The sequence below is a fragment of the Pristis pectinata genome, chromosome 5, assembly GCF_009764475.1.
Source record: "Pristis pectinata isolate sPriPec2 chromosome 5, sPriPec2.1.pri, whole genome shotgun sequence".
Taxonomy (NCBI): Eukaryota; Metazoa; Chordata; class Chondrichthyes; order Rhinopristiformes; family Pristidae; genus Pristis; species Pristis pectinata.
The window spans coordinates 50,817,670-50,961,848 of NC_067409.1; the positions used below are offsets into that span (position 1 = coordinate 50,817,670).

At 38.9% G+C, this 144,179-nt stretch overlaps 1 protein-coding gene and 1 long non-coding RNA gene across 10 annotated transcripts; one reads left to right on the forward strand and one right to left on the reverse strand.

Annotated features, from left to right (window-relative positions):
• Positions 1-12,444: 12,444 nt before the first annotated feature.
• Positions 12,445-90,187, reverse strand: ikzf1 (IKAROS family zinc finger 1 (Ikaros)). 9 transcript variants are annotated; one of them, XM_052015865.1, is made up of 9 exons: positions 89,869-90,187; positions 89,118-89,152; positions 87,631-87,684; positions 76,308-76,427; positions 32,877-33,137; positions 32,109-32,276; positions 24,214-24,339; positions 20,049-20,180; positions 12,445-14,198 (listed from the first exon to the last, which is right to left on the reverse strand). In XM_052015865.1, exons 2-9 carry the CDS (start codon positions 89,140-89,142, stop codon positions 13,474-13,476), a joined length of 1,611 nt encoding a protein of 536 aa, XP_051871825.1. In that variant the 5' UTR covers positions 89,143-89,152; positions 89,869-90,187; the 3' UTR covers positions 12,445-13,473. The 9 variants fall into 9 exon arrangements, with proteins under 9 accessions (XP_051871825.1, XP_051871830.1, XP_051871831.1 ...); XM_052015870.1 differs by having other exon boundaries at positions 32,955-33,137; positions 87,622-87,684; XM_052015871.1 differs by having other exon boundaries at positions 12,445-14,069; positions 87,622-87,684.
• LOC127570369 (uncharacterized) lies at positions 89,970-107,559 on the forward strand. Its single transcript, XR_007956354.1, has 4 exons — positions 89,970-90,106; positions 102,180-102,285; positions 102,969-103,004; positions 105,875-107,559. It is a non-coding gene; the product is annotated as an uncharacterized LOC127570369 (long non-coding RNA).
• Positions 107,560-144,179: the final 36,620 nt, after the last annotated feature.

Genomic DNA, 144,179 nt, shown 5'->3' on the forward strand with positions numbered 1-144,179 from the left:
GGGACCAGTGACTATAATTCTATTAGTTTTAAAATAGTTTTGGAGAAAGATAGGACCGGTCCACAAATTAAAATCCTAAATTGGGGCAAGACAAAATTTGAAGGCATGCGATGGTAACTTACAAAGGTTGATTGTGAGAGGCTATTTGCAAGCAAAGGAATGTCTGGCAAGTGAGAGGCTTTTGAAAATGAGGTAGGGAGAGTTCAGCACAATTCATCAAAATGCTTAAAATATTTAACCTCCATCTCCCTCATCTATTTCATCTACATTTGACATTAAAAACTTCATTTGTAGGCTTGGGGCTAGCTTCCTCCTCTATCCTGATGAGACTCAGTTTGATCCTTCTCTTCCATTTGTGTTGCTAACATCCAGTCTTGAAATGGTCAAGGTTTCATAGAGTTATACAGCACAGAAACAGGCCCTTCGATCCAATTCATCCATGCCAATCAAAATGTCAATCCGAGCTTGTCCCAATTGTCTGTATTTGACCCATATACCTCTAAATCTTTTCTATCCATGTATCTGACTACTTTTCAAATATTGTAATTGCACCCACCTCTACAGCTTCCTCTGGCAGTGCGTTCCACATACCCACCACCCTGGGTGTGAAAAAGATTTCCCTTAGGTCCGTTTTAAATCTTTCCCCTCTCACCATAAAACTATGTCTTCTGGTTTTAGACTCCCCTGCCTTGAGAAAAAGTCTGTGATCATCCACCTTATCTACGCTCCTCATGATCTTATCTATCTCTATAAGGTCACCCCTCAGTCTCCCACGTTCCAGTGAAAAAAGTCCCAGCCTATCCAGCCTCTTCTTATAACTCAAGCCTTTCAGTCCCAGTAACATCCTCGTGAATTTTTTCTGCACCTTTCTAGCTTAATGACATCCATCCTATAACAGGGCGACCAGAACTATGCATAATACTCCAAGTGTGGTCTCACCAGTGTTTTGTACAGTTATAACATGACATCTCAACTTGAGATAAAGATGAATGTGCCAAATGCCTTCTTCATCACCCTGTCACCCGGGGTTCCTACTTGTAGGGACCCATACACCTGTATCCCTAAGTCTCTCTGTTCTACAACACTCCCAGGGCCCTACCATTTACTATGCTTGTCCTGTCCTAGTTTAACTGACCAAAATGCAACACCTCGCACCTGTCCAGGTTAAATTCCACCTGCTATTCCTTAGCACACTTCCCCAGTTCATCTAGATCCTGTTGTAATCTTAGATAACTTAGATACCTTCACTGTCCACTACACCACCTATATTGGTGTCATGTGCAAACTTACTAACCATGATAAAAACATTGTCAACCAAATCATTAATATAGATGACAAACAACAGTGGACTCAGCATCAATCCCTGTAGCATACTGCTGGTCACAGGCCTCCAATCTGAATAAAACCCTTCACTACCACCCTCCGTCTCCTTCCACCAAGCCAATTTTATATCCAATTAGCTAACTTACCCTGGATCCCATGTGATCTGACTTCCTAATCTACTGTGCAGGACCTTGTCAAAGGCCTTGCTAATGTCCATGCATACAGTATCCACTGCCCTGCCATCATCAATCTTCTTCATTACCTCTTCAAAAAACTCAATCAATCTAGTGAGACATGATTTCCCCCACACAAGGCCATACTGACTTTCCCTTGCCTTTCCAAATGCTGGTAGATCCTGTCCTTCAGAATCCCCTCCAGTAATCTTCCCACCACTGATGTAAGGCCCACTGGCCTGTAATTCCCTGGCTTGTCCTTGCAATCCTTTCTAAATAAAGGCACAGCATTGACCACCCTCCAGTCTTCCTGTGACTAAAGATGATGCAAATGTCCTTCCAAGGCTCCTGCAATTTCTTCCCTAGCTGCCCACAATGTCCTAGGATACACTTGATCAGGCCCTGGGGATTCATCCACCTTCATATGCCTTAGGACCACCAGCACCTCTTTATCTGTAATGTGGAACCTCTTCAAGACCTCACTATTAACTTCCCCAAGTTCCCTGGCATCCATGTCTTTCTCCACGATAAATACTGATGAGAAATATTCATTTAACTCCTCTCCCATCTCCTTTGGCTACACACATAGATGACCACATTGATCCTTAAAGGGACCTATTCCTTCCTTAGTTACCCTCTTGTTCTTAATATACTTGTAGAATCTCCTTTACCTCATCTGCCAAAGCTACCTCATGTCCTCTTTTGGTCCTCCTGATTTCCCTCTTAAGTGTACTCCTACATTTCTTTTACTCCTCAAGGGAGTCACTTGATCCCAGCTGCCTGTACCTGACATACGCCTCCTTCTTTTTCCTGACCAGTGCCTCAATATCCCTCGTCAACCAGGGTTCTCTAACCCTGCCAGCCTTACCCTTCACTCTAACAGATACATGCTGGACCTGAAGCCTTTGCTTGAAAATTGATTTGTCAAGTTGAAATAAAGTGAGGGTTGTATTGCTGAGTTAGAAGTTGAATGTTTGAAGGATAGCTTCGAGACTAACTTCTCTTGTACAGGCAGACAATTCTTGAAAGCAGAATAAATGATAGCTTAAGCTGATGTGCAATCTTGCAGAAGTGTTAGTATACAATACAAGCAGGGTCTAATATCTTCCCTATGCGTTATGTTTAGTGGGAGGAATCTTTTAAACCAAATGCTTGTAAGGTAGGGGCAGAAGAGCACTTCAAGAAAGAGAAAGTGTGAAGTGAAGGTCATCCATCACCTAGGACTTTTATAATTTGAAGATACTTTTACAATGAATGAAGTGAGGTAATCATTGACATTCTAACTCAAATTTCTTCGCAAGCTATTGACAGACATAAAGTGTTGCAGCAAAACATAATTCCCACCTCCCAGTCAATCACTGGCACCCTGAGCAAAATACCTATCATTTGTGAATCATCTTACTTTCAGTCCTGTTTATATCTGATCAGTAAATCTATTTTGGTTGGTCTTTAATGAAGTACATGATGTTTCTTCTTTAATCAAAGCATCTATGTTTCAATATATAATTTCTGAATTACATAAATAATAAGAGAATTGATGTGTTTGAAGAGTGAATATTCAAACAGCTAAACCTAACACTGGAAGTATGTTTGATACATACACTGTATATCTGACTGAATGAAACTGAACCATGAGGACCTTGCTGGGCTGACTGGTTTGTCAGATGTTTCTGTTAAAGTACAATTGCTCAGTTGTGACTTCCTAATGGAAAGGATTTTGAGCCAGAGAGCCAAACTACATTCTTGCTGTTTGGTGATAGTATTGTGTGTTTATGATGGGGCTTTTCTTCATTGCAATTTTCTTCATGACAATATTTTGTACCTTTCCTAATATGTTCCAATGTTATAGCTTAACCTTAGCCCCTCAGCCCCTCATGATTTTATAAACCTCTACAAGGTCACCCCTCAACCTCCTTCACTCTAGGAAAAAATATCCTAGCCTATCCAGCCTCTCCTTATAACCCAAGCCCTTCAGTTCCAGTAAGATCCTCCTAAATTCCTTTTGCACCCTCTCCAGTTTAATGATATCCTTTCCAAAGCAGGGCAACCTGAACTGTACGCAGTACTCCAAATGTGGCCTTATCAATGGCTTGGACAGCTGTAACATGACGTCCCAACTCCTGTACTTAGTATTCTGACTGATGAAGGCAAGCGTGCCAAATGCCTTTTTCACCACCTGTCTACCTATGTTGCCACTTCCAAGGAACTATGTACCTGCACCCTTAGGCCTCTCTGTACTACAACACTCCCCAGGGCCCTATCATTTACGGTTCAGGTCCTGCCCTGGTTTGTTTCTTTTCCCCCAGTTCCTTCTCCCAAGCTGCTTGAATCCTACTTCATGGAAATCCATCCCTAGATCTTTATTTTTATACCCTCCATAAAACCCATTTCATCATTTCTCTCCTAGGGCACCACTATGTTTTCCACATGTTGATTGTCATGCACTTTCTTTGTTTTCTGCTTAGCTTAGTCACTGATACAATGAATACCCTGGGATCTACTGAAGAAACCAAATGGGTAGAAAGAATTTGTCATTAATTATCCTGTTCAGGATTCAGAATTGCCATTTTCCATTGTTATTTGGAGTCATTGAAATATTAAAATTATATTTTAGGTACAGTTACATTTAAGATGCCATGCTGCTCACTGCTAAGCAAGACTAGACATTTTATGAAATTTAAAATGGAAACAAAGGAGCTAGATTTTGAATTTCTTTTATGAACTGGTAAAATGTAAACAGAGGAAATGAGGCAAGCAATTTTGGGAACGAAAAGAAGAAGCAAAGGAAAACATTCTTCTCCTTTCTTCCTTTTTTCCCCAGAGAAAAAAAATACATGATCCAGCAGAAAGACAAGAATAGGGCGTTACATCTCCTTCCCCATTTCTGGAAATGACACCCTGCCTTGTTGGTTTATTTTTTCAGTCTTACTTCAGTAGGCTTGCAGTTTCAGCGGCCTGCTTAACACTTGACAATAATTCAAACTGAAACGAGTATCAGAAACTCTGATGAATTGATTAAAAAGTGTACTCCCGTGGTCAGGTATTCCTGCTTCATGTACAAAGATACATAAAAACACTGAGTCTAAAAACTGAACAATGGGCAGAAATGTTTAATGTAAGAAGAGAAAGCAGCTAATCTTGCTTAAATCCATGGTGAATATGAAAGGGACAATTTGTGTACTAGATTATCCCCTTATGCAAATGTTCTCACTGACTGGGTTGTTTCCAGTTATGCACTGAAAGAAGCCGTGATGCATCTGCTTCCCGTTTTCTCAAGTGAAAAACCTGACCATCTGCTTGGCCTTATCCCGACTGGCCCATTTGGTTCAGCTCAACTTCCTCACACTGCCACCTTAGGTTCTATTGCCTGCTGTAACTAAATTTTTTTAAACTTTTTTTTGCTCACAAAGCAGAACTTTCTATTCAGCCCCAAGGGACAGGAAGGTGCTGCTATGTGTGACTACCAGTCAATGACAGCAGTACTGTAGATCTTAATCATACTTGTCATGTATGGTGTCAGTAGATAAAGCTGGAAAATGTTTCATTCCTCTTTGCACTACTGCAGAATACGCAGAATATATTTCTAAACAACATTCTTCTGTCTTTGGATTCAATTATGTAAGGTGCGTTAAAACAATAGAAAATCAAACAATTGTTAGATCTTTACAACACATGAGCTAACTTTATATCTATTCCTTTCTTTATTGGGATTGCAGAAACTGTGTCTGTAAGTCCTTTACACTTGATTTTGCTGTGAAATCAGACCAATATATACTTTGGAAACCTTGTCCCATAATTTTTATTGGGAATATTACTCGATATTTTAAATTGTTACTGCACTCAGATTCTGTGCTGACTCAGAATCTATTATCTTCTATTTATCTAATTCAAATTGGGCTACATAAGGCAGTGAAAAAAACTTTGTGTTGAGAATTACCATATTTCGTAGTTTGCCCATATATTTACTATTTTAATGAAAGACCATCAAATGGAAGCAGTAATTCTGTTCCTTGATCCACAGATACTCACTGATTTGCTAAGTATTGCCAGCAATTTTGTCCACTGAGCAGTAGAAGCACAGACGCTTAGGGGTATAATCTTTGATGCGTATATTTTTTGGGAAAGAAACTAAAAGTTCCTAGTCTCTTTGGTCTAATCATACAAGTATACTGTTGGAATGAGTGAATTTGCTTGTCCCAACAAGCACTACACTGGGTGTAGGCCCACACCCCAAAATTAACCACCACTGAATAAAAACTGCTACTCAAACTTGCATTTTGTGTGGTTTGAGACACAGATAAATTCATATCAAGTGGACACTTGTTTATGGTTAAAGTAAAGGCAAAGGCACATTGTTGGGAGTAAGAGATAAGAAAACTGAAAAGCATGTAGCATATCTGTGCTCATTTAAGAGAAATTGTAAGTAAACTCAGTTTGGATCACTCTAAGTGGGTTTTCCATGATGTCTTAGAACTGATATAATTAAACCAAGTAGAAAATGTAAGTGAAATGTATCAAAATTCAATCAATGTATTTGGTGTGTAATATATTTTTAAAAAATGTTCTACAGTTCAGGTCATCTTCAACAAAACACTGTGAGCTTATTCACAATTTCCTTCTGGAGAATGAGTGACTCAGTGGTGCAGCAGGTAGAGCTGCTCCTCTACAGCTCCAGTGACCTGCGTTCAATCTTGACTTCTGGTGTTCAGTCTTTGTGGAGCTTGCATACTCTCGCTCTGACCATGTGGATCGCCCTTGGGTGCTCCAGTTTCTTCCCCCATGCCAATGACATGCTGGTAGGTAGGTTAACAGGCCACTGTAATTACTCCTGGTGTAGGTCAGAGGCAGGAGAATTGGGGGGAGTTCATGGGCATGTGAGAGAGATTAGAAAAAAGTTCAGGAAGGTGATTAATGGGATCGCTCTGAGACCTGACATAGATTTAATGGATTGAATGGCCTCTTTGCCATTAGGATATATAAAGCTTGAAATCTTTGGAATTCTTTGGAACAGAAGCTGAAATTCCTCAGGATTCCACCAGCCTTTCGAGTTACGACCAGGGGACCTTCCCACAATCTCTTCTGGTTTTAGACGACTGTCTTCTATATGTTAAAAAGAACTTGCATTTGTATTGCACATTTCATGGCCTTAGGACAACCCAAAGTCCCTTAAAGCCAATAAAATACTTGTTGAGGTAGTGTCCAAAGACGAGTGGCTTCCGCCATAAGCTTGCAGTCACACACCAAACATGAACTGGTATTTACTTAAAATTCATGCTGGATTTATGTTCTGATGTTTGTGAAAATTCAGGTTTCAAAGGCTAACATTGACAAAGTGGATGCAAACCAAGAACGTGATAAAATCTCATTGTACCTAAAGATCAAGCTGGATGTAGCTTGTCTATTACTAAAGATCACCCATGCATTTAAACATATACCACCACTACTGAAATGACTGTTTTTAACTAATAAAATATATCAAATTTAAAAAAAGAGCCCTTATGAGTTCAGGTGAAAAAGGCTAAAGTCAGATAGGGAATGGGCTAAAAGCCGAGTGACAGAACAAATGAGGACAAAGACCAGTACAAGGCTACTCTTTTGTTGCTAAAGATTCTATAATTCTTGTGAAAGATGGATCCTCAGTAATTAAAACTCACCCCATCCCATCAACCATGCCCCTTCAATCCAAGGAATCCAACACACAAATAGCCTAGATTTTGAAGGAAGTGGGTAGAGGAGGTTGTGATGAATATTACTTTGGAAATCTTTGTTAGACAAGTTTGGAAGGTGATCAAAAGTTTGAACTAAACTTGTTTAATATTTAAGGTAGTCATTCTGGCAGAGATAAACTTCACTGTTGCATTTCTGCTGTAGGAGCAGATGAGTGCAGTCCTATTTTTCAACTTATTGAAGATGGCATGAGGTTGGTGGTTCATGATGCTGACCTTTCCAAGGATAGAGGACATATTGGGTTGAATCTTTTCAACTTAAGTTGCCTGGAGTCACCATTTGCCATCTCCCTCAGACTGTACTTACGTGGCATGTATTTGGATGTGGTATCTTTCTGGCCCAAGCATCTTGGACTTCAGCATAGGTCCTCAGTGGTAGTGGGGTCTCCAACAGCACGCAAAGGAAATCCCACAATAAGCACCCCTGAAAACCATAGATCCACTCCTACCACTGCTGACTGTCAAAGCTATGAGGAATATCCAACAGTTTTGCAATGTCACTGACATTCATAGTCATTTGAAAACTTTAATAAATAATGTAAATAAAAAAAAGATTAAAAACGTATGAAAATAACGTATGCAAAAACACCTAAATAATGAATCTAAACTGGTAATATTTAAAAAATGAACTTCACTTCAGTGACCACAGCTCTACAATCTCCTCTGACAACCAGCAATGCCCATCCCCAGCTTCATTGGCCATTAAAGCTGTCCAAAGTTTTAAAAAAATCTCCTAAAACTATTTAAAATACAATTAAAAAAATTTGAAATAATGGAGTCAATCAGTTAGAGCTACTCGGTTATAAATTGAATATAGAACATATTGAGTATTGAATACAGCACAGGAACAAGCCCTTTGACCACAATGTTGGTGCCGAACATGATGCCAATTTAAATTAATCCCATCTGCCTGCTTGAGGTCCATAATCCCTTCATTCCCTGCCTGTTCATTTGTCTCTTTAAATGCCTCTTAAACTTTGCTATCGTATCTGCTTCTACCACTCCCCTGGCAGTGTGTTCCAGGCACCTACCACTCTCTGTGTAAAAATCTTGCCTCATGAATTTCCTTTTAAACTTTCCCCTTCTCACTTTAAAGCTATGCCCTCTAGTATTTGGATACTTCCATCCTGGGAAAAAGCACTCAATCTGCCCTGTCAATGTCTCTCCTAATTTTATATATTTCGATCAGTTTGTCCCTCAGCTTTTGGAGTTCCTGAGAAAGCAATCCAAGTTTGTCCAATCTGTCCTTATAGCTAATTCTCTCTCATCCAGGCAACCTCCTGATGAACTTCTTCTGCATGCCCTCCAAAGCCTTTACATCCTTCCTGTAATGTGGCAACCAGAGCTGCACACAATACTCCAAATGTGGCTTGACCAAAGTTTTATACAGCTGCAACATGACTTCCTGACTTTTATACTCAACATCCTGACCAATGAAGTATGCTGTACATCTTCTTCACCACTCTATCTACATGTTGTCATTTTCAGGGAGCAAAACATCAAAAATCTAATCTTTCCCTTTGCACTCTTATCTGTAGCCTATATATCCTCATTGATATCAACGAAGTTGCAGGTCCCGCACCAAATTTAATCTGATGCAGAATGTAAGAAATGATTCTACAGTATAAATACTGAAGGATTTCAGCAAGATTAAGCTTCATCACTAGGGTGCATATGGAACTGATTTGCCATTACATCATTCAGAACCAGATGGCTGGGTTTTCCTTTCCTTGATGGATGAGAATTCCTTTGCTGTTATACTCTGTTGCCATTCATTAGGCCAAGTGATGTCCCTGCACCTGCCCTCATCCCTCCATCCCCCCTGCTAGGTAAATAAAGGCCGGGTATTTAGAGACACATATGCCTTAGAAACTCTATATAGGAGAGGCAGAATAGGATAAAATGTTCTTCTCTTCCTTCTGCTTAACTGATGAAGGTCTTCGAACCTGAAATGTTAACTGTTTCTCAACTGCACAGGTGCTGCCTGACCTGCTGAGTTTTTCCAGCATTATCTGTTTTCATTTCAGATTTCCAGTATCTGCAATTTTTTTATTTTCATTTTCTCTTCCTTCTGTTAAGCCGATCTGGTAGGGCAGTCGCCACAACATCCTTTTTCAGGTCACTGGTTAAAATATTAAGTGAGCATTAATGATGTCATTATAGATCAACCTACATACTTAAGAGAGAATGCCACTGGTTACCACAGACATACCTCCCCACCACAGCTTAAAATGGAAGGCTACGTGGACAGTGGGACTTTGGTGGATTAGTCTCCCAGAGAATTTTAACTGGGTTAAAATTATCCCTTAAATTTCTACATAAGATGAAAGGGAATCTTCCCTTGTTAACAACCAGTGGCCTTCTCAAATCATGGCAATGAGATGTGATAGGTTGCTGGGAATCCACTTTGCAGAGTGGATGACATTGATAATTTCTCAATCTTGATGAACATTGTGGATCTATCCACTGAAATCAACAATGTATAAATAGGAATACAATTTTTCTTAGGTTGTCTTAGTACTTAACAACACATGATAGACACTTTGAAGATTTTATAATTTTTAATTATCTTCCTTTAGGCAAGCACGGTCTATTTTTCCATAGATAAAAATGACCACTATAATACAATTTTGAAACAAACTTGAAAAATGAAACATTACACTTCTGTCAACCTTATCTCTTAAAAGTGATTAACAAACTGCATAAGCATGAAGTTATTATATTTTAAAACATAAATGTTTGGTGTGTTCTTTATACCAAAATAACCTGAAATTTGAAAAAAAGTATTTGTCTTTTTTCAAAGAACACATATACATTATGATTCAAATGTTTTTGTATCTTTTTCATAACTTCATGGTAAAACTATTGAATACAATAAAAAATCCTACAAAACCTAGGGCTCTCATAGCAACATGTAAAACTTCAGGTGTTAAAAGTTTTCTGCATTACATTTGAATGAACATTTTTTGAAAAGGAACACAGAAACAGAAGTGACTTGAGTCTAAGCTGTCATTCAATTAGAGCATGGCTGATTTGTAAGTGTGCAGTATAAACATCTTAGGATTGATTTAAACAACAAACTTTGATCTTTACAGTTTTGATCATGGCAAAATGGTATATAATGTAAGAACTTTTATACTATAATTACATGTTGTAACATTTTTCTGGCTAATAGCTTGTGTTTAGGAGATACAGGATAGACTTTACAAGAACTACCAGGAGTGGACAGTTTGGAAATACATAAAATTTAAGGAATAAAATCAGCTTACTATATCTTTTATTGATTTAATAATGAATGAATTGCATTCTAATATTATGAATGTAAAATGGGAAGGACATAATGCATTTGAAGGCTAGTTTTTAATCTAGTAGTGGATTAGAAGTAGAAAAAAGTAAATAGAAAATCAGGCATAAAGTGGAAAATGCTGGAAATGCACAGAAAATTGGGCAGCATCTGTGGACTGAGAAACTGAGTTAATATTTCATGTCAATGACTAACAGATAAGGTCACTGACCTGAAATGCTAACTACTGTTTCTCTTCACAGAAGTTGCCTGATCTGCTAAGCATTTACAGCAATTTATGTTTTTAATTCAGATTTACAGCATCCGGAATATTTTATTTTAGTAGTATACCAAGAAGTGAGATATAATTCACTTTAAATAAATGTGTAGTGACACATTTTGGAAGGCCGGATGACACAACACCTATAGAAAATGGTAAAACTTAAAATGGAGTAAGAGTTAGGGATATAGGCATGCATATCTTTTAAAGTGGGGTGACAAATTGAAAAAGCAGTAAGGAGGGCATATAGGATTTTAATTTTTATACTACATGAGCAAGTGGGAAATGCCTAACTAATATAAATCATTACTTGCACTATATTTGTTTTACATTGTCTTAAGTATAGAAAGGACCTGGAGTCCAGGGAGAGCTACAGAAGAGATTCTCTGTAATGATAGATAAGAACATAGGAAATAGGAGCTGAAATAGAGCAAACTGACCCTTGACTGCACTCTGTTGCTGAATGACCTCGTGGCTAGTCCATGACTAAACTCTATCTTCCTGTCCAATTCCCAAATTCTTCAATTTACTTTCAATGCAAGATATATCCTGAATACACTCAACAAATGGGTATCCACATCCCCTTAGGACATTCCAAAGATTTACAACTTGAGTGAGGATATTTCACTCATCAATTGGATAGCTAATCCATTATTTTGAGATTACACCCCCTAGTTCTATGAGTTCCAGCTAGAGAAAACAATCTTTCAGTATCCACCCTGTCAATCCTTCATCTTATATCTTTCAATGTGATCTCCTCTTATTTATCTAAATACCTGTGTGTGGAGGATGAAACTAGTAAATTTCTCCATACAGGAAAACCCTCTCATCCCAGGAATCAATCTGGTGAACCGTACATCAACAGTATTAAAGAAGTATAACCAGAGTTGTGTATCACTTAATCTTTTATGCCAACCCATTGCAATAAATGCAAAATACTATTTGCCTCCCCAACTGCATTCTTGATTTGCCTGTTAACCTCCGTGCCTTATGCACAAAGGCAAGCAAATCCCCCTGAGTAGTTTCCCGTTGTTTAAAAGTATTCAGTTATTTCTGTTTATCCTTCCAAAATGAATAACATATCCTAGCATTATGTTCCTTCTGCAGTCTTCATGCCTGCAAACTTACTCTGTCTATATCCCTTTTCAGATTCTTTGCATCTTTCTCACAGGCCACTTTACCAGTCAACTTTACACCGCAACCATTGTACTCTGTCCTTTCTAGGTGACTAACATAGACTGCAAGTAGTTGAAGGCCCAACACTGATCAATGTGGTACCCCAGTAATTCCCGGTCTGACAACTTGAAAACATCCCATTCTTCAATTCCATTCATATCTTCTATTCATTCTACAAGTGATCTCCAATGTCATGAATCATTATTGCATAATAACCTTGTGTAGCCTTCTGATAGCTAGCTATGCTATGTTTAATGGTTACTCTATTCTACCAATGCTAGGAGGCTTTAGAGAAAACAAACTAGAGATTTTCCGTTTTTTTTTGAACTGAGCGAAGTAGATTAAGAAGTAATATCATAAAATATTCAAAACCTTTAAGAGGTTTTGTGAAGATAAATTGAAACAACCATTTCCAATAGTCAGTGATTTGATAACAAGTAGTGCAACTGCAAAATCATCACCAAAAAAAAACAATAAAGAAGCTAGGAGAAATTGAGACATATATTAATGCAGTTATTAAGACAAAACATTTTCTAAAATAAAATAATCGCAGGATTCAAATCTGTAATAAAAGCAGATAAATATTCAAAAGAGAAAAGATAAATGGCAATGGAGTCAGGACATATTTTCAGTGTACAGTGGCACCCCTACCAGATGAGTCTGAAGGTTGAGATATTTTAGCTTGACTTATGTTGTATATCTAAATTTGTGTCAAAATTTCATTTAGAAATGTAAGGTGATTAATCCAGTTTAACACATTTTGTAATAAATAAACCATACATTATTGGCACTGAAATATAGATTTACATTAATAAACACTTATACATTTATAACAGCAATGAAAAGTGACATTTTTGTCAAGAAAACATTTTCCACAATGCAGCCAATGTCATTAGGTATGAATTCTGTGTAAATGATGAATCTCAAGATACTACATAGGTATTACTGAGTTTTAACATGTAGCATGTTACTTACGTTTAAACTGATAAGTATATACAAAAAAACAATGTCCCAAGAAACAAGACTATATGTGTGCCAAATTCTACAATTTACAACACTAAATTACTCACACACTATCGATCAATCCATTTTTAAAGAAAGCTAAACTGAAAAGCTCCAAGTTGTTTAAAAATTCTAGAACTGTACCTTACAAACTAATAAAAAGGCAAGCTTTTATCTATCCATGTATTTGAGGTTTCTGCTGAACTGTTCACATATACAATTCAATTGATCATAGACATTAAGTAATAATTTAAGTGCCATATTTTGATAAATACAATCTCAAGAATTCTCTTTCAGATGTATTACTTCAGAGAAGTATGATACTGTCCAGTGTATAAAACTCTGTTCGCACTTTACAGTAAACAGTTTGGATCAGAGAAGTAAATGAAGTTCAATAAAAATAACATTTCACCAAGATTTTCGGTTCATTTCTTTTTTCTCCTACTTTTTGTGCACATTGAAATCGCACAAAATGAAAAAAAAGTCAAAATAGGAGTCTGAAATAGTTTACTAGTTCATGTGAAAACAATGTTCTCCTCTTGTTATATGTGACGAGAATTCATATCTATCCTGGCTTCTGTACCCACACATGTTGCATTCAAAAGGGTCACGGAATCCATGACACCCCATGTGTATTGTAAACATCACATGGTCCAGGAAAAGTACTCTGCAGTGCTCACATTTGTAAACTTTCATATGTTCTCCATCACCACTAATCACTTTGAAGATTTCTTGATTAGGTTCCATACCTGCTCTCATAATGTCATAAGATCTCTGGTCTTCTTTTATCAATGGCAAACCATTTCTTGCCTGCGGAGCTACATGATTAGTTAGGTATATAAGGTTGTTCCGTTCTTCATTATTGCTCTCAGTATCTGTGGAGTCTGGGCAACTGTTGCTTGGAGATGGTTCTCTTTCTGATGATTGTGACTTAGCTTTTGAAATAAGCATTAGATTTTCAACTGCACCATTTTGGCTCGTGGCACTGTTAGTATGACTGTGAGTATCTGAATGTGATTTTTGCATGGGGTACATGTTGCTTATTACCGGTATCACTTCAGAGCTTCCAGCAGGAGTTTGCACAAGTGGACGCAAGGATTCAGCCCCTAGATAATTGATAGCATTGTTAATTGCTTGATCCAAAACATGAGTCTGCATCATCTCACTCTCCTTTTCATAATTTGAATTAGCGTCATACTGAAGCTCTGAAATACCAAGCTGCAGCGTCTTTTCACCTGTGTAATTAGCATATGAACAACCAATATGGTATTATTTTATACAGATTAGATAAATAAGACTTCCTGCTATACAATTAAAGGATCCTGCAGCTGTAAAACTTGCATAAGCCATAAAGAAATCTGCTTAGTCTGAAAAGAAAAAAAAGTCAGCACGAACTGTTGATTTGGAAATGGCATTAATTATGTTCCAGAGAACTAATGATACAAATGTTTATACTTAATAAGATTTGTATTTTTAAGGTTGGTAGCATAAGCAAACCAGTTATCAATGCATTTACGAGCATGCTTCACACACTAGTAAATATGAATACAGATAAACCAAATTGCTACTAGTATATCCACAGAATAAATACAACAGTGGTGGAGGATAAACACAAATATAACAGGAAGAAGGATAGAGCTTATGGCACAAGGCTGCGTGATTAAGGAAAGTGCTGTGAAGGAACAAAGCAAACTAAAGTAACATGTAGAAATGGTGAGATCTGCCTTATGCAGATGGGAAGGGGTAAGAGAAATAAAATCAAAATGCAGAACATAGGAAAATGGACAGACAATTAAACAGAATGTATTTGACTTGTATGCCTAGAAATTAGACCCACTTGCACCTTTTTAAATCCATGAATTAAACAGATAAATTATTTTGTACAGTTTCTGAAGTGTTTTCACACATTATCTTTTGAGGTCCCACCAAATGGGAAATTGGACCAGTCTCTTCTGGTTGCAATTCACTCTACTGTGGGTATCATTCCCTATCAGCATCTCCTCTGTTTCTCACTCACAGTGAAACAAGCAGCAAAACACGCAGGAAGTCAGGAACCATACGTGAATACAAGGATCCCCACAGGGGTGGCCCCATTGCTTACAGTGGCTTAGGATCATTTGGAGCTCAGGGCAGGATCATACACTCCATAACACAGGGAGACCTGAGGAGACCTGAGTGCCATTTTCCCCTTCTTCTCCTGTTCCCAACCGTTTTCCAAATTCCCCTCACTTTTCTCTCATCTTCATAGAGAGTGTGCCTTAAATGACTTGATTTGATTCCTAGTAGGCAGCAGGCAGAAGAAGTACAGTAATGAATTCTTAAAGCCAGGATGTCCCAATTTCTCAACTTTTTTAAGTAACTCCCACCAACCCAATTGGGCTTTAGAGTTAAACATAGCATTCATTTAGCATACCAAAAAGGGGATAATCCAATTTTTAGGCTCTGGTGTTTATTTGTCATTATGGAAAGTAATGGAAGTATTTTGAGCAGCCAGAGTCAATCAGTTAGTATCAGCAGGGATTTTTTTGAAGATCATGAACTTAGATTTATTCTTTGTGGAAATCCTGGATTGTATAAATGAAGCATTTATGGTGAATGTCATATTGCAACTTTTTAAGAAAACATGCATTAAAATTATTTTTTCCACTGGTGTCACCTTCCAGCTTCCTATTTGTTTTTATTTATTTTTCAGAATGATCAGGGCTATGGGTAAGCCTAGTAATTTCCAGGGTAGGGACATGTTTGGCACAGCTTTGTGGGCTGAAGGGCCTGAATTGTGCTATAGTTTTTCTATGTTTCTATGATTCTATCTTGAAGCGTTGTCTTCTGGATGAAACATTAAACCAAGGGCAGGTCTGCTCTCCTAGATGAACATAAAAGATTCCTTGGCACTATTTTGAGAAAGAAGAGGGAAGTTATCCCTAGTGTCTACGCTGTTGTTAAGTATATAACAATATAAAAACAATATGATTGCATTATATTATTGCACTATTGCTTGTCGAAGTTTGTGACTTGGTTTTGTTACATGTACTGAAAGGGCATGGAAGATATTAAGCAAATTTCCTGGTTGAAGTGCTGAACATGGCACAGGCACAGGCACAATGGGTTGAATTGTCTTTTGTGTCTGATTTTCATTACTTCTAAATCTTTGCAGAAAATTTAAGGTCACTAGTTCAAAAGTTTTATTGTCTTCTATTATTATTCCCATTTTAGGTGGTGCTTATGCTTACAGGTTGGGATGACAATACACTGGTATGAAAAGCTTTCTTAAATTTCTGCATTTAATATCGGCATCAAATTTCAGCTCTGGCAATGCATATACAGTACAGATGTAAAATTAGTACTCTTCACACAGGGCTTTTAATGAGCAGGGAGTTGAGAGCCTGTATGGAATTTTACACAGCCAAATTCCCAATATTTGTTTGCATTATGAAGCTTTGCACAGGGGCGTCAAACTATAAAGTTTTATCCATTTTTTCTTCTATACTAAAATATATTCAATTAAAATTTCACAGCATGCTATGCATTGATAACAAATGTTACAGTTTCAGTATAAAGTTGGTTATATTTAATAAATAGGGTAATTTATATTTCAGACAGCCAATGCTTTTGATAAAATAGCTAAAACAGGAATTTCATGTGTACTAACCTGTTCATTTCTGCTACTGGATTGAGTAATTCCAAACTTCTTTTAAATTTTAAATTCAGAAAACTTCCCGATGTGATATTGACCAGATATATCTTCTGATTAGAGGCTCCCAATGTTGCCTCTTTATTAGCAGAAACCAATTAAGTTATCCTATTCTTTTGCCTACTGTGTTCTAACCTGCCAATATCCTTCCAACCTAGCTCACCCTACTGGTGCTGACCATGTGGACTTTGCTAGTGAGTCAGCTATCACTGCCCCTCTCTGTACCTCCCTCCAATATATTTGCTTAGTTGAGAATTATAAAAAAGATCTGCTTGCCGACCACAAGATTAATACAGATGTTTGCATAGATGGAAATCTAAATTGTGGGTGATGGAGACTTCTTCCTAAATGTACCCACACCACCTGGCTATACATTCCAACCAATGCACTGCTCCAAGTATCTTCATGGAGGTCTGGCTCTCATCAGCAAATTACAACATTGTCTGCACCTTGTTCTAGTACTTCCTCTTTCTTGAAGTTTCTCATTATTTTCCACAGCCATGCCTCTCATTTTAAACCTTTGTTCTCTCCACTGTCATTCAGGACAAGTCTTTATTACCTTTCTCCCTTGGCCACTGTCCTATCATGCTTGGTGATTTTAATGTGCTCTCTTTTCTAGGAGTTCAATACCCAGCTATCCTCCATATAAACTTCCCAATTTGTATTCTCAGTCACCTGTTCAGTCTTGCTCTCTCACATGGCCTACCATTCCCATCATCTCAGTCACAGATAGAGTTATCTATGATTACTTTCATTTATTGTCCTCCACTCATCCCCATCCCACCAGCCTCACCTTCCAATCCTACTTTTGCATCAACCATTGCAAAAATCTCTCTCTTATTTCACGTGCATCAATTTTGTTTTAAACTCAGCTGTATAATTACTCAGTCTCCCCTCCCTACAACGTTCCTGCAGCTATTGATCTTGTCAATAAAATTCTTCCATCCATTTTTGGTTTCCATGTCCCTATTAAAGTCATTACTCTCTCTTATCCTATCTACTATCCTAGTTCAGATGTCACCCCAGGACCCAGAAGCCCAAGGGATACAAACTTTAAAAGACAGAGCTGATAGCTGCTTTAGATATTCACCATCAGTCCTGAATTGAGTAAGGCCACTGGGTCACTCTGGATTGCAGAATTAACCCCCAGCTTCTTTTGCTTACTGTAAACTGTCTTCTTGAATGACTTTTCCCTGTCTCTTCCAGCATCAATAAGTGCAAAGTGCTCCTTTTAGCTCAGGGTGAGACTATCTGGTCTGTTTACTCCACCTCTTTCTTCCTACCCTGAAAACAGCCCCAATTTTTAAAAAAAATTCTCCCAGCGTTGATCCCAACTCATACTTTTCTCTAGTTTCTGTTCCTGTATGTTTTCATGCCTTTTGCAAAATCATCACAACTGGTCCAGGAGATACTTCCTGCTCTCTCTACCCTATTCCTACTAAACTACTGACCATCCAAGTTCTCTTCCTGGTCCCTACATTATCTGATGCTGGTATTGATTCTCTCTCATCAGATACTCTGCCATTTTCCATCAAATCTATTCTCATTGACATGCTCCTCAAAACATTGACCCTTGACCCTTCTGCCCTTGCCAACTACCAGCTCATTTCCAATCTCCCTTTCCTCCTTAAGGTCCTTGAACATGTTGCCGCACCTATGTTTCTATGTTTGAGTTACTCCAAACAGGATTCTGCCACCAACACTGTACTAACACAATTCTTGATCAGGAGTTGTTTTAGTACATTCATTGTGACAAAGGTAATTTATCCCTCCTTTGACACAGATCACCTCACCATCTTCCTCCAACGTCTCTCACCATCAAGGAATTGGATTAGATCACAAGTCTCAGGTTTCATATGCGAGGGTCTATTCTTATTTATCCAGTTGCAACCAGAGAATCAACAATAAGTGTTTCTATCCTTGGCCATCTCAAATTAACCATTTAGATGTTGCTCCACATAAACATCATTTGAAAATAAAATATCGGTTTCCACATTGACCCTGATAGCAATCAGCCTTACCTCATCACCCTCAACCCCTATACTTTATCTAAATTGTCAGTCTGAACCAGACTGTCAGCAACCTTCAATCATCTATCGAATCCCTATGCATCATACTTTTGGGCAATTCAAGTTACATGCAGTTCTGTAGAACTATAATATCACTAAAAATCTGCTGTAAATTAATCTGGCATTTCATTGCAAAATTAGCCATCTTACATTAAATTGATCAGTCTAGATTCGCTCTATGGAGCAAAAGTGACTGGTACCAAAATGTAATAAACATTGACAAATGCCTTGAACTGTTCTGAATAAATAAATGATTATTTTTCCTTACTCTACTATTGGTGATCATGCCTTCAATTGCAAAGTACTAATTTGACTGTGCCAGACATATTCAATTTACGTCATTATTACTCGTCCACTCTAATTACAAAAAGTCTTGTGGTCCCATTTCACTCAGACTGCACACGAACCAAGGTAAGCCAATGTTTTAAAATTAGCAAATCATGGAATATATAATGAAAAAGTGAATATTACCAGAATAAACTTGGGCCAATCAGTCAAGCTGACTAACCCTAAAATCCAGATATTTTCAGGCTTTGTGAATGTATTTCATTCATTTTTTAAAATATTTTTTCAAACAAGAGATTTCAATTTTTGTCTCTTAAGTAAAATTATTTCAACCACATACATTCTTTTAAAGTCTCCTATTACAACTGGTGATATTTCACCTTACTCTGAATATTCCTCAAGATTATTCAAATTTTGTTATTAAAACTTAAATTTACAGGGCCTTCCTAGTTAAGCCACTATCCTTACAAACTTAGCAACTATAAACGGTCAGGAGTAAAATATCAGTAAACTTCCATATCATTATCCAAATGATTTTGTTGATTCACGTTATGAAAGTCAAAACATTAAAATTGACAGACAAAAATGTAAAAGTAAACGTTAAACAATTTTTAAAATTATTTAAAAATGGTCCAGATGGTGACATCCCTGCTTTAAAAATATTACAGTTCCCTCTACTTATTTCTTAATATACCTCAACTGCACCCTCATTTATACGCTATTCCCATCTTGTTCCAGCAGGCCCTCCAGATTCACAGTATATTTAAAACTTAGTATGGTCATATCTTGCTTTAATAAAAGGATTAAAAAAAATTGTAGCTTCGTGTCAATATTTAACTGCCTAAAATTAAAGTGAATTTTAGGCCTTAAATGAAATGGGTAAATTAGAGAAAGCAAGTTCAAATTCGGCCAGGTCCGATTATAAAATAGTACTTACATGTTCTGGCAATAACAAACAGTAAACCAGTGTACATTGGTGTACAGCTTGTATGCAAGAAATAATATGTAAGGAATATTGTATTTAATTCTCTTATGCTTACCAACAAACTTCTGTGGCATTGAACTTTTACGTTTTGCAACATTACTTGCTAGTTTGTCCAGTACCATAGCTCTTTCTGATCCAATCTTGCTCACTCCTTCAGCTAGTTCATGTGATTTGCTTTCTTCTTTCACTACAAAACAAAGAAAAAGAAAAATGCAAATCCATTTTTAATCAGAGACAAAAAGGCCACCATGCCACTAGCCCTTATAATGTGTCACTTTTAATATTAGTTGTCTTTGTTAATTGGTTATGGCTCTTTCAGCTTTTTAAACCTCATCACTCTGAAGCTTCTCTTCAATAAAAAAGTCTAATACAATGATCACTGCACACTACAACCAATTTGCTTATTTGATAGTACTTTACTGAAGTATTATTACAGAATAATTAATGTGAACCAATAGATAGCTTATTACTGTTAAAAATAACTCAAGCACAGTACCACCAAGCAAAATGCATAAGGTTATTTATGCTTCTTGCATGTTTTTCAGTGATGCTTTTTGTAAGATCATGAAGGCATTTCCTCCTGGATTTGGAAAAGCAAGTGAAGAAAAAAAATTGAAGAACTCCTTTATGGAATATTGTGCAACTCAGTAAAGAACAGTGTGAGTTTGCTGACAGTGCCTCAGATGTTGCATAAATCCAGCTTCCTCAATATAGAGTCAATATAGAAGTATGAGGAGCAAAATAGCACAGAAGTCTTACATTGCAGAAATAAGGAACTGCAAGTACCCTATTATTCGAACACGTATAGAACATAGAATAGTACAGCAGAGGAACAGACCCTTTGGCTCACGACATCAGCACTGACCACAATGCCAATCTAAACTAATCCCATATGTCTGCACGTGATCTTCATCCCTCCATTCACTGTTTATTCATGTGTACGTCTACATTCCTCTTAAACTGCTATTGTATCCGTTTCTACCACTTCCTCTAGCAGCATGTTCCAGGCATCTACCACCCTCTGTGTAAAAAACTTGCCTCATAAATCTCCTTTAAACCTTCCTCCTCTCACCTTAAACCTGTGCCCTCTAGTTTTTGACATTTCCATCCTGGGAAAAAAAACTCTGGCCATTTACCCCATCTACGCCTCTCATAGTTTTATATACTCCCATCAGGTCGCCCCTCAGCCTCCTACACTCCAGCAAAAACAATTCAAGTTTGTCCAATATGATCTTATAGCTAATACTCCAATCCGGGCATCATCCTGGTGAACCTCTTCTGCAACCTCTCCAAAGCCTTCAAATCCTTCCTGTAGTGCGATGACCAGAACTGCACACAAAACCCCAATCTGGTCTAACCAAAGTATTATACTGCTGCAGCATGACTTCCTGATTTATACACAAGGCCCTGACTGAAGAAGGCAAGTATGCCATATGGTTTCTTTACCACCCAATTGACTTGGGAGCTATGGACTTGCACCTCAAGATCCCTCTGTACCTCAATGCTCCCAATGGTCCTGCCATTTACTGTATTAGCTTATAGTTATATTAGAATTATAGAGTTATGCAGCACAGAAACAGGGCCTTTGGCCCAACTCATCCTTGCCAACCATGGTACCTACCTGAGCTGGTCCCACTTGCCTGCGTTTCACCCATATCCCTCCCTAAGTTTCCTATCCATGTACCTGTCCAAATGTCTTTTAAACATTGTAATTGCATTCATCTCTACCACCTCCTCTGGCAGCTCATTCCACATATCCACTACCCTCTGTGTGTAAAGCATGCCCCTCAGGTCCCCTTTAAATTCTTCCCCTCTCACCTTAAACCTATGCCCTCTAGTTTTGGAATTCCATACCCCAGGAAAAAGACTGTGACCACGCACCTTGTCTATGCCCCTCATGGCTTTGTAAACCTCCATAAAGTCTCTGTAACCTCAGACTCCATTGCTCTAGGGAAAACAATCCCAACCTATCCAGTCCCGCTTTATAATTTAAGCTCTTCAGACCCAGCAACATCCTTGTGAATCTTTCCACACCCTTATTAGCTTAATCACATCCTTCCTATAGCATGGCAACCAGAACTACACATAATGCTCCAAGTGCGGTCTCACCAACACCTTATATAGCTGTAATATGATGTTCTAACTCGGAGTGTTGGAGAACAATAGGGTGAATGTAGGTGGCAGATGCAAAATTTCAAAATACCCCTTACTTCTAAACTGGGCTATCAGACAGGAAATTCAAGTTGTCCTATGTGGCAGGTGGTGATTATCTGTTACTAAGATCTGCTGTTGAATTTCATGTGCAATCTACTCGTAGAGCCATACTTCTCTGGAGAAATCCCAGATTATTTGAAACCCTATTAAAATCAACAGGGAATCTAGGCCTACAGATTAAGAGGCAAAAGGAATGTTTTTTTTGAAGTATTTTACTTCAGTTTAGTATTTCTAATGAAAGTTTATTTTTGTAAAATAAATAGTTTTTTTCATTTATTTACTTTAATTTCTAAATTTTTAAAATTCTTCAGAAAGTCGAAGAGATTTAAAATCTCTTAAAATCTTCACGATCTTTGTGAAGATTGGTCTTTTGTCAAAACCTTCCTGAGGTGATCTGGGGCAGGATCTCTGTACCATACTGCCTGAGGCTTACTCGCCACTGCCACCTCTATGCTCAATTCAAAGGTGCAGAAGGCCTGTGAGATTGGCTCTCCACATCCGAGCCAGGTGAGTGCAGTCAAGCAGGCAGCTCAATCTGGCCCGTTAATCATACATCCCTTTGCATAGATGCTGCTTGACTGGCTGAGTGTTTCTCACATTCTGTTTTGGAATAATGGTATATCATGGCAAAAGTTCTGGCGCTGATTTTAGATACAGAGTTTTGGGAAAACGGTTGTTTATGGAACACATCTCACCCCACCCTTGTATGAATTCCATCTAAAAATAGGGAAGTGAAAGCACTAAGATATCTCTTTTTATTTTAACAGTTAGAAACAATTCTACGAATCACAAACAGTAAGAACAAACCTAGTCTAGGTTTCTGGTGGAATACACAGGAAGTGAACACAATCCATTCACTCCAGCTTCCCTCTCTCCTTCATTCATTAGCTCTGTTGCAATGACTCATTGTTGCCCTTGAGACCCATTTCATGTGAACGCCATACACTTGATTTTACACACAGTAGAATGACCCAGCACTATATTGACATATTAACCTGGAAACTGGATTTCACCCTTAAATGGTGCAGTAAACATATTTTGTATTTAATTTTAATGGCCAATCAGGGGACACCCAAAAATCATGGAGTTTGGGGAAAATTACTTTTAAAAAGTCATTATCAAATTCTTCTCCCAATTTGATGGATTAAAATGAGACCCGTGTGATTCTAAAGGCAAATGTCATCAGACATCGCAGCTTTCTTATTGTAGCCATTTTGGATCATGGGAAGAAAGTCAGGGTGTTAAAGTGCACACTCCATGGCAGCCAAAGCAAATGTACAAAAACTGCCATGGAGATAACAGAAAACACAAGGAAGGGAGGACATACAGTACCTTGTGTGTTCTCCCTTCACTGGGAACCAGGTTGGTGATCAGGATCAGGGCCTGGGGGAGGAGTGGAGAAATGGGGGGTTTGGTTGGGGCACAGGATGCAACCAGATAAGGGATCAGTGAAGGGTAGCGATGTATTGTACTGGTTGCGGTGATCAGTGAATACAGTTAAGTTTGCAGCAACAAGGGTTAAGATTAAATTCTCCATTGGGTTAATTGGTGGGTCAGGGGCGTCTGCTGATCAGGTGTTGGGAGGGAGAATGGTGGCTGGGAGAGGGCATTATTGAATTTCACCCAGTCCAATGTTTATTTATCAGCAAAAACAGAATTCTGAAAGAATTCAGTGGGTCAAGTAGAATTTGGAGGCAAAAGGTGTATGTCGACATTTCAGGTCAAGACAAGATGCAGGGTTTCGACCTGAAGCATCAACTTATGCTTTTGCCTCCAAAAATGCTACTTAACCTGCTGAGTCCTTCCAACATTCTGTTTTTGTTCTAGATTCCATCACTCTTGTCTTCTTACTTATTAGCAAGCCATGCTGAAGTGAAAGCTACACAATTTAGTTTCTGGGCCTATGTACTTCCCTTGTTTATTATTTACCTTTGAGGGATAATTATTGTGTTAGATGACATGTTAGCTAAAACATTTGCTTTCATGAAAAGAACTTTTTTTTTTACCTGAATATATACCACTGTGCAGTCCCATGGTCTGCAAGTAATTGTGACAACGTTCTTTATGTTCCTCAAGTGAGCTGCGTTGCTTGTAGCTTCGCCCACAATAGCTACATTTGTGAGGCTTTCCAACTAAACACAAACATAAAGGATTACATAGAATAGACTTCACATTTTTCAATTTGTTGACTGTAAGTTAATTGTTAAGTTATGAGGCATTAACCTGGGCTAAAATTTGTCTTATATAAAAATAATTGCATGCTTATTAAACCTTAAGATCTGCCTGATTAAATTATTCATTTGATTAAACCTAGCCTCTTGAGCTACTAAACAGTTATCATCTTCAGGAAGCAGTTATGAAATTGACCAGGCTGCTTAACTGATACATGTGGGTTAAAGTTAAAGTCACGGTGTCATAGAGTCAGGCAGCAAGGAAACAGATTCATCATGCCCATGGTCACCATCGGGATTTACATTACACTAATCCTGTTTATCAGCACTTGGCCTATAGCGTTCTATGTCTTGGACATTCTATTGGTGAGACTCTAGCTCTTGGAGATAGTTTATAAACATTCAGAACAAATTTTCTCATGTTAAAATTTTCTCATGAATGAATAAGATAATGAGAAAGATAGTGTCAACATTGAGTAGATAAATAAAAAAAATTCTAAAGTAATTGTCAAAGTGGTGAAAGTATATTATAATGAAGTTTTGAAATACCTATCATTTGTTGTACCATCTGTGTATGTTGGGTAAATGAAAACATCAGGTAAAATGTGATGGAATCTGAATTTCATTAGTTCTGGTACAGTCAGGGTTAAAAAAAGTAAAACATCAGTAAATAGTTAGCTTTTCTTACAGTGTGGGGGGAAAAAGGGCTTTGTGATCATTAAAGATCTACATTGCATTATGCTGTGGTAGAAAACTAAATAAGCTGCCACACAAAGGGCTAGATCATGCTGACAGCTATCCAGTATTTCTATAGGGAACCACTGGTTTGCTGCAGGGCACTTGTCAGTATGTTCAGCATTTCTGCACTCATTGCTGAGTCCAGGGGCTGTTCCTAATTCTACTGAGGTCTAAGCTAGCCTTGGCTGCAGCATTCAGCATGGCTTGATTCATTTGAATTGGGTCACCAACCTTTATTACAAAGTAATTCCAGGTAAGAGTTCTTTTCAATTTATGCTGTTTTATATAAGTATTTTCAACTAACGTATGTAAATAGAACATTTCTTAAAATGAATGTATTGTTTAAGACTTTTTTCAGTAGCTTTAATATTTTTAATTATTTGAATGTATGTTTGCTGTTTCTAAATGTCTGATCATCAAAGATGTTCAGAGACAGTTGCAAGGGCCTTTTGACAGCTCAGTGACTGTGACCTACTTGCTGCTCACAGCCCTCTGCCTTGCACAATGCATGGCCTTGAGGTTGTTGGGAGCTGCATGGCTGTAAATGGCGTGACTTCAGGGATCCCATGAGAAACTTGTTTACCAGCAATCCACCCCATAACTTTCCACACGTTAATTAATCCATATTTTTTATGGGAAATAAACAAAACAATGGAGTACCTAGTGATGCCTAGAGAGGGCCAAATTCTAAATAATATCACAAGATTTGTGAAATCTCTGTAATAACATCACTTTATATACAAATAAAATAAAAAATCTAAACCAAACGTCAACTTCAATTGAAATCCATAATATTGGTTAATGAATTTCTTTGATGATGCCCAATATCAATACTCCAATATTATAAGTTATTACCCACAGTATAGGCTGGACTTCTACCAGTGGGAAGAGCACTTACTGCAGTCATGCTGATCACCTGTAGTACTTTCATTAAAGTACAGTATGGTAAATACTGATCACTAGTAATGACTGCAAGATCATTTTCAGTAAATGAAGAGTTAAGTGGATTGTGACACACGTTGCAAAGCAGCGGAAAATGATTCAGATATGCAAGATGACTCAGGCAATACACTGTTTTTTTTAGTAAAGAAACAGAATTCCGTATCCTCAGACCCAATAAACACTTCTCAAAGCGAAGTTGTTGTTAAACATGTAAATATGACAATAGATTTGTTCAAGGGAAGGCCTTATGAATAGTAAATGAGATGAATGAAGACACAAGAGATTGCAGATGCTGGAATCTGGTGCAACAACCAATCTGCTGGAGGAACTCAGCAGACTGAGCAGCATCTGTAGGGGAAGGGAATTGTTGATGTTTTGAGTTGAAACCCTGCAGAATCCTCCAGAAGAGGAGAGATAGCCAGTATAAAGAGAGGGGGAGTGGTGAGACAGGGGCCAGAGATGATTGGTGGACTGAGGGGGTTAGGGGTAAAGAATGAATGTCAGATTGAGCCAGGTAGGGAAGTGGTGGAGTTGGGAGACAGAGGCAGATGGATGATAGATGGAGACAGACAAAAAAAAAGAGGCAGATGGAGCCAGGTGAGGGGAAGGGAGGGTGTCGGTGGAGAGAGCTGGGAGGGTGATAAGTAGGAACACAAGGGCTACCGGTGCTGGAATCTGGTAACTAAGGAAGGTGATAATGGGAACCACTGGGGGAGAGGTGAAAGGCAGATGGAACTAGAACCAAATAAAAGAGGGTTGAGAGCCAGTAGGTGAAATGTGTGGACAGTGGGTTCATGGAACCGGGTGGGAATGGGTGATAGGGGATTGAGGGGGTGGTATGGGAAAAGGATAAAAATAGGGGGATGAAGGAGGTTTGGAAAGAGAGAGAGGAAGAGAAGGGGAGGAGGGGGAGACACACTGGAGACATTCCTAAGAAGGCACCAACAACAACATAACATTTCCTTAATATGTCACTAAAAAAACAGGAGCAGGAGTAGACCAACTGTCCCCTCCGTGATTCAATAAAGTCATAACTGATCCAATCTTGGCCTCAACATTACTTTCCTGCTAGTTTCCCATGGTTCTTTGTGGTTCAAATGTCTGTCAATCTCCATCTTGAATATATTCAATGACTCTACCTCCACAGGACTCCATGGTAGATGATTCCAAAGACTTGTGACCCTCTGATAAAATTCCTTCTCATCTCTGTCTTAATTGGGTGACCCCACATGGAACTATGACCCTCTGATTCTAGATACCTCCAGTAGAAGAAACCCTCTTAGTATCCAACCTGCCAAGCCCCCTCAGCAGTTGTTTATGTTTCAATTAGATCACATCATTCTTGTAAACTCGAAGGAGCGTATGTTCAACCTCCTCTACCTTTCCTCATATATCAATCCCTTCATTCCCACATTTCCTCATGATACAGAAGGGATCCATTTTGACCCAATAAGACCCTGCTGGCTCAAAGAGCACTCCCATCCTCCTCGTAATTTTCCCTGTTCTCCCCACATTCTCATCAACTCCTTCCAGATCCCACCACTCAATTACACACCAGGAGCAATTTACAGTGGCCAATGAAACTAGCAACCTGCATGTCTTTAGGTTGTAGGAGAAAACTGGAGTACCCAAGGGACCGATACAGTCACAGGGTAAATGTGCAAACTCTCCACAAACACCACCAGAGAACAGGATTGAATCCGGGCTGCTGGAACTATAAGCTGCAGATCTACTAGCTACAACATTGTGCTGAGTGAATCCCTGAATATCTCTTATGTGTTATTTACCAATCTATTGTTGTATTTGTTTTTCATGTCGTGAGTTTGTACAGTTTTAGGTGCACTGAAAGATGCATTCAGACACAATAGCTGTGCCACTGTGCCACCCACTAAAAAGGACTTCCCTTCATCCCAGGAATCAAACTACTGCAGCTCCTTTGCATTACATCCAATGCATATACGTATATTTTTCCTTAAAGGTGAATACCAAAACTGAACACAGTACTCCATATGTGGTCTCACCAGTACACTGTGAATTTGCATCATAACCTTCTGACATTAATATTTTATACCCCTTGCAATAAAGGCCAACATTCCAACTGCATTCCTCATTACTTGGTGTACCTGCATGATAACATGTACATGTGTATGTACTAGGATCCTCAGATCCCTTTTGTAACATTTTGTAGTTTCACTCCACTTAAATAGTAATTTGTATTTTCATTTATCTTTCCAAAGTGGATGAACCATATTTTCCAAATTTCTTTTTTAAATATTTCCCATCCTCTAGCCTACCAGTAATCTTTTGCAAAATTGTGTGCCTTTTCCTTCAATTTGGTAACATCTTTAACTTCATTAGTTAGCCACAAATGGTGCAACTTCTTGTAGAGCTTTTCTTTCTCACTGGTTTACACCTCTGCTGAGATTTATGAAATAAGCCATTAATCTATTTCCCCAATCTGTTCCCATAGCATTGTAATTGCTTTTATTAAGTTTAGGCAGGCTCCTCTTTGCTCCTTGCAAGGTAAATGCAAGCCAAGCTCTGAGTTTCTACTCTAGAGATAGGAAAGAAAATCAGCAAAGTAACAGAGCACCATGGTATTGAGTTAGATGAAGCAAATCAATTTGTACAAGGGGTCTATTCTAGAACGGTTCACAAAGGATAGAAAGTAGCTCATGTAACCCCACTCTTTAAGAAAGGAGGGTGAGAGAAAACAGTTATCTTGATATCAATATATGGGAACATGCTGTTTGGAAAATAATAACAGGATTTGGTATGGATTTATGACAGGGAAATCGTTTTTGAGGTTATAACTACATAACCGATAAGGACCAACCAGTTGGTGTGGTGTATTTGGATGTTTCATGGCCTTCAATAAGGTGCCATATAAGAAACAAAATCACGATGTATGGCATTGGGGACTTATATATGCAGATGGGGGAATTGGTTAATACAGCTTTTAAGTAATCAGAGATTGAAAGGTGTTGGTGTTCAAAAAGACCTGTTCTTGTACATGGGGTAACAAACAATATGTTGATCTTGACTGCAAAAATATTTGACTACAAGAGTAGAGATATCTTGTTCCAATTATATATATCCTTGTCGAGACTGCATCTGGAATATTGTATGTATTTACGATCTCCCTTTTTAAGGAAGCATATACTTGTGATAATGAATGGATTGTTGTTTGATGGGAAATTAAAGCAGACCAGGCCTGTGTTTCTTAATGACTCATTGTTTAATCTCTTGTTTAAGAGATTGTAAGGATCTCATTGAATTGTACAAAATTCCTACTAGATTTGACAGGCTAGATGTGGAGTTGGCTCAGGTGTCTAGAACCAGGCACTAAAAGCCATTTAAGACAGGGATAAGAAATGTCTTCACTCTTCAGAATTCACTACCCAGGAGGGCTGTGCAGGCTAAGTCACTGAGTATATACAAGAGGTCAACAGATTTTAAGACATTAATGGAATTGGGATAGCTAAGGAAAGTGATGCTGAGGTAAAAGATCAGCTGTCAGCTTATTGAATGGCAGTCCATGCACAAAGCCTGAAAGGATATTCCTATTTCTGTTTCTTTTGTTTTAAGTAAATGGAAAAAAATCTCCAAAGAGTTAAATTAAGAAAAATTAATTTTCACATTGGTGGCAGGGCCATTGCACATCATAATTTTGAGGAGTGACAGAACAGAGGTCTTTTAAATTATTAAAGCATTTGAAGTAGTAGATGAAATGAAGTTGTTTCCACACGTGAGCTTAGCCACTAATAAAATCAAGAGAAATTCTTTACCTAGAAAGCAGTAAGAATATAGAATTCATTGTTATACCAATAGTTAAAGTGAAGAATGCATTTGAGGGAAATCCAGATTAGTATTAGACAATGCAGTAGAGGGATATACTGAGAAGATTGAATGAAGCAGTGTTTAAGGAAGCTTGTGAGGAGTATAACACCAGGATACAAGCACAATGTGTAACTAGTGTACATCTTGGACATAAACTATTCCGCTGGACTCAAACAGGAATTGCCTGTTTTATATCCCACCCACAGGATGAAATGAGTAAAAGTCACCCCTGTTAAGCTGCAGAGGTGATAAATGACACATCGTGAAATATATCTAAGGTAAAGGAAAGAAAATTGTGTGGGTACTCAACCTGTAAAATACTGAAACACACTACCCTTGGAAACGTACCTGGAAAATCCCTTTGCTTTACCCGTTTATTAATGTCTTCTTAAGCAAATGAACTTTTGAACTTGTTTAGTAATTGTCCATTAATAACACCAAATTGAAGCTTCAAGAATAGTTGCATTCTAGATACTTTATTTCTCGAACAATACAATAATTGAAGTTAAAACTGTGATTGAAATTTAAGACATTCATTCTACCATTGGCAATTCCTCAGAGCTGGGCTCTAAGAGGGAAGGAGAACTGCAAAGTTAGCAAGATTTCGGGAGGGAATTCCAATACATGAGATTAAAGTGGCTAAAAGCCTGGGTGAAAAAGGTGGCTTTCAGGACCGGAAATTTAAGATGTGAGTGGTGGATGAATAGAGACCTTTGGGGAACTGGGTGAAGGGGTAGCAGTACTACAGCGCTGTAAGGGGTTACAGAGATATCACAGAAAAAAGCACTGGAAGATAGGGGGAGAATTTTAAATTGGAGTCCAGGATCCAATGTATAACCTTTATCTTCTGATCTCAAACTCCAGCATCACACAGAATCAAAAACTGTTTGTTTTTCAAAATCTTCTGCTGAATTTGATTTGGGGATCAGGAGACTTCCTGCAGGAATTCTAATCTACAATATAAATGGAGCCTAATGCTCCTCTATTAATAGCTGCACTAAACAAACCTGTAAATTGTGTTGATAGACCTGGCCTTTAAAGCAATCCGTTCTCAGCTCATGGTCTATTTATCTGTTTTTCCGACTGCCACAAAGAACCCACTAGATTACCTAGACTTTAACAATGCACTTTGTTGTGCATATGTTGCTTATGATGTATGTTATTTCCCAGTATTCTGTCAAAAACTTAATGTCTTAATTTTTAAAATGCCACATTTATCAGCATCACAAAAAATTGTTAAAGTCATTTTCAGGATCAGCATTTATGTTAAGTACTGTCCTATATTGTTACATTTAATTGAATTGTCTTTTTCTTCTATAAATCTGCTGAAATACTCTAACCTAGCTACCCTTCTCTTGCAAAATCAACAATTTTTATTCTGTTAACTGAACACAAGTCAGAACTACAACTTAATTCTGCAGACCTGAATCCAATTTTACTTTGACCTTTAAACCTACTTCACAAAGTCTACTCATGATCCTGACTCCCCATGTGTGTTAACACAGGGACCTGAATAAATACCAATATGCATGTAACCTTAGTTCAGTTCATCCAAAGCTCTGTAGCTGATATCCTGGCTTGTGCCGAGTCCTATTGATCCTTCAGTCTCATGTTCACTGACCTGTACTGTCTCTCAACTCAGCAACATCTCAAATGACACAAATGCTACATGTGCACCATGCCTGATGCTTACAGATATATAAAGTAAAATTAAGTATATATTTCCAAATTTTTTTTGTTGAATCACAAAGATGAATTGTTAAATAGCATCTAACATAATAGAGTTTTGCTAATAGCTTCATCGAAAAGTGGTGTGTGGAACGAAGCTTTATGTAGGAGAAGTTATCTTATCTCTGATGGATTATCCGTACATAAATTTTAACTGATCTCAGTACCGTGAATCAGAAATTCAGGGGAACCAAACGAAAACTAACTATAGATTAGAGTCACATTCAAAGAATACAAGAAGTCGGGAAGTTACTGTTACTCAAATTTCACATTGTCTGCTAATATGATAGTCCTCTACTCATCATTTTAATGGAAGGTAATGTCACTGTTAAAAGAATGGAGACAGAAGTACAATATGAATATGGTAAGTACTTCTATGTATTATCAGCAACATTAGTTGCTAAGTTTCATTTTGTGACTGTGTCCCTTTCTGACCATTAGGCAAATAACTTAATGCACACATTGTTGATAATTATACCCACCAGAATGAGTTCGCAGATGACCCGAAAGTGCATCTCGACGACGACAGGCATAGTTACAAAGATGGCACTTGAATGGTTTCTCACCAGAGTGCAACTTAATGTGACGAAGTAGATTGCCTTTTTGAGTAAAAGATGCACCACACTGACTGCATTGGAAGGGGCGTTCCCCTGCAAGACAGAGTATATTTATTAGCAAAAAAACCCCTAAATATCATAAGTGTGGAATTTCAGAAAAAGATGTATCTTTGCTGCTGTTCTCTAATTTCTGCCAGCTGCACATTTGATATAACATGAGGCATTCAGACTAAACCTGCCAGTTTCTCAACGCTTCAGTGGCTGGGTCAATTTGATCTGAAAAATCTAATTTTTTTTTAAATCAAAATGGCACATCACAATGAAGATTCAAACTCATTTAAATGGAGGGTCTGCATCATTGTGTGTTAAGAGTTGCTCTTCCTGATCAGCAGTTTCCGAATAAACAGATTTGATTTCTGAATGTTGTGGCATGTTGTTTTTTTTAATATGTCTTTTCCAATGGTTCTTAAAAGAAAAAAAATGCCAATGAGTAAGAAAAAAAGGAAACTTATTAAAAATGCATTTCAGGCTCTGACTTTTATCTGTGCATCACATTCTTATTTTAAATGTGAAGCATTTTACTATTTCGGTTATGATAACTTTTTTGGAAATGACATGCAAAAATGCGGCATAGTAAAACCCAAATGAAAGTGATGAAGGTAAAAAACAGTAAAAAGCGGTGCCTGTTTTTACCAGTGTGGCTACGTTTGTGCACCATGAGGACATTTGGGCCAATGCAAATTATTCCACAGATATCACACTTCAGCTTGCCATTTGGAAGTCGAATGCCACCAACTCCAGAAAATGCTTTGTTGCCTTGGCCATTGTGTGGTCCATTCAATTTAGTCCCAGAAGTATCTATCATACGCAAGTCTTCAGCACACTCTTCACCATTTGTGTCACAGGCTCTTCCATTCTCTTCATCACTTGGAGTTTCTACTTTAATAGAATTTGCTGGAAGAAATAAAAGGCAACAGATAATCAATGTAGATTTCCTGGGTAATGAAATAGTGACAAAATAGTAAATTACACATGAGGACAAGAGAAAATGTGTAACTTTTTTATATGCCATTTTCTACAATAATACAAAAAGACAAGGACTATTAATGATAAATTGTTAAATTAATGTTAATGATAAATCGATAAATTAATGATAAAGCATAACTCACGTAATACAACTTAAAGAAATGCTGGTATATTGTCTCCTGTATGCTACCTCTTAGTGTGAGTCAGTGCAAAAAGAATAAAAGCGGAGTTGATGGGCACGTGTGAGACAGAATTAGTTGCAGAAGTACAGGGAAATAAAGAGCAGGAATGAGATTAATGGGATTGCTCTCCTGGGAGCTAGCATGGGCCTGATGGGACAAGTAGCCACTTTCTGCATCATTATGAGCTTAAGGTATCAGAGATTTATTTGTGTGCTAAATGGACTTGACCACATTGCAAAACTTCATTAAATAGTCAAATGAATTTCTGACACCAACACAGGTTATATGTAGTATTCCTCCAAAGAACAAGCAGAAAATTTGCTCAAATGTTTTATTTCTAAAGTTATTTTGTACACCAAATAGGAAACAATACTAGAGGCAGGAACAACTTCAGCAAGCTTATTTAGCTTGCTGGCTAATTAATAGCTCTAAGGCTATGCAATCCCTTTCACAAAAAGGGTAGTGTCAAATAACTCTGTATGTTTCCTGGAAGATAGGAATAGCTACAAATGATTTCTTCCATAAATTGCAACAATGACGCCTTTAAATCTGTAGCGTTTCTAATTTTGTAATCTTCTGTTCCGAGCATAGCTGCAGTTCCATCTCCAACATGAAAAGAGCTGAATTTAGCTAGTTTTAGCTGCAATTCCTCTCAGGATATCTTTCAAAAAGTGTACTTATGTCTCCATCTTGTTTTAGGTTGATGCCATAGTTAATAATAAAATGAATTAATAATTAAAATTTTATTATCAAAAATAATTGAAAATACACCAGTTATGATTACATTTTGAAACTGGATTACATCAAGTTGAGAGCTCTGATGAAAAAAATGATACTTGAGAACAGGAAATAAAGGGGTCTTTTCCGGGCAGCTGCATTCAGCATATTTAAAGAATTTTTTCCATAATTCATTCAAGTCAGTTCCATCTCTAACTTATGAGCAGTTTATAAGTTTTACAATTGGAAATCAGTTAATCAACCCTTTCAAACCATGGTTTTTAGAGCCACATTTGTAGTTATCAGTGAAAGCACATACTTTGGACGACAGAACAACAATTTTTTTATGCCTGAGCTTATTAAATCCTATCATTCTTATGGTTTTGCATAATAGCCTTTCCAGGTACAGCTATCCATTTAAATATTACCATCAAACTGACAGTTTTCAATTTGCATATCAAATCAAATAAATTAAAAACTCAATTACAATATATTCCACCTAAAATATTAACCTTTCTCCTTTACATACTGACTGATCCATTGTGCATTTACAACAGAATCTTAAAATGGGGTTTCATTTTAGATTTGGTTCAGGAAAGATGCTGTGTTACCAACTATCTACAGTGAAATACAGTTGATTTGAGTTTCATTGTGCTTCCAGTCTTAATCGTAACTATAACAATTAATTAGTTCCAATGCTCAATATCACAAAATTTAATCTGTTTGAATAATTTAAATTTAAAAAAAGATTCTTCACTGAAAAAGCAAGCAAACTTAAGTTATAATAATTATTGAAATATAATGTATAATGGAATCTAAATAAACTGTTTTTCACCATTAAAAAACAGTAACAACTTCTTCCTTCTTGCAACAACATTTAAAATGAAACCTTTTTTTTAAACAAACTAGGATTACAAATTCTTATTTTTCCTTATCTTTGGTTGAAGGGATGTAAAGGTAGGTTCAGAAACTTAAAACTCAGGAAAATAAATCGTCCTAATGATAATTTACATAAAACTCTTCATAATTATATTTGATAACAATTCAGTTTAACTTGAATGATAATTGTAAGAATGTCTATTTTTAAGAGCAACTGAAACCATAAGTCTATTCCACTAAAAGGCATGCTTTCACATCTGCTCATTTGTTGCTCACGAGCAAAGAGCCTCAATTTGTGTAGTGATATTAAAGAGGCAATTTCTGCCTTAGTTTTGTAAAGTGGTCACAATAATAATATGATTAAACGAAAATGCCAAGACTTTTAAAAAATAATCACATATCTGCTTTGCTCCTCATGAATGTAAAAGATAACAGACATTGTGGTAGGGATTTCACCAAACTCATTTGATATTCAAGGAGAAAGTTTTGTATCAATAATCCTCCAATCCCACAAGAAAAATCCCATTGCTTTCCTTGTCACCCCATCACAGAGTGTCTACCATCTTGCTCCATATGTATTCCAATAATATTCCAATAATCTATTCTATTCCCAGTCAAATATCCATGTAATTCTTTATTTTGAGGATTTAGCTTTACGAAAAACTCTTTACTTTGAAGATCTAACTTCAGTAAATTTCCAGTTTAAATAAGCACAGTAAAAGTTCAATACTCCATTGAGTGATCTGTGATGATCATTTCATCATTTGGCGATTGATGCACAAGATGGAACATTTAAGTGCAAATAACAAAATCACTTCAGAACTCTAGGGTTCACTTTTCCATCTCCACCAATAATCACTTCCCTTCCTCTGCCCTTCCAATTGTAGGAGGTGCCGCACCTACTTTTTTATTCCCTCTTTTCCAACCGTCCAACGTACCAAACACTTGTAGATGAAGCAGCAATTTACTTGTACTTATTTCATATTTCCTCACAACATAAAAGGAGGCCATTCAGCCCAGCCTTAGCCAACTGTCAAGCCTTTTGAATATTCTGAATGCTTCTGAATTTTCCTGGCATTCAGAAACATTCAAAGCCAATTAAAATTAAATCAAAGCATCAAAAATCTTAAAATTTATTAAACATTAAAAAATCCTAAACACATAATTAAAACATTTAAATAAGTTGAATGAATTCAAAAAACAGAAACTACTTAATATTTCCCTAGGTTCCTCACAGTCTCCATTCAAATGGATAGACACTGTTCCTGCACCAGGTCTAACTGGGCACATATTCAGTGGGCAGATTTCTCATAGAAACTATTGGGAAATTGCAGCACATTTGTGCTCTGCTGTTGCACTCCAGGAGGATTTCAACATCAAAGTACAGTTAGGGAAATGGCAGCAGAGAATGGCCATCAGTTAGCGAGTTCCACATTTGTGTGGGAATCTGAACTTGGTGTACTTACGCTGAATAATGCCAGTAATTTGGCATATAAATGTCTATGAAGTCTGACTTTGGCATTTATACAAGAAGTGTATGAAGTGTATGGATTTTACAAACAGTTTTTTGTATTATTTCTCATTTAGGCAGACATGAGAAAACTATACTACATACAAGTTCAGGATATATTACAGACTTAATTACCAGAGGATAAATGTGTTATAAATTAAAATTTAAGTAACTTGAAATTTGGAATATGAGTATATTAGCCAGGCACTTAACAAATGTTACAACTTTAATGTTTAAATTTATCTTCAAGCTAATTCACAGAACAAAATATTCAGTCCAGGTACAACAGTGTTAGGTGATGCAAGTTCTGCAAGCAGAAGGGCAAGTGCATTGTTGGCAGAAGCAGGATGGGCTGTAGTTACAGGAAATATTGGTGAGGAGAATAGCAGAACCCTCCTTACTTAAGGAGCTCATTTAATACAAAGGGTGAAGGTTATGCTAAAAGTAAATGTAGTGACAGGTGCTTTGGTAGGACAAAGGCAAGCAATGAACTTAGATTTTGAAGTTTGCAATCAAATAGAGATGCTATTGTAGGAATAGCTGGGGAAAATTCCACGGGTGGCCTGTGAACTTTCAATGGGTGGGAGGTGAGGGTGGGAGGTGGTGAGAGAAGGTATAAGGTGGAGGAAGTTCCAACACCCTCCCTCTGTAGCTTCATTTAAGGTGTCAGATGCGTAGAAATGTGGTAGGATTGGATTCTACTGCTTTTTCATCTCCTATTCTACTGATCCTCTTCACTTACACCTTGGTTGAGATGAAAGTTCAGGGTCTTTTTTGCCAACTTTATACAATATAGAAGATTACATAAGTTCTGTACTTTATTTTCCATGTATACACTGAATGCACAATACACAAATTAAAGAATCATAACTAGGAGGCCTTTAAGAAGGCCTTAATGTGCATTAAGACGGATAAATCCCCAGGGCCTGACCCGGTACATTCTTGGACCTTGTGGGAAGCTAGAGAAGAAATTGCAGAGGCCCTCGTAGAGACTTTTGCTTCATCTCTGGCCACAGGTGAGGTTCCACAGGCCTGGAACATGGCTAATGTGGTACCATTGTTTAGAAAGGGTAGCAAAAATAAGCCAGTGAGTCTGACATCAGTGGTGGATAAATTGCTGGAGGAGATTCTGAGAGACAGGATCTACCAACATTTGGAGAGACAGGGTCTGATTTGGAACAGTTAGCATGGCTTTGTGCGTGGGAAATCGTGTCTGACAAATCTCTTGGATTTCTTCAAGAAGGTAACCGAGAGGGTAGATGAGGGTAGGGTAGTGGATATTGTCTATATGGACTTTAGCAAGCCCTTAGACAAGGTCCCTCATGGCAGGCTAGTCTGGAAGGTTAGATCGCATGGGATCTGGGGGAGATAGCGGATTGGATACATAATTGGCTCAGTGGTAGGAAACAGAGGGTGATGGTTGAGCGTTCTTTCTTGGACTGGAGGCCTGTGTCTAGTGGCATGCCACAGGGGTCAGTACCAGGACCTTTGTTTGTAATTTATAGAAACAATTTGGCTGTGAATGTACAAGGCATGGCTAGTAAGTTTGCAGATGGTGGTGTAGATAGTGTAGAAGTTTATGAAAAAATTACTGGGGGATCTTGATCAGCTATGTATGTGGGCTGAGGATTGGAAAATGGCTTTCAATCCAGATAAATGTGAGATATAGCATTTTGGGAGATCAAATCAGGGTGGGACTAGCACAGAGAGACCCAGGAGTGCAAGTGCATAGTTTACTGAAAGTGGCATCACAGGTAGATAAAGTGGCAAAGAAGGCATGTGGCACGCTGCCGTTCATCAGTCAGGGCATTGAGTCTAGGAGTTGGGAAGTTATGTTGCAGTTATATAAGACATTGGTGAGGCCACACTTGGAGTATTGTGTACAGTTTTGGTCACCCTGTTGTAGGAAAGATGTTATTAAACTAGAAAGAGTGCAGAAAAGATTTACCAGGATGTCGCCCGGACTTGGGGGCCTGAGTTACAAGGAGAGGTTGCGTAACTAGGACTTTATTCCTTGGAACGTAGGAGGTTGAGGAGTGATGTGACAGAGGTATATAAGATCATGAGGGGCATAGACAGGGTGAAAGCATATAGTCTTTTTCCCTGGGAAGGGGTGTTAAAAACAAGAGGGCATAGGATTAAGATCAGAGGCAAGGGATTTAAAAGGGACATCAGGGGCAGCTCCTTCACACAAAGGGTGGTGCGTATTTGGAATGAGCCGCCAGAAATAGTGGTTGAGGTGGGCACATCAGCAACATTTAAAAGCTATCTAGGTAGCAGAGGCTTAGAGGGCTATGGGCCAAACATGGGCAGATGGGACTAGCTTGCTGGGCAACACAGTCGGCATGGACAAGTTGGGCCAAAGGGCCAGTTTCCGTACTGTGTGACTCTGTGACGCTCATTAAACAGGCAAATTAGAACTGTTAGAAAAATCATTATGAAGTATTTACAAGAAAAGGAATGGTGTGCATTTCAAAAATAAAGCTAGACAATACTGGAAATTCTCAGCAGGTCAGACAGAGTCTGTGGAGTGAAACAGAAATAATCTTTCAGGCTGATGACTGAATTCTAATGAAAGATATTCAACCTGAAATATTAATTCTGATTCCCTTTCACAAATGCTGCCTGACTCAGTGAGTATTTCTAGCACTCTGGTGTTTTCATTTCAGATTTCAGCATCTGTATTTTTGTTTATTGGTAACTATCTTTTTTAAAATAGGCACAAAGAAATGCTGTGGTATATGTGTCTACTGGAGCAAAGGAACTGGCCTGTATGTTTTCGGATGATTCTGTCAGAATGAGGAAGCTGTGGAGAGCACACACTTGTGGGAATTAGGCCATGTTACAAACTGTGCGCAAGTGGTGATTATCAGCAGAATCAGTAACTTGGACAGAATCACAAGTTACAATACAATTTTTACACTGAGGTACAGTTCAGAATTTTGCAGTATTTAAAGTCTCCTGTGAGATTGAAAAATAGTAACAGCCTTCTAATGGCATCCTACCAATAATAAAATAAAAGGATTTTATATTCCCTCTATTATTCCCCAACAAGTATGCAAATAGTAAGGTTTTTCATATCTCCACCATGCTCTAGTAGGGGCTGCAGCTGTCGCATTATGTGACTAAATGTAGGCTCTAATAGTTATAAAAATATCAGACCAGAAGTTGTTTGAAGCACAATCTTTTCTGCTCTGATACTGCAAAAATTCCATAGCCATCACATAAGTCTGAAATCAGTACCATATACACAAAACTAGTGCAGAAAATTATTTAGGGGAAAAAGAAATGAAATGTCACTCAGCAGTAAAGTGTTCTGGAAAGGTTGGGAATGATGCTTCACTGTATCAGCATGGCACACACTGCTACCAATGTAGTCATAGCAGGCACACCAAAATGGCAGAACTAGACTTAAAGAAATTAATGAAAATTCTCTTTGTAATGAAGAACAAAAGTCACAGTTCAGTTGAATAAAGGAAAGTCATTGAATAATGCTCAATTTTAATTCATTTTTGGGATCTGGGTGTCACTGGCAAGGCCAGCATTTATTGCCCATTTCTAACAATGCTTGGGAAGGTGGTGGCAAATCTCAACAGTCAATCTGGTGAAGGTACTCCTACCAATCTGTTGGGTGGGGATTTAGACCTGATGAGGATGAAGGACAGGCAATATATTTCATAGTCAGCATGGTAAGTGACTTGGATACGAACCTGCAGGTACTCTTTCCGTGCACCTGATACTGTTGTCCTTCTTGGTGGTAGAAGTTTCAGGTTTGGGAGGTGCACCAGTGGAGAAGAGAATGAATGTTTAGAATGGTTGATGTAGTGCCAAGCAAAAAGGCTAATTTGTTTTGGACGCTGAACTTCTTGAGAGTTGTTGGAGCAGAACTTATCTATCATACTTGTGACTTGTCCCTTGTAGGTGCTGGAAAGGCCTTGGTGGTCAGTAACTTGATCTAGGATACCCTGCCTCTGACCTGCTTGTCTATGTATGTGGCTAGGGAAGTTGAGTGAATCCCAGGATATTGCTGGTGGAGGACTACTGAATATCAAGGACAAGTGATCAAACTCTCTCTTGTTATTGCCTGGCACTTTTATGGTGAAAATGTTTCTTGCTACTTATCGGTCCATGTCTGAACGTGGTCTAGGTCATAGACCATAGGGAGTTTTACACAATGCAGAACTCGTAGAGCAAGTACTTTACTATCTATTTGCCCTGACATGACAACATGCTTGTGGGTTCTTACAATTAAGGATTCAAGGTCAAAAATGGTTCAGTTTGCAAACTGCAGAAAGGATAAAGTACTTTTGGTATCAGTGACTTTTCAGGGTTTCTTCTGAGAGTAAACCATCAGAATCATTGCAAATTATTTTGGGAGGGAAAATTGCACTCACAAAGAACGATGACTTATACACACCTACACCCTCATCCCGAAACACATAGCCATGCACTCCACATATGCACCCTCCCACACACACCCACCCACAAGCACACACGCACGTGTGCACACACACACATACACATACATACACACACACACACACACACACACACACACACACACACACACACACACACACACACACACATAAGGTGCACGATGTAGTAGGACTTATGAATGAAAGTTACTGTTGTGTGTTAATTGTTGCATACCAAAACTATCTTTATGTCACAGACCGTGGGGGTTTTCATACACTGCAGAAGTAATAGAGCAAGCACTGCACTGTTTATAGTGACATGATAACATATAATGAATGCAAGAGGACATTTTAAAATTTGGCCCTTGTTGGCATAGAGTTTTGAGTAATAAGAACATGTAACAAGAATTAACGTGCCAAATCTAAATCAGTGCCTCCAATTTATGACCATGCAATTTCTCTTCATTAATTCTGATTATGTTAATCATAGAATTCAAGCAATGATTCCCCATGACCCATATTCCTATAGTGAGGAGGGTACAGATTAAAGAAGAATTGGGCTTATAATTATATTTTCTGTGACTTGCTAATCAAAAATTTGTTCCTTGATATCATCAGTAAATAAAAGCTTTGGGGGATTTGTAATAAGTAATTCAACACATCTTTCAAGTATTAGTGAATTAGCAATTTTTTCTCATATTTACAGAGTATCAATTACAAACACTATCCCAGCACTGTGTCTGGATATTTGCCTCTCCTTTGCATCAAAGGAAACTGTAACTGGTTCACTCTGGAATCTGAATTCATTGAAAGGTAAGAGATCGGAAAGACCTCCCAACTTGAATTTTTATAGCATCTGACCCAACCTTATATTGTCACTTTACTGACGAACTTATTGCTTGTCAGCAGCAAACATGCAACAGAAATAAAAGTTGCAAGCATCCATTCTCATTTCTAGAGAGTAAGTGTATACCATTTTTGTCAAAGTTTAAACAAACATTTCTATAAATTAAGACAGAAAATCAAAATAAACATGAAAGTTGCCTGGCTGAGCAGCAGAAAAACTCCTGCTCCCTGCTTACAACATCATTTGTAAAACAAAATCCCTGGCCTTTGGGGAAGTTAAGGGAGCTAAACTAAATTATGTTTAACGCTTTTCCACAAAAACTGTATTTGTGAGCCATATCAGCCACATTTGCATGAATGCATGGAGTTATTTTAAAATCAATCATTCATTTAAAAAAAATGACTTCCTCTGGCTTTGTTTTAATTCATTTTCAGGATGTGGGTTTTGCTGACAAGGCTGGCATTTATTATCCACCCACAAGTGGTGTGATCAACTAGGTGGCTTGCTACGGCACATCTGAGGGCAAACAAGAGTCAACCATGGTGAGAAAGGGTCATTTATATGCCATTTCTAGTAAGGATGCCAAATTTCCTTTGCTCTTAGTGAATCAGTTGGAGTAATACAATAATCCAATAATATTCCAGTAACTTTTACAATAGCAAATTTAATCAATAACTTGCATTGTTTAGTGAAACTTCTTATAAGAAGTTTTGCCAAAACAACATCTTTCTCAATCAATGATAAGTTGGAGCATATCAACTTGATAGGCTGGTGGTGGTAGCACATGTTAAAATAATTTTGGAATGTCTCATCATTCAGAAGCATGGAGGACACTTGTGGTCCTCTGACTACTGCCCTGGATGTGATCAATTAAATCAGTACAAACCTGGGACTTGTCTGTATAGCACAGCTACCTATTGTGTAAAAATGTTGACCCTTTGGAAGAATCACACATACAGATTATTTGAGATTTCTCCAAATGAATGACATGAATTAATTCTGAAGCAGCTTTCAGGGATTCCAGTTAAACCCAAGTGAAAGCATCACACATCCACATAACAAAAAAAATGCTCTCTCGTGTTTTAAAAAGTTTAACTTGTCAAGATATATGAAATGTCACAAGGTACAGTGATCAAGTAATATTTTCTAGAATTTTTAGGAATGAACTCTAGAAAAAGAGCCATTCCAATTGTGACCAAAATGGTGGCATTTGAGTCTGAAAAAATATTTATGTATTATTTACATAAATATTTCAACATAATGAACAATTGCAATATTCTGCAGCAAATATCACTTGTGCATGTTTTAACTATGTATATGCCCATTGCATGTGACTATGTAACTGGTATATTTGCTTTCCAATAGCTAGTAGGGTGAACTAATGGCTGAATCTCATATGCTGAATAAAGAGGCTTTGGGGGTAGAATTTCTGATCAGCAAAGCCCACTTAGAAAATTCAGCATGCTTGTGCTACATTATAAATTATGCAATTTCACACATTTTTATCTGGATTAATATCTGTTTAAAATAGTGCATGTAAGATGCTCACAAATCATAGAACAGTCCAGCATAGGAACAGGTCTTTCAGCTCATGATATCTGTGCCAAACATGATGCCAAATCAAACTAAATCTCTTCTACCTGCACGTGATTCATATCTCTCCATTCTCTGCACATTCACATGTCTGTCTAAAAGCTTCTTAAATGCCGCTGTTGTACCTGCTTCCACCACAACCCCTGGTAGCCGATTCCAGGCATCTACCACTCTATGCAAAAAACTTGCACCGCACATCTCCCTTAAATTTTCCCCATCTCACCTTAAATGCATGTCCTCTAGTATTTGACATTTCTACCTTGCAAAAAAGATCCTGACTGTCCATCCAATCTATGCCCCTCAGAATTTTATAAACTTCTATCAGGTTTCCCCTCAGCCTCCGACGCTCCAGAGAAAACAGCCCAAGTTTGTCCAACCTCTCCCTCTAGCTCATATCTTCTAATCCAGGCAGCATCCTGGTCTACCTCTTCTGTACCCTTTCCAAAGCTTCCACATCCTACCTGTAATGGGGCGACCAGAATTGCACACAATACTCGAAGTGTGGCCGAACCAAAGTTTTGTATAGCTGCAACATGACTTCTTGACTCTTATACTCAACCAATGAAGGCAAGCATACCATATGCCTTCTTTACCACCCTATCAACTTGTGTGACCAAGTAGAACTTTACCAAATGGAAGTATTGACTTGGTATTTAATAGTTATCAAAAAAATTGTGCAGTGGGAATTGTTGAGCATTTAAAAACTCACATTGAAGTAGTCCACATTGAAAGGCTCACACCAGTTATAGTCAAGACCATGGGAAAGCACGTAATTGTTTACAAAACTCATATAGGAGTGAAGTTGTGGGAAAAGTGCCAACTTTGCTCCACAATTTCTTGTAATGGCACTTGCTCTGAAATATTTTAGGGCAGTTTTTCATGGTGTGGTGGTGGATATGGGTGGTACATGGCTCTGAGAGCTGTTGGGACATGGTGTCCAATGCTGGTTGCCATCTTGGAGAGGGATCGTGGTGGGCAGGCATCCCAACTACAAAGGACTTTAGATCTTACCTTACAGCAAGAAGCCTGGGAACATCTGGAATGAAGGAAGTCATCATTTTGTCCAGATAAGGGCAGGGCTTTAATGCTGGAGTAGGTTCTCAACATCCCTTTAAGGCCTGCTGCTACTGTTGAAGTGCATGTTGTATGTGAAGACCACATTTGTGCTACAGTTTTTCAATATTGACGTCAAACATGCATAACACACTAACTGACATCACTTTCCAGTCTCCATGTGTAAACACATCAAATGCATGGCAGGTTGTGATGTAATTTTCCTGAAGTGTGCTATGCATAACATAGTCAATCACAGTCAGCAAATGGCTTTCAGGTATAATCGTATGGATTGTGCATAAAAATAGTGTACAACGCAACAGAATGTGCAACGTTTATAAAAAATTGTGGAATTAACTATATTTATGAAGGATAACCCATATTTGATGTCTGTCCTATATTTTACTTGTTGACTTTAACCAAGGAAAGTGCATGGACATTACCAGGCTCCCATCTAGCTAAATTGTCTGGATGTGGAGGAATAGATCCAATATTGATGCTTCCATGGTCATCTAGAAAAATACTATACGTTGTCTACATTTGAGATGCAAACCATTGAACTGTGTCATAGAGTCATGGAAACAGGCCTTTTTACCCAACTTCTCCATGATGACCAAGATGTCTATCCGAGCTAGTCTCATTTGCCTGCATTTGGCCCATAACCCTCTAAACCTTTTCCATTCATGTACCTGTCCAAATGTATTTTAAACATTGTAATTGAATCAGCCTCTACAGTCTCCTCCGGCAACTTATTCCATATATCCACCGCCCTCTGTGTGAAAAAGTTTCCCTTCCAGTCCCTTTTAAATCTTTCCCTTCTCACCTTAAATCTATGTCCTCTCATTTTAGACTCCCCTACCCTGGGAAAAAGGTTCTGACCACCCTCATGATTTTGTCTACCTCGATTAGGTCACCACTCAATCTCCTGTAGCTCAACTATTACTATAGAAAGATATCAATGAATGAGACAAAGGGGTAGATTTTTAACTTAGCACATAGACATAACATACTTTAAAATTTGGCTGGTTGTTACAAAACTATCATTTGCATACCTATTGATTACAACAGACCTTAGCAATGGGCATCCCTCTCCCTCTCCCTAAGATTGCTGCCTTCAACAAAAGCTAGGGCATAAAGGTCACAATAAACTTACTTTTGATAAAACCAGGATAAACTTAGTAATCCTTTGGATCAACCTATCAAATGTTACTAAAAAGTTACAATTAAAAGCACTTATATTTTAAATTGATATTGTTCTTCTATTCTTTTCTATTGATATTAGTATAGCAACTGAGCTACTTCTCAGCTGGAATATATGTGCATATTGTGCAAACTACTTTGTTCCATATCAAAGAATTTCTTATTCAGATCAGAATTTGTGAAATATGCTCAAGGAGAGGAGCAGAGGTCAGCCAAGGCAGGGGTTTAAATGAAAGTTAAACACTCTACCAGCAAAGCTACTGCTCTGAATTTTAACGACTAATAGCTGGTGGATGCAAAGGGAATCTTCAGCTATCGGCTGTTCACAGCAAGGCATGCAGAAGTCAAAAGTCCATTTATTGAATGGTCTAACTCTGCACTTACTATTGAACCTAGTAGGTGAACAATGACATTGACAGAAGGATACAGATGCATTTCATATTCAATCCTCAACTTTACACAAGCGAGGGCTGACCTATAATTTATGATTATTTTCACTGATTATTAGAATTTTCACTGTTACATTTTAACTTGATAGCTAAAATGCAATTTATAAAAGAAATAGACTTACAGCCATTAGGTAAAACTTCACTTAAAAGTCATTTTCTAAAGAGAAGCTACGAACTGTGGCCTCAGTTTTTAAGTTGTTGTGATCTTTAACACCATTTGTGTCCTAAAATGTGCTTTCTCCTTTGTTTTCATAATAAGGAAACTTGTAATCAGAAATTTGTGATATTTTTGAGAAACAGTTGATGATTCACTAAAATCTCTTATTTTTCAGCCTCTGAAACTTTCCACAGTGATAATTGTGACTCTCTCTGAACACTTCAAGCTTGTGCTAAAATGTTTCACAATTTCCTTATTTCACACAAAAACAACTTCATCACCTCAATTTTAGGGAAGAACAATGGATTGGATCTGTAAACAGTTGCAGATAATGTAATTAACCCACATCTCCTCCATCAAATGCAGGCAGTACATCAAAACTGCCTCCTCCTCAATGCGTACATCCAGCACAAACCCCACTGTTCATTGGCTAATTGCCTCACATGTGGGTCCATCTTCAAGTGTATTAAGCACCAGTTAAATCAAGCTCATGTTATTAAAAGTCAGACTTGCCACAGACACACTGGGTGTTTAGTGTCTGCAGCAGGTATTGGCAAGAATTCCACAAGTGGAACTGTTCTGGGAAACATTCCATAATGGTGTCTCATGGGAGAAAGCTGGCTCTAGTTTTTCAATAGTACAGAGGAGGCCACAGTGCAAGAAACAGAGCAGTGGAAAGGTAGCCACTTTTTGAAAGGAACCTGGATCTCTTTCAGCTACACACATAAGGTAGTGTGAGGAGATTATAGGGATTTTCAATGCCAAGAGTCAACCTTCAAGGATCTGGATGCAATGTCACTAAAAGTTTAATAATTTAGTTAAGATTAGTGAATGCATGTTCAAATGCAATATTCCACCAACGTTATCAACCTCGCAGATTTGGTAATACTCTATAGCCTATTACTAACTTGCCAGCAATCTCAGTAAATTATGTTTCATTGCATCCTCACCTACTTATCACAACTGCAAGCCTCAGGTCTGTATCTCACAGCTTCCCCATACTGCCAGCTATTCAGCTACAAAAATTGAATCACATAAACAAATTATCAGATACTCAGTGAACAGCCATTTTGTATTTGCAGCAAAAGTGGGAACACAACTGAAGGGAGTTGGTAATAAATACCATAAATGATGTGGCCATAATGAGCCCCTGGACAGAAGCCATAGAAGACAATGATACGCTCACACCTTATCCTCTTTCTCGCAACCTGTTGTCATTCTAATTTATTTTTATTAACAATAGGTAGATGGTGTAAAATTACCTTCACTTACTCATGCCCCCTTCACTAAAACTAGCCTTCTCCCTTCCTCCTTTCAGACAGCCAAATACTGATTTCAGGCCGAGAAGTGCACACAGAGAATAAAGATGAAGATATTTATCTGATTTAACATTTATTAGTCACAAGCTCACATACTGACACAGAGCAAAGTTTTAAAGATAAGATAAGATATCTTTAGTAGTCACATGTACATCAGAAACACACAGTGAAATGCATCTTTTGTGTAGAGTGTTCTGGGGGCAGCCTGCAAGTGTTGCCACCCTTCTGGCGCCAACATAGCATGCCCACAACTTCCTAACCTGTACCTCTTTGGAATGTGGGAGGAAATCAGAACACCCAAAGGAAACCCACACAGACATGGGGAGAACGTACAAACTCCTTACAGACAGCGGCGGGAATTGAACCCGGGTCGCTGGCGCTGTAAAGCGTTACGCTAACTGCTACACTACTGATCATAATTAGTTTTGCTGCAAAGGCTTCAGGTGAGTACTTTGGTTGGACTGCCTACAGAAGGCTGATGGATATATATTGGCAGGTGTTCCAGCAAACCTGCACACAGTGTCATGGAACAGGGGAGAACAGGGTTTGGAGTTCATACTTTTCTTTCTGGATGCCGTGCGTGACAGAGTATACGAGCACCCCCAGCTATCTCATTTCCATTTCAGCACAAACAGAAGCAAACCAATGTTGCGGTGCTGCCATGGAAGTTTATACATCTGTCAATGCAAGCTTGTATCAGTGTTACTGTGGCTGCAGATACCAACATTCAAAGGGCGGCTGGATGGTATAGATCCTGCCCTTCACCACATTATGAGGATTTCTAGGTGCTGTTGTGGGGAATGGCAATCGTTGTGTGCTGTAATTTTGCTGTTGCCTGTCAGCCAGCTGATCAACTGTCAGATTACTGCTGCTCATGTTGGCCCAGAGATACTTGAGGTTATCCTCCAAGGCTACCTGCAGTCTCTTCCAATGGAAATCAGCAGTCTCAGACCAGCCATATCATAGCCCCTGGGGTGGCCCTGCAGGGGACACCAGGACAGGTGCTCTGTAAACTTTTAGTATGCTGGAGATATGCACTAAAGGAGTGTGCAGGAGCATTTATTTCACTTTTCTGTGCAATCTAACATCATTGATTGATAAGTTTTGTTTGAAACACTTCCTGTTGGCTTTTATTTTGTCGTGGCAGCCACATGAACATTGGTATGAGCATTGTCAGAGTGGACATAGGATGTGGAACTGTTGATGAATGGGGAATTGGTATGTCAATTGTAACACATCCATGCAGAAGAGCATTGCCTAGCTTGCACCATCCCTTCCTCATGTGCCTCTGGAGCTGCTTGCTATATGGCTGGATGTTAAAGGTAGAACCATTGCTATAGTGAGTTGTGCAACATCATACATCTTGTGGTTTATTTACCAAGTGCAACATGGCTCCTGCAGAGCAGTCCAAGCACTGGAGCCCTTTTTGCTCAGTAACAACCCCTTGATTTAATGCAATGGCTCAAGCGCAGTTAACACTGCCAGAATACTGAATATTTACCTGCATTTGATCATTTACTGGCAGGATATTGAACGGATAGAATCCTCCGGTACACTAATGATAGTGTATGATAGCGATGCTATCATACATTATGATATCATAAGATAGGGATGCCTGCAAAATGCCATACATGCATGTCAATGGATCCCTGCACTATGAAGAAGTTACTTTCTCACACTGCCTACTGGTAGAACTATACTCAGCGTTTATTGCCAAGTTGGAGTTTGGGTTTCAACAGGTGGTTTATTTCAATGAAGCTTTTTTTTACTGAAGCACGGATACTTACACACTCTGCCTCACCTAGGTTCATGTTGGAGAATTGTTCCTTAAATCACGGTTGGGTATGGGCCCCTGCTGAATGCTCTTTTTCTCTTCCCACTCCTTCTTCCTCTTCTAGCAACCTCATGCCCTTTGCTCATTCTCCCAATCAAAGGGAGTGTTTTTAATGCACTGGATCTGGAATCAATTGGTATGTGCAAAAGTTTGAAGTCAAGGCAAAGGCCTCCTGCTCTTGGTATATTCCCTGTGGACTGTAGCAACATTAAAGAACCACAGGAAGTGCCAAGTTCTTGAGGCATCACAGAAACACCCCGTAGAAATCAATAAGCAACAAGACTGCCTGCATTTGATGAATCCTTTAAACAGTGCTGGTGGTATATAGGGGTGGAGGGGGGTTGTTTCCTGTTGCTGCACAAATGTTCAGCTCTGTGTGATTAACTCTTCAGTGCATATTCACAGATACTGTATCATAATTCACCAACTTTGGATCTTTCTAGCAGATATTTGCCTTGTTAGTCCCCTTGACAATATTAGGGCCAGTACAAAGATCACAATAACTGTTTGCAGGGATTATTTGCTGCTTTGGGACCAAGCTGACATGAATGCAAACAATGGCCACTTCAGAGCTGAATTTTGCATCACAATTTCTCAGTTTGTTTTTAAACTAAAGTAATCAAAGTGTTGCATCTGTTATATCTGGAACTGTACTTCCCTGGACTTCTCTGGAATTCACCTCAGACTTCCTCTTCAATGAAATTGTCAGAATTCAAAGTTGCTTTACATATTAAGCAATCTGTATTATATCCTGTGAAACTTCCAGAGTTTAAGCAATCTACATTACATCCTGTGGAATGTCCAAAGATGTCACAATCATATCGGAAATAATACATTCCTTGTTTCTATGCATTCTTTGTTAAATGTAGGCTCAGAATTCCAAGTTTTGGGAAAATTATTCCTTCAGATTGCTTTTGTAAACAGTGCAAAATGCAACCAGTACAAGTGAAAGTACAGCTCACTCAAAGTTAATCAAAGGAAGTGAAGAAAAAATAAAAGTGGGAAATACTCTATAAACATTAATAAAAGGACAGATCTTCGAAATAAATAATGATAGTAATGGCAGGCTCATTTAGATCTCATGTAGCCAAGAATGACAAATATCTGGAAATATTTTTTTGGGTGGGGTAGTTCATACAGTGACCTTGGAATCATTTAGAAAATGCTTAAATGGTTTGAAGACAGCACTCTGGAATTTTACTGCTGGGTGAGTCAAGGTGTGCCAAAGAGAAATCCATATTGTACATAGGCTGTGTGGTGCCCAGCTGAACACCAGGGTAACTTACATTGCTATTGAGAAGTCCTAGCTTCTCAGGGGTAAGCCATATTTTGGCATAATTGCCGAGTAATTCAACCACATAGCACCCATTTTTAGGCACTAATTACAAATATTTAAATTTCAGTGTAAATCCATCACTTCCAGTTGAAAATGAGCTAATCGCAAAACTGGATTATTTCTGAAATGTTCCTGATGATGTTGAGTCATACACCACACGTTCTCAACTGCAACAACATAAAAAGGAGTCCAAAATTCCACACTTCAGCCATTGTCAAAAGGTATCAGAAGAATGAGGAAGCATACTCTGCTAATTTATTGCTTTTGAAGGGACAATCCTATGACATTGGGAGATCTGAATATGTAGCATCAGGACTGATTGCAGGCTGTTCAGACATCTTCCTAAGTTGACAGAGTGTGAAGAGACTAACAAAGAGCATGTCCTCTAGGTTTTAGCTGCAGAGGTACTCATTCCCTGGGTCTGTCAGTACTAACACCACAGATAGCACTACATTACTGAAGGAGCTGTTAACATAGCTGGCCACACAGTTGTGACATTTTTGGACGGGGTATGTCAGACCAGAAAACAAAGATATGTCCATCTCAGAACAGCCTACTCTCAGGGACTCTCCAGAGACACCATATCTGGCCTGGACCTCTCCAATGATGAATGCTTTCACAAGCTCAGATCTTCCAAGGCTGTCATATGTGACATTCTATGGAAAAACTTCAGACAAACCCGTATTTCTAAACCACTCTCTATTTGGAGGTCAAGGCCAATTTCCTCACTACTCGATCATTCCCTTTAGCCACAGCATATTTCTGTCTCTCTGCCGTATCTCTCAATTTGCTGCTCACCACTGCACTGCGGTCGCAGCGTTCATATAGAAATAATTTTACCTATTTTGACTTTAAGGAGGAACAGTCGGTACTGTGGGCACTGAGATTTGCCAGCAGGGTTGGCTTCCCAGGAATGCAGGCAGCCAATGACTGTTCTCATGTATCAGTTAAGGACCCAGATCTTTCCATTGACAGGGAAGGTTTCCACTCCCTCAATGTGCAACTTTTGTGGATTGTAAAAGTATTCTCTTGATGAAACCATGTTTCTGGGAAGTATACGCACAACTTCTTCATCCTGAGAATGTCCATACTGATGGACATTTTCAGTGCCTAACATGACCCATGAGAATCGATCATAGGGGACAGAACTACCCACTGCTGTTCAAGCCAGCATGTTCTCCAAGGATAATAGCTGAGCATAAGTTCGACAAGAGCCACACAAGTACCACTATCATAGCGAAAAGCATTTTTATTTTTTTTCAAGATGAGATTTTACTACCTTCATTAGTATGGAGGTGCACTGTAGTACATGCTAAACATGTTATATAATCTTGCAAACCAAAGGAAGCAGCTGGTGCCAGAGGAAGAACAGGGAGTTTTGGAGCCTGAGACCATGAGGCAGAGCCTGCACAGCAGCAGACACAGAGGAATAGGAAGAGGAAGATGGCCCGGCTCAGCATTCACAATCTCATTTTCCAGCTGAATGGAGAGGGAAGAATCATCTGCATGTGTTTAACAGACTCCCTTACAGAGAGACATTCCTTGTAAGAAGCGTGCGAAATTATAGTTCCCAAATCCAATCAAATGACCCCTCCACGTTCCAATTGTTACCATGAACAAAATCCACCAATAATTAGGTAGAATCATAGAGTTATAGGGTGGGGAAGTCCAGATGACACATAAAAATCCTGCACATCCTGCTCTGCAGGTCTACCTGCACTGATTATAACACATGAATGAATGAAACTCTGCTGCAGTTACATAAAAACACCTCCTCGTGATGATCTCTACTCTGCATGTGTAAACAGTTGTGTGCAGGTCACCTTGACGTATTTTGTGAGAATGTAATTTTTCTTTCTACATTGCCCTGATGTGTGGACCGTCTCACTACAGATACTAGACTACCACAGATCACCTCCAGCCAGACTTTTCTAGGCTCTTCCTCTGGTAGGCCCAGTAAACCTTTTGGCCCCAGTAGTCAGAGGACTTGCATTATAGTTTATATCTTGCTGATCAGGTCATGCAAGTCCTTGCAAGTGAATATGAGAGTTCCTTCCCTCTTCGCTGCAGCTTCTGTCTTCTCTGCGGCAGCCAAAATGCGTGTTGCTGCTGTGTCTGTCATGCAAGTATTGCTTTGAAGACTGAAGCTGATTGCTGCACAGCTGAGTGTTAAGAGTTGTGCTGAATGGAGTGGCACAGGTTCCATTTTGGATCTTGTTTCAGGCTGCAAATCACTGAAAGATGTTTCACATTGGACCTTGGCTGAACCTGTGATTTTTGCTGCAGGACCCGATTGGCTTTAATTCTAAATGCGATCATATTTTGGGGAATCAAAAAACGTCCAATCCAATTTTTAAGCAAAGGTACATTACTACAAGCATCTATGCATAGTTATATTTGTAAAACCTTGATGTGAAGAGTGGCACATAAAAACTCAGCATGTTCATCCTAAGTTCCCTCATTTGTTTTTTCAAAGGAGAAATTCTAAAAAATTGTTTTTTTAGAAAAGACCAGAAACATGAAAATCATATTACTTCCAGATTTGTGACTTTTCTCAAATTCTGAGTTTGGTGCCAAAAGAATTTAAAATTGCAGTAATTTAACATTAAAATACAGTTCCTGCATTATTGTGAATTTATTTTATAACCAACAAAAATTAAAACTTGTCAATTACAAACAGCTTTTCTTTTGGAAACCAATTAAGCTTAGAGATAGAATGTTATATTTTCCTTTCAATGTTTAATCACCTCTTGTACCTCCGAATACCCCACTGCATTATTACTGAAGTTAAATACTTCTGATCGTCTCTATAATATAGGCCTGATGTAACTAGCCCAACTCAAACCATAAAGATACTGCAAAATTGTAGAATCAAACCTTCCGATGATACATTGATCACCTCTGCACCAGACAGAGTAAGTACTGAAAACTAAAACATTTTCCTGTTGTTAAAATACCAGGGTTTAAAGCTAAAAAAAACCTGAGGTTAGCAACCTGCTGCCGCCAGTTCTTTCTTGTGCACTTAAAAATTCCACTCCCTGTTCATTGCATGCCTGAGCTCTGTTGCAGTCACCGTTAGATTCTGCAAGATAATTTAGCTCTCCAGAGAGATGAGGTTGATTTGAACAGAAGATATGTTTTTCTCTGATAAAAGCAACTTCCTCTTGCTGCAGATTAGATCAGTAAGCACAGTGTCTGAGCTGAAGCCACATAGCAAAGAGCTTCTTCTCTCAGGCACACTGAGTTTATCAGTTCTTGTGGCCTTAATCATTCTGTCATAAATAACATAAGCTTGTACCTTTTCTGCTCACCACTGACATTTAACAGCTGACACCTGCACTGCCATTGGTAACGCTTCAGTAACCAATGTATACTCATTAAAACAACATTAATTCTGTAAATAGTACTGCTCTGAAAAAAAAGAACATTGTCAGACTTGGCATGTCACATAACACCAATCAAAAAAATTAGATTTCTGCTTCAGATTCATATTAAGATAATACTAATCTCATTTAAGTCTTCAGAATCTTACCCAGCGTAGAACAGAACTACAGCTTACAGAAATAAAAAAATGATCAAGATTGCAACGTTGTGGCTTATTTCAGGAGTTCTGTGTATCAACGTAAGTTCTTCCATTTTCTACCTTTCTCTAATTCACACCTATATCAATCACTTTTGCTTGGTATATTTGTAACAAATGAAAATGCCTTTCAATAATCACCTAAATATTTATACCTTGAAATTGATCCTGGAAAGGTGTGTTATGCAGTTGAGTTACTGGGAAATTCAGTAACATACAAGGCCCATTCTGTTATGTACAACTGATTAGAACTTGAACACTTGAGGCCTTTAAAATGCATCCGCATGCCAGGGCATGCATAAGTCATCAGGTAGGTATGAAACTTGGCAGGGTCCAAGGAAGTATGTCTGAGGTTGGGAAGAAAAGGTCAGAGATTGGAAGCAAGGCTGGAACCTCAGTTAATTGTTGCGGGGGTTGGGGATAGGTGGGATAAAGAGGGTAGAACAACATGTTGTGGGATAGGCTTAGTTATTGTGATATAAAACTGGTAATCAAAAGAGTCATGTCCATAATTATTGGTGTTATCAGGACTGAGGTTGGAGTTGTGGGATAGGATGGGTAGTTGAATGGTGAGGTTGACAGTAGTGGGATAGCATGATGGTAATGGAGAGGGATTGGTAATTGCGGGTGTGTAATTGGAGATCATAGGTTGAGGCTAAGGATGGGTCAGTTGTTAGGTGGAAACAGAAAGAGGTTGGTATCTCTTGGAGTCAGTGGTCTGTTCAGTGAGTTCTTATTTAAATCACATTAATGAAGACTGCACAGGAGCTTTAATGAAGCCCATTTCAAGATAGGTGGTCTGCGGTACATGCAGGCAGTGATCACACAAACTAAAGTTATGGAGCTGATGTTCAGGTGTGCAATATATGCCACTGGACTCCACTGTGAATGTCAGGGTCATCTATGCATTAGCGCATCAGATGCACAGAGGATCCGGAATGAAAATCACAAACAACATAAAACTCACATATCGCTCCCTGACTTTTAATTGTGTTTTATTGTTCATTAACATAGTGCACAAAAATATGGTGTCATGCAACCCAATTACTAGGCACTAACATTTAGAACATTTTACAGAAGGTTTTCGCAGTCGTTAAGGTTCTTAGCTAAATTTCTTAAAGTTTTCCATAATTTTTTTTGGAAAAAGCAATATTCAGAGAATGCTGAAGCCAACCACTGTTGCTTAACTGATACTGAAAACTTCAATTTAACTTACTATGGCCAAAAGTGGTATATAGCACAAATTATGTGTCAGGCTGAATGTGCTGTTTTCTTCCTGGACATTTTATTACTGGGCTTCCTTTTGTTGATCCTATTTTTAGTTTTAAAATTTAATATCCACTACATCTTGAAGTGTGCCATATTAGGCAAAGAATATATCTGGGATAATATATAATACAGCTGGGAAACAAAAGGGATACAGATGTCAATAAATTGATAATATTTCAATTGAACCATATTCAATTTGATACTCAAGAGAACAGGACAAATCAAAGACATTACCTAAACTTTGACATGCACAAATTTCAATAAAGAGATCTGAATATTCTTGCTCAAAATAATCCAGTATTCAAGAGGCAATTGAACTGACTCTGAGAAAAGGTTCTGTAATAAACATCACTTAGCTTCAACATGAGAATCTTATGTTTGCAAAACTTTTTTTATTTTCTTGCGCATCGCATCAAAGAGGACAATTTCTTAACAATCAGATTCACTCGCACAGACAAGATGTTAAACCTCATTGGGGAAAGGAACTATAACATTCTAGTAATTTTTCTCCTGATAGATCATCAGATGCCCATCATCCGAGACAGTAGAAAAATTACCTAGTTTATTTAATATGATAAAAAGGAGTATTGGCTATATGATTGAAACAGCAATAGAATTTTTATGTCAAAACCCAAGGGAAATACCATTTCATTATAATTCTGAGAAAATCTTTTTTAAGCACGAAACAATAATACCCATTTTATAAACTTAAATCATGAAAAACTATTGAATAAGGTAAGGCCACTACCAATTCACTCCAAAATACTAAAACATATAGCTACAATTTTACATCTTTTGCCTACATTTTCTTAAAGATGCTGATTTATCTAAGATTAACTTCCACTGACAATGAAATTTCAAAAAATAAGCCTGCCTTGAATATCATTCTTCATAAGTTTAATAAATATTTAACATTTTTTATAAGTTCAGTGTCACTGCCTGACAATAATTTATATGGAGTTCAGTGAATTATTATTAACAAATTCTGATGGAACATCGTCCTACATGTCAATTACTTTGAGAATAAAAATTTCCACAATAGCCAGCTACACATGATCTTCAATCTATATTGTAATTACAATAAAAAAATTGTGTGTAATTTTTATTTTATTCATCATTTTGAAGAATACTCAGGTTGCCTCTGATTTTCCTTTTCACATGTGTAAAAAAATTCTGTTTCCTTGGATTAATCTCTGAATGTTAGCAATATTCCTTCCACAATTATCCATGTCATTTATTTTGCATCATTATGAATCTAGCCACATCTTTTTGAGGTGACCGAAACTGGACATAGACTTGCAAATGAGTGGCCACACCAATAACGCATAAGTAGTTAAAAAATGATCTTCCTTGATCTGGAGCAAAATATCTCAGATATTCTTCCTATGGCCTCACATTGACCAACACTATCAAAGAACAATTGGCAATACAATAAAATATTTTTACTATTTTCCAATCTATCCACAACAAACATATCATTACCGTTTTGGGGATCATTGTGTTCTGCCTTGTACTTATATGCAAAACTCCTTTTGACATTTATTGGATGATCTACAAAGTTTCTGCAAATGTGTTGGAATATTTTCTATCTTCTCTGTATTGGGCATGTTACGACACAACTCAACATCATCAACACCTTATGAGCTACATTCACTTCCATATAGCTTATGAGCAATATAAAGAAAACACATTTAAAGCAGGCCACTGTTGCATGCCACCATTCAATGAATTCCACCATGAGTCAGAGGCCTCCTAGTTAGCATCATCTTCTTCATACTATTTACTTAACCAATACATTAATCTTCTCACTACTTGATGTACTTATATGTTATATAAAAATTTCAATTTTTGAACCTAGATAAGCATCTTCTGAAGGTCCAAGTTTGACTTCCTTAGACAACTAATCAGATTTTCAAATGAATTTTCTTTTACTTTTATTTAGGAAAATAAGTAAAACTAATATCATAATAATAACATAGTTCAATGTACTTTAAATTCCTGACTAAAACTCTCATCCAAAATTATGAACAGAGGAGTACACAAGTATTAGGCAGTCTAGCTACAGTGAAGATGTTCCTGATGGCTGCAGAACCTAGAACCATAGGTATGCCATTTATCAGGAGAAGAGGTGGTGAACCTGTGGGATTCTCCACCGCAGAAGGGAATGGAGGCCAAATCATTATATATTATAATGATGCCTGTGGTGTCGAACTGGTTGACTGTTTGCAACAAAGGTTATGGAGTGAGAGACAAAGCTTTAGAGAGTAAGGAGTTGATTGCAGGACATGTGTGCCAGAGAACTCCTCCTTCTGAATTTTGCTCTTTTTGTAGCTAGCTGCAGTGTTCTGCTTAAGAACTTGTTGGTGAGGTTGCTCCATGCCAGGGACTATTTGGGAAGCTGTGCAGGTGCATCTATGCACACGCACACCTGCCTGCATGAATGCATAAACGCACACACACACCCTATGAAAATTGCCTTAGAGTCTGACAGTGGTTGTGGGGCATTGACTTACAGAAGTTTTCCACCTGTTTCAGTAACTCTGGAAGTACATTTTAAGGTTAGGCCTTGTCTTTTAAGTCTTGCTGATTTTCACATCTCACTGCTCTGATGGGATGGAACACAGAAAAAATCTTACAATTGCCCATATTCTTTCCATCACCTTTTTCTTTCTTTTGAAGGTTACGTTTTGCATATACTGTATGTACCTCTTAGTCTGATCCATCATTTTTATTGCTATATTGATCTTCACCTAATATGCCTTCTATGGATTTGATGGATTTGTACTGCTAAACAAAGAGGACCATAAAGACCTTGAAATCCAAATGTGTTATAAATGTAATTCACAGAACAAAATGCCCATTGTAAAATTTTTGTCAAAATAATATAAATAATATTTTACTGTGAATCATGTCAAAATAAATTAGTTGAGTCGCTGACAAATGATTGCCAGCGTAAAAGTTATTACACTTTAGGTTTATGGCATCATAATTATCTAATGAGTTTTGAAAGTCATAAAGCTTACTACACAATGGACACAATTGACATGGAGATTACTATGGAATAGGTTTTGATATATCAGAAAGGAGATTTTGAAAAAAAAAATCTGAAAAATTATAATGAAAGTATGTTGTCTTTTGAGTTAATATATTTCTTGAAGCACAAAGCATTTAAAATATAATGGGATTGCATTCCCATGTGGATTCTCCAAAATTTTTAATGTAACTTCAGCAAAACATCTGTGGAAAACATGCAGAGATTTCAGTAGGTGTTTGGACAAACCACTGTGGAAATTAATAACATATTAATGTTTATATTTATAAATGTGTTCCAAAAATAGTGATAAATTCCTCAGACTCAAAGATTATTTCAGTCATGTCTCCTGGCACTACATGCTACAAAATGGCATGCTGTACTATCAAAAGTTTAACACAGGTTTTTCACCTTGACAATAAACTAATGATTATGATATTTTTAAATATAAGTATATTTCTTAATTTGGTACTCTTGTTAATCTTCTTTGGTCTTGTCTCCTTCTTGGATGCTCTAAAGTGTGAAGGTAAATGAAAATTACGAAATGCAGCTGTCACAAACTATTAATCGAATGGTAGAATATTTATAAATGCACTTAAAAGTGCACTGCTTAACAAACAATTTTTGCTTATTCTAATTTTTAAGCAGATCTACTGAATGACAAGTCTAAAGCCTGTGTTCCAAACCCAAGGCATTTCTCAAGAACAGTTGCACTTAATATTATGGAAATACATAAATTTATACAGTGTGTGATACATGAACACTATTTCCTGTTCACAGAGGAAGTGCTATAGCATTTTCATCTCCATTATGTACTGTTTTTAAAATAAAATTTCCCACTAGAATGGTTTGAGTTGCTAAGATAGAACCATAGGCCTTTGAGCCTTCTCCACCATTCAATATGATCATGGTTGATCATCCACTTTAGTAGTCTATTCCCACTTTCTTTCCATATCCCTTGACTCCCTTCAGCATTGAGAAATGTACCTAGCTCCTTGACGTATATATATAATGATATGGAATATAATATTCCATAGAAGGCATATTAGGTGAAGATCAATATAGCAATAAAAACGATGGATCAGACTAAGAGGTACATACAGTATATGCAAAACGTAACCTTCAAAGGAAAGAAAAAGGTGATGGAAAGAATATGGGCAATTGTAAGATTTTTTCTGTGTTCCATCCCATCAGAGCAGTGAGATGTGAAAATCAGCAAGACTTAAAAGACAAGGCCTAACCTTAAAATGTACTTCCAGAGTTACTGAAACAGGTGGAAAACTTCTGTAAGTCAATGCCCCACAACCACTGTCAGACTCTAAGGCAATTGTCATAGGGTGTGTGTGTGTGTTTATGCATTCATGCAGGCAGGTGTGCGTGTGCATAGATGCACCTGCACAGCTTCCCAAATAGTCCCTGGCATGGAGCAACCTCACCAATAAGTTCTTAAGCAGAACACTGCAGCTAGCTACAAAAAGAGCAAAATTCAGAAGGAGGAGTTCTCTGGCACACATGTCCTGCAATCAACTCCTTACTCTCTAAAGCTTTGTCTCTCACTCCATAACCTTTGTTGCAGACAGTCAACCAGTTCGACACCACAGGCATCAGATTTCCTGCCTTATGGACCAGCAGGTGAGCACAGACCACTCATTCAGTGCCTGAAGCTGGTCAGCTTTGGTAACAATAAGAAGAAAGAAAACAAGCAACGCATATTACCAATACATTGGGGCAGACCTTCTGGTGTCCCAATCAGTGCTCCCTTGTTCTTGTTCCATGTGTTTTCTTTCTGGGCCACAGGCTCATCCTTTGCTCAACAGCTTGGTGGAGGATGGTGTTGGGCCATTTCACCTCAATTAATTGGTTGCATTCACAGAAAAGCTTTGACAGCTGGCCTCATTCCCCAGTTCAATGGCTGTCAAAGCCATTGGTGTTACTGATGTTCTTTAAACAAAATTAATTAAATAGAAAAGGTTCCACTTACCTTTCTCCTGATGGCTGATTTTCCCATTTGTATGGAAGTACTTGGTCTAACCAAGCACAGGCTCAACAGGCAATCTTGCAGATTTAAGAGATGGGAAACCTGCAGATGTTTACAGGGATAGGTGCTGTACACATGAGCAGGTGACAACATAGGTGGCAGGGCGGAAGATGCCACTATCAGCTTTGGCCTCAACACTGGACCTGGGAACTTCTGTGGAGAACTACAGGTAAAGCTCTGGCATTATTGCCAGTATTAGTTTGGAAGTTCTGTCCCAACATATGATTATATGGAAAGGGAGATACAATGGTAAGAACAAATAACATAATTGACTATAAGGGCATAGAATCAGAAGTAACCTGTCCATCCTCTAGTGCCTCCTCCACCATTCAATAAGATCTTTTACCCTAGCACCACCTTCTCATTATTTTGAGACTGTAGCCCTTGATTCTAGGTATCACATCCAGGAGAAAAGTCAATTCTGCAGCTACAGTGTCAAGGCCCCATAGAACTATGTACATTTCTATAAAACAATCATGTGTTACATATGTTATTGTATATTTTCAAGAAGTCACTGAGTTGGTGCATGAGGGAAAACAACAAGCATAGGCTGAGAAATCCTCCAGCAGCTAAAGCAGTGCAATAAAGCTGTGTTACATGAAATAACAGCCCTTATGTGCATAAATGCATAAAAATGACCTTCCTTCTGCTAGCTCTGGCATCATGGAGATTCCCAGATTTTCTTTCCAGCTAGGTTTTTTTTCATTTGGTTTTCAATCTATCTGAGGCAATCAAATAATTTTTGAGTGGTACATAATTTTTTTTTATTGTGATATAAGGTGGTAGAGGCTGGATGAAAGAAGTTTTTTTCTGAATCTCATTGTTTGTATGCATATGTGTGAGATTCGGATACACACACAGCTAAGTTAAAGTTATGCTTGTTTCTTTAGAATGAACCATCTCAAATACATGGAGTTGTATGAATCTGAATCACTACAAAATGAAGTAATGTGGTTAATTAAAAGGACCTAAAATTCAATAACTTATGAATGATAAAGTACCAACTTACAAGACTCTCAACAAAGGGGATGTGATCACTCAAATAATATTTTTTATTTTGCGATAAAGAATTTGCTTTGTTTGCACCTCACATAAAAATGTTCCAGTTGTATGTGTACCATACTTCACTCATTATTTTTAAGTATGCAGTAAGAATGAACCAATCAAGGATTTAGAATGTTAAGAGTCAAGGTCAGCAGTAATATTCTTGCTTCTGAATCACAAGAGTTCATGGTTGAAGCACCATTAAGCAATCTGGCCATAATCTTGGGTGATACTTCAGTGGTGACAGCAGGTGGAACAGTCTTTTGAATGGGTTGGTAAACTAAGTCTTGCTCTTCTCAGGTGTACGTAAAGGAAGTAAAATTAGCATAAGAAGTACTCCAGCCAAATCCTTTAAATGTTTATGCCATTTTATATGGGAAATAAAATCAGCCATGGTGTAAAACAGACTAACAAATGAATAAGTAGATTTCATGTTATTAGTGAAAACCATTTTCGCCTAGGAATGATCCCACCTGAGCGTACTGACAAAAATTGATGCCTCGACCAATACCCAAAGTAGATCATCTAGCCATTCACTTAATTGCTGGAATATGTGCTCATATCTATGGCATGAGATTTGTACCCAAAACTTTCTCACCAAGAGACATTATCACTAATTCTTACCACTGAGAAAATCCATACCCTTTGATATCAATAAAGTATCTTCTAGGATCAGCTGTGCAGAATGAAAACCTTTACACAAAATTTATAAGATAATCTGTTGATAACCAGCCTTAGCTCCTTCTCTGTAATTGATATAAACAAACTGAACATGTAAGTAAAAATTATTAATATGCAATTAAAGCAGCTGCATTCCTGATACTGACTCCTTTGGAACACCAATCTGAAAAACATTCCTGTCCACTCTCAGATTTTGTTCCATTGCCAATTTCATTTCAAAACTGCCACTATTCCCAGGTGCTCTGGTTTTGCAAATGAATCTATTTTGTAGTATTTAATATGAGGCTTTTTAAAATCCATATAAACATAAAATCTTACTGTTACCCAATCTGATAACTCAGTTAACTTAGTTATAACCTTGCAAATCTACAATAACATCCATTTATTACCCCATAATTTTCTGAATGTCAAGTAACTTTGCTTTGGATTATTAGCTCTAAAAATTGCTCCATCTCTAGTTTTTTAACAAGCTTCACATCTTCTGGCTCCTCCTAAATATCCAAGAGAGAGTGGAAAATTGTGGCGATGCCTTTGCAATTTCCACCCTTACTTTCCTCAGCAATCTCAGAATCCTGCCAAGGTTTTAAGTACTATCTGTTTTACTCCTATCCAGTGTTGCTACTAAATCTTTCTATGCTGCGATACTGGCATTATCTTCTCCTCTATGGAAGACAGAAACTTGCAATGACTGTGGACACACAGAGCACAAAGGTTGTAGTTGTTGGGGACCAATCATCCCAGGCCTAGAATATGACTGAAGGAAATCTTCAGGGCAGTATCCTAGGCCTTCTCATCTCCATCTGCTTCATCAGTGACCCTTACTCCATCATAGTATCAGAAGAATTAATGTTTGTTAATGATGACAGTGTTCAATTTCATTGGTATCTCCTTGTGTAATGTAGCACTGCATGCCCGTGAAGCAGCAAGCTGGGGACAACATTCAGGCTTAGGTTGATATATGCTAAATAATGCTTTTGCCACACATTTGCCAAGTAATAAGATCACTGAGAAGAAAAATGCAGCACTCTCCATTTACCATTACCAATGCTTTGACAGGTAAGGCATCTCCTCCATGGCCAAAGCTATTCTACCATTTGCAAGACTCTGATTGGAAGTGTGATTGAATATTCTTCTGGTCTGGAAAAGTACAACTCCAGCAACATTCAAGAGGCTCAACGTAAACCAGGCCAACACAGCTCATTTGATTGTTATGCCATCCATCACTTTAAACATTCACTTTCTCCACCACTAGTGCAGATTGTTATGCCATCCATCACTTTAAACATTCACTTTCTCCACCACTATGCAGTGTATATCATTGATAAAATGCACTGCATCTGAAAGGTCATTTCCTTGAAATGTTAACTTTGCTTCTCTCCATATATGTTGCCTGACCTGCTGATAATTTCTAGATCCCTGTTTAACTTACTGAAAGAACAACTGTTCCATGTGTAATTTTTATGGTTTTTATGCTTAGTCATTCTTGTCATATTTTAAAATTCATGGTATCAGGGCCAATATTCCACACGTGTCCCCACTGAAACATGCTACAGTTATCTGATTTCATTACACTTAACTTAATCCAGCATTGCTTTAATAAACTGATCTACAATTCCATGATTTGCTCTATACATTATTCCTATCCCAGTGTAGATTTGGATAATTGTATTATAATCTATGTTTTTTGCAAGTTTCTGCAATTTGCTTATAAATATCTTCCTCAATCTCATTTCCCAATTTAGTGGTCCACGATATACAACCAGCAGCTTAAAGGATCCTCTTTAATTCCTTAATTATAACCAAGTTGATCTTGTCTTTGATCACTGCATCATCTTTTTCTATTGCTAAAAAACATTTGTCAATCAGTATTACCCATAACATTAATTTCATTTTCCCTTTTCTTTTCCGAATATCTTGTGTACAGGCACATTATCTTCTAATTCTTCTTTAGAAATAAGTTGAAAAATGAAGGCAAAAAATGAGGAGTACAGGAGTGAGATAGTTTGGTTGGTTGAGTGATGTTGCAACAACAACATCAGCAAGGCCAAGGAATTGATTGTGCACTTCGGGATGGGGAAGTCAGAAGAACACACACCAGTTGTCATTGACAGGTCAGTGGTGGAAAGGATGACCAGCTTCAAGTTCCTAGGTGTCAACATCTCGGACAATCTATCCTGGGCCCAACACATTGATACAATCATGAAGAAGGCACGCCAGCAGCTCTACTTCATTAGGAGTTTGAGGCAATTCAGTGGAAGGCATTCTGACTGGTTGCATCACAGGCAGGTATGGAGGCTCCAATGCATAGGATCGCAAGAGGCTGCAGAGAGTTGTAGACTCAGCCATCTCCATCATGTGCACAACCCTCCCCACCATCGAGGACATCTTCAAGAGGTGGTGTCTCAAGCAGGCAGTATCTATCACGAAAGACCCTCACCATCCAGGACATGCCCTCTTCTCGTTACTACCATCAGGTAGGAGGTACAGGAGCCTGAATACCCATCCTCAATGATTAAGAAACAGCTTCTTCCCCTCCACCGTCAGATTTCTGAATGGTCCATGGACCCATGAACACTACCTCATTATTCCTTTTTTTTGCACTATTTGTTTTTGTAATTTATAGCAATTTTGTATCTTCGCACTGTACTACTGCTGCAAAACAACAAATTTCACGGCATCTAAGTCAGTGATAATAAATCTGATTCTAATCCTGAAAATGAAATAGGATAGAGTAATCTGACATGGAACTAACACTAATGAAGGTAATGAAAAACAAAAGAAAATGCAGATGCTAGAAATCTGAAATGAAATGAAATGCTAGTGATACAGAGCAGGTCAGATAGAAACTGTGGAGAAAGAAAGAGTTAATATTTCAGGTTGATAATCTTTCTTCAGAATGTTCTGATGGAAGTCCTGGAGCTGAAATGTTAATCTTGTTGTCTCTCTCCGTTACTGAAGCCATGATGGGCCAAATATTCTGCTGAATATTCTGCATTATTGAGTGCAATTACAGAAGTAAATACATGGGTTTTACAGTATTTTCTTAAAGTACTGAAACAGTTTTAAATTATTTATTTTACCAGTGAAAATGTTGACCCTATGGTGCATCTTGCCATCTTTACTGCATGGTCACTGAAGAGGGAAGAGATCAGAAAGTCTGCTGGGTTGGACAAGATGACCCATATGTAACTTGCTGGATTTTTAGAACATAGAACAGTACAGCACAGGAACAGGCCTTTTGACCTACAATGTTGTGCCAAACTAATTAAATTAGTAATCAAATGCCCAACTAAACTAATCCCTTCTGCCTACACAATGTCCATATCCTTCCATTCCCGACACATTCATGTGCCTATCCAAGAGCCTCTTGAAAGCCCCCATCGTATTTACCTCCACCACCACCCTAGGTAGCACATTGCAGGCACCCACCACTCTCTGTGTAAAAAAACTTGCCCCACACATATTCTTTGAACTTACCCCCCTATCACCTTAAATGCATGCCCTTTGGTATTAGACATTTCAACCCTGGGAAAAAGATACTGGCTGTCTACTCTTTCTATGCCTTTCATAATCTTATGAACCTCTATCAGATCTCGCCTCAGCCTCCAATGCTCCAAAGAAAACAACCGAAGTTTTTCCAATCTCTCCTTATAACACATGCCCTCTAATCCAGGCAGCATCCTGGTAAACCTCTTCTGCACCCTCTGCAAAGCCTTGACATCCTTCCAAGAATGGGCCAACCAGAACTGAATGCAATACTCCAGATGCAGCCTAACTTCCTGACTCTTGAACTCAACGCCTCGACCAATAAAGGCAAGCATGCCATATTATGCCTTCTTTACCACTCTATCAACCTGTGTAGCCACTTTCAGGGAGCTTTGAACTTGGACCCCAAGATCCCTCTGCTCCTCAACAAGGGTCTTGTCATGTATTGACCTCCCAAGATACAACACTTCACATTTGGCTGTGTTAAACTCCATCTGCCATTTCTCTGCCCATATCTGCAACTGATCTATAGCCCAGTGTATCCTTCGCCAGTCTTCTATGCTATCCACAACACCACCAATCTTCGTATCATCTGCAAACTTACTAATCTCCCCATCTACATTTTCATCCAGGTCATTTATATACATCACAAACAGCAGAGGTCCCAGTATGGACCCCTGTGGAACACCACTAGTTATAGACCTCCAGATAGAATAAGTCCCATCGACCACTACCCTCTGTCTTCTATGGGCAAGCCAATTTGGAATCCAAAGAGCCAATTCACTGTGGATCCCCTCTGTTCTTCCATTAATTTAAAAAGAAGTAAAACTAGATAAATTCCAGACCAGATTTTCCTTCCCCTGTTCAGTTTAGACAGCACTTGATGCCCAAATTGTAAAGAGCACATCATTTCTGCACTATTAGAATATTGGAATTAAGTTAAAATGTAGATATAGAAGAAAATTAATTTCATTTAACATTCTCAGATAATTTTCTTTAACACTTTTCAAACCTATCAAATGCAATATGTCTCATGAAATTGCACATTTAATGACTTTTTTTTAACAGTGATGCTGGATTGTCATTATAAGTAGAGCCCACTATATTACTACAGTCAGTATTCCACAACAAACAATAAAAGCATAGCTTTAAATAATTAAAAGGCAGAATTCCATGGTGGTCTAATTCACCGTTAGTGACACAGATCATTGGGAGAATCCACATCCAAATTTACCTCCTTAGTATACAAGTATTCCAGATAGAAAAGGTTTTAAGGTACATTAAATACATCCTTGTATCAGTGTTACAATTCAATGCTTACAGGAATTTGGGTGTGGATACATGTGCCCCTAATTTAATGGATGGAAAATAACATAGCTTGTTGACTTCAGTGCTTTATTTCATGATACGTATTCCTATTATACAAATATGAAAACGTGCATCCTTACAATAATGAAAGGCTACCACAACAATTTTCTTTTCAAATCACAATATCAGTATGATGTTGATGCAAACTGTTGTAGGACAGATTTAAAAATGTTTTATTTCTATTCCGGGTAGGGCTCCAATGCGGAACTTGTTCTGCCTGTTTAGTTATTTGCTATTTTGTACACTTATCTGGCACCTGAAAATTTTGTAAGCCATGTTCCCATCTACTGAAGATTGCCATGTAAGTTACAAAGGTATGTTAGGAACAATTTATAGATTAAATATCTGGTAACAGCCAACCAAAGCCTAGAAAATCTAAAAATGTTATGAATGAATATAAATTATTTAAGAAATTTTGTAAAATTGCATTCCAAGCAGGGAGCTTCTGCCACCACCAATGAGACAACAATTTGGTGATATGACCCCAAGATTTTCTATGCTGTCATTTTTGATGAAAAATCATGGGGAGCATGTGGCTTGAATTTACAAAACATACATATGTTGTTGGCAAGGGTTAGAACTACAGTTTTGTAACAGTTTGCCTTTGACGAATTCCTTCATAATGTATAAAATGCTTTCCTTTTACTAATTGGAGCAGAAATTCATTCAATTATCTACAACTCAATGGTATGAACAGTGAATTTTTCAGTTTCAAATACTGCACACCCCTGTGTTCCTTTCCCACTCCCAGTAGTCTACCTGAAGTCTTTTTCCCTTTGTTCACCTTTTCCACTCCTCTCTCCTTTGTTACCAAGACTTCTTATTTCCCCAACTGGTTCCATCTGCCTATCATCCACATACCTGTTCACCTGGATTCCTTCTCCTTTGTTTCATCTTTCCTGTCCCCTCCCCCATCTGGTTCCATCTGCCTATCATCTCTCCCTTATCTGATTCCACCTATCACTTACCAGCTTCTGTCTCTAACCTTCCCCCTCCCCCTCCCCCATCTGGTTCCACCTACCCATCATACCCTCCTCACTTGGTTCCATCTATTGCCTGCCAACCTCTGTCTCGCCTCTCCCTCTCACTTCTATATATTGGCTGCCTTCCCTTCACACTCGCAGTCCTGCTGCAGATGTCGAACATCCCTTTGCTTTCACAGATGCTGCTTGACTCAGAGTTTTTCCAGCAATTTGTTTTTTGCTCCAGATTCCAGCACCTGCATCTCTCAAGTCTCCAATTAATTAATGGTGTCACATTCTTCTTTTCATTATTTTCTTATCCACAATAAATTGGTTTACACCTGAGTTAGAATCAATTTAGAAATGTAACATGAATGGTTGTACATGAAAATTACTGATTAGGATTGTCCTATTATGTTTAAATTATTATTATGATATTATAAATGTGATATGCATATCTATCCATATCCTGTTGAGTGTCTGGTCAATGGTGATCCCCTGGATATGGATGGCGGGGGTCTTGGTGATGATAATGCCATTGAATGTCAAGGGCAGGTGCTTAGATTTTCTCTTGCTGGAGATGGTCATTGCCTGGCACTTTTGTCGGTCAAATATTACTTGCCTCATTTGCTGAATGGTTTGAGCATTGTGTAATCATCAGCCAACATCTGCACTTTTGACCCTCTTTTGAAGTAGCAGAAAATAAGTGGGTCAAGGACACTGCCCTGAAGAACTCATGCAGTGAAGTCCTGGGCCTGGGATGATTGATGTCTCTCAACCAAAATCATCTTCCATTGTGTCAAATATGAATCCAGCCATTGGAGTAGTTTCCCCTTTTATGCCATTAAATTCATTTTCATCAAGGTGCTTTGATGCCACACTCAGTCTCATCTCATCTCTAGAGTAAAGCTCTTTGGTTCATGTTTGGACGAATGCTATGAGGAGCTTTGGAGCTGAGTGCTTCTAGCAAAAGCAAACTTGGTATCAGTGAGTAGGTTGTTGTGAGTAAGTGTCACTTGATTACTCTATTGATTCATCACTCTGCTCATGATTCAGAATCAACTGAACGGGCAGTAATTAGCCACATGGATTTGTCTTGCTTTTTTGTGAACAGGACTTGCTTGGGTAGTTTTCCACATTGTTGAGTAGGTGCTAGTATTGTAACTGTACTTACATGAAAATATGTTTAAGGCCTTTCCTCTGTTAGCTCCATCATTAATGAGCAAATAGAGAAAGTCAGGCAAGCAATAGATCATGGTGAGTTGTATACACAACAGAGACAGAACAACTTCATAGCAATGAGCTGCATATGTGATTGGGTTTTAGATACAATTCATTCACACAGTATACAAGGACTAGACATTCCTCTTCAGGAGGAATGTCTAGTCTTTGTTAGTCAATCTTTTCAATGTAAGCTCCTCCAAGCCAAAGCTCCTCCAAGCCAAGCAAAAGGTAATATTTATGAAATAATAGGGAAGGCAGAGTGAGATGTTGCTTAGATCATATGTACAATGATTTAGTGGTTCCACAATACTTCTTTGCTTTGATCAAGGAAAGATATCCTATACCCAGACACGATAATTCAATTTCTTTCAGAACCTTTCCTCAAAGCATTTGTCCTAGATTTTAGCCTAGAGGTCGACTTCTGTGTGAAGGTTGGGACTGGGGTTGGGTGGAAATGCAGGGGAGAAAGAATGGGTTTTCTGAACATTTTGCAGAAGGTCACCACAGGCATTCCTTTTAAACCTAAATACTTCAGAAGGTGGACAGCTGAAATATGATCAAGAAGTGCTGAAAATATCCAGCAGGTCAGGCAACACTAGTGGGGACAGATGCAGAGTTTTGTATTAGACTGATGATCTTTCATCAGAATGTTAACTTCCTTTCCCTTTCCACTGATGCCGCAGTGTGGCTTGGAATTGGGGCCAGGAACCAACTTGACACATTCCCTCTCATCAGGCATGAGGTATATAAATATCTTCCAAGGAACTTATCTCCAGTCAGTGGCACCTATATGTGTTAAATAGTAGAGGCAGTACATTGTGCACCACTTCTGAAATTTAGTTCCATCTTTCACATCTTTCATGTAACTTCTCAAAATCACAATTAAGGGGAGTTAAAGTATTATAAAAAGAACATTGTGTTTTAAAGACTTGAGTACATGCTTCCATAGTTACTCACTTAAAAAATTATTTGACATTTTCTGTTTAGAATAATTAGCCACTACAGAAAAATGGTAATTTAACACAATTTCGGTCCAATCCTTTATAATGTAAAATGCAGTAATACCAACTATGAGGCAATACTATTTTAGGGATAGATCATTACAATTTGCCACTGATCAGGGGAAAATTGTATTCCTACAAAGACTAATTGCAGGAGACAGGATGTATTCTAAATGGCAGAATGTAATAAGTGATATTCCCAAAGAATCACGATTAAAATTTCAGCTCCTAGCAAATTTATCAACAGTTTAGATGCAGGATTGTGAGCTGTAGATCCAAGTTTACAGATGACATGTTAATAGCTCAGGGAAAGACGTTCCAAAAAAGAATGGACACATTAATTTAGTGGTCAATATTGTGTCAAATGGAGTTTAAAATAGGATCCAAGAATAAAAAATCTGTTCTAATTGCAAGAGTCCATAAAACTATGGAAGATCAAAGCGTTCATAGCAAACTTTAAAAGCTAGTGCATATGTAGATAGAATATTTAAAAGGACTAATGGAATGTTGGACTATAGGCATCCCAACAGCCAGTGGGATATAGATGAACAAATATGTAGGTAGATTTTGAAAAGATGTAAAAATGACTGGGAAGTTGGAGTGGGTGACTTTAATGTCCCCACTATTGACTGGGACTCCCTTAGTGCCAGAAACATAAATGGAGCAACCAGGATGGTTATTGACACAGTAGGCAGATAATCCAGCCAGGGAAGGTTGGATACTAGACCTTGCATTGGGAAATGAGCCTGGCCAGGTGATTGGAGTTTCAGTGAGAGAGCATTTTGGGAACAGTGATCATTACTCCTTAGCTTTTCATATAGTTATGGATCAGGCTGGACCTTGGGGGTAAGTGCTAAAATGGGGAAAGGCAAATTGCAACAGTATTAGGCAGGTACTGGAAAGAGTAGATTGGGACTAACTGTTATTGGGCAAGTCCACAAATTACATGTGGGAGTCGTTTAAAGGCCAGCTGGTCAGTATTCAGTACCAACATGTTCCTGTGAGGACGAAAGACAAGGATGGCAAGATTCAGGAACCCAAGAGATGTTGCAAATTTAGTCAAAAAGGAAAAGGAAACATATGTAAGGTTTAGGAAGCTGAAATCGGACAGGGCCTTTGTGTAATACAAAGGAAGCATGAGAGAAATTAAATAGGGAATCAGGAGGGTTAAAAGGGGCCACGAAATGTCCTTGGTAAATCGGATTAAAGAGAATCACAAGGCATTTTATACATACATTAAAAACAAAAAGGGCAACCAGGGAGAGGGTAGGACCACTCAAGGACAAAAGAAGGAATTTATGCCTGGAGCCAGAGGAAATAGGTGAGTGCTTTGCATCAGTATTCACCGAGGAGAAGGACGTGGAGGACAGCAAGATCAGGGAGGGATATGCTGATATTCTAGGGCATGTTGATATCAAGAAAGAGGAGCTATTGGGTTTCTTAAAGAGCATTAAGGTGGATAAATCAACAGGGCCTGATGGGATCCATCCCAGGTTATTGAGAGAGACAAGAGAGGAGACTGCTGGGGCTTGACAGAGATCTTTGTATCTCCTTTAACCACAGGCAAGGTCACAGAGGACTGGAGAATAGCCAGTGTTGTTCCTCTATTTAGGAAGGACAGTAGAAACAAACCAGGAAATTATAGGCCGATGAGCCTTACATCAGTGGTAGGGAAATTGTTGGAGAAAATTCTTAGAGGTAGGATCTACTCACGTCTGGAAAAGCATAGACATTAGGGATAGTCAGCATGACTTTGTGTGTGGGGGGGGAGATCATACATAGAACATAGATGGAACATAGAACAGTACAGCACTGGGCAGCCAGTCAGCCCACGATGTTGTGCCGATCTTGATGCCAATTTATACTATATGTCCTCTTCCTGTGTATCAACTATATCCCTCAATTCCCTTCATATTCATGTGTCTATCTAAAAGCCTCTTAAACTCCACCAAACTGCCTGCTTCCACTACTACCTCTGGTAACCTATTCAAAGTATCTGCCACTCTCTGTGTAAAAAAAAATGCCCCTCACTTCACCTTTAAACTTACCCCCTCTAACCTTAAAAGCATGTCCTATGGTATTTGATATTTCTACCCTGGGGAAAAGATTCTGACTGTCTACATTATCTATGCCTCTCATAATTTTAAAAACCTCTATCAGGTCTCCCCTCAGCCTCCGAAGCTCCAGGGAGAACAACCCAAGTTTGTCCAACCTTTTCTTATAGCTCATACCCTCTAATCCAAGCATTCTGGTAAACATCTTTTGCACCATCTCCACAGTCTCCACACCCTTCCTATAATGGGGCAAGCAGATCTGCACGCAATACTCTGAGTGCGGTCTAACAAAAGTTTTTTATAGCTGCAGCATGACTTCCTTACTCTTATACTTAGAACACCTACCAATGAGGGCAAGCATGCCATACACCTTCTTTACCACCTCAAGATCCCTCTGTACCTCAATGCTATTAAGGGGCCTACCATTAACTGTATATCTTCTCCTTTCATTTGACCTCTAAAGTGCAACACCTCACACTTGCCTGGATTAAACTCCACCTGCCACTTCTCTGCCCATATCTATAACTGATCTATATCCCGCTGTGTTCTTTGACAGTCCTTCACACTGTCCACAACTCTACCAATCTTGGTGTCATCAGCAAACTTGCTCATCCACCCGTCTACACTTCCATCCAAATCATTGATATATATCACAAAGAACAGAGGTCCCAATATCGATCCTTGCTGAATGCCACTGGTCACGGACCTCCAGCCAGAATAACAGTCTTCCACCCCTACTCTCTGTCTTCTATGGGCAAGCCAGTTCTGAATCCAAACTTGCAATTTACCCAGAATCCCATGCATCTTTATCTTCTGAATCAACCTACCATGATGGACCTTGTCAAATGCCTTACTAAAGTCCATGTAGATAATGCCCAGTGCCTTACCCTCATCAAGCACCTTTGTCACTTCCTCAAAAAACTTGATCAAGTTTGTAAGGCATGACCTGCTGCACACAAAGCCATGCTGACTGTCCCTAAGCAGGTCATGCCCTTCCAAATGCGTATAAACCCTATCGCTCGGTATCCTCTCCAATACCTTCCCTACCAATGATGTAAGGCTCACTGGCCTGGATAATCTCTATTTCCCTTCTTGAACAATATCTTACAAACTTGATTGAGTTTTTTGAGGAGGTGATGAAGATGATTGATGAGGGTAAGGCAGTGGATGTTGTATACATGGATTTCAGTAAAGCTTTTGACAAAGTCCTACATTGGAGGCTGATCCAGAAGATTAATGCATATGGGATCAATAAAGACTTGGTAGATGAGATTCGAAATTGGCATGGCCATAGGAAACAGATTGGGTAGTGGTGGAGTGGTGTTATTTTGACTGGAGGTCTGTGGCCAGTGGTGTTCCACAAGGATCAATGCTGGGACCTCTGTTGTTTGTGATACATGTAAATGATTTGGATGAAAACATAGGTGGACCGATTGGTAAGTTTGCAGATGGCACAAGAAGTGGCAGAGGTGTGGATAGTGTGGAAAGTTGTCAAAGGATTCAGCAGTATATAAATGAGTGAAATGTGGGCAGAGGAGTGGCAGATGAAGTTTAATCTGGACAAGTTTGAGGTGTCCATTTTGGGAGGTCAAATGTAAGAGAAAAGTACACAGTAAATGGCAGGACTTCTTGGAGCCTTGAAATACAGAACAATCTTGGGGTGCAAGTCTGTAGCTCGCTGAACGTGGCAAGACAAGTAGATAGGGCAGTAAAGAAGACGTACAGCAAACATGCCTTCATCGGTCAGCGTGTTGAGTATAAAAGTCAGGACATCATGTTGCAGTGGTATCAATCTTTTGTCAGGCCACATTTGGAGTATTTCATGCAGCTCTAGTTGCTGCATTACAGGAAGGATGTGGAGGCTTTGGAGAGGGTGCAGAAGAAATTCAACAGGATATTGCTTGGTATTAGCTATAAGGAGAGATTGGACAAACTTGGATTGTTTTCACTGGAGCACTGGTGGCTGGGGTGGGGGAGGGGGGCACAACCTGAAAAAAGTATATAAAATTATGAGAGGCATAGACAGGGTAGACAGACAGAATCTTTTTCCAAGAATGGAAATGTCAAATGCTAGAGGGTGTAGGTTTAAGGTAGGTGGGGGAAAGTTTAAAGGAGATTTATGTGTCAAGTATTTTTACTCAGAGAGTTGTAGGTGCATGAAACATACTGCTAAGGGAGGTGGTGAAGCAGATCCGATAGCAGTGTTTAAGAGGCATTTAGACAGGCACATGAACAGGTAGGGAATTGAGGGATATAGACTACATGCAGGCAGATGAGCAGTTTAAATTGGAATCATGTTGGCACAGACATCATGGGTCCAAGGGCCTATTCCTGTGCCGTACGGTTCTATGTTCTATTTCATGCTGGCTGAAATGCAAAGAATTTGGTCCCACACAGTTATGGTCAGGCTACATCTGGAATACTGCTTTCAGTTTTGGATAGTGCAACTAACGAAGGATATGTTGGTTTTAGAGGAAATACAGAACATGATAAGATGGTGCCAGGGTTTCAGGGAATCAGATGGCATGAAAGCCGTTGGCCCCATCATACTTGATTTGCACCATAAGAAGAATTATTCAACTGGAGCGAATCCTGCTCTTTTCTCACATCCTCCAAATATATCAAAGGGTTAAAAAACTTTGCATAGATTTGGTCTGCATTCTCTCTAATTTACCAGTATAATCAGATTGAGGTGCTTAAAATGATAAGGTTATTTGATAGGATATTTATGAAGAGGCAGGAAGTTTGCAGGATTATATCATCTGGCTTTATGATCACCTGATTTTTCAGGCATTTATGGTGGGTTCCTAAAATATAATTTCAGCTAATGTTGTGTGTGAGGGTGGGGGTGGGGGGCAGTGGTCTGGGGGTGGGTTGTCTTTCACCATCTTTAGAACCCATTACAGAAATGTGTCTTCTCAGTGAAGTGAACAAGTGCCAGCAGGCTTTTCCAACTTAGTAAACATCAAGCCTATTCATACCTGCCTTCCTCGCATTCTCTGCAGGAGGAATTGCCATTTCTCAGAAAACCTGCCTGACTTCTCATCCGTCTGTCCCAAACACAACCCCAGTTGGCTCACCACAAACCAGATTCAAATCTATCTTGTCACACCTGGTCTCTATGTTTGAGATCTGCTTAGTCCAAGACAGGCCAGGGATGAAACACGAGAATCCCTGGTCCGTATAGTCCTCTGCCTTTATTTCAATCATCAAACATCAAATTGTCTTAAAATGGTAGGTTATCATAAGTGCATCATTTGATCATAAATAATCCATCAGGCCAATTAGAATTCACAGTTCAAACCAATTAGAACTCTTTCTAAATTATTTTCCTATGAGATAGCAGGAATAATTCTGACACATTCACAATATATCATGCAAGACCAGGCTGGGATTATCTGGAGCCCTTTTGCACATTTAAAAGGTTACATTTTGAAGAGGGTCAAAGTGATTTTATGTTATTTTGAAAAGCCACGTGCACAGAAATTCATGTCCAGCTGTTAATGTTAAACAAAATGTACAGTGGTACAATGCACAATGTATACTGCCTCCAAAATTTGTATTTTGTTGGCAGAGTACCTTGAGCTACCACTACTATATCGTATGTTTAATGACACCAACTAGGGATGAATTTCTAGACAACACATTCTAATAGCATCTTATCTCTATCTGAATTGAAACAATACATTTCAGGGGAAGCCAGAGAAATACGTGAGAGAGAAAGGATTAGAAATAGTTTAAGATGGTAGAGTTAGGTAAAAAATAAGATGAGGAGGTTCTTGTAGAACATTAACTCTGAGAGAGAGATCGGTTTGTCTGAATGGTCTGCACAGACTAAGTAAATATATCATAGTTTTCACACTTACCAATAACCTTGTCACCCGGTGGGTTGCTTTTGCCCCCAGCACTGGTTGATAGATCTTCAGGGACAGGCATCTGCTCAAGTTGTTCTGGTTGGTCATTTATGGGAAGAGCTTCTTTACTCCCTAAATAAAAATGATTTGGTTACAATAACTAAGCAATAAAAATGTTATTCATAAAAACTGGAAAGCTGAAACAAAAACACACACTAGTCAGAGAATATCTGTGGAAAAAGAAACAGAGATAACCCTTTGGGTCAGAGACCCTTCATCAGAACAATAATGTCAAATGTGTGCATTTGTGGGAGGAAAGTCTGCTTGTGGGTTAACTGTAATTGTTCTCGAATAATCTTGTTCCATGTGCTGTAAGAATACAACATGAACGGAAGTATGAGTAGGCTGTATAGCCACCAAAGAATGTTCTTCCATTCAATAGATTGTGGCTGATCCTGTGCCTCAAGTCCTTGTTCCCACCCAATCCCCTGTTCTTTTATTCCCTGTCTCTAAAATTATATTCATGTCAGTCCAAATATATATCAATGACAGAGCATCCGTAACCCTCTGAGAAAGAAAATTCCAAAGATTTATCGTAGCTGAGTAAAAGAAATTTTTCCTTATCTCAGACTAAAATGGCTAATTTGTTATCCTGAGGCTCCTAATTCTCAAAACTCTAACTGGAGGAAACCAGCTGTCCTGTCAATCCATTTCAGGAAGTTTCAATGAGATGCATCTCAAGAGAATACAGATCAATCTTTCTCAGCCTTTCCCTATATAATAATCTCCACATCCCATAAATCAATCAACTGAATCTACATGTCAATTATGTGGATGTCCCTTGAAACCACAGAGATATAGGGAGTGCCCCTTTAAATCAGATAGTTGCAGTGAATGGAATGTTATGAAAACATGCTTCAACTTATCTAATGCAGGAAAGGTGACCCCCATTTCATCTGAAAATGTGTTCAAAACAAGTGCTGCATGATAAATGGTGCCACTCCATGCATCCTCTGGGTCAAACATCTGACATGCATTTCTATGAAAGCATGGCTGGCAGTTCGTTGTTGCATTTCCCCAAACTGTGCAACTCAGACATCACGCACACTTTCACAATATCCTTCCAAAAACATCCATTTTCAATTGTGTGTAGGATAAAAACTAGGCATTATGTTGTCCAATTTCTAGACAATATTTCAAAAGTCCATGATTGGTCACATCGAAGCTCTATACAATAACATTTATCCTTCTTTGACATCTGACCCCTTTGCACTGAAGCCAATATAACATTCGCTTCAATGCGTCTGTAAGTTAACTTACCATGTTTCATGAAAGAGCACGTCAAAATTCCTCTGTGTGCCAACATTTACTAGTATCTTATCATATTAACAATATTTGCTTTGAAATTCCAGTGCATTATAAAAGGTGCTATCCCACTGCATCAAAATTCACCTTCTTGATAACATGTTATCTGGTCAGGCTTGATTTAGGAGTTCAGACCTGTAATGGGGATAGTGGAGTGTCTCTGGAACTTACCTTGACTCCAGGTAGCATACCACTCTAAGTCTGAGGTGTGGAGTTTGGTGGCACTGTGCAAGGGGGAGAAATTGTGGATATCAATTGAGGTCGGGAGTTGGTGATGCAGAGGGGTTTGGAATGGAACTCAAGGTCAGGAGAGGAGGGAAGCAGGATTGCACGCCATGTATATAGGGGAGGTAAATCAGTACAGTACAGCAAATGGGCATGGGAGGGGTATTGTGATGGCACTATGTGTGGACAGGGGAGAGGGATCAGATCACTCCTTCATGTGGACAGGATACAGGGAACAGGATGATCCTACATGTGGGCAGGAGAGGGCACTGGGACAGCTCTGCATGTGTGTAGGGGAAGGGGATTATGATGCACTGCATATGGATAGAGGAGGGGATTGGGACATCACTACCTGTGGCCAGTGATGGGGTATCAGTACACTGCTACATGTAGGCAAGGGAGTGGGATTAGTTTGACAGTACAGGTGTGTAGAGGAGGGGTGTTGGTAGAGTATTGCATGTGGAAGGACAGGGAAATCAAGTTGGTCCTGCATGTGAGCAGGGAAGGGGGATTGGGACAGTACTACATATGGCAGGGGAGTGGGATAAGTATGGCATGGTCCATGGGTGGGGAGGGGAATTAGGATGGGTCTGGATGTGGGTACGGGAGGGGTGATTTTTTACCCTTCATTTTACCCTTATATAATACATTTAATTATATAGGGGTTGGGAAACCAGACACACATCAGGGTGAACAGCAGATGTGAAGGAGGGTGGGTAGGCTCAGGAAGGTTTGTGCAGTGAGTAGGAATTCTTTGAGGCGGGATAGACAAAGGAGAGTCAGTGGATGTTGTTTATTGGATTTTCAGGAGGCCTTTGACAAGGTGCTGCATATGAAGCTGCTAAACAAGATAGGAGCCCGTGGTATTACAGGAAAGGTACTAGCATGGATAGAAGACTGGCTGACTGGCAAAAGGCAAAGAGTGGGAATAAAGGGGGCCTTTTCTGGTTGGCTGCCAATGACTAGTGGTGTTCTGCAGGGGTCGGTGTTGGGTCTGCTACTTTTCATGTTATATGTTAATTATCTGGATGCTGGAATTGATGACTTTGTGGCCAGGTTTGCAGAGGGTACAAAGATAGGTGGAGGGGCATGGAGTGTTGAGGAAACAGGGGGTCTGCAGAAGGACTTGGACAGGTTAGGAGAATGGGCAAAGAGGTGGCAGATGGAACACAGCATAGGGAAGTGTATGGCCATGCACTTTGGTAGAAGGAATAAAGGTGTAGACTATTTTCTAAACGGGAGGCGAATTCAGAAATTGGAGGTGCAAAGGGACTTAGGAGTCCTTGTGCAAGATTCCCTAAAGGTTAACTTGCAGGTTGAGTCGGTAGTAAGGAAGGCAAATGCAATGTTAGCATTCATTTCAAGAGGACTAGAATATAAAAGCAAGGATGTAATGCTGAGGATTTATAAGGCATTGGTCAGACCACATTTGGAGTATTGTGAGCAGTTTTGGGTTCCACATCTAAGGAAGGATGTGCTGGCATTGGAGAGGGTCCAGAGGAGGTTTACAAGAATGATCTCGGGAATGAGAGGGTTAATGTATGAGGAGCATTTGATGGTTCTGGGCCTGTACTTGCTGGGGTTTAGAAGGATATGAGGGAGTTCTCATTGAAACCTACCGAATATTGAAAGGCCTGGGTACAGTGGACGTGGAGAGGGTGTTTCCGGTAGTGGGAGAGTCTAGGACCAGAGGGGACAGCCTCAGAATAGAATGATGTCCCTTTAGAACAGAGATAAGGAGGAATTTTTTTAACCAGAGGGTGGTGAATCTGTGGAATTCAGTGCCACAGACAGCTGTGGAGACCAAGTCATTGGGTATATTTAAAGTGGAAGTTGATAGGTTCCTGATTAGTAAGAGCATTAAAGGTTATGGGGAGAAGGCAGGAGAATAGGGTTGAGAGGGAAAAATAAATCAGCCATGATTGAATGGTGGAGCAGACTCAATGGGCTGGATGGCCTAATTCTGCTCCTATGTCTTATGGTCTTATGGGAATAGGTCTGACAGATGGATGTTTTGATCACAGTGGGGAGAGTGGGCTGATTCTGGGAGGCAAGCACGGCCAGAAATGTCCAGCCCAATGTAATTAGCTGAGGGTCCACTACTGAGCCTTGTGGCCAGTCACTATGTAGAAGCCCACTAGGCTACAAAAAACCTATTCATTCCTACCCTCTATTTTCTGTCTTTTCCAATATCTGCTTAATATAATAGCCCCAACCCCATGAGTCCTTAATACATTAAGTATATTACATACAAAATTATTTTCTGAATTCATTTATATCCAAATATTTTCAATGATTTATCTTCTAATCTGTTTAAATACCAAAGAAAAACAATGACTTGATTTTTTGTCTCACACATCTTAAGAATTAGTTTAAATTATAGCCTTTTCCTGAGGAAAATATTCTAGCCATCAAAATGTTTGAACTGATTAACAGGTTATTTATTTGACAGGATGCAAAGGTTTCATGCAATCATTCAAATCCAACCTAGAATTATTCTATTATTTAAATCATACTTGGATTTTAATTATAGTGTAAAAGGAAAGAAGTGAAATTATACAGCATGTACAAAGTGCAAAAGGATTAGAAATTCCATAAGAGTTAATGAGTCAAAGTGTCATACAGCATGGAACCTGGCCCTTCAGCCCACTGAATCTGCACTTATTATAAAATTACAATGCATGAAAGTAAATATATGGAAAGCAGATTGCTATTGTCAGCATTGACCTGCTCCATGCCTGCCTCCCCACCCTCAATCTCCCATTATTCCAGCAGCTACACTAACCTCTTGTGGTCCTGCAGGTCTAATAGAGCATAAGGTTTAACATTTGCAGCTGTTCCATGAAATGGAGCATTCCAAGTGTAGCAAGTAGACATCAGGTGGTGGAACTGGAGACCCCATCCCTGACTATACTGATAGCTCATGCTGTCAAAGGTCCTTTCAACTGTTGTTATTTGTCTCTGATAATCAGGAACATGCAAAACAGTTGGGATAGATTAAGCTAGTGTTAAAATTTATTATTTTTAAAAGTATTATTAATAATAAATATATTTAAAACACATTTGACTTATATAAATAATTAAAATATTAATATTAATTAAAATGAAGGAAAAAAAGTAATCCACTTACCTTCCCTATCATTTACTGTCCAGGTTGGTGACCCCTCTTAAATGAGTGGGGTCATGTCAGATATGCCAACCGGCATAATGATCAGGGGCCAGATACAAAGTGTATCTGATCCTTCAGCTTAGTGTGACTGAACTCCACTCCTGGACTCAGAGAGGGAGGTTGGATGGATGAGTTTAAGATCTAACTTTCGGCATGTTCCACACTTCCATGTTGCAGTGGGCAGGTGAGGAAGTCATGGACACACTGAACAGTGGAGGATGGTACAATTCTGGCCCATGAAGTCAAAAGCAACAGCAAATTATAAAAAAGCTAAAGCCATTCTGCATGAAGCAGGTTTGAATTTAGAGCATGAATACAAGTTCATGACTTCCAAAGTAATCCAGTCTTTTGTTTTTTTTTCCTTACTTAGAATTATATGAGGAAATGTAATTATTCTGTGATTTCTTTGAAGCAGTTAAAAAGGTGGAATCTGAACCAAAATTTATCCATTCTTTACAGCTATATATAAATTGCTATCAAATCAATATATTTATAACCTTTTGATACATATTTGGCCAGAGCAACAATAACTAAGTTAATAAATTTTAAGACCATAATTTTTTAATGTGCAAGAGCAAAGACATAAAAACTAGAAGGCCCAAGTTTCTGGCTAAACTTGAGAAGAATACCGTCAAACAGCTTGGGTATACCACCATCCATGATAGATACACATATTTTAAATTGGAATATGAGTTAAGAAGAGATTGATGCAGGAAGAGAACAGGAGTATGCCCAATTAACACTGGTCCTGGAACTGAATTCACTATAGGTTAATCTCAACCTATTCTGCTTGATGCAACACTGAGATTAAAACATGAGCATGCTGGGCATATGGAGAACTTCTTTCTATCATGTAGTATGCAATATTTTTGTTACCACCTCAAAAATTCCACTACGTTGGTAACACATGACCTTCTCTTAATGAAGTCATGCTGATTGTCCTTGATTAACCTGTGGCTGTCTAAATGCTGATCCATGCTGTCTCTCTGAATTTTTTCTAATAATTTGACCACCTCTGATGCCAGGCTGACCAGTCTGTAGTTACTCAGTCTATCCCTTTTTCCCTTTTATATAATGATTCCACACTAGCAGTCTTGATTTCCTCTGCACCATGGCTGTAGTCAGCAAGAATTGGAAAATAATCATCAGGGCCTGTGTTTTTCCATCTATGGGCTTTCTTTCAGAACCTGATATATTTTATATGGGGCTGGGAACTTATCAACATTTATAGGTGCTAGAACCCCTAAGTGTGTCCTCTCTCCCTATGATCATCATTTCTAGTATTTACATTCCTCGTTATTAACTTCAATGTCCATTTCATCCCTATTTACCTTGAAGCCAGGGGCAATGTATTCATTTGGAAGCATTTATTATCTTCTGCCTCCTACACTCACTGCTTTGGTCTCTAATAGGACCTAATCTTTGTCTTTCGCTTTCCCTTTGCCTTTCCTTGAATTTACCTGCTAATGATTCCTCATGCACTCTTTGTATTCCAGACTTCCTTTTTAGTTTCACCCCTCTGCCCTCTGGTTATTTTGGAGTGTTAAGCTGTCAGCGTTTGTAATAAGCTTCCCTTCTTGTTTACTTTATCCTACACTGTATATTCCATGACACCCACAGAGCTCTTGATTTTTGAGTTGGCCTTTTTCTTTTATTGGGAACATATTTGCTCTTTTATCTCCTCCTGAATGTCCTTCTTTGCTCCCTGAAACATACAAGATCCTACTGGGTCTTGAGCGGCCCAGCAGGGTCTTGGACCCTTCCCCAAATGTTGTTGCCGGAAGCAATCATAAAGTCATAGAGACATACAGCATGGAAATAGATCATTTAGCCATCGAGTCCATGCTGACCATTAAGTGCCTATTTAAACTAATCCCTATGGCAATCCTGTTTTATTCTTCCCACGTCCCAATCAACGCCTGCCAGGTTTTACCCCTTCACCAAATACACTAGGAGCAATTCATGGTGGCCAATAAACCAACCAACCCTCACACCTTTGGCATGTGGAAGGAAACCAAAGCACCCTGAAGAATTCCATAAAGCCATAGGGAGAACATGCAAACTCCACACAAATCACACAGGTGATTAGGATTTATCCAAAATCTACAAGCTGCAGCGTTGTGACATCTTTGAATATTTTTAAGGCAGAGGTAGGTAGACAAGTGGGTGAAAGGTAGCCAGGTGTGGGTGGGAATGCAGATTTGAGGTTATAATTAGATCAGGCATGGTCTTATTGAATAGTGGAGCAGACTCAAGGAGTGAGTAGCTTACTTGCATATGACATGACACTGGTTCAAGTAGCTGTTTCTAGTCCACTTTTCCTAAATCTAGAAATACCAAAAATGATATAAACAAGTGTAGAAATTCAAGTGGCCTTTTCTCTTCCCATTGCTTTTCTACATATCAAACCTTAAGATGTTTTTTCTTCTTTTTGGAAGCATTTGCTAAATCAATTAAAACTTTAAACATAGTTGAGAAAAAATCATTTAAAGTTAATTAATGAGGGGTACAAATGTTATCTTATTTTGTCCTTCACACTTATATACTATGTACATAATTTCACACTACATCCCAGGAAAACTCACAGCAAAAAGAAAAGAAATAGAATATTTTGAAAAAAAAATCACGGTATATGTGTAGTTCAGAAAACACAATTTTTTCCTACAGATTCAATCCTGTACTTGCACAAATTTTGATACCTGTTTCACATATGAAATTTTGTTCTTTAATTTGTGACAAATTAAGCCTCAAATTGGTTGCTGTTGTAGCCAGTTTGGAATTAGTGACAGGTTATGCTTGGTTGTATTAAATTACTCGCTATATAATTTATAAAAGGTGCATTTATAATCATTCTTTCAACAATGATTTGAAAATGTATTTATTCATGAAATATAGACATTGCTTGAGACGATGGTGGTGTGCTGCCTCCTTAATTAGCCATGAGAAACTGGTGGTATGTTACCTTCATAAATCCTGCAGTCTATGTGGTGAAGGTACACCATAGTGCAAGAAGGTAAAGAGTTCCATGATACTGACCCAAGGTCAATGAAGAATGGTAGAATATTAGGAATATAGAACAGTATATTACTTGGAAGTGAAGTTGCAGTTATGTGCGTATTGCCTTTATCTTCAATGGCAGAGGTTGCCTGTTTGGGAGGCTTTGTCAAGGAAGCCTTGGTAAGTGCCTAGATTGGATCTTGTAGAGGGGACACAATCAGTCATGGTCTACTGGTGGAGGAATGAGTGAATGGTTAACATGATGGATGATATGCCATTCGAATATGCTGCTTTATTGTATTGAGTTTCTTGAGAGTTGTTGGACCAGCACTCAAACAGACCAGTGGAAAGTATTCCATCATACAATCATACCTTTGCACCTTGTAGAAGGTGGAAAGGCTTTGGGAAGTCTGAAGTTGCATCACTCACTGCAGAGCATCCACCCTGTGTAGTCACAGTATTCATTTAGCTGGTCTAATTAATTATTTAGTTAATAGTGATTCCTAATTTGCTAATGGTCATAATTTGCCAATATTAGTATTACTGAACTATAGACATAGTGCTAGAAAGTGGGATTAATTTAGGTGACTCTTGTTTGGCCTGCACAGGCTCAATGAATCAAGTAGTCTCATTCTGTGACCATAAATTTTGTAGTTCTTTTATTATTTCTATGATCATAGTCACTATGAAAATCTGCATTGGATGACATTCCATCTTTCCTTACAACAATCTTTCAGTAAGGCCAGCAGCATTTTCAATGCAATATAGCTAAAGTAAATGATTCCATGGGAGTAGTCGGAATTTTGCTGTGAAAATAATGATGAGTTGATCAGCACTCATCGCTATTTATGTGCAAATCAGACAGAAAATTCTGTCAAGTACATATACATAGTTGGCACATTTACTTTACCTGCACTGCATTGGAAATGCTGCTAGCCCTACTGAAAGATTGTTGTAAGGAAAGATGGAATGTCCTCCAATGCAGATTTTCATATTGACTGCAATCATAGAAATAATATAAAAAAGAAAATTTATGACACAGAATGAGACTATTTGATTCATTGAGCCTGTCTTGGCCAAACAAGAATCACCTAACCTAATCCCATCTTCCAGCACTAGGTCCATAGTTCAAAGATATTACCATTGGCAAAAGCAATAGAAGATATTTTGTTTCACTGATAACTGTGCAAAAGTAGCATCTGGCAATATGATTTTAAATGTATTAAATGGCATGAAGTTCTTACTCTAAGTTTACCACCAAAATGTAGGCTTACTCATTCCTGTCAGGGTACTCTTTTAAGGGTGTGATGCTTGAATTGTTTCTCAGGAACCGAAATTTAACTTTTACAAATATGAACTCTACTTTCTTCAGCTTCTAAATTTATTATATAAAAAAATAAGATAGCGTTCTTCCTTTTCTTTCTTTCTCTGAATTCATTCTTTCTTTTCTTTATTTTACTTCCTGCACCTAATTTGACACCAAATTCACTATTCTGATTAATACTTCCTGGTTCAGAATCTGCCTTGCTTATTTTTCATCAGTCTGGTTGGTTATGGAGGGCACAGGTTTACAAAAGGCAAAATTCAATGAAAAAACTCATCTTCTATGGATGAGTGAAAACCCAACAAAATGCCATGAAATTTTTTGCTGCTCAAAATGAAATCTAGCCTAATATCTTTTCTGGTAGCTTTTTTTCATTTTGCAGCACAGAACATTAATTTTAAAAGATAATGAATGACAAATGAATCCACTTAGCACATCCTGAGGTCTTGAAAAGTGCTATTTAAGTGTTACCCTTTCTTTTCTTTACTACAAATTTTGTAGGCCAAAAGGGAATAAAAAGGTTACAGGCTGAAGACAACAAAATATATACTGTACATACTGAAAAGATATGTGCCAACCATTTTTGAAAAATACTCCAGTTTTTTTGTGCTTTCGGTAAACAAGGTCAACAGCCCAAGTTTAACATATCACTTTAAAAGCAAAATGTTGCAGATCCTGGAAATCAGACATAAAGCAGAAAATCCTGAAATACTCAGCAGGTCAAGCAGCATCTGTAAGAGAAACTGATGCTTCTCCACAAGTGCTGTCTTCCTTCCAATGTTTCCTGCTTTATTCAACATTTTGGTGATCCATGAGTTAGGCAGGTGTTCTGCTTGTTAAAACACTTGACTGTAAATTTTAAGTTTGTCATTTGATCTTCTTTTACAATTTCTTGCAGACGTCGACCTCAGGATGTAAACAAATCAGAAATGTATCAACAAACTACAGAGGGACTATTTTCACAGTTCTTTCCAGAGGAAGATTGTGCCATTGGAAGTAAGTTGAAGGATTCACCTGCAAGCTACAGAGCTTTGAGTAGATGCAGGTCCTGAAAAAGACCTGAACTAGGAAATGAGTGGTTGTTTCAAAAGTCTTGGACAGAAAGCTGAACAGCTGACATTAAGAACAGGACGAGACGATAAGCAGCTGTTGGGAGGAACCTGGACTTAGGGGGTAATAACGGCCACATGGGAAATAAGTCCTGAATTGCAATTACAGTTACTCACATCATGTTCTGTGGTTTCTCTTTAAAGGTAATCAACTAGCTCTTAAAAATGAGTCATTTAGTAATTTTATTTCATTTTTCAATAGTTTATCTTCACAAAACAAATGAAGTAGTAACAGTTCAGCAAATGAAGAGTATAGCATTGTGCAGGAGATGCATTGTTTCAGCATTGTGAATGTGAGAACTTGGTACTCAAGAACCTCAGTGGCTAACATGAAACAATATTGCAGGTAGTGTGGTCTACTTGTGGGGGTGGATGTGTGACACTAATCATTGTATTTAATGTTTCATATTTGTACCACATATGTGGGAAAACTATATTAAGGGTGCTGAGAAATAAGCCTTAACTGGAAGGAACTAAACGGGTAATATTTCAAAGTAAATGACTGAATAAACTTTATTAATTCAATATACTTAAAGTTAAGGAAGAAAAGGTGTTTTAGACAACATAATGATCAAATGAAATACGAAGATTAAAGCAAAATCAGACTTTGAACTTGAAAATTGCTCAAAATGTGGCTTCCTTTTTTATATTATTAAGAAGTAAGTAATAAAGCTGGATTACAATATAAAAATAATACATAGATTACGTTCATACAAAGGAGGAATTTTGTTTTGTTCTACACTGCGCAATCAATCCTAAGAGTTGTTCCTTTAAGTTCCTCAATCCATTGTGTAACATTTCTGTCCATGTTACTGATACAAATCTTTTTTTTTCAAACAATTGACCTTATTCGTAGATAAATACTGTGAATAGGGATTTACTCAGGTTTTGCAAACCTAGCATCAGCCTGAAAAAGTGTTATCTAAAATGTTGTCTGCGGGTGTGTACTCTCCACCCTTATTGAAGCAGTTCATGAAAGTTCAAGCTGTCATATTTGCTGCAAAGAAAAACTTGTGAAATTAACTTCCTATAATACAGCACAAAACATTAAAAATGAGAAAATCAGGAGCAAACATGTCTTAATGCATGAGATATAACTGTAATAGAGTTTGGAGCAAATACATAAGTGCCATTTACCTGTCTCACCTGACAGCTGGGAAATGTCCTGTGCCTCTTCAGTTTCCATATTCTGCTGGCACTCTGTGGTGAGGAAAGGAATGATGTGGCGAGTTACTGGATAGATGATAATGAAACTGCTTACTATTCTAACTCACTAACTGATATGGAAAAATATGCCCTTCTTCCTTCAGTTCCAAATACTCTTGAAAAAAAACTGTACATTACTATCTGACAAGGAGATCCTGATCTTTCACAGATTACAAAGATTTATAGAAATTTCATTACAGGCAGAGGTTGACAAAATTTGTTATTTATTGTTAATTTCCCACTCCATAATAACCCAAAAATGCAAACTGACTGCAACAAAATTAAGCAGAAAATTAAATGGCCCTAGGTCATTGTATGTGAAGAGAAGCACAGAATTCATTCTCTGGTTGATCTATAGTTATGTTCTCTCTAATTTACTGAGCATGCATCGATGAACCTTGAGTCAGCTTTGTGACACTTGTACAATCAGCAATCAAAAATGAAGCAATTTACAGAAGAATGTCTCATTTACCCAAGCAGGACTGCATATTTGAGCAGCACCAGCTATGCCTTGATTAATAATGAATACACCTCATACAGCAGCAGATGGGCGGAAAAGCAGCTTTAGACTCTGTCCTCACTTCGGGAAGGCTCAGTGACCAATTTTGTCAGTTAGCTCCTACATAGGGAGAAGTGAATCTCCCTAAAATAGCGAAACAAGCCTAGGAGAGAAAGGGAACCCATGCCTTCCTGTTTTACTGACAGATGGCTCCACAGATTTGGAACAAATGGTGGGAAGCTGTAACCCTTCTGCAATAGCACTTTATGTTCTAAGCACTGGTTCTGAAGCAACTGCAAACACCAGAGAATAGGAGGTTGAGGTTCAGTGGGGCAGAAATAATTTACAGATTTTTTTTCAGGATTGCAATTTCTGGTGATTGATATCCAGACATGTTTGTTGGAAATGTCGCCAGCCTTCATATTCAACAGTTACAAAACTAAATCTTGCAAAACCAGTACTGCAATTCATTATCAGGATTATCAAATAACAATTTTAAGGTCATCATTTACAAACACGTCCAACATGTCCAAATCCTAATAAGTCCAATGTTCATTTTAGTGTCCTCCACCCCCACCCAGACAAATAAAGATTTATGCAAATATCTGAATACTAATTTGGCTAATAGCAAGCCTTCAAAATAAATGAGTTCCTCCTACTACACACCCCAACACTATATAATTATGAATTAACAAATTTACAGAACATTATTAATTTTCAAATTCTAGGTAGGAATGAAGCAAAGTGAGCGTTCTCTTTCACATGGGAATGTTTGCCCAATTTATTTGAAAATCTGGATCAATTACACGTGGCCGCAAATAGTTATAAGTCACAATTTATTGAAATTAGCGATCGAATAAAGTTCTCTATACCACATCTGAAAAACAGAAGTTGTTTTAAACAGCTTCCTCAAGATAGTTCAACTAACCTTCCTCATTCTCTAGACCGTGCATGTTAGCGATTCTAATGGGGGGAAAAAAGTCTTCAATTAATCTCCAGAATTACGTTTACTCGAAACTTTCAGTAGTGTAACATCCTGGGGACAGAGAAGCGCACCACTGCAGTTTGCAAATTCCTCGACCAGCGCTGGAATATGAACTGGCCTGTGTGTCAGCTTCTGAACAGAATTAATAAACAATAACGTCGCATAATAGTTTCTCACTGAAAAATTAGGTCAATACATTACCAAGGCATATAACTTCACATTCAAATTCTGACAATAAACTACAATAGAAACTATTCTTTCGAAACAGTTTTTAACATTCGCTATAATGTGCTCAGGAATTCTGCAGCGCTACAAAGTTATATGAATAACACCCCAGCAAAACTTATAGATAGATAGATAGATAGATAGATAGATAGATAGATAGATAGATAGATAGATAGATAGATAGATAGATAGATAGATAAAGATCCATATTCAGATTTCTGATGATGAGCTCCCGAAATCATTTCGGCCACACACTACTCGAGGCAGTAATGACAGGAAAGTATTGCAGTCAAGCTAACAGGTGCCTCTAACAAACTATGACAAAAATAATATCAGACTTTCCGCATTTTTCTTTTGCCAGTGACATTCCCACATCATTGTCGTCCCGTGTGCGTATGTGCCAGTTTTACGCCGTGTGAAGTGAAGTTTCGGGTAAAGTTTGACGAGTTGTGTGACTGTTCTTTCCTACCTGGATCCCTGGTCGCTGGCGGCAGACACAGCCCGGCAGTTCCTGCTCCATGTGCAGGCTGCACTTGGAGTCCCTGCAGCTGTACATCTCTCCCCGCTCGACTTCCTCCTTCCAATGCGCCGGCCACGCGCACACACCCTCGTGCTGGGATTGGTGGAAGAGCCCAGGGCTCGCTCGCGGCAGATGCCCTTTCTGTCGAGTGCCGGGACAAGGCATCGGGCGCTCCTCCTGCATCGCGGTATGTGTGTGTGCGGGCTCGGAGCTGCAGCAGTGTCAGCGCGGCGGGGTTGTTTACATGCTGTAAAGGGGCAATGGGGAAGTGTGGACCACGCACACCCGGCTGTTATTCCAAGACTGAGGAACACCGGAGAAAGTGGTACTGTCAGCCATGGCACCTCATGCTTGTGCATTCAGTTTCGAATCGCTGAAGAGATCTCCATCTTTATTAAAAGTGACCCCTCGCCTGAACTAAAACATAAACCACACCAGCTCAATTTCAGTAGCCATGAATTTTACAGTAAATTCTCTTGGCCTTACCCCTTCCCAAATGAAAGAGCAGTTCTGATACAGGGTCCCCACCCGAAACGTACACCATCTCCTTGCTTCCACAGACGCTGCTTGAACCACTGAGTTCCTTTAGCAGTTTGTTTTTCGAAAACAAAACATTTGTTTTCTTATAATATTAGCGTTCCTTCATATTTCATTGGATTGAATAACACCTCCTTTCGATGTCAGGATTTTCAAACGCCAGGATTTGATTAATTTTAAGCGGTGATACTTTAAAGATGAGCATGGTGCTCCACACCATGATAAACAAATGCTCAGACCTACTTCCCCATACAGAGGTTAAGTAGATGCAGCAAGTTCTTATTACACATTGTTGTCATTGGCATTTACCAAGTGATGGTGAATATTGCATCCAGTCTACTGACTGGTGGTATACTTTCTGGTGAAAAAGGAGTATCCCCTCCATTTGATCCCAAAGGCTTTGGCAGTAGGCATGGAAATGCTTGGTGTCCATTTATCTATGTCCCCCTCCTGGCCTAGCTGTTGGTCCTCAAGGAAAGCAGAAGCACGTATGTTTGGAGTCAGGTTGGCTTCAGGAGCTTTGATCCATATGCCTTTTGGGACTTCACTTTTAGCCTGATCAGTGAACAAGACTAAAATCCCAGCTCACCCCCCTCATGGCATCTGCCATTTGCCAGCATTTCCTTCTTCAGAGGCAAGACCTAGTACCTCACTTTAGGTTGCTTCTCTGTCCAACCCATTGAAGTTTCTTGGCTATTTCCAGTCATTCAGCATTTGGTGTTGATGGCTGCTGATGGTACCATCTACCGTAGTAACATTAGCAGATCAGACTGTTCAGCCCAGTATGACTTCTGCTTGTTTGTGGCAATGATTTTCACTAAGACCTGCAGGTGATAATGGTGATGGGGAGGGATGGGAAGGTGGGAAGGTGAGCCACAACTTAAGTGACATTGGGTCCAAAAATATTCCTCAGCCCATTATACATAACTGTAAGAGCCTTCGGACATCTGATTGGATTGTGAAAATTTGTAGAATTCATCTTAATGGATAGTATGTGGTACAGGGAGAGGCCACTGATACCCAAACTGCTAGTATACAATTAGATCTAGATGTATACATATTCATAACATATAACTTTTAATGCATTTTCTTGAACTGATTAATGTGAGATTTTCTGTGCTACAGAACAGAGAGAAAAATAATTGCAGAATTTTTTTGCTGCATGATCTATCAATGAGCAATTTTAAGGATGGAATTTTATATATGTTTTAAAGAAATGAGATAGAAAGGAATGGATAAACTTAACTGAGGAAAATTATTTGCTGTTTTGAAGGAATTGTATGCCAAGTTTCAGGAAATAATTGTTGGGAAATTTGGGTTAAGAAAGTAAGCTAGTTGCTTGAAGAAGTAATAGAATTATGAAATAAGTTACCAGAAAAACTCAACAGAGCAAAAACCATGAATTGCATCAAGGTTCATTTGAACTTGTTTCTCTGTTGCAGTAAAACAGTAGTAATGTATAATGGGTACGTGAGACTGGTGCCTTCTTGGCTATTCATCTTCTTAAAAATTCCTGTTATGTATACTGTTGTGGCAAACTGGATAGCTAATGACTATTTTTTACATTCAGCTTTTCTGTTAAAGATGTCCTTCTAATTTATCTCTTAAGAGTTCTTGAGAGATAGCCCCAGTTCTAGTTAACACACCATTTTTATTCCATCTGTGTGATTTATTTTTACTTCAGGACAACAATAAATGTTGTATATCTGCTGTGAACCACAATGAGATATTAGTTTGTTTCCAGAAAGAGCAAATGGCACAGATGTGGCAATTACTTGCACCTTCACCAAATTGCTGTGCACTTGACTGAAAATATCAGCTTTGATTAGAAGGAAATACAAAGTTCTCTGCAAGAATTTGGCAGAGAAGCTACTCAAGAAAAAGGATTGGCGCTGGCATTGCCAGAAATGTCAACCATACCAACATGTGAAGAAGTAGCTTAAAACTGGGCAATCTAATAAGTCAATATTCAAGCCAAGCTACTTCAATACAGTTACAGAACTAGCAACTATCCAAAAATATGATAAACCTCATAGTAATTCCCTATGCAAAAAGAGCAAGACAAGTCCATTCTGGCTCTTCAGTTGATTCCTGGTCATCAGTAGTGGATTTTGATTGTGTAAGACAGGACCTGGATGAGGTAAATTGGGAGTAGCTGCTAGAGTGGAAAATGACATCTGATAAGTGGGAGGCATTTAAAAGTAATATAGTAACAGTTCAGAGTGAGCATGTCCCTGTAAGGGTAAGAGGCAAGGTCAGTAGGTTTAAGGAACCTTGATTAATGAAGGGTATTGGAGGCTTAATCAGATAAAAGAAGGAAGCTTATATTTTATATGGGAAATTGGTATCAAATAAGTCACGAGGTTTATGGGAGATATAGGAGAAAATGAAAAAGAAATTAAGAAGGCAAAAAGAACCCAAGCAAGTGGGATTAAGGATAATCCTAAAATCTTTTATATCTATATTAGAAGAAAGGGTGTACCTAAGGCCACCGCAGGGACGAAAGGGGTAATTTATATGTGGAGCCAGGGAATATGAGCGAGGTCCTAAATTAATTCTTCTCTTCACTATTCAGCAGGAAAAAAAGGACACAAAAGCTGGATATTTAAGAAAGGGGGTACTCTGATTTTCTGGAGCGAGTCTGTATCAGAAAAGAGGAAGTGCCACATAAATTGGAGCACATTAGGGTGGATAAATTGTCAGGGCCTAACAAGATTTATCCCAGGATGCTAATGGAAGCAAGTAAGAAGATTGCTGGGGCTCTGAGGGGGAATTTTGCATCTTCGTTAGTGTTGGGTAAGGTACCAGAAGACTGGCGGATAGCTAATGTGGTCCCCTTGTTCAAAATCGGCGGTCAGGATAAGCCTGGAAAATATAAGCCAATGAGTCTTACATCAGTGGTAGGGAAGTTGTTGGAGAAGATTCTGAGGAACAGGATTATTGTTCACTTAATTAGGAGGAATCAGCAGGGTTTTGTGCCCAGGAGATCATGTCTCACAAATCTGATGGAGTTTTTTGAGGAGGTGACAAGGAAAATTAATGAAGACAAAGCAGTAGGCATGGTTTACTTGGACTTAAGTAAGGCTTTTGATAAGGCCTTGCATGGTAGGCAGGTCCAGAAGATCAAATCACAAAGGATCCAAGGCATATTGGCAAACTGGATCCACAATTGGTTGGGTGATAGGAGGAAGAGAGTAGTGGTGGGTGTTTATCTGACTGGAAATCTGCAACGAGTGATGTACTGCAGGGATCGGTGCTGGGACCTCTATTGTTTGTAATATGAATAAATGACTTGGATGAGAATGTAGCCAGTGTGATTAGTAAGTTTGCAGATAACACAAGGTTGGTGGAGTACTTGATAGCGAAGAAAGTAGTCCAAGGATACAGTGGAACATATACATCTGCTGGAAAGTTGAGCGGAGCGGTGCCAGATAGAATTTAATCTAGACAAGTGTGAGGCAATGTGCTTTGGAATGTCAAATTCTGCTAGGATATGTAGAATAAATGGCAGGAACCTTAGGAGTATTGGCGTACAGAGAGATCTTGGGGTGCAAATCCGTAGCTCCCTGAGAGTGACAACACAGGTGGATAGGGTAATGAAAAAGGCATATGGTATTCTTGCTTTCATAGGCAGACCCATTGAGTCTAAGAGTTGGATCGTCATATTGCAGTTGTACAAAACATTGGTTAGACTGCATTTAGAGTATTGTGTAGAGTTCTGGTCACCACACTACAGGAAGGATGTGGTAGTGTGCTGTTAAGGTTCACCAGGATGTTGCTTGGATTGCAGAGCTGTAGTTATAAGGAGAGATTGGATAGACTGGGTTTATTCTCATTGGAACATAGGAGGCTGAGGGGTAACCTTATACAGGCTTAGCAAATTATATGGGGCATAGATAGGACAGATAGAATCTTTTTCTCAAGGCATAGTAATGCAGCATTTAGCACTGCTACCTCACAGCTCCAGCAACCCAGGCTCAATTTTGACTTCTGGTGCTGTCAGTGTGGAGCTTGCACATTCTCCCTGTGACTGCATGGATTTTCCCTGGGTGCTCTGATATCCTCCCACTTGCTAAAGACTTCCTTGTTGTTTGGTTAGTTGCCAACTGCAGATAGTCCCTAGTGTAGTTGGTTGGTGGGACAATCAGATGTGTATGAGAAAATGTGTGGGAGATTAGGTTGTGAGGGAATGGACAGCATAGACTGAATTGGCCAAGTATTGGTTTATTATTGTCACATGTATTGAGATACAGTGAAAAGATTTTGTTTTGTGTGCCATCCAGACAGATCTTGCCATACATGTTAACATTGAGGTAGTAAAAAGTAAACAGAATGCAGAATATAGCATTGTATCTATAGAGAATGTGCAGTACAGGTAGACAAATAAAGTGCAAGGGCTACAATGAGATAGACTGGGAGATCAAGAGTTCATGAGTTCATCTTTTAGTGTATGAAAGGTCGGTTCAAGAGTCCGATAACTGTGGGATAGAAGCTGTCCTTGAGTTTCCTTACGGTCTTCTTTTCCTTTACTCACAATCACATCCCCACCAGTGTTAACTTTGGGTTTCAGCAGAACTGCTGAAATCCAAAACTCATTGAAACCTCAATCTAAACATGACCAAAGGAGCTGAATTCCTGCAATGATGTGAGAGTTGGTGCCACAGACGATAACTGCTTGAGTTCCTCAGGACTGTGTCTTAGATTCAATGATTTTCATAAACTTCATTATTGAGCAACAAACAATCTGCTGGAGGAATTCAATGGATTGAACAGCATCTCATAGAGTCATACAGCGCAGAAACAGGCACTTCGGGCCAACCGGTCCATGCTGACCAACATGCTCATCTAAGCTAGTCTCATTTGCTCTTATTGGCTCATATCCCTCTAAACCTTTTCTATCCCTGTGCCTGTCCAAGTGTCTTTTAAATGTTGTTAATGTAGCTGCCTTAATCATTTCCTCTGTCAGCATATTCCATATACAGACCACCCTCTGGGTGAAAAAGTTACCCCTCAGGTTCCTATTAAATCTCTCCCTCTCAGATTAAAGCTATGCCTTCCAGTTCTTGATTCCCCAGCCATGGGTAAAAGACTGTGTGCATTCACCCTATCTATGCCCCTCATGATTTTATACACCTCTGTAAGATCATCCCTCATTCTCCTACGCTCCAATGAATAAAGTCTGAGCCTGCTCAACCTCTCTCTGTAAGTCAGTCCCTCAAGTCCTGGCAATATCCTTGTAAATCTTTTCTGCATGTTTTCCTATAGCAGGGTGCCCAAAATTGAACACAATACTCCAAGTGCAGCCTCACCAACATCTTGTACAACTGCAGCATAACATTCTAACTTCTATACTCAATGCCTTGACTGATGAAAGCCAGCATGCCACAAACCTTCTTCATCACCCTATCAACCTGTGACGCCACTTTCGGGGAACTACGTACATGTACTCCTAGGTCCCTCTGTTCCACAACACTCCCCAGGGCTCTACCATTCACTGTGAAAGTCCTACCCTTATTTGTCTTTCCAAAATGTAACACCTCACGCTTATCGAAATGAAACTCTATTTGTCATTCCTCAGCCTACTTACCCAACTGATCAAGATCCTGCTGTAGTTCTTGATAACCATCTTCACTGTCTAAAACATCACTTATTTTTGTATCATCTGCAAACTTACCAACTATGCCTTGTACATTTTCATCCAAATAGTTGATGTAGATGACAAACAACAATGGATCTAGCCCTGACCACTGAAGCATGTCACTAGTCACAGGCCTCTAGTCCAAAAATCAACCTTCTACCATCATCCTCTGCTTCCTACCATCAAGTCAATTCCGTATCCAATTAATTAGCTCTTCTTGGATCCCATACCATCTAACTTTCTATAGCAGTCTACAATACACAACCTTATCAAAGACCTCACTGAAGTCCATATAGACTACATCTACAGCCTTGCCCTCATCAATCTTCTTGGCTACTTATTCAAAAAACTCAAACAATGGAAGGGCCTTTCAGCTTTAAGGGCCTGTTCAGTACTTTATAAAACCTTGGACCTTTATTGGCACCATTCAGTCTCTGAGTTGATAACTTCACATTTCTTCACCCTATATTTCATTTCCATGTTCTTGCCCAGTATCAATGACATTTTACAACATTTTTTACAGTCCCTCACCTTTGTAGAAATCCAATCTTACTGTGGTGTAATGAAATATAATATAAGATGAAGAATAAGAGAACATATATAAAAAGGAAAAGAATTTTTTTAGAAGTACAGGAACAGGAAGTGGTAAAAGAGTCAGGGGAAGTTGATAAAGATGTAAAAATATGTCAATGTCATTCCATAAGTAAAGCAATAGAATATCAAAACAAAAAGATAGGGCTTGACCTAAGTAAATCATTGGTCCCAGTCAATGATTTGAGTGTACTATTTAATGAAAAGTGTCAAAATCATGGGGACTGGAGAGAAGAATTTTACGGATTCACTAATGTGCCACCAGAAATCAGTGGTTCTGTATTGATAAGGTACAATAGAAGCAATGGTTCTTTTTGTGAGAACAAAAAAATGTTAAGAGGAAATCTGATAAAATATTTAAAATTATGACGATTTTTGATAAACAAAATCAGAAAATAACAAGTTCAAGTGAATGGTATAAAGAGGTGTAATAATGCATAAATAGTGAAGATGTGAAAATAATTTTTTTAATGCAGTGGGTTACTGGGACATGAAATATTTGCAAGAAACGACGATGTGAACCAAATCAGTAATAGCTTCTAAGGAGAAGTCGTGAAATCTTTGAGAAGGATTTTATTTTGAAGTATGGATAATGGGACAATGTTGAGAGTTGTTTCAGGGAACAAGCAACCAGCTGAATGATTTCTTGTAGAATAAGGTTCCATGCTTGTACACATGTAAGTAGTGTCTTATTGTTCCAGAGCACAATTAATGATATCAAAGATGGATAAGGATATTTTTAAATTTATAGTATTCATTCCTCAGGGCCTCAGTATTGTTGCCAAAGCCAGCATTCATTGCCCTTCCATAATTGCCCTTGAGAAGATGGTGGTTAGCCACTTGAACTACTGCAGTCCTTCTAGTAAAGATTTCAACATAGCAGTAAAATAATGACTTTGTGGGCATTTAAGACAGTGGTTATGAGTCAACTGTATGGGTGAATTTTGAATTATATACAGTATAAGCCAGACAGTGTAAAAGGGACATTTTTCTCCTCTGAAGGAGATGTAGGTGAACCAGAAGGATTTTAACAATCTAGTAATTTTATGATCATCATTACTAATGATAAAATAATGTAAAAAGAACCTATTTACTTTAAAATTCCACATTTTTAACTAAATTTAAATTCCATAGCTATCATGGTAGGATTTGAACTCAGGATTCTAAGTTACTAGCCTGGTAATTTAAGTATTGTGCCACCACCATTCCTTGTTGAATAGTTCAACCTGATATCTTGATGATCTTTGAAATACTATATTTACCAATCAGTAGCTTAAGTTACTGAGAGTTAATAGTCAGATGAAATGCAAAGTTAATTGTCACAGGGAGAGGTAATGAATTAAGATAATTTTCTAATTTTGACTGTTATATATTTATACAATGCTTATTTCAAAGATAAGCTTTCCATATAAATTCCTCCCTCATGTTAATCAATTTAAATGTGACCAAGTTACTCATGATAGGCCCAACTGGACCCAAGTCTGTTGAGAGCAGGTATGGGTCCGTTGATGGACCTAAAATGGAATGAAGAAACAATGCTGACTGGCAGTTGATTCCAGTTGGGCATTGTAGCTCATAATGCATTGCTTAAAGTGATAGAAAAGCCCCTGCCTCATTTTCTTCAACTAAACATGGTGCTGTGATGAGGATTGCATTATGGTCTTACAGGAGTTAGTAATTATCTGCATCAATTGTAAGATCTCTTCCTAATGCATTATGATGTGAAGGTTGTACTCAGGTACCTTGACATATTTATTGTACTGAAAATATGCCATTGGAATTATTAGTCTATGCAATGTAGAAGAACAGCACCTCATATTCCACTTGGGTAGCCTACAGCCCAGTGGTATGAACATTGAGTTCTCCAATTTCAGGTTACCTACTTGCCCTGTGTTACTTTCCCACTCTTACTGGTCCAGCCAGATTCTCTCTCCCTTTTTTCACCTTTTCCATCCCTCCCCCCTTTGTTACCTAGACCCACCACCCTCCCTCACCTGGTCCCATATGCCTATCACCCTCATATCTATCTACCTGGGTTTATTGTCCCTTGGTTTACATTTGCTACCCCCTCCCCCACCTGGTTCTATCTGCTCATCATCCTTCCCTTATCTGGTCCTACCTATCACTTACCAGCCTCTGTCTCCACCCTTCCTCCTCCCCTCCCCCACCTGGCTCAATCTGCTAATCATTTCCCCCACCCATCACCAATCTGTTTTCACCTATTGTCGACCAGCCTCTGTCTCACCCCTTCCTCTCACCTCTTTATAATATCTACCTTCCTTGTATACTCTCAGTCCTGATGCAGAGCCTCGATCTAAAACTTTGACTATCAGTCTGCCTGCACAGATGCTGTTCAAGTTTATTTCCTTTACTACAGCTTCCAGCATCTGCAGTTCTTGTGTCTGGTTAACCTCATATTTATCCTCAATAAACTGCATTCACCATGCATTTGCCTACTTTTCCAACTTGTCTAAATCATGTTAGAGTTTCTTTGTATTCATTTCAAGCTCATATTCCCCTACATCTTCTCCTCACCACACTTCCCCTCCCCCCATCCCCAATGCTTTACACTGTCTGAAAACCTGGATATGTAATATTCATTTAGAACATAGAATACAGAACAGATAGCACAGAACAGGCCATTCAGCTCACAATATCTGTGATGACTAAGATGCCATACCAAGCTAATCTCATCTGCCTGCACATGGTCTATATCCCTCCATTCCCTGCCCGTTCATCTGCCCGTCTATATACCTCTTAAACATTGCTATTGTATCTGCTTTCACTACTTCCTCTGGCAGCATGTACAAGGCACCTACCACTTTCTGTGTAAAAGATTTGAATCCCCTTTAAGCCTTCTCCCTCTCACTTTAAAGCTATGTCCTCCAGTATTTGACATTTCTAACCTGGGAAAAAGACTCGGTCTATCTACCCTATCTATATCTCTCATAATTTTATATACTTCTATCAGGTCTCACTTCAGTCTCTGACGCTCCAGGGAAAACAATCCAAGTTTGTCTAACCTTTCCCTATAGCTAATAACGTAATGTGGTGACTAGAACAGTACTCCAAATGTGGCCAAACCAAAGTTCCCTCATCCAAGTCTTTGATATAAATTGTGAATAGTTGGGGCTCAAGCACTGATCCCTGTAATGTCTCACTAGTCATTGCCCGCCACTCAGAAAAATCCCATTTATTCCCATTCTCTGCTTCTTGTCTTTAAACCAATTGTCAATCCATCCCAGTGTATGAACCACAATCCACATGCTTTAATTTTGCACACTAACTTCTAATGTGGGAGCTTACCAAAAACCTCCTGAAAGTCCAAATATACCACATCCACTAGTTCTCCCTTATCTATTCTAGTTGCTACAACCTCAAAAAACACGAGTAGATTTGTTAAGCATGAGTTCCATTTCGTAAACCCATGCTGATCTTGTCCAATTGTTTTCAAGTGTTGTGTTATTCATAATAAATTCTAGCATTTTTCCCATTACTGGTGACAGATTAAACGTCTGTAAATTCCTGTTTTTAATCTTCCTCATTCTTTAATTCATGACGTTACATTTGTCAAACTCCTTACATTTGTCAAACTCCAATTTATAGGAACTGCTCCAGAGTCTAAAGAATTTTGGAAGATGATCACCGGTGCATCTATGTATTTGATTTTTCTGCCATTTCTTTATTCCAAGTTAGAATTTTCCCTGTTTCTGAATGTAGAGGGATCTACATTTATTTGCACTAAACTTTCTCTTCACATACGTATAGAAGTTTTTAGTAAGTTTTTATGCTCCTTGGAAGCTTTATCACATATTCCATCTTCCCCATCTTTAATCAATCTTTTGTCCTCCTTTGCTAAATTCTTAACTGCTCCCAGTCCTCAGGCCTGCTTTTCTTGGCAATTTTATATGCCTCCATCTAAAAGTATCCCTTATTTCCTTTGTAAGCCATGTTGAGCTCTCTTTGCTGACTTATTTTTATGTCAGACAGGTATGAATAATTGTTGTAATTCATGTGTATATTTAAAAAATATTATCCATGCCTAGCCACCTTCATCCCATTTAATAAGAATGCTCAATCTATCATAACTGATGTGAATCTCATACCATTGTAGTTTCCTCTGTTCAGATTCAGGACCCTAGTGTTAGATTCTACTACTTCACTCTCCATTTTAATGAAAATCTCTGTGATGTTGTAGTCACTCTTTCCTAAAGGACCACATGCAACAAGATTGTTAAGTCTTGCTTTCTCATTGCACGATATGCAGTCCAGGTCAGCTTTTTTTCTCATTGGTTCTTCAATGTCGTGTCTAAAAAAAAATCATGTATACACTCCAGGAATTCCTCCTTCAAAGTATTATTGTTAATTTGGTTTGACCAATCTATATGTATATTAAAGTCACTTATAATTACAGTTGTATCCTTGCATTCATCTCTAATTGCCTCTTAGTTCTATTCCTTAGATTGGCACTACTGTTTGAGGGCCTCCAGGCAACCACCATTAATGTCTTCTTCCCCTTCCTGCCTCCACCCATACAGTTTCCACATCATAATTTCTGAGCCAATGTTCTTCCTCACCATTGCATTGATTTCCTTCCTGACAAACAAAACTATCTCACACCCTTTCCCTTTTCATTTGTCCTTCAGAAATATTTGTCTCTTATCCCTTTTTTTTTGCCTTCCACTTTTGCTTCTTCCTCTTCTGTCTTTCATTTCTCTCCTTGTTTCCCCTTCTCTGTCTTTCTGCTCAAGCTGCTGTCCCCATGCCATTCTAATATAGACCGCCCAGAGAGCACTTGCGAATAGCTACCCGAGAATATTGATCTCGGTCCTGCCCAGATGTAACTCATTTGGTTTCTACTGGTTCCATTTTCTCCAGAAGTGATCCCAATGTTCCAGGAATCTGAATCGTTCCCCCTACACCATTTCTCCAGCCATGTATTCATCTGATATGTCTTCCTGTATCTATCCTTGCTAGCACATGGCCCTGGAAGTAATCCTGATAAAACCATTTTAGAGGTACTACTTAATTTACCTCCTAACTCTATAAATTCAACTTGTGGGAATAGAACCCTATTTTATCTATGGAGATGCTCACATTAGTGAATATGAATCTTCTACAGGTTCTTTAAGATTCAATGGAAAAGAATATTTGTAGCTAAGCAAGGAGTTACAAAGGATACTGTAGTCCTACGTGCATACTGATGACAATGCATAGGCATTGCAGTATCCGATTGCAGTATCTCACACGAAAAGATAGTCTCTTGCTTTTGAAGCCTTATGTTTGCATATCCAAGAGGATGACTTCTCCCTGAGTAGTGTGTTGGGGAATCTGATCAAGAGAAATAAGACGTACAACTTTTGCCCTTAGTTATGCTCCCACTTGGCACGTTAAGGAATTTCTGCCCTATGGAAGCACTGTGAAGTACGTCCAGAAAAATATACATGCATTCATGGTGATACGACATCCACTAACCCCTTTTCATCTGCTGTAGGTGTGCCAGAAAGCAGGCAAAATGAGTCAAATATAGAGAAGAATGGTTGCAGGATTATCTCAGGAACATAGCTGGCAGCCAAACGGAAACACAAGAGATTCTGCAGGTAATGGAATCTGGAGCAACACATATAAAATGTTGGAAGAACTCAGCAGGTCAGGCAGCATCTATGGAGGGAAATAAACAGTCAATGTTTTGGGTTGAGACCCTTCATCAGGACTCTGTCACCAGACACTGGGAGCCATCTGTGATTTGCGCAGATGGGCAGCATTTCAGGTCATAGTTTCAAGCCCCAGTATAGTCTTCACATTAGTAAAAGTCATCTGAGGTCATTAAACTCACCTTACAATAAACTACAGTTCATCTATTCTATACACTATGTTCCATGCTTGGATGAAACACAAAAATTATAGTAGAATGCAGAATGAGTTCAGAAACAGAATTTCCTTTTGACATGAACTATCATCCAGGGCTTGAAATACTGGCAGATATGGGGAACTGAGTGTGTTAAGTATGTAAATGACTGAGTTCCTAAGAGGGAGCTTTCTGCAACCTGCTTTGTTTAAACCCTAATAAGGACTTGGATCTATCACTAATTCTGCCCTCCATCCTTCAAAAAACAGCCTGGAAAGCAGGTAAGTGAACAAAATAGAGACAGCCAGTTTCTCAATGCAGGAAATATAAATAAAAAATTAATAATATGTAATGATATATATGCCTTACAAAATCAATAAAATGCTCAAATCATATCAAGGGTTGTGGTAAACTTTGCTTATATTTTTTTTACAGACACTGGAAAGTGAAAATCAATCTTATCTATGACAGGTATGGTAAATTAATCAAAAACAATATTTCCTGAAATTTCCTCTGGGGTTCTGTCTATCAGCCGTTATGACTTGATGGCAAATGGGGAAGCTACTGATAGAAGCATATATGGGGTTTCTGTAAATCTTCTGGTGACCAATCAGAAGAACCCCAAAGGAAATCCCCAGTGTTGTTATTTACATTTCATTGTCACTGTATCTCTTGGTGTCTCTTCCTCACCCATTTTGTTTTCTGAGTCACTGTTTGTCTTTGACTAAAGCTATAGTCCAAGAAATTCCTCTGCTTGTTACTGATATTATTTAGCTGGAAATAGACTTCCCTCCATATTTCCAGTGAAGTAATGTTGGAGGAGCAAGAGCATTTCATAAACATTGTCAGGATTTAAGAAAATTGGCAAAATTCCAGATAGTTTGTGATTTGGAAAGGATGGCGGAACCAGATTTAATATTAACCTTTCAATAATATTAGATAAAATCAATCATTAAAATATTTGAAGTCATACTCAGGATTACAAGACACTGTAATATAACACTCGATGGACATAATTAGTGTGAAATCAAAGAGCTTTAGCAGATTTGTGTGGACCATCAAATATTCTGTTAGATGACAGATGCTTGAACTGTGAAGGAGAGGCAAAAACAAGGAAAAATTACTAATATGCAGTTATAAAGATGGTAGATGGATGATTTAAGATTTCTTGATCTTGGGCTCCCTTGAGTTAAGAAACATGGATTTACTATTTAAGAATTGAAACAGTGGCCAGAATCATGTTGACTGGTAGCCTGCACTTCTGAAGGGAACCACTGGCTAGCAGCCTGATGTGCCTCAGGATGTCTCCAGCATCCATACATGGGCTTTCGAGCATGGAAGTACAAGACATGCTGAAAGTTAGATGCTAACACATCAGACTGTCTACTCCAAAGCAAAAAACAAACTGCTGGGGGAACTCAGCAAGTCAGACAGCATCTGTGGAGCAAAGTGGTAGTCAACAAGTTGGGTTGAGACACTGCATCAGGATTGAGAGTGTAAAGGGGAGGGGGAGGGGTGAGGCAGGAGCTGGCAAATGATAGGTGGATCCAGTTGAGGAGGGGTTGATGGGCAGATGGAAACAGATGGGTGAAAGAGGGGCGGCGATTGCAACAGAGACTGGGAAGTGATTAGTGGAGACAACAAATGGCTGCCAATTATGGAATCCGATAAGTAAGGAAGGTGATGAGTGGAATCAGATAAGGGAGGGATGACGGACAGATGGAAACAGGTGGGGGGGAGGCGGAGTGGAGGGGATGGGGACTGAATGGGTTGAGTGTGTGGGTGATAGGCAGATGGAGTTAGGTGAGGAAGGGGAAGAAACTGAGTAACAGGAGGCTGGGGTGGTGGGGGTTGGAAAAATGTGGGGGTCTGGGGGAGGTTGAGAGAACCTGGGAGGATCAGAAAGGGGAAGGAATACAGGGGGTACAGATGGCCTGAAACTGGAGAATTCAATTTTCACATCATTGGGTTGGAGACTACCCAGGCGGAATATGAGATGTTGTTTCTCTAGTTTGTGTTTGGCTTCACCATGGCAGTGGAAGAGGCTTAGGACACATAGGTCAGTTTGGGAATGGGGAGGGGAGTTGAAATGGTTTGCATCCAGGAGCTCAAGCTGGCCAAAAGCAGACAGAGTGTGGATGTTTGGCAAAGTGGTCTCCCAGTCTGTGCTTGGTCTCAAAGATGTAGAAGAAACCACATCAAGAGCACCGATTGCAATAAATAAGATTGGAAGAGATGCATGTGAATGTCTGCCTCACCTGGAAGGACTGTTTAGGTCCCTGGATGGTGGTGAGGGAGGAGGTGTAGGGACAGGTCTTGCACCTCCTATGGTTGCAGGGGAAACTGCATGGGGACTGGTAAGGATGGGTGAAGAAGGATGAAGGAGGGAGTCACAGTGAGAGTGATCCCTGTGGGAAGCAGCAAGGGGTGGGGATGGGAAGATATGACTGGTGGTGGGGTCACATTGCAATTGGTGGAAATGATAGTGAATGATGTACTGGATGCAGAGTCTGGTGGGGTGAAAGGTGAACCAGAGCAACTCTCCCTCTGTTCTGTCTGGGTGTAGGTGAGGTCTGAGCAGAAGTGCGGAATGTGGAGGAGTTGTAGGTGAGGGCTTCATCAGCCACAGTAGAGGGAAAGCCATGTTTTCTGAAAAAGAAGGACACTTCAGATGTCCTGGAGTGAAAAGCCTCATCTCAAGAACAGATGCAGTGGAGACAGAGATACTGAGAGTAAGGGATAGCATTCCTACAAGAGACAGGGTACAAGGAGGTATATCTGTGGGAGTGAGTGGGTTTATAGCAAAGGTCAGTGGATGGTTTGTCTCCTGAGATGGAGAAAGAGAGATCCAGAAAGGGGAGAGAGGTGTCAGTTGTAAGTAACATAACTGAGAGCATTTCTTCAAGTGAAGATTGTTCAAAATGCTAAACAAATGTAATTAAACTCTGCTTTTGTATCCTATTCCTCCCAATTACTCATTTCATCCAATCAACATATTTTTAGGAATTTCTGTCCAAGACCAGGATCCAATATATGTAAGACTCATCATTACGAGCCCTTGTTCCACACTCCTACTGAAGTGAAAGAAGGACAAAATTTTTGAATATGATACCTGTGTTGTTTGATACTTGCAAAAACTCTTAATCTAAATGTTAGACTGTTGTTTTAGGTTCAAGTTTTCCCAAAAGATGATCTCTCCAAAATGATTACAAATTTATTCAGAAAATATCAAGTTTCACCATCGCTCATAGAAATGTTAAGCAGTATTAATTTCTCTACTCCTTTCAGGAGATCAAAATTATTCAAGCATTGTTTTTCTAAAATATTCCTTTGTGCTTCAGAGTTTGGATGGGAGTGCTTTGGAATGTCTGAAAATATCCTGATGCAGACGCTAGATTACGGGACAAGGCAAACAGCAGAGACAAGTGTAGAAATAATGACCGGAAGCTCATGGACAAAAGGGAGAGCATTGGTAGTGGCCAGAAGCTTGGGAATGTGGAGAGAAAAAATATAGCCTTTGGAGAGATCCTGGGCAACAATGAATTGGGTGAACAAGAGTGCCCGGCTTCTGATAGAATGAAGAAGCAAATGCCTTCTTTGTTCTCTTGCACTCTTAATGAAAAACGTATGTGAAGAGGTCTCTGCAGGACCCCTACATAATTCTGAAGACCTCTAATGATCAACTTTCAGTGTTTCTCTTTCTAGACAAAAGAGTATAAGGCTATTTGGTCTTTTCTCTTAGTTCTGGTGTTATCCTTGTAAATTTTTTTGCATCTTCTCATGTGCCTATATATCTTTCATAATGTAAAGATAACAGAATTGTACACAGTTTAGTTTATTCCAAATGCAATTTCAATTTAACTTAACTTCTTTGTTTTACATTCTATTCCTCTAGAATTTTGAATAATATTTCTCTTGAAATTGCACTTGAATATTTTATAATTGTTAAGGTGAAGGATGATTGAAATTGTGGGAAATATATGCATAGATTTGCTTTTAAATGGTGATGGTGTCCCCCTCTCCATGATTCTGTTGATACACAACTTGCAATTTGTTTGGGTGCAGTATATCATCATCACACCTTATTTGTGGCTCATTCTTAAAGGATTGCCTCGGAACAAGCAGAATTTTTGAACTTGACACCTGTGTTATTCAACACTTGTGAAAACCCTTAATTTAAGTGGTAGACTATTGTTTTAGGTTCAAACCTTCCCAAAAGAATGATCTGTCCAAAATGATTAAAGGTTTATTCAGAAAATATCAAGTTTGACCATTACTCAGAGAAAGGTTAAGCAGTATTAATTTCTCCATTCCTTTCAGTAGATCAAAATTATTTAAGTATTATTTTTCTAAAATATTCTTTGTTCTACAGAGTTTTTGATCTAATACTTCTTACACTATTCTTTTTAAACACTTTTGAGATCTTGAAGAATCATTTGAAGACGCATATTTTAACTATTCAAGTTTTTTGTATCTATTACATTTCAAGTTGAGTGAATGCAACACGTTGGAATGCTTACTGCATTATGTGATTAGTAATTATTTACTTAATTATTTGCGGCAAACTAAAACTTCATTGTGAAAATGATTTTCAGCAACTGCCTGTCAAAAGCATGTTTTGCCCCAGTTCTTGACAAACAAATTAAAATTTTTAATAAGTCAAATATTCAGTTACAGGTAAAGACCTGGATCTGTTTACTCACTACTTGTAGAAAAATCATATATTTAGCTTTTTAACAGGGAATGCATGTTGCCCTCTTCTTCTTCCATTCTCTAGTATTTTATAGCTATCAATGTTGATTTTTGATCATTTGTTACAGTTTGATTTTTAAAGAAACTGTTAATGCTCATTCCTAAAATGTTCTCTCTCTGTAGTGTATACCAGCCATTGTAGGTAACAGAAATTTTGTTACTTGGTTATTTGAAATTCCAAATATATCATCTGTATCTCTTTCAAGAGACACAAGTTGTTCCTAAATTAGTGACTCTTACTTATGGCTATATATTCAGATGATCATTTATTATTAAAAATTCTTTAACACCCATACATCAGGAAAGAGTGATTTTTGGAATTTCTTCACTGTGGGAGAATGATGAGGTAAGAAACCAGTAAACATTAGAGTTCACCGGCTGCCTTCAATGTTCTTAAAATTCAAAGATGGCTCTTATGGTACACATGCATACTTGGAGAAAATGTGCCTGACACCGTACTGGGAGGGTTTCAATGTGGGTACACTGAATGTACAGAGGAAGTATGCAGATTTAGATCTCCATCGATATGCCAGGCTGATTCAACACCTGGTGTTTGGGAACTCACTGATCCACCTCATGCTCTCTCTTCCCCTTGCCTGCAGGAAGGGCCCTATACCAGTTCTCTTTAAAGAGATTATCAGAGGTTAGTTACTTGTTGATTTCGTTTGGCTGTTGCTATGATTCTACAAAGACTTAGTGGTTTCTATCATTGTTTTCAGTTGCAAAATTCTACAGGAAGTAGTGTGGGAGGTGCTGAAGTTTTTTTGTTGACTTCAAGTCTTCTGCACCAGTTTCTTTCAGACACATTTGTATTAATAATGACTTCCTATGGCATACAATATGTGCAAAAGAATGAGTACAGGGCACAGACCAGGACAAGGTGCTAAACGAGGAAGGAGGTGAATTAATGGAAGAGGAGCACTCAGCAGAGGCCATATCCATATGTTTGATCAGTGAGCAATTCTCCTATCAGACGTTCAGGAAGGAAAAGTGTTTAAGACATCATGTTTCAGTAAAAATGCCCTCAATAAAATTTTCCAGCAACTGCAACCACAAAAACAACCATCAACTATGACTGCATTACCAGTAGGTATTAAATTGACCTTGACAAAGAATTTTGATGCATCTAGGTTGTTCAAGGCTGAAGTTGCAAATTCTCACAACATTTCATAGTTGGCCTTCCATTGTTACAGGGAGGTCACTAAGAAAACTAATCATATTTCATTTTCTCTCCCTAAAAACAGGGAGTGAACAAAGGCTTTACTGCGATTACAGGATCCCCAGCATGCAGGATACCATTGCTTGTGGATATATTGTTTTACAGAATCTACATGTTAACACTGCCCTTTATAGGAACCAAAAGGGACTCCACTGCTCAACATCTATGATAACGCCCAGTATACTTGCACCAGCAATTAAGCCTTAATTTTGTTGCAATCCATTTTGCCAGCTGCATTTGAGCCACTGCAGCAAACAAAGAGTGGTTGATGTGTGACTGGACTATCTGCTAATGACAAGGCTGACAACTCTTGTATGTGACCTATCAGTATATTCCTGCATTCAAACAATAAAGATCATTTTGCCACACAAAGCAAGATTGAACAGACCATTGGAATGCTTAAACAATACTTCTGCTGCCTGGATCCTTCTGGAGGGTTGCTGAATTACTCATGAGAGCCGATGTCAGGATTTATGATGATCTACCAAAAGCTACATAATCTCAGCATAATGCGGAGACAATCTTTGCTGCAAAAGATGTATGAAAGGTCAGCGGTGAAGCAGTTGAAGATGGTTGGGCCCAGAGTACTCTCCTGAGGAACTTCTACCGTGATGTCCTCAGGCTGGTGATTGACTTCCAATAATGATAATCATTTTCTTTTTTGTGAAGTATAACTCCAACCGGTTTTCTGATTAATGTTCATTGACTTCAGTTTTAACAGAGTGCCTTGACATCACATGACATCAATGGCATACATTTTCACCTCACCTCTGGAATTCAGAACTTTTGTCCTTGTTTGTGCCAAGGCTATGATAAAATATGGAACTAAATGGCCTTGGCTGAGGCTAAAATAGGCATTGGTGAGCAGGTTATTGGAGCGTTAGTGCCACTTGATACGACTTTTCAATGATACCTTCAATCACTTTGTTGATGATTAAGGATGCACTGAATTGGGTGGTAACTATCCAGATTGGATTTGTCCTGCTTATGTGGATAGGACATTTTTCCATATTGTTGAGTAAATGCTGGTATTGTAATTGTTCTGGAGTAACTTGGCTAGAAAAACTGTTAGTTCTGGAGCCTTTTTCTGCAGTACTACAGTTAAGATGTTATCTAGTTCTGTATTATCCCATGCTCACTTAGCTGTCACCTAGTGTAATGTGGAATGAACTAAGTTAGCTGACAACCGTTTTCTGTGATGGTGGGGATCTCAGGAGGAATCTAAGCTGGATCATCCACTCAGCGCTTCTGGCAGAACATGATTACAAATGCTTCGGCTTTGCTATGACCTGGGGTCTGCTATCACTGAGGACGGGGATATTCTCTTAGCTGTTTAATTGTCTGCCTGTATTCATAACCAGATGTAGCATGATCACAAGAGATTTGATCTGATCCATTGTTGCAGGATCACTTAGCTCTGTCTATTTCATTGAGTTTTTGCTCCTTAGCACACATATAGCCCTCTGTTGCAACTTCACCAGGTTGTTGTCTCAACTTAGGCATGCCTGATGCTGTTCCCTGTATGGCCTTCTGTGTTCCTCATTGAATCAGGGTTGATTTACTGCCTTGATTGTAACTATAGAGTGAGACATATGCTCTGCCCTGAGGTGACAGGTTGTGGTGTACATTTCTGCTGCAGCTGGTCATCCACACTGTCTCATGGTTGCCCTGTTTCAAACTGGTGGATCTGTTCTGAGTCAATCCTGGTAGCATGATCATAGATGACATGGGTCTAAAGCCAGTTGGGACCACACGTGTACAGACAGATCTCCAGCATGTAACTTATAAGAGACTGAAATGAATAAGAAGTGAGATGTGGGAAGGAAGATGAAATATGAAGGTGCCTTTGATTCAGCCCAAATACTGGCCAGAAGATCAGCAAAGGCCCATCTATTAATGTCTTCATCATAGGAATTAAAATGTCCAAATGTACCTGTTCCTTCCAGTTACCGCCTTCTGCCTCTATTTTCTGCTTCTAGTTCTGCAGGAGGAAGGGAAATAAATCAGTCAGTGGTATCATGGTTGAATAGTTGGTAGTATTTGCAAATTGTGAGGTGGTGTGAGGCATGCAGTGGTGCATGTAGTGAACCATATGAATGTTAGGTATGAGTCCTGACTGCTTATAGATTGGTGATAGGTGAGTGATGCAGGTGGTGAATTTAGCAGCAACCAAGGCTGGCAGTGTGTTGGTGAGATATGGCATTTGAAGGTGCATTCCCTGACCCTTCAAATGCCACATCCTATCACTTGATAGCATCTTGCTATGACACCTTCCATAGTTTAGCTGAAGATTGAGAAAACACTCGTTCGAAGGTAGTTCGTCTGATTGGATTTGACCTGCTTCTTATGAACAGTACGTGTCTGAGCAATTTTCCACATTGCTGGGTTGAAAGCTTCAAGTTCCATGGAGTGAACATCACCAATTGCTTGTCCCGGTCCAAACACATGGACGCCACAGCCAAGGAAGCACACCAGTGTCTCTACTTCCCCAGGAGGCTAAAGAAATCTGGCCATGTCCCGTTTGAACCTCACCAATTTTTATCAATGCACCATAGAAAGCATCCTATCTGAATGCATCATGGCTTGATATGGCAACTGCTCTGGCTGAGACCACAAGAAACTGCAGAGAGTTGTGGTCACAGCTCAGCACATCACAGAAACCAGCCTCCCCTCCATGGACTCTGTCCACACTTCTCCCTGCCTTGGTAAAGCAGCCAACATAATCAAAGACCCGACCCACCCCGAACATTCTCTCTTCTCCCCCCTCCCACTGGGCAGAGGATACATAGCCTGAAAGCACGTACCACCAGGCTCAAGGACAGCTTCTATCCCGCTGTTATAAGACTATTGAATGGTCCCTGACCTCACAATCTACTTCATTATGGCCTTGCACCTTTTTGTCTGCCTGTATTGCACTTTCTCTGTAACTGTAACACTATTCTGCATTCTGTTATTGTTTTCCCTTGTACTACCTCATTGCACTGTTGGAATGAAATGATCTGTATGGATGGCATGCAAAACAAAGTTTTCCACTGTACCTCGGTGAAACAATAATAAACCAATTTAGATGCCAGTGAAATTTTAACAGCACCACCACCAGGTTAAATCCGTGTTTTATCCATTACAGGCTTTTGTTTTCTGTCTTTTGGCCTCCTCACCTCCTATGAATACAGAACACTTCTCGTTTCTATCTCCACCCCTGTGCAACATTCAAGAACCTTGGAACCAGCTGTCCCTCATTTAATGTCAATCTTAACTCTGTCCACTTTAGCCACATTTTCCAAGCAAATTTCCAAACTGTTCTGGTCCTGTGACAAACTAGTTTATTTCAAACTAAAATAAACCTTCTTGCACAATTTACTTATATTAAATGAGACTGAGATCATTTCCTGAAAATTAAATATATTAATTTCCCTGTGCCTATTACATTCTATAATTTTGAGAAAGTACAACTGTTACAGAAAATAATTAACAGAGCTCTGTATTTAAATAGTGACTATGGTTAAGTATTTCCTTTCTTTTGTAACTTAAAGCAATTCCAAACATAAGCCCATTGCTAAACCACATTGCCAAAAATTTGCCATTTGTATGCAATATTATTATTCTGACCTGAATCTAAACTTGCTATTTTAAGTCAATAAAAAGCAGTAATTATTTTTTCAGGAGCATTATCATCCAGAATACTTTCTTAATTTTTTAATAATTTCTGATAGGTAATCTTCTTGGAAATGTATGATGCAATGCTACCGTGCAAAATTTTGCATATTGTAGAGTGCTGAGTCATCTTTTATGTAGTTTGGTTGGCTCAGAGTATCTTATCTTTATTAGCAGTATACTTATTATTCAGTGATGAGAATGTGTTAAATTGTGTCACATGAAGGCACATCTTGTGGTTATCATATGTTACTGCCCACATAAACCGTTTTGTGATCCTTATAACAGGCATTCAGAGCATGCAGCAAGTTCTGGTTTTAAACTATATAAAAGAAGAATCTACATAAGAGTAGCTTTTGCTCTAAATCCATGCTATGTTGTTAGTGAAATCTGTCTTGAAGTTGACTACTGAATAGAAAATGTTGCCGAACATGGCTGCTGGCACACTTGTATCTTCCCATTCCAGTAGCATGAGGAACGGAGAAATAGGAAGCAGGGCATGACACTTTCTTTGTCCCTCCAGAAGCAAAAAAAAAACAAGTTTAAAAAGCATAAAACAAGCAGCTGTGATATTTGTTCCACATAATGTAGGGAAGACTCAGATTTAAATTACATACAGAATATGCTGGAAGCACTTAACATCCATGAAAAGAAAAACAGAGGTAACAATTTCAGGTCAGAGACCCTTTGTCAGATCTGGGGAAATGAGATTAAAAAGGTAATTTTAAGTTGCAGGCTGTATTAATGGAGAAATAAGACCACATTGGAACTGGTCATTTCTTTGTAAGCCATCCATCTGTGATATTAGCTCAGTTTTTCTCTTTCCATTGATACAGCCTGATCTGCTGGGCATGTCCAATAGCCCTGCTATGAGCAACACATAATGCAGACAAAAAAGCATAATCACCCTTGAATTACCCTATTAACCCATTTGACCTGGTCTCACCCTATCACTGATATTCCCTTCATCCTCTCCATTCCTTCCACCACTTGCTCTGCAACTTAAAATGAACCTTTTTATCTCTCCTTCCCAGTACTGACAAAGGGCCTCCAACCTAAAATTTTAAGTCTCTCTCTCCACAGATACTGTCAAGACTGTTGTTTCCAGCATTTTTACTATAATTTCAGATTTACAGACTCTACATTTTTTAAAATCTAACTAACTTATCTAAATATTTTACTTTTTCTCCTCCAACACAGTGTCAGCAATGTCTCTAAGTGTAGTATCCCCTGAATTGATAGGCATGCAACATTTGCAGTACATAAAAAAAGTGGAAAACATCTAGGTAATTAGAAAACTTAAGGATGTCACTTTACTAATGACACAAAGCAGGGTAGCGGAATGGGCCGTGAGGAGGATGTAGAGAACTTTCAGGGGTTATGGAAGGTCTGGGGGAATACTCGAGGACATGACAAATGGAATACAATATGGAAAATTGAGGTCATTCACAGAAAGAAAGAAAATATATGCAGTAATTTTGAAATGGAGAGATTGAAAAGTGTTGGTGTTCATAGGGATCTGGATATCCTTGTATAAAAATCAATGTGCCGGTACCGTAAGGAATTAGAAATACAAATGATATGATGGCCTTTATTGTAAGATGATTTGAGTGTAAGAACAAAAATGTCTCATTACATTTTTTTAAAGGCACTAGTGAGACTGGACCTGGAATATTGTGCTAAGGTCTGGTCTCCTGAAGATATAATTAAAATAGGAGTACAGCAAAGGTTCACCAGACTGATTCCTGCAATGGGATTATTTTCCTGTTCAGAAAGATTAAGCAGACCTATACTGTATTGAGTTTAGAGGAATGGGGACTGATCTCACTGAAATACACAAAATTCTTAAGTAGCTTGACAGGGCTGATATCTGTCCTTCCTAGAACTATGGTCACAGTCTCAAAACGAAGAATCAATTATTCAGGATCGAGATTGGAAGGAAGTTCTTCACCCAGAGGGTAGTGAATCTTCGGAATTATCTACTCAATGGCTGAGGTTATCTTATCTTATATTCAAGCAGAGATGGATGGATTTTTGGATATTAAGGGAACCAGGAGCTTAGTGTGGGAAGTGGGACTCAGATAAAAGATTAGCCATGATCTTACTGAATGATGAAGCAAGCACAAGAGGCCAAATGGTCAACTCTTGTTCTGCTTCTTATGTTTTTATGTTTTCTGTTGAAATCTGTAGGTGAAAACATATTGAAAATGTCATTTTCATAAAATATCAGAAATCTGAGCGAGTACCAAAAACTAATGTTAGCTTGGCAAGATGCATCATATTTCTTTGACCCATATTTAGACTGAAAAACACATAGAATAATGAATTGAACATGATGTATTTCCCAGAGTTTTCAAGGAGGTGGCTAAAGAGGTATTGAATGTGTGAGTTATCACCTTTCAAAATTCTGTAGCTTCTACAAGATTCCTGTGGATTTGAGGGTACCAAAAGAAAAGAGGGAGAGTGAAAACAGAAAACTACCAAACTGTCTGTCGAACATTAATAATAAGAAAAATACTGGAATCTATAATGAAGTGTGCATTAATAGAACAATTAAAAAAGGATTATAGGATTGAGCAGAGGCAGCATAAATTTATGAAAGTGAAAACATGTTTGACTAATCTTTTAGAGTTTTATGAGAATGTGATTTGTAGAATAGATAAGGGGGAACCAGTGGATGTGGTGCATTTAGATTTCCAGAAGGCTATTGATAAAGTTCTCAGAGGAGGTGCACAAAACAAAATGGGAATTGTTGATGTTCAATGGGGACTAGGTGTCGTTGTACACAAGTCACTGTAGGCTAATATGCAGGTACAACAAATAAGAAGGAAATGTAATAGTATGTTTGTTTTTATTACAAGAGGATTTGAATATAGGAGTAAAGATGTCTCACTGCAATTGTATAGTCCCTGATGGCTATTGTGTATAATTTTGGTCTTGTTAACCAAAGTAGGATATACTGGCCAAAGGGGAAGTGCAAAGAAGATTCACCAGACTGGTGGTTTGCTTGTATGAGGCAAACTGAATAGAGTCATAGAGTCATAAAGCAATACAGCACAGATACAGGCCCTTCAGCCCAAAAAGTCCATGCCGACCGTGGTGCCCACCCAGCTAGTCCCAATTTCCTGCATTCGGTACATATTCCTCTAAGCCCCACCCCTCCATGTACCTATCCAATTGCTTCTTAAATGATACTATTGTACCTGCCTGAACCACTTCCTTGGGCATCTCGTTCCATATACTCACCACCCTCTGCGTGAAAAAGTTGCCCCTCTGGTCCCTTATAAATCCTTCCCCCCTCACCCTAAGTCGATGACCCCTAGTTTTGGACTCCCTTATGCTGGGGAAAAGACCATTACCATTCACGTCATAATTTTAAACACTTATGTAAAGTTGCCCCTCGTTCTGCTACGTTCCAAGGAATAAAGATCTAGCCTGGCTAACCTCTCCCTGTAACTCAGGCCCTGTAGTCCTGGAAACATCCTCGTAAATCTCTTCTGCACTCTTTCCAGTTTAACCACATCTTTCCTATAACAGGGTGACAAAACTGTACACAGTACTCCAAGTGCAGCCTCACCAACGACTTATACAACCTCAACATAATGACCCAACTCCTATACTCAATGCCTTGACTGATGAAGGCCAGTGTAATAAAAGCCTTTTTCACCACCCTGTCTACCTGTGACGCTGCTTTCAATGAACTATGCACTTGTACTCCTAGGTCCCTCTGTTCCATTACACTCCTTAGTGCCTTACCATTCATAGTATAAGTCCTATATTGGTTTGACTTTCCAAAATGTATCACTTCAGACTTAGCTGTATTGAAATCTATTTGCCACTCCTCAGCCCACTTCCCGAACTGATCAAGATCCCCCTGTAATCTACAATAACGATCTTCACGATCAACACCACCACCTAATTTCATGTCATCCGCAAACTTACCGATCAATCCTTGTACATACGCATCCAAATCATTTATATAAATAGCGAATAACAAGGATCCCAACACTGACCCCTGTGGCACACCACAAGTCACTGGCCTCCATTCCAAGAAACAACCTTCAACCACCATCCTCTGCTTCCTACCTCGGAATAGACAAGTGCTACATCTGTAATATCTGTCATTTAGCAGAATGAGAAGCAATCTCATTGAAACATACAAAATTCTTTCCGGACTTAATGGAGTGGATACAGAGAGGAACTTACCTCTGGATGAGGACTCTAGAACTAGGAGTCTCATTGTAAGAATAAGGGGCAGCCTTATTTGGTGCAGAAATGGTGCTTTGTGCAAATACTCAAGTTGGGAACTGCTACCTTTAAAAAAATAACCAGAGTGGTTTTCACCCTGACTACTGTATTACAATCCAGTGCCCAGTCCCTGATGATAGCAGCCTACGGAGATCACAGCTTTATGCCTTTGATGCTGAGTCATGAAAAGTAGGGCTCAGCCTTAAAGAATTTCAAGGGATATTTCAAGGCTATTTCAAGCTATTTCAAGGCTACAACGGAGACAATGGAAAACATGGGAGAGGAGGGAACACATGTCTTTAATGTATGTGATCACCATCCCATTCCCACTCCAAATCCAAGCATGATCATCAGGACAGATCAAGATCCATACTGCCAGTGGCTCCAAGTCACTGCAGTGGCATAGGTTCATTATTGAGATCAAAGTTAAAGTCGAGTTTATTGTCATATCCACAAGTACCTGTAGCACAAGTGCAATGAAAACTTACTTGCAGCAGCATCACAGGTACATAGCATCAGAGACACAATATTCACAAGAAAAACATAAATTACACAAGATTATACAAGAAAGAACACAATTAGAACAAAAAAAAACAAAGTCCATTGAAATGCAAAGTGGTAACAGTGGTCATGGTGTTGCTATACTGAGATGGTGATTAGGGTTGTGCAGATTGGTTCAAGAACTGAATACTGTTCTTGAACCTGGTGGTGTGGGACTTCAGGCTTCTGTACCTCCTGCCTGATGGTAGCTGTGAATAGATGGCAAGGCCCAGATGGTAGGGATCTTTGACGATAGACATTGCCTTCTTGAGGCAGTGCCTCATGTAGATATTTCTGATGTTGGGCAGGGATGCATTGGGCTGAGTCCACTACTCTCTGCAGCTTCTTACACTCCGGCGCATTTTGAATTGCCACAGCAGATCATGATGCAATCAGTCAGGATACTTCAACAATACATCTGTAGAAGTTTGTTGGAGTGTTTTGTGACCTGCTGAACTTCCTTAACCTTTTAATAAAGTGAAGACACTGGCGTGGCTTCCTTATGATTGCATCTATGTGCTGGGCTGAGGACAGGTCATCCGATCTGTTAACGCCCAGGAATTTAAAGCTGCTGACCCTCTCCACCGCCAACCCTCCAATGTAAACTGGTGCATGTTCACCCTCCTTCCCCTTCCTGAAGTCAACAATCAGCTCTTTAGTTTTACTGACATTGAGCAAGAGGCTGTTGTTGAGGCACCAGTCAACTAAGTGTCCTATCTGTCTGTTGTACACTGATTCATCATCACCTGTGATTCGTCCAACAACATTGGTGTCGTCAGCAAATTTATATATGGCATTGGGGCTGTGCTTAGCCACACAGTCATGTGTGTATAGGGAGTAGAGCAGGGCGGTAGTCATTAAAGAAGGTCATCATGCTCTTCTTGGGCACTGGTACAATAAATGCCGTTTTGAAGCAGGTGTGAACCTCAGACCACAGAAGCGAGAGGTTGAAAATGTCCGTAAATACTCCAGCCAATTGTGCCACACAGATCTTTAGTGCTCAGCCAAATATGCCCTCTGGACCAGATGCCTTTTATAGGTTCACCCTCTTGAAGGATGCCCAGACGTTGGCCTCAGAGACTGAGATTACAGGGTCATCTGGAGATGTGGGGGCTTGTGTGGTGTGTCATAGATTGCACCATAATTGTGCTGTGCGTGATTCTGAAATTCTGCAACAAACGGTAAGACTCAGCAGAAGTGTAACAATTATGCACAGTTTTGAAAGTTCAGGCAGGCACATGCCAAGAGCAGCTAGTCAGAATAGTCTCTCAGCCAACTTGCCACAGGGATTGTTCCTTATTTTACTAGGAGTTATAAACAAAAGTTGTAGTTTGCACATTGGTACTCCATTTTCTGCCAGTAGGGTAGAGGTGAGTGTTGCACATGTTACTGACTCAGCATGAACATCACCAAAACATCACCATAAAAAAATGTGTGCAAATGGGTTGAATTTCTAGGCTATAGTATGTTAGAGCTAATCACAGTATTTGCCACAAATACCAATAGGACCACATCTGCTTTCTGAAAGTAGGATTGAAAGCAAACTTTACGTTGAGAAACTGTCACAAGTTTTGCCATAAATCACTCCAATTTTATTTCCATCTTGAATTGGCGTGTAGAGCCTTTATGCTGAAAAATGTTAATACTCATAAGGAAAAACATACTATTCTTTTAGTTCCATATTTTGGGTCACAGTATTTCTTTGATATGTTATTTATAGAGATTGAAATCAATGTAATTGTATTCTTCATTCAACACATGACTCCATAGTTAATGCATAGTATTTCACTTAATGTGGAACTGGAAAACTTATTGAGGATCAGAAAATATAGCACTTTTGAATAATATTTTAAAGAGTTCAGCCACAAATAATGTTTCTTCTTTCTCCAGAAGAATTATCCACGACATCGTAAAATAGCCATCAGCTCTGAAATAATTAAGTGGGAATGGGCAAATCCTGAATTCCCTTGCATCCCCTAAATTTGCAAGATGCATAATTGTACACTTAAAGGATAATTCTATGAGTTACTAGCCTAAAGTAACACAGATCCCTTATGCTGTCCCATTAGGGTTATCCTGGTGAAAGGTTGAGAAGAGGTACTTCTAATCCATGGGTGTTAGCTTTGATATTGCACACTGTTTTTGTCCTTTTCAGTGATTACTGTCATTTGGACTGCTTTGAATTGTTTGAGCACAGATACCCTGAAAAGTACAGGGTAAGTGCTGATTGGTCCTTTCAACTACTTTCCATGATGATAGTAGAATCACAGTTTCATATGGTTGAGGAGGAGTGCGAGGGTGCACATGTTCTTTGGGCATGTCACTGGAAGTCCTGCTGGAGGAGGAGAGTGGAGAGGTGTTCTGTACCTATAGGAGGAGGAATCCACCTTGCCCTCCTCTAGTCCCTCTCCTGCAGCAGCTGGGAATGCACTGCCTGGTCTCATCTCCTGTTTCCTCCTACAGACCAAAGGGGAACCTAAGCAAGATGCCAAACACTAAGCCCTACCGTTCTCTTGATGACTCCAATAACATGTCCATTTACACTTTTGATAAAGCTTAGTCCTCAGAGAAGCACTAGAGTAACTGTTGATCGAGTATTGATGAAACCATTAAATTTCCTGCAACCACTAGCATTTCCAGTCACTGGATGGGAATGAAACAATGTTTGTTTATGTGTGCTGCCAGGCAATTTGAGTTCCTCCAATCTGTTTAGAGATCCTCCAAGCAGGTGTTTGGACCAAACTACAACACTTTTACCAAGATAGCAATGTTGTTAATTGGGGCCAAGCTGATGTTTTAGCTGAAGATTGCATTTGGCTACTTGTAAAGTATCCTGGGAGATCCTGACTCTTACCCTTGGATCTTATGAGGCTTTGCCAATAATTCTGCAGTGTCGATTGTGTGGCTGCAAGGGATGATGATCAGAAAAAAAATTGTGTTTTATTCATGTTTTTAATTATTTAAAAGAGTTTTTGGTTGATTTTTTCATTAAAACATGAATACTTCTTAAAATTAATAATTTTTAAAATGAAACAAACAATTAAAAATGTCAAAATATTTTAAGTGTTTATGAATTCTGGAAGCAATGAAGCAGATTGATAACTTTGACAGATAGCAAAGCCAGGTGTGGAGCTTTAGTGCCTGTCAAAGGTTTCCTGAAGAATTTTATGGGTGGAGCTTGTCTGGAATGCTCCTTCTCACCCCCATTGTCATCCAGTTACATCAGAGAGGCCCTCTCACCACCTCTGGACCTAGCTGCTCAACTCTGGGATGGTTTTATTCAAACAAAATTGGCTTTTGGGATGTGGAAAGGGGATGTTCAGAGGAATGGGTTTCACAGGCAGTATGTGTGGCATCAGGCTCCACTCAGGAGAATTCAGCCTGCACTGTTGAAGGCATACTTCTCAATGGCACAACATTGAATGGCGAAGTAAAGTAGTATTGGGATGTTTTCTTGAAACATGGGAACTGTGGCAAGCTCCAAAGGGATACAAGAATGCCCTGGACAGATCAGCAGATTTTACAGGGAGAAGCTACATAGTTTCCTGTAAGTGGCAATATAGGTAGTTAATGTGGTAAAGAAGGCATATGGCATGCTTGCCTTCATCAGTCGGAACACTGAGTACAAGAATTGGGATGTTGTGTAACAGCTGTACAAGATGTTGGTGAGACTGCACTTGGTGCATTGTGTGAAGTTATGGTTGCCATGCTATAGAAAGGACATGATTAAACTAGAGGGAGTGCATAAAAGATTCACAAGGATGTTGCTGGAACTGGAAGACTGAGTTAAAAGGAGAGACTGGATAGGCTGGGACTGTTTTCCTTGGAGCGAAGGAGGCTGAGATCTGACCTTATAGAGGTTTATAAAATCATGAGGTGCATAGAAAGGTGGATGGCTGCAGTCTTTTCTCCAGGGTAGCAGAGACTAAAACTAGAGGGCATAGGTTTTAGTTGAGAGGGGAAAGATTTAATTGGAAGCCAAGGGGCAAGCTTTTCACACAGATGGTGGTGGGTCTGTGGAATAAGCTGCCAGAGGACATGGTAGAGGTGGGTACGATTACAACATTTAAAAGACAATTGGACAAGTTCATGGATAGGAAAGGTTTAGAAGGAAATAGCTCAGGAAGACACTTTGGTTGGCATGGACAAATTGGGCTAAAGGACCTGTTTCTGTGCTGTTTAACTCTGACTCCATGATTTCAGTGCTCTTATTTTCTATGCTTCATCCAATGAGACAATTATTTTTTCTAACTCTATTACTGTCAAACTCTATGACTTCTTCTCCAAGTAAATTATCTTGGTTATCCCATGCAAAAAAATGTTACCACACTGGCCGGCATTGTTTTCTTGAAGAATGAAGGACATGTTTTCCAAGTCTTTTCTGCAGTCTGCTGTTTTGCACCAAATTTTGCTGCAAGAAAGAGGGAAGCAAATTTTATTAAGTATATTTCATTCAATATATTTAAGTAATGTAGCAGTCCTGGTTAAACAGTGTCCTTGAGCTGCAAGTTGTGGATTTGTTGTAATTGTGTGAGGTTGTGGTAAAGTGCATGAATGTTAGTTTTGAATTCTTACTGGTAGATAGGTGACGGAACTAGTGAATTGAGGCTGAAGCTGTTGATGCAGTTGGTAGAATATGCTATTTGAAAATGAAGTCACTCACTTTGTCAGGTAACGGGAAGTGATTAGACTTGTTCTGACATTGCATTCCATCATTGACAAGACCATTTCCTTCCACTGCCTCCCTCAGGATATTGTTTTTTTTTCTTGTTTCTTTCTCTTCTTCCATCACAGTCTCCATTACATTGTCTGAAACTCAAGACAGATGCCCCCTTGCATGTTTAGCCATCAGTGAAAATATCACAACACTGAAAAAAAACATTCATCTTACTATACCTTCCTTTTAAGAGAAGCATCAGGCACTTGAAATATTGGGTCCTCTAGTAATGTAGTGGTGGCTTCACACAGAAATTATTTAAAATAGCAGGCAGCACAAATTATATTATATTAGTGCTAGCTGGTGTTTTAAATAATTTCTGCACAAGTGGGCAGCAGCATGGATTAGTCATGCACTATGATACCTGCATCCATTTTCCCATCATTGTTCTCCTTGTACTGTCTCAGGAAAACAGATTGATAATCCTTTTCATAAGGAGGAAGATTCAAAAGAGGGGTAATGGTTTATTAAAATGTTAAGGCGCATTATTGCAACATCTGGTAACAATGCTAACTGAAAACATCAATGTAACTAAATTTGTCCAAATGTAGAACTCAAATGACGTGAAGGTTAAAATAGGGGAATACTGTGGAAGTACTGCGGTTGCTCCAGGTTAGTTGATCAATAGAATGGGTTATAATAGCAGATGGGAGCATGTAGTCAATCCACAGTCCATGGGTTCACAATTGATCAAATCTTGACTTTATTCCAAACGACATTGACAAATGTGTTATGTAGGCTTCAGAAGTGTGACAGTTGAAACTGTTGGATTATGAATAATGCCAGCTTTCCCTCTCCACAGATTTGTCTGCTTTATGTGCCATTTAATTTAGCAAAGCACAAATTTACTGTTGCTTTCCTAAAAGAGATCAGAATTTGAATGACTTGACAAGGAGGCACAGAAAAGTGCTGGTGAATATCAGGTCCCAGGATAGAAGGATGCGCATTATCAGAATGGAGGGTAGAGGATATAAGATTATAGACTGTGGATTTTGGGAAAAGGATTACTGGGTAGGAGGGAGTGCAATTAGAGAAAGTGCGAGGAAATGGGAATGTTTGGACATAGGTCTCCTTTCGTGCACTGCAATTTCATAATGAGAGCCATAAAATGGGGACTGGATATGTGAAAGGAAAGGGAAAGTATAAGAGTGGGACAGAGAATATTGGGAAATAGAATATGGGATGAGGATAAGGGGGCTTTGGATTAGGGATTGTGAGAATGCAGTAGGATTTTGGAGAAAAGTAATGAAGTGGAAATAATTGGATCCTGAGATGATGGACTGAGCAGCTGTCTCCAGTGTGGTGAGATTCTATTATAGTGGCAGGTGTATGGATATTGTATTGGATAGCATTGGATTGGATTGGTTTATTATTGTCACATGTACTGACATACAGTGCAAAATTTAGTTTTGCAGGCCATCTGTACAGATAATTTCAAAATATAAATACATTGAAATAGCACAAGGGAAAACAGTGGCATGGAGAAAGCATGAGGTTAGAGGACAAGAGGCCTTGGATAGGGAACAGTGAATATGATATTGAGCTATAGGGGATTAGTAGGAATGATAATGGGAATAACTGGATAATTCTTTTAAAGAACTGGAAAAGGAATAAGGGGAAAAAGGCTTCATTCTTTGTTGTAGGTTTTGATACATAAATGTTAACATTATAAATATTGTTGGACATTACTTGATGAAGAAAGGGACCAGCTACCAAGTCCATGCTGACCGTCAAGCATCTATTTACACTAATCCTACACTAATTCTACTTTTTTAGCCTTCGCCCATTCCCATCAACTCCCCCAGATTCTGCCACTCATCTACACACTAGGGACAATCTACAGTGACCAATGAACCTACCAACCCACACATCACTGGGATGTGGGAAGAAACTGGAGCATCTGGAGGAAATCCACGTGGTCACAGGGAGAATGGCACACAATACATTTTTTGCTCTCAGCTGATGGAAACGCAAGATGAAAATATCACAGAAGGGGCAATAGCACAGTTGGGACATTGGTAAATCAATTATCTCCCTAATCAATAAGTCTAAAGGTAGAGAAGGACTGTGTTATTTCAATGCCTAATTAGTATACAGAACAATAATGAGAGGGAATGAAAGATTAGATTAAAAGAATAAAAAGAGATACAGTAAGTGGGAAAAAAATAAGAAATATTGACTTTTAAGATGTTCAACAATGATTGACTAACAACCATCAAATCATACTATTGTTATGATAGTGAAGGAGGCCATGTAGTCTATGCCAGCTCTGAGTAAAACAATCCGGTCTGTCCCATTTCCCCACCTTTCTCCCATATCCCTACAAATAGTTCTCTCACAAATTAAAATTCCCTTTCATAGACACTTCATAACATGTGACTTCAAACTTTCATTTTCTGGAATAAAGAATTTAATTGACCATCAATACCATCAAATTGTTAATGGAATACTCGTAGTATTATTTATTGAACTTAACTTCCGGTGATTTGAGTTTGATGGACAATTATTCTGCAACTGCTCAACAACATGAAACTTACAGAGAAGCTAATAGTGAGATGCTGGTTTTGAAAAGCAAATGCTGGAATAGCACAAATCATCCACCTAACTGTGGTAAATTTCAATTCATGGGGCACCTTTTCCACATCACTTACGTGGTTGATTTGCACCTCAGTAACTGTGTATGTTATGCAAACAAGCTTTTTCAGCAAAATCCAGTAATGTATGGAAATATGTTACTTCTGCAAAATTGTTTCGATTTAGTCTTTTGAAAGTGGCTGTTTTACTGAAAAATTGCTAATTTCACTTGATGACCCAACAATCAGGCCATGTGCAAAAAATAACAAATGGATTTCAATAACTGCAGGGTGCAGAGCCAAAAATATTTATATTTCTTGGGCTATCCAAGTCTAACCCATTTGGTTAATTTCTGTAGTAGACCACCATCATTTTATTTTTGGCCACAAAGCTCTGAGAACATAATAGGGGAGGTAATTTAGATCATTGTTGTGACTGTTATGGCAGAGTGAGATATGGCAGAGTGAGATTGACGATCTCATTGCACTGACCTCAATCTTAAAGCAAAGACTTCTGGACAAAAATGCATTCTAAAATCTAACTAAATTTGCTCCAAATCTAGTATTTTGTAGTTATGAGACTGGCCAAGATGAATATAGATTATGTCAGAGAACAAGTAATAGGAGTGAAAGAAAGCCTTGAGAAAGTGCTAAGTAAAGTCTACTGTGAAAACCATCAGAGATTGCGAGATAAGTAGACAGGAATTTAGAGTAGAAGTCTTTGAAGAAGTATGTGGGGATATTTGGATATGTTTAAATGTGAGCATTGTGGTAATAAGAAAGGGCAGCTGAACATTTGAATTAAGCACATGGGTTGTGGGCTAGCTGAAGCTTATCATATAAATGATTCTGCAGGCATTAATCAAAATTAGTACCAGATGATTAGAAGTAGTTTTCATGGAGCACTCTTTGTGGACTTCTTGCAACCACTTTCACATAGTATGAGGTATTCTGGATGGCACAGATTTGGACATTTGGATAGGCTCAGGGATCAAGGGAGAGGACACATAGGTTATCAAGTGTGTTGCCATTGGTCTTGTTGCATTGGATCTAGAAGTGTCCTGTGTGTTCTGGCAGGAAGGACATACTATTGCCCTCCTTACCTTCTCTCCAGCAGCAAATAGTGCTGCATTATCTGATTTCATGTTTTCTTCCTATTCCTTGTCCAGAGCAAGGGGAAATCACTTGTCTTTGTTGCCCTTGACAAGCACTCCCCTACTCCCCATGACCTACATAAGGGAAGCAGTACAACACTTAACTCTTTTCAGATGAAATCATCAGAATTGCCAGATGAAATGTTACTTAAATTTTGTGCGGTCTTGACAAGGACTGCCAGAAAGTTTTGTGATCTGTTTTAAATGTCTTCTTCACATCACGATCACCATGATCATGAATCAGTATCTTTTTGAGTAATGCCCCTTCAGTACTTGAACAAGGTTAAATGTTTTTAATTAAAACATCGTTGATGTCATCAGCCACCAAAATGCTGTGTGGCTTCTGTAATGAATAATAGCAGGCATCTTAAGTGCTAAGCAGGTGTTAAAACAGTATGAAGGTAGTGGTTCAAAGAGCTGGTTTCAGTCCTTCACCAAAATAACATGTTGTGCTAAATTTCAGTTTGCCACCCTATTCACTTCTTTAGCATGTAAAAAGAAATACCAAAATCTCTGCAAAGATATGGCAAATTAAAGACAACTCCTACATCTACTGTTTCTGGGAATGGATTTACAGGTCTAGGTTTGCTGATGTACCTCAGGATATATCACTGTATCATGGCAAATCAAGGGAATGCCAGTGACAGCATGAGAGGAAAGATAAACTATTGAAGTTATGAAGGGCAATAAATATCTTACAGTAGGAAAGAAAAAAAAATTATCTGGCACACAATAAGCTATAAGGCAGAGGCATTTGTTGATGGCCAAGAGATGCTATGCAGGCAAAAATAGAAGACATGAATGACTTAAAGACATTATTGATTGAATAAAAACAGTGTAGAGACAACAAATCTTTTATTGGAGCAAGAGGATACTTTAGATAAATTATTTTAGATTTCAGATTTTCAAATGATTTCATATTTCCAGTCTTTATATATTTTACTTTGGTTTTAGGAGAATGGAGTCAATTCTGAAATGAGATTCATCAACTTGGAGTAACATCTTTCAGTTGGTGATAGAACGTGGATGTAAAATGACAGTAATCCGAATCGTGCTGACTATTACCAGATCTGTCAGTTTGCTTTGCCACAGCGCATCCTACAGCGGATCTTATTAGGCACAGAATCTGAAACCCAATTGGTTTCAACAGGGATTTTAAGGCAAAGATTTGGGAGGCAAAGGGGAAGATAAATATTTAAAAACATAAAGCAAAATATGTTAAAAAATAATGTATGTGCTTTTATGTTTCAGCTACCATTATTTTTTAAAAATTGGAATAACGTTTGACATTTTAATTTTTTTACTTAAATTTTAATTTTTTTGTATGTCTCTAAATGGCAGAGGCATTCAAAATCTAAAATTGAGTATATCTGGTAAAGCCATGGGCCCATCTTGCTATCTGTCAGAGACTATCGGCATGGACTGGTAGGGCCAAAGGGCCTGTATCAGTGCTGTATTGCTCTATGACTCTATGTAGCATCTGGTCAATACCATGTCACCACCTAGACCATGCCATTGGACTTTGGGATATGGAGGATCCAGAAGTGGCCTCAGTTTAGTACAGGTTGGTACAGGTATGCCACAATTACAAGTGGTAATCTGGGCAGTGGTGATTGAACCAGCATGACTCAGTCTATAGTTGAGACACATGAAGTTAAGCTTGAATTCCATACTCACTTCTGTCAAGCATACCTTTTTGGTCTTTGCTTTTGCTTTCCTTTTCATCCTCTTTGATACTGCTACCCTACTGATATTCTCCTCAAATTGCTAAATTCTGGAGTAACTTAATACTTTACCTATTAGTTGACCAAATGGCAAAGCCGATATAACCCAGGCTGTGAACATGGCTTGCACCCAACAAATATCGTCTCTCAATTTTTTATTTAGAACATTGGGAATTGGTTTATTATTGTCACATTTACCAAGATACAGCGAAAAGCTTTGTTTGCATGCCATCCAAACAAATCATTCCATACACTAGTACATCGAGGCAGTACAAAATGAAAAACAATAACAGAATGCAAAATACACTGTTACTGTTACAGAGAAAATGCAGTGCAGGTAAACAGGTAAAGTGAAAGGGACATGACAAGTTAGATTGAGAGATCAAGAGTTCATATTTATTGTATAACTTATAAGATAGCACCGATCAAGGCAACTCTTTGCAAGATGGCTTCAACAGATCTATTTATTTTAAGCTGCTGCTTCGTAAGAGTCACCATAAAAAGCTGGGAGAAAGTAACAAATAGGAACTGAGTTGCCATTCATGCGCTGGTTTCATCAACAATTAATTGTTAGAGCTAATATAAAGAGAAATATTTTATGGTGGATTTGAGGTTGATGGGAGTCGTGTGGAATTTTAGCATGAAGACTGACAGGGTTAGAGGGCTGAATAGTAAAAAAAAACTGTTAAGATCTGAAACCCACTTTCACTTGCCCAGTTCCAATATTAACAGAGGGAAGAGGTAAGCCACCAGCTTAGTAAAGCAAAGGGAAGGCTGGCCTTTATGGCAAAGGGGAAGGAATATAAAAATTGGGAAGCATTTCTATAAAATACCTCTGAGACTGCGTCAGGAGAGCTGTGTACACATTTGGTCCCGTTATTTAATGGAGGGACGTACAGTAAAACTACAATAATGCAGCACTCTTTGGGCTTCGGTAGTGCAGGACCAATAGATTTTCTGGACTCTTGGATGTCATTCCAAATACGCATTTACTTCTCTTATTTTTTTAATATATGTTACACAATAGTACAATAAGTTCTCCAGTGAACCGCGTGGGTTTAAAGGGAAATATACAAGTATTCCTGACGCAGGCTCTGGCTGCAAACCTATCCACATTCTTGACCCCTGGTGTACTGGGTCTCTCAGTTCAGACTTCCACCCTGGCTGCGCTCCAGACCCTCGGGTCTGGCTGCATACTCTGCTTGCATGCTGGACACCCCAGTTCGCATCCCAGGCTAATGATTGAGTCAGACCATCAAATTACAGAACAATTGAATACTGGATTATTGGAGTTTTACTGCACCTGAACTCAAGTCAGTTTAGAGAAGCTCCACTAAGTTAGTTCTTGGAATGAAGGGGTTCTCCTGAGAGGCTGGGTACTTATAGGAATAATCAGAGGTGATCTTATTGTAACATACAAGATTATGAGTGGTCTCAACTGGTTTTAGAATAAGGGGACACCCAAGAGGACAAGAGGAGGAGGAATTTTTTCTTTGAAAAGGTCATGAATCTTTCTGATTCTGGAGCTGGAATCACTGGATACATTCAAGCCAGAAAGAGTTCAGATTTTGGTTTATAGGAGAGTTGAGGATTATGGGAACAGGTAGGAAGGTGGAGCTGTGGGCAGGATCAGATCATCCACATTTCTACCAAATGTGGAACAGGCCTGAGGGCCACATGACCTAACCTTACTCCAAATTCTTATGTCTTTAATGATGATCTTAAGAATGATTCGTTTTACCATTTGACAAAAAAAGCATACAGGAGAGAATGATAACAGAAGTAGTAAACAAAAAATTAAAATCACAATTAAAAGGAATGTGTAGCAAGAAATGTGGAAAGACAAATAAACTGGCTAATGTTATCTTCCAGTGTCCTTAGTTTTCTGTGACTGTGTTACAAACAGTAATTGATTTTCATGGCTGGCATCCAACCTGAGAACTCCTTAGCAAAAAAGGAAAAAGCTGACCTGAATTACCATGTACAAGATAAACAACATTCGGGAATTCCACAATAACTACAATAGTGTAGTGGTTAAGACACTGGACTAGCAGCTAAAGTTCTGAATCATTGATCTACAGACATGAGTTTGCATCCCAACAGCTGTGGAATTTAAATTCAAATAATAAAATAAATTTGGAATTTAAAAAGAAGCCACCATCAATAATATTAAGCATGAAACTGTTGAATACTCCTTAAAATCCATTCAGTCAATTGATGTCCTTTATGGAAGGAAATCTGCCATTCTTACCTGGTCTGCCCTATATATGACTTAGGACCCACCAATGTGGTTAATTCTTAACTGCCTCCTCAGAAGCAATTAGGGATGGACAATAATTGCTGGTGTTGTCAGTGATGTCCATATTCTGTGATTGAATAAAAACTAAATTAATCCTGCACACTCACAAGAAAGCAATGACTGCAGAATTGTAGCTCATCTCCAGTCTGTTCTGCATGAATGCGTCTTCCCCTCTGGGACTGAAGAATTGTGGAGTTAACCCTTGAATATACAAAAGACAAAATTGACATTCATTAGTTCCAATTTCTTCATATTATTAAAGTCTGTGCTTTAGATTAATCTAAACATTAGCAGCTTGCTGACATCAATTTAATGCAGTCTTACCGGAAAAACAGATTCAGTGAGCTTTATGACTCCATCTACAATCTGCCAATATACGCTAAAGCTAAACACTATGCAGAGAGATTTAGGAACGTATTACAAATAGGACTGGAAGAAAATCCTACTACCATAACCCCATGCATCTATTTTTGAAGGTGTTAATTAAAAGTTTTAATTGATTTGGTTGAGATTCTGTCCTACACAACCCTTGGAAGAAAGAAAATAGCCTAACTTCAACTGAAACATTGATTTCATATTAGCAGAATTAAAATCCTTTTGTTTTACCCTCTGATTTACCACCAGCACATTTAGTGTCTAATTCACTTAACCTTTTAGCCTGTGTCTGCTGTAATGTTTTTTTTTGTATGAACTCAGTTCAGTAATCACTTTGGCATTCAAACAAGTGAGTTGAGAGAAGGAAATGTGAAAAATGATGTTAGAAAAGTAGTTAACATATCTGCATCTCATAAGCAGATAGACAGGAAAATACATGAATCCATCCATCTATCTACATAACTGTGTGATTAACTCTTCTTCTGAGTTCAGCCTGATCAATATATTTTGGCTGAGTTGTAGTTGTGATTTGTATCTCATTGGCAGCTTGCTCATGAGTTGGCAGGAAATTGTATACAGTGGTTTGTGGCAGTGACAGAGCCAGGTGAAAAAAGTGCAATCATCAGCCCAGAGGCATGAAAATCAGCATCACAGAAGCATAATGTCCAGATGGAGTTTAGTATCCACGTTCTTGCAGATGATTGTTGAGTATTGAGAGGATGAATGAGCCTCACAGAAGACCTGGATTAGAGGGCATGTGCTATGAGGAGAGGTTGGACAAACTTGGGTTGTATTCTCTGGAGCAGCTGAGGGGAGACCTGATAGAAGTTTACAAAATTATGAGGGTCATAGATAGAGTAGACAGCCGGTGTCTTTTTCCTAGGTCGAAATTTCTAATGCGTGAGGGTATGCATTTAACCTGAGGGGAGAGTGCCAAGGGGTGGGGGGTGGGTAATTACAAAGGAGGTGTGAGGAGCATGTTTTTTTTACACAGAGAGCGGTGGGTTCCTGGAATGCACTGCCAGTGGTGGTGATGGAGGCAGATATGGTAGAGGTATTTAAGAACTTCTTAGATAGGCACATGAATATGTAGAGAATGAAGGAGTATGGACTTGTGTAGGCAGAAGGGACTAGTTTAGTAGGCTTTTACTTACTAGTTTAATTAGTTTGGCACAACATTGTGGGCTGAAGGGCCTGTTCCTGTGCTATACTGTTCTATATTCTATCACAGCATATATTTAGTATGATGGTATGAGTTACAACCTCTTTGCTTTTGCAGTCCACATTCAGATATTTTTTGACAAAGAAGAAATGCATGATTAATCTACCAGTGCTGCTCTTTATTCTGTAAATTTGCCTAAATTGATAGTGGTCATTATGTGATGGCACTATACAGATATTGGAGTCCACTGCAGAGCTAATGAAGTTCAAAGTCAATTACACTGAGAAATAGCTGTAAGTGCAAGAGTACTGAGCAGTTAGTGCCTATTTACACCACATCTACCAGAATGTGACAGGAAACCATAGTTTAGTTTCCAGCTGGAGAGAACTGGATTTATGGTGCCTGACTCTTGCTTGAACTCTTAACTATATTGCCAGGAGTTTGCAAGGAAATCAAAATGAGGTTAGGCTGGTTTACAATCTGCTTTGGAATTTTAGTTCTGGAACATAGAGCCTAGAATAGTACAGCACAGGAACAGGCCTTTTGGCCCACAGTGTTGTACCAAACTAATTAAACAAATAATGCCTAATTAAACTAATCCCTTCTGCCTGCACATGGTCCATATCCCTCCATTCTCTGTATATTCATGTGCCTATCTACAAGCACATGAATATACAGAGAATGGAGGGATATGGACCATGTGACCCTGGCAGTACATTCCAGGAACCCAACACTCTCTGTGTAAATAAAAAACTTACCCGCACATCTCCTTTGAATTTCCCCCCTCTCACCTTAAATGCATGCCCTCTAGTATTAGACATTTCGACCCTGGCTGTCTATCTATGCCTCTCATAATTTACGATTTTCTAAACCTCTATTAGGAGTTTACTTTTGGATGCTTTGTATTTATATTTGTCATTGTATTTGGATGCTCTGGATTTACATTTCATGTCCTGGAAAACCAAAATGGTATCAAATGATTCCCTCCAGGAGTCAAAACTCAACAACAAGGTTGAGTTTTGACCTCAAATTTACACAAGTAGTTTATCATTGATGGACACTAAAATCTTTTCTTCATAGTACCAAATTTACAATATCAAATACACTCTTAATATCAGTAGCACTCACTCGAATTACTTAAGAAAGGCAAGTTGTCTGAATGTGCAATCTTCAATGCTTGAAAAATGTTTCCTGAACCAGGAATTTAAGATGGGATCCTAAGATATGTGATGATTCTACAATTACTTATGACTTACGTAGTGCCGGAGTCAATGTCCAACATATGTTAATATTGTATAAATTAGATGGTCTTTCTCACTTAATCATTTCTCATTGTCAATAAATATTTCACTCAGACACTGTAGAACTCACAACCCATTTCCAATGAGTGAATTTGTTGATAATTCTGCAAAGAACATCAAGAGAATTGTTACAAGACTTCAGCCACCATGAGCTTCTGTGTCAGTGCAGCTCCACAAATTTGTTTCCTTTATTTCTGTTATGCATTACGCACATCAGCTGCAGACAAGATTGCTTCCTGTGTTGATTAGTTTAGTTGATAAAAACAGGTATGTTGGTAGCATGCTTGCAAAACAAGTCACTCAGTTGAAAAACAGGAAGAAAGAGTAGCATGGATCCCAGTATGAGTTATACTTAAGAGAAGTTTTTCTTCAGTGTGTTTAACTGTTTCCCTTCTAAATAACTTTCAGACAACAGACTTTCTCTTAGATGGTCTATTAGTCTTTTATTCATGAATAAGTCACAGTTGTATTTAATAATCATTGGCATGACCAACATAGTGAAATACCCTTGAAAGAAAATCGTTAAACACATCTATGCTATGAGCTGGAGCTGTAAGCCACAGTCAGCATCTGTTATCCGCAGTCAGCTATGTGCTTTTCTTGGAACTGAGCTGTGGGACAGCTTTTTGAGCTAGACTGCATACATAAAGAAAAGTCCCATTTATTTCCGTCGCTCCTCTTGCCACCACCCTAGACTTCTGCAAAGTGGTTTCCTCTACCTACCCACTCTACTGCCTATATACCGCATGTTAAATTAAAAATAAACTGAAGAAATGCAGAAAGAAAAAACGGCATGTGCACACATTGTCCTGATTCAATGGGAATCATGCTGGTCAATTTATTTATATTTACCAATAATAATGGAATCATGGAATTATTCTACATAGTAGAAAGACATAAGGAACAACCTGTACTTAAAATCTGCTTACCTTCTTATTTGGAAGTCAATTGTTATATCTATCACACAAAAGCAGAATATGGTATGTACTGCAATTCTGAAATAAAAATAAGAATGCCACCAACACTCAGCAGATCAGGCAGCATCTGTACAAAGAGAAACAGATAAAACATTTCAAGTTAATGGCTTTTTATCAAAGCCCAGAACATTGGACTGAAATGTGTGGATGGCTTGCTGATAGTTCCATGGAGGACTGCTGCTAAATGTGCCTCAGCTCATTTTAGACTTCTATGCATCTGATCTCACATCACCATGATGCCTAGGTACATTCCCTAATTGTATTGAGCCAAGAGGCCAGATACACTTTGTATCATCTTTATGACAGTCATAGGTGGTATATCCAGTACATCCCCAGTCATGTAAATGAGGCTGCTGTTCTTTAGATCATTTTAATTAAGCCTCTTATTTATTTTCTTTATTTCTCTCTGTATTTATTTTTAATTAATTAATATCAGTTTAATGTATTTTAAAATATATACTATTTAATATAATTTTAAATATCATTTATTCTTACAACATTTAATAAGCATCTGGAGGGATGTGAGCCAAATGCAGGAAATTGAGACTAGCTGGGTGGGCGTCGTGGTCAGCATGGACTGGTTCACCAAAGGGCCTGTTTCTGTGCTGTGTGTAATTTTTTGAAATTAATTAAATCAAGTTCAATGTTTTTGTGGGGTTTGGTGTTTTTAAATGTCTGATTATCAGAGATTTTAAAACAGTGAAATGAGCTGTCTGGGCAGTGCTGGTGAGGAAAAGGAGGGGTGGTGATGAGGGTGGGGGTCCTCAGGATATGTCATGAGGAGGACTGGTTGCCACACATGTTCTGATCCAATCATGGGGGCTCTGCAGATCTGAGAGTTCCAGGTGGATGGCAGCCACATGTTCTCAAAGGGTTATTGCAACCATGAAGTAAGCTCAGGGGGGGCCAAGCCTAGGTGGTAGGTCAGACTGAATACTGTCTGGCCTAATAAGATTTCCCTTCACAGATACTGTCTGATCTGCTAAGTGTTTCCATTATGTCTGTGATCTTTGCATCTAAGATATAATATTCAAGAGTTTCCTTGTGTAGAGAAATGGCAGATTCAGGCAAGTGTGAGGTGTTGCACTTTGGGAAATCAAATGTAAGGGGAAGGTATACAGTTAATGGCAGGACCCTTAACTGCATTGATGTACAGAGGGATGGGGTCCAAGTCCATAGCTCCATGAAAGTGGCAATGCAAGTAGATAGAGTGGTTAAGAAGGCATATGGCATGCTTGCCTTCATTGCTAGGGGCATAGAGTATCAGAGTCAGGAAGTCATTTGCAGTTGTATAAAATTTTGGTTCGGCTGCGCTTGGAGTATTGTGTGCAGTTCTGGTCACCCCATTACAGGAAGGATGTGGAGGCTTTGGTGAGGGGTCAGAAGAGGTTTACTAGGATGCTGCCTTGATGAGAGGGTATTAGCTATAAGGAGAGGTTGGACAAACTTGAATTGTTTTCTCTGGAGGCTGAGTGGAGACCTGATAGAAGTTTATAAAGCTATGAGAGGTATAAATAGGGTAGACAGCCAGAATCTTCTTTTTCCAGGGTGGAAATATCGAATACTAGAGGGAAGAATTTAAAGGTGAGAGGATGAAAGTTTAAAGGGGATGTGTACAGCAATTTTTTTACAGAGAGTGGTAGGTGCCTGGAACATGCTGCAAGGGCTAGTAATGGAAGCAAGTACAATAGCGGCATTCAGGTGGCTTTTAGATAGGCACATGAATATGCAGGCAATGGAGGAATATGGATCATATGCAGGCAGAAGGGATTAGTTTAATTCATGCTCGGCACAGACATCATGAGCCAAAGGGCCTTTTCCTGTGCTGTACTGTTTTAAGTTCTATGTTCAATGTTTGTCACTTTTACTCAAATGCAGCTTGGACTAAATGTTCTGGAAAGTGAAAGAAAGAAATAACATTTCCATTCTTCCAAACTTTTACTGAAGCACCATAGAAAACATCCTATCTGGATGTATCACAGCTTGATATGGCAACTGCTCTGCCCAGGACTGCAAGAAACTGCAGAGAGTTGTGGACACAGCCCAGCGCATCACGGACACCAGCCTCCCCTCCTTGGACTCTGTCTTTACCTTTCGTTGTCTTGGTGAAGCAGCCAGCATAATCAAAGACCCCACCCACCCAGGACATTCTCTCTTCTCTCCTCTTCCATCAGGTAGAAGATACAGGTGCCTGAGGGCACGTACCACCAGACTTAAGGACAGTTTCTACCCCACTGTAATAAGACTATTGAATGGTTCCTTTATACAATGAGATGGACTATGACCTCACGATCTACCTTGTTATGACCTTGCACCTTATTGCACTGCACTTTCTCTGTAGCTGTGACACTTTACTTTGCACTGTTACTGTTTTTACCTGTACTACATCAATGCACTTTGTACTAACTTAATGTAACTGCACTGTGTAATGAATTGACCTGTACGATCGGTTTGTAAGACAAGCTTTTCACTGTACCTCAGTATAAGTGACAATAATAAACCAATACCAATACCAATACCAATACCAAAATGAGGGTATAAAGTTCAGAAAAAAGTAGAGTAGAACAAAAAGTGGTGTAATAAATTGGCATTAAGTACTTTCCTTCTTGTATTGACCAAGGGAGATAGTTATTGATTTTTAATACTGATATTAAAACCCTATCACCAAGATCAGAGAAGGGAACACATCTCATTTTTTTAGGACTAACCATATCTGCCTCTTTAAGATGACTGCAAGGACTAGGGTTGCTGCTCTGGGGTTACTGTTGCAGGGTACTGGCAGTGACATTCCCAGCATAGTTGCTTGGTTCATGTCCTTGTGTAATTTTGGGACCCTTCTTGTCAGCTTGAGTACCAAGGACGAGAACCATATGTGCCTGCATTATTTTTGGTTAGGTTTCATCCCTATGTACCGGCCCCAAACAGAAAAAGCCAGTGAAATGAATTATCATGCTGCAGGTTGCTTCATAGACGATTTCCCTTCCAGAAGCGTGGCTCATCATCATCATCATCATCATCATCATCATTATCATCAATGTTATCAATAAATAAAACCTGCACTTACATAGAACATTTGTAGAAAAAAATTCTCAGAGGCATAAAGAACAAATAAATGTTGAGCTAAAGATGATTAGAAGGAGAACAGCAAGATATTGGGACAGACATACATACCTCAGTTTCTAAAGGAAAATGAAAACTACTGATTATTTTCTCCTGAATAAATCCATTATCGCTAGGCAGCAGTCTTTTGGATCAGTGTGTGTGGAGGGAGCTGGAATAGCAGGTGGATGATTTATTCACCATGGCAAATTTCAGGAGATAAATGCTATAAATGTATGATGTAAACTGTCACAGAACGTGAAAACATAACTCGAACTGTTAGATTCTCACCAACTATTTCCATGCCAAATTTGATAAATGTGACAAGAGTTTCTGGGAGAGAAAAACTAATGTAATATTGCATTCCTAAATTCTCATGTTAAGTCCACCAACTGAGCATTTAAAGAAATGTATCTTGTAGAGAGAGTGCCCTCATGAATGGAGACACTTTCACAATTGTGCCCAATCACGTTTGCACAGAAGCAGGAGGTAGATAAATGCTTCTGATTATCTTAAATGAATAGGATAAAAAGCATTTAGTGGTAAAGCCTTTTAACCTCTGGCCTATCCTGTAACTTGACATTGACATCCTAGATTCTAATATTCCAATCTTAATGGAGAACCAAAATTATTTTATTAATAAATTAAAGTAATGCAAGCTTGAATGATTGATTTTGGTAGGATCAGGGGACTCCTTTCATCACAAATTCCCCTCTGGGTTGTGCCACTGGAGAAAGCCTCCACCACCACCTTATCACAGATATTCCCTTTATTCTCTCCTACCCTCCCACTTGTCTACAACTTGAAACAAGCTTGATCTCAGGGTTTTCCTGTTCAGATGAAAGGTCATAAATCTGCTTCTTTCTCCATGAAATTGCCTGACCTGTTGAATATCTCTAGCATTTTCTGTTTTTATTCCAAAGTTCAATCTGCTTCATAATATTTTTTTCCAAATCTGCAGATCAGCACCAGAGCCTACAATGTGCTTGTCTCTGAAATTATATATTGAAGCAAATCAGGTTTCTCGGAGTGTTAACTTCATAGATACCAGACTTTCTGTTCATATTTCAAGTAGTTTCCTGCCTAGAAAATCTTGGAAAGAGTGGAACCATACAACCAGTTCCTGGTAGCTTTGTAGTGACTTTCATCATATTTCCATCAGCGAGCCCACCAATTTCAACCCTTTATTTCTAAAATAGTGATGATATGATCATAAGAATTATGAGCAGAAGAAGGCCATCCAGCCCTTTAAGCCTTCTCCAACATGGCTGATTTTTTAACCTCAGCTACATATTCCTGGATTACCTCCATGTCCCTTGATTCCATCATTATCCAGGAATCAATTAATCTCTATTCTAAATGATCTCAATAACTGAGCCTTCAAAGATTCACCACCATCTACGAAAATAAATTTCTCCTCCTCTCAGTCCAAAATAGCCGACCTCTCATTATAACACCACCGCCCCCCCGCCAACCAATTCCATGTACTTTGCACTTTGTGCACTACCCTCTTATTTGGGGCTTTATCAGTGGCCTAATGAAAATCCAAATGCACCACATCTACTGGTTCTCCCTTATCTACTCCACCAGTTACATCCTCAGAAACTTCAGCAAGTGTGTCAAACATGATTTCCTTTTCATAAATCATATGTGGACTTTGTCTAATCCTGTTGATATTTTCTTGGTATCTTGTCATCACATCCTTTACCACAGATTCCAACACTTTCTCTAATCCTGATGTTAGGCTAATCGGTCTGTAGTTCCCTGTTTTCTCTCCCTCCTTCTTTAAACAGTGGGTTTTAATTTTGCACCTTTCAATCTGCAGGCAACCAATGTTTTTGTGACTACTTCTTACAGTACTCTGCGATGTGGATTATCAGGCCCTAGGTATTAATCATCTTTCATGCCAATTCACTTCTTAAGTTGTTTTATTGTCAATTCCTTCTTTTCAAAAGAAACTTGGTTCCCTAGTATTTCTGGGAAGTTATTTGGGTCCTGTTTTGTGAAGACAGAGCCAAACTATTTGTTTAATTGCCCTGCCCTTACTTTGTTCCTCATTATAAATTCTACTTTTTCCACTGTTAGGGACATATATTTGCCTTCACTAATTTTTTTTTTCTTTATATGTGCTTTTATTTTCCTTGAATTTATTCTCATATTCTGTTATTGCTCTCTAATCAATCTTTCGGTCCATTTTTGCTGAATTCCAAACTGTTTCCAATCCTCCAGATTGCTCCTTTTTCTGGCAACCTTGCATAACTCCTCTTTGAATCTAATGCTGTCCTTAATTTCTTTCATTAGACGTAGCTGAGTTGACTTTTCTTTTGTGTTTTTGCACAAGTGAGGTCTTGTTTTGGCAAATGCTAACTGAGGAATGCTGAGTAGATTACTGGAGAGTAATTGGTGCTTGATAATACTCTCAGTGATACCTTCGTGATTAGTGTATGTGAATTGACAACTTGTCTCTTTCACAAGTTTTATATGCAACCGGTTGGATGTCCTTGAGTTAAATAAAGGTTGAAATGAGCTGATTGGAGTTGGTTCTGTGAGACACCTGCAATTTTAATGCAGTTAACGGCGGCATCCAACCTGCACTCAAATCTGCCAGGTTACTATTTCCCCTCTTTGTTTGCCTATTGTATCATGGGCACAAGGTCAAAGTCTGGATAACTGACATGTACCTGTACTTTGTAATTCTAGGTGCTCATCTGGTAGGACGTAGGTCGGTGACACATGAGCGGGAGTCCCCAAAACTCACATTGATGTGTAAATTATATCCTGGAAACTTTGACTAAACATTAAAATTAAGCCTCCTGTGCCTGTGCTCCAATGATAAGTAAATGGGGCACACATCTGGCACGTGAAATCTCAGGCCCCTTTTAGCCCTGAAAGTATGACTCAACAGTATGCTGGGAATACTCACCATGTAGGGCAGCATTTGTATAGAGAGAAGCAGAGAAAATGTTTCAGATTGATGACCTAACAACAGCACTGGACGGTTTCGATGAAAGTTTAGTGATCTGAAAAGTTAACTGTTTTTCTCTCTCCACAGTTATTTCAAGAACCACAGATGCAAAGCCCTGCCAAAAAAATTAAACTCTTAAAACCTTTGGTGATCCACAATGAAATTAGCGACATTTTAATGACTGAAAATAATTAATGTCTCAGTGTCTGAGAGGGGACCTTGCTGAAATATGCAAAATTCTTAAAGGGCTTGTTGGGTAAATGTAGGGGAGATGTTTCCCCTAGCTAAGGACTCTAGAACTAGGAGTCACAATCTTAAAGGTCATTTAAGACTGAAATGAGGGGAAATTTTCTCACTGAGAGGGTGAGAAATCTTTTCTGTCCCAGAGGGCTGTGGAGGCTCAGTCATCAGTTACATTCAAAACTGAGGTCAGTAGGTTTCTGGATATTAAAGGAATGAAGCAATATGGGGATAGGACAGAAAAATGGTGTTTGAGGTAAAAGATCAGCCATGATCATGTTGAATGGCAGAACAGGTTTAAGGGACTTTAACCTACTCTTGCTCCTCTTTCTTATGTTCTTATATTCTTTAAGTCATTAAAATTTATACTGATTCTTCAATGTTCTGCACATGCATTGACTGTGTTTGTGCATGAAGTTTTTTCTCCCCTACTTTCACAATGACCCGGTGAAAACATTGCTTCCTTCCTGCCTCACTGAGACCACACTACATCCTTCATCGATATGCCAGCACGCCACCCAATGCAGTGGCAGCCCACCTTTGCCATTGAAAAATACTTGGATTATTTAACCCATTCAGCCTCTACATTGTGGAATTATACCAGTTCCTGTACTAGTAAATTACTAACCAGTCTATTACAAAATAGTAGAAGTTATTGCCGTGGATGTTCAGAAAGTAATTAAAAAGTTATATTTGAAAGGAAGAGAAAGGACTTACTCTTCCTTCAGGATAGGAGTTACTTGCATTTGAAAAAGTATGGGCTTATTAGGGACAGTCAGCATGGCTTTGTGTGGGGCAGGTCATGTCTTACGGACTTGATTGAGTTTTTTGAGAAGATGGTGAAAATGATTGATGAGGCTTGGGCAGTGGGTGTTGTCTACATGGACTTTAGTAAGGCATTTGACAAGGCCTATCATGGCAGGCTGTTCCAGAAAATGAAGGCACATAGGATCTACAATGATTTGACAGCTTGGATTCAAAATTGGCTTGGCCTTAGAAGACAGAGGGTAGTGGTGGAGGGATGTTATTCTGACTAGATTCTGTGACAAGTGGTCACAGTGCAGGCATCAGTGATGGGACCTCTGAAAATGTAGATGGGCTGATTAGTAAGTTTCCAGATGACACAAAAGTTGTTGAGTTGTGGATAGTGAAGAAGGTTGCCATAGGATACAGCAGGATATAGATCAGTTGGAGATATGGGCAGAGAAATGGCAGATGGACTTTAATCTGGACAAGAGTGGGGTGTTGCACTTTGGGAGGTCAAATACAAGGGGAAAATCTACAGTAAATGGCCGGACCCTTGGGAGCATTGATGTATAGAGGGATCTTGGGCTGCAGGTCCATAGCTGCCTGAAAGAAGGCATATGCCATGCTTGCCTTCATTGGTTAAGGAACTGAGTATAAAAGTTGGGAAGTCATGTTGCAGTTATATAAAACTTTGGTTGGGCCACATATGGATTATTTTATGCAGTTCTGGTTGCTGCATTACAGGAAGGATGTGGAGACTTTTCCAGTCTGGAAATGTCAAATACTAGAGGGCATAGCTTTAAGGTGAGAGTAGGAAAGTTTAAAAGAGATGTGCGAGCCAAGATTTTACACAGAGACTAGTAGGCGCCTGGAACATGTTGCCAGGGAGAGTGGTGGAAGCAGATATGATAGTGATGGTTAAGAGGCATTTGAACTGCCACATGAATATGCAGAGAATGGAGGGATATCGATCATGTGCAGGCAGATGAGATTAGTTTAAATTGGCATCATGGTCAGCATAGACATAGTGTGCTGAAAGGCCTGTTCCTGTGCTGTACTGTTCTATGTCTTTAAAGCTAATTATGTATCTAATGCTGTGATATAAATTGGAAATAAATTCTGGAAACATTAAGGCAGCCTCCGTGAAAACAGAAACAGATACTGTTTCAGGTTGATGACCCTTCAGAACTGGGAAAAAGAAAAAAAGAGAAGTTAATTTTAAATTGCAGAGAGGTTGGTGAATGGTTGGAATGGACAAAGAGTATATACAGTATATATGTTTGTGTGTGTGTGTGTGTGCGTGCGCGCGTGCGCGCGTGCGCATGTGTGTATATGTATGTGTGTATACATATATAGGGTGCAGCAAGGGTTGCTGTGGGGATAAGTTGTAAAGTTATCTGGTCAATTGATTAATGAGGACAGTTAAAGAGAGAAAATACAAACAAGAGCTATGAAATGGGGGCAGTACAGAGTGAGAGCACAAACAAAGGACAGAAAATGTAGAGTGTAAATTTGAACTTTTGTATCTCACAAAACAAGGTGATGCAGCCACAGTGCACAATTCCTTGAATGCAAGGTCTGGCTGCAGGCTACTCAGACCCAATTATTCAAAATTTACAGAATATCCCTGAATATTTTTTAAGCTATTGTCTGCATGGTTGGATTTTTTAAATTGGTACATGTGTCAGATTGAGTGACTGGTGTTTAATTCCATTTCTCACAATGTAGCTGCTGGGGTTTGTATAGGTAGGATTTCTTGGGTAGCTGAAAGGAGAAAAGCACACGGTCATGATGATGAGGAAGTAAAAGTGCCTCGTTTAAGTAGTCTGACTGTGGTGAACCAGCAAATACTGTGCAATGACTAGAGAAGTGGAATGTGAGTAGGATAAACAGAACTGAACATATTGCCATACATCTTGAATTTAACTCTGCCACAGTGAGGCCAGGACTGACATTCTGGCTAGTTCACATAGAGGGACCCCGAGTATAGAGTCTATAGGCTCTTCTTTTCTGCTCATTAAGTTAAGTAGCAAGGCCACAGTTACCAATGAAATACCCTTTATTGAAAGAAATCAATACTCAACTGACAGCAAAAGTCATACCACGTTGGCATACACAGGTCCTAAATATACACTTAGATTCAAAAACTGTAGCAACTCCATCCCAACAACTATCAGCATTAAAAAAGAAAATGTTGATCATTGACATGAAATATTAGCTCTGTTTCACTCGCCACGTATGCTGCTTGACCTGCTGAGGATGCTCAGCACCTTTAGCTTTTATGTTTATTTTGTTTCTATTTCAGATTACCAACCTACCACATTGATTAATATATTCCATCAATTGTATAATTAAGTATTTAGAGAGGTAAATTCATTGGCAGCACAGTGGCACGGCTAATAGAGCCACAGCTTCGCACCACAAGATACCTGGGTTCAGTCCTGACCTGGGGTACTATCAGTGTGGAGTTTGCACACTCTCCCTGTGACTGCGTGGGTTTTCTCTGGGTGTTCCGGTTTCCTCCCACATCCCAAAGATATGCTGATTGGTAGGTTAATTGTCCACTGTGAATTGCCCCTGTAGGTGAGTGGTAGAACCTGGGGGAGGGAGTTGATGAGAAAGTGGGAAACATAAAACAATGGAATTAATGTAGGATTAGTGCAAATGGGTGGTTGATGGTCAGTGTGGACTCAGTGGACCAAAGGGCCTGTTTCTGTGCTCAGTGATTCTGCAATATAGTTCTTAGATTTAACCAACCACTAATTTCTTTGTCCCATCCACCTTCATTGCTATAATTACAAGCAAACTCATCACCAAACTCTTGAGACCTGGGACTCAACACCTCCCTCTGTAACTAGATCCTTGACTTCCTGACCAACAGACCGCAATAAGTAAGGACCCGCAGCAACACCTCCACCACAATTATTCTCAACACTGGTGCCCCACAAGGCTGTGTCCTCAACCCCCTGCTCTACTCCCTACGCATTCACAACTACGTGGCCAGATTCTGCTCTAGTGGACTGTATCTCAAATAACGATGAATCGGAGTACAGGAAGGAGATAGAGAGCTTAGTGACATGGTGTCATGACAACAACCTTTCCCTCAATGTCAGCAAAACAAAAGAGATGGTCATTGACTTCAGGAAGGGGGGCGGTGCATATACGCCTGTCTACATCAATGGTGCTGAGGTCGAGAGGGTTGAGAGCTTCAAGTTCCTAGGAGTGAACATCACCAATAGCCTGTCCTGTTCCAACCACGTAGACACCACAGCCAAAAAAGCTCACCAGTGTCTCTACTTCCTCAGGAGGCTAAAGAAATTTGGCATGTCCCCTTTGACACTCACCAACTTTTATTGATGCACCATAGAAAGCATCCTATCTGGATGCGTCGTGACTTGGTATGGCAACTACTCTGCCTGGGACTGCAAGAAACTGCAGAGTTGTGGACACAGCTCAGCACATCACAGAAACCAGCCTCCCCTCCATGAACTCTGTCTATGCTTCTCACTGTCTTGGTAAAGCAGCCAACATAATCAAAGACCCCACCCACGCAGAACATTTTCTCTTCTCCCCTCTCCCATCAGGCAGCAAATACAAAAGCCTGAAAGCATGTATCACCAGGCTCAAGGATAGCTTCTATCCTGCTATTATAAAACTATTGAATGGTTCCCTAGTATGATAAGATGGACTCTTGACCTCACAATTTATCTCATCGTGATTTTGCACCTTATTGTCTACCCGCACTGCACTTTCTCTGTAACTGTGACACTTTATTCTGCATTCTGTATTGTTTTACCTTGTGCTATCTCAATGCACTATGTAATGAATTGATCTGTATGAATGGTATGCAAGACGTTTTTCACTGCACCACGGTACAAGTGACAATAATAAACCAATAAA

Excerpts from the sequence above, each read along its gene's own strand:
- ikzf1 (XM_052015863.1), bottom strand. The coding sequence starts at position 89,142 with ATGCACGGTCTAGAGAATGAGGAAG. Across the intron at positions 87,685-89,117 it reads CGGTCTAGAGAATGAGGAAG|AGTGCCAGCAGAATATGGAA; the intron begins GTTAGTTGAACT and ends TCCTCACCACAG. Across the intron at positions 14,199-20,048 it reads AATGCCACAGAAGTTTGTTG|GTGAAAAGACGCTGCAGCTT; the intron begins GTAAGCATAAGA and ends CTAATTACACAG.